The sequence below is a fragment of the Anas acuta genome, chromosome 1 (assembly GCF_963932015.1).
Source record: "Anas acuta chromosome 1, bAnaAcu1.1, whole genome shotgun sequence".
NCBI classification, from domain to species: domain Eukaryota; kingdom Metazoa; phylum Chordata; class Aves; order Anseriformes; family Anatidae; genus Anas; species Anas acuta.
Window position 1 is genome coordinate 81,930,651 of NC_088979.1, and position 124,183 is coordinate 82,054,833.

The 124,183-nt window shown below is 40.4% G+C and overlaps 4 protein-coding genes across 4 annotated transcripts; 3 read left to right on the forward strand and 1 right to left on the reverse strand.

The window, feature by feature from the left end:
- The first annotated feature begins 14,446 nt into the window (after nt 1-14,446).
- TRAPPC10 (trafficking protein particle complex subunit 10) lies at nt 14,447-54,828 on the forward strand. The gene is made up of 23 exons (XM_068685522.1): nt 14,447-14,751; nt 23,098-23,179; nt 23,846-23,981; nt 25,501-25,697; nt 27,211-27,406; nt 28,496-28,607; nt 29,599-29,846; nt 30,721-30,867; nt 32,873-32,987; nt 34,138-34,214; nt 36,788-36,879; nt 38,098-38,238; nt 38,938-39,050; nt 40,166-40,680; nt 43,975-44,116; nt 45,228-45,386; nt 46,486-46,715; nt 47,717-47,817; nt 48,287-48,413; nt 49,090-49,260; nt 50,552-50,729; nt 51,731-51,925; nt 52,761-54,828. Exons 1-23 carry the CDS (start codon nt 14,658-14,660, stop codon nt 52,997-52,999), a joined length of 3,807 nt encoding a protein of 1,268 aa, XP_068541623.1. The 5' UTR covers nt 14,447-14,657; the 3' UTR covers nt 53,000-54,828.
- Nucleotides 54,829-55,035: 207 nt separating this feature from the next.
- On the forward strand, nt 55,036-71,080 carry PWP2 (PWP2 small subunit processome component). Its single transcript, XM_068685534.1, has 21 exons — nt 55,036-55,178; nt 55,295-55,407; nt 55,754-55,848; nt 56,176-56,275; nt 57,280-57,423; nt 57,891-58,026; nt 58,537-58,754; nt 59,936-60,079; nt 60,708-60,778; nt 61,331-61,467; nt 62,447-62,595; nt 63,232-63,379; nt 64,420-64,570; nt 64,979-65,159; nt 65,417-65,564; nt 66,671-66,779; nt 67,225-67,290; nt 67,650-67,868; nt 68,808-68,958; nt 69,857-69,931; nt 70,110-71,080. Exons 1-21 carry the CDS (start codon nt 55,161-55,163, stop codon nt 70,264-70,266), a joined length of 2,730 nt encoding a protein of 909 aa, XP_068541635.1. The 5' UTR covers nt 55,036-55,160; the 3' UTR covers nt 70,267-71,080.
- A 1,379-nt stretch (nt 71,081-72,459) lies between these two features.
- On the forward strand, nt 72,460-79,215 carry GATD3 (glutamine amidotransferase class 1 domain containing 3). The gene is made up of 7 exons (XM_068685546.1): nt 72,460-72,488; nt 72,818-73,061; nt 74,364-74,416; nt 75,196-75,309; nt 76,078-76,197; nt 77,031-77,123; nt 77,455-79,215. The coding sequence occupies exons 1-7, from the start codon at nt 72,475-72,477 to the stop codon at nt 77,672-77,674; spliced, it is 858 nt and encodes a 285-aa protein (XP_068541647.1). The 5' UTR covers nt 72,460-72,474; the 3' UTR covers nt 77,675-79,215.
- Nucleotides 79,216-84,933: 5,718 nt separating this feature from the next.
- LOC137858096 (butyrophilin-like protein 8) lies at nt 84,934-119,705 on the reverse strand. The gene is made up of 7 exons (XM_068685559.1): nt 119,547-119,705; nt 117,113-117,264; nt 95,626-95,709; nt 95,161-95,210; nt 90,286-90,630; nt 89,079-89,114; nt 84,934-86,217 (listed from the first exon to the last, which is right to left on the reverse strand). Exons 3-7 carry the CDS (start codon nt 95,631-95,633, stop codon nt 86,117-86,119), a joined length of 540 nt encoding a protein of 179 aa, XP_068541660.1. The 5' UTR covers nt 95,634-95,709; nt 117,113-117,264; nt 119,547-119,705; the 3' UTR covers nt 84,934-86,116.
- Nucleotides 119,706-124,183: the final 4,478 nt, after the last annotated feature.

Below are 124,183 nucleotides of genomic sequence, written 5' to 3' on the forward strand. Positions count from 1 at the left end.
GTAAGCACAAAGCTGTATGATCTAAGAAGCTGCGAGTCCAGCAGGCTAAGCTGGCTGTTCGAGATAGATGCTGTAGATTAAATCATTTTTTTCCAATCTCACATCTTCAGTGTTTCTGTTTTTCACTCTGAAGCCCACCCATGTTCCTCAGCTGCGTGTCACAGCATACCCTTCCTCCTGGAGGCAAACGGAGACCCACTGGAAGACCATTTAGCACTTTTGTTCCTCTTTCCTTATTTCTGTTTTTGTTTGTTTGTTTTGTTTTTGTTTTGTTTTTGTTTTGTTTGTTTGTTTGTTACTTCAGTGGTTTGCACAAAACCAGCTTTTCATGTTTCCATACCTACACTGAATCTCCTCAGTTCCGTAATTCATTTTTAAAGGCTGATTACTTTAATGTGGCATCTTGAATGCTCTTTTCAAGTACTGTTTTTTTCATCTTTAAGGTGAGAAACATGGGTTGAGATTCTTATCAGTACAGCATAATAAAGAATTAATTTGATTAAAGTGGTATGATCCTTAATACACGCATGCAAAAGCCAAGCCATGAAAAACAAAGCCTCAGCTGATGGCAGAGATCTGTTCTTCTGTGTGTGCTGCCTCGCTACGGGCTACAGAAGAGGGCTTTTGCTAATTTTTGGCCTCGGAGGTTCACGTCTTCTCTCACTGCCTATTAAGTTCCCCTTCTGTGATTCCTCTTTACTGAGCTGCTTGCTTTCTGTTCAGCCAGGCACTGTCAGAGGCACAACTACACGGACTGGAGAAGCAGAAACAATGGTGTGTGGGAACAAGGGTGGGTAGGTCAACACCACAGTGCTTGATGGGCCATATTGTACAGGGCAGCTGTGGAAATGGAAGAAAACGTTTGCTGTGTGGATTGGCTGAAGATACAGTGTATGTTAGGTGGTTTCTTTCTGTATTGAGCAGTCTAGCTACATCAGTGACCTTTATGCGTGTCCTCTCTTAAACCCCTAAAGAGATACGAAGCTGGCTGTGGTGGTGGTTTGTTTTGGGTTTGGTTGTTCTGGGTTAACATGATTCTCACTTATTCTACCCTTTTTCTTCCAGAATGAAGTTAATATATTTGGTAAAACAGCCTGGAATTCCTTAAAACAAATGCAGTATCCTCAATACCAGATACAGTCAGTTGCTGCATTGGGAGTGAGTTCATGTTTCAGATGTGCCAGGATCATGACAGCAGTTAAATTGGGCAGAGTGCTTTTTGGGGGTAGGAGGGGCAAGGGGGGAAAGGTGAATACACTTTCTGTATAATTCTGAAACTGGAGTCTGTTTCTGAGAGGCTGACTGAGTGCATCCATCAGTCAAAACTTCATGCACGTAGAGCAGACGTATGTAGGTAGATACAAGCTCGGTAAATGTGGTGTGGGTTAACGAGATGCTCCTGGATTTTGACACCTTGTGGATTCACACCCATGAACTTGCAATATTTTATATATATATATGTATTTATATATGTAATCTCCTATAATGCTGTTATCTTTATGGTCCTGCTGAGACGAAGGTGTGTGCCGAAGGGGCAGGATTGCGGTGGGCTGTGTGGTGAACCTGCTGGGTCAGGAGCTACTGCTGATGTCCTGCTGCTGTTTTTGGGATAGGTTGGGAGTTTGCCAGCTGGTGATTAATCCTTCTCACCTGACAGGCAACAGGGAAGGAGGTTATGGATGCTGCCTGTCCAGACTCATGGCCTAGGTGTTCAAACTCTCTGTCACCCAACGCATGCCTAGGCCTTGACAGAGTGGCTGGTGGCAGCATGGCCTTGGCCAAGGTGTGACAGGAGCGTGTGCTTCCCCACGTCAGTGCAAGACCCGGCTCAGTGATTTGAGCCCCTGGCAGCTCTGCCAGAGGACAGTGATTGCCCAGACAGGCAGAACAGCAGGGAAGGGAGTTACCTACTGAACAGGCAGAGCGAGCCCTGTAAGAGCAGCAAGTGTTTTATTTACTTATTTATCCTGACAATCTTAACGTTGCTTTGCTGGAATCCTTTCAGCCAGCACTGTAATGCCACTCAGGTACACAAGGTTGTGGGATGCTGTGTTAAAATGAAAAGGTTCACCAGATTATTCCAAGCTGTAGATCGCATTTTAATGGTGCAGTCCCAATATGTAGTGATGTAAATCGCTGCACCTTCATGCAAGGCAGCAGTACAGCTGAGTACATACAATATGTCTGTATATTTACTTTCTCATCACTATTTGACAGAAAAGATGGTATTTCACTTGTTAGTCAGCAGCAAGGGCAGCTGACTTCCTCTTATATGGTAAACCAGGCTTAAATGTTCCTTAATCCCAACATCTCTAAACAGAGAGGAAATCAGCAGTGTCTGGAAGCAATTCACAGGCGGTGGCTGGTGAAGGTCCATGCACGTTGCACATACCAGAGCACATAGCTCTGGTTCCTAGTGCCTGAGGATCCACAAGGGTCTCCCATGCCTCCTCCTCCACCCCAAATAACCTAAATGGCCACTGCAGGAGGGTCAGGGATGCAGGAGCTGGCATGGAGGATGAACTGTGAGCTGGCCAGAGGGCTTATTATTTTGTAATCCCAGAAGGAGCAGCCCAGCATGAGTAAATCTGTGAGAAGCATCTCCACCTTGGCCCCACCTTGGCCTCCTCCAGAAGCCAGCTAAGCCATATTAACCCTTCTGGGAATTAACAGGGCCCACCTTGCTGAGTGCTTTGCGTGGAGAATGGTCTTACAACCCAGGCTGTCTGACTGGCACCTTGAAAGACAGATCAAGTGGCCACAAAGGAGACAAAATGTTGGACCATTGCCACTTTTTCTTCCAGTATCCTGCATTGGATCTGGTCTGAGTACAGTTTGCCCTTGCTCGCCTTTTACATGCAGATAGCTCCGTGTCTGGGCGTGAGGTGGCGAGGCTGCTGGAGCTTCAGGCACTCCGGCTCAGTTCTGGGAAGGCAAAGCACCTGTTTTCCCAAGGCATTTGCTAGAAAGCAGACCATCAAAAGCACACCTCTGCTTTTGATCCTCTCCGTCTCTGTTAAATGCCTCTGCACAGACACAGGCCCATAATGGATAGGATGTAATGAGCAGGCTTCCAGGGGACTGATGGCGAAGAAAGCAGTAGAGCACGGTTCGTTCTGAAGACTGGTTGCTTTGCTTTTCCTCACTGTGGCTTGTGATGTGAACTGCCTTTGGTTTTCATCTTGCTGAGGGAGGGCGACATTTGCAAAAGCTGAATTTGGTGGTGGCCTAGTTGTCTTGTGACATCCTTTGTATTTACCTGCCCAATGGAGTTACAAGCAGTTGGCTGCGATAAAGTACAAACTCTACAAATATTTTAAGGAAAATGCTGTTACTTGTGTGCTTCCCATCAGTTCAGAGCTCCTTATTAAAGGCAGGAAAGCATCCCCACATGGCTGACAGGGCTGCGGTTACCTCTCTTCATGGGCAAGAGAGGGCCACGGACTGAGGACTGCAGACCTACCAGCCACCCAGGCTGCAGCTTGCAGAAGTGGGGTCCACTGGGACCTGTGGGCTGCAGCCCTCCAGGAGCTTCCCAGGGGAAAATCCTTCCCATTGGGGAAGGATTTCTTCACACAACATCCTCAGCTTGTAATATGGGAGCAAGGAACACAAAGTCATTTTACGCACAAGTGGGTAAGGCTGCGAGGCGTTACTGTAAGTGATTCCACAAAAATGAGACATGAAGAAAATGCAGTCGATGCTGAACGGGTGGGCTGAGCTCTTTCTCTTTGTTAGATCCCTTTCCCTATTATTCTGCTTTGTTCTTTTCATGCTATACCCAACATCTAATCATGTAATTCCCATTGTTTACAAAGATTTATTCTGAATGTCCAGTATTGTACAGGTGTATATAATTCCTCCCTTCCCTATTTCTCTCTTTCAAGACACTGAAGGTTTCCAGTACTTTTATTGGGGTCATAATGGCATAATCTGTTTATTATGCAGTGCAGAAGGATGGGGAAGCATTGCTTGCCATCTCTGCTAGCAGGGAAGAGACACCTGGCCACAATAAACAGGTTTTCCTGGCAAACCCCATATCTGTTATCAGATGAACTTAGTGGCTCACTAAAGGACAGGAAAGACTTTCTCAGACCGCTAAGAGGTGCTTACATGAAAGGGCTTTTGAACATCCCGAAGCTGTGGGGTGTGGACAGGAAAACATTTACACACCGAGGAGTGTAACCCTGTGATTTTGATGAGAGAAACGTGCTCAGACCAGGGCAGGCCCTTGTCAGACTGGGGCAAACAAACCACCCCCAGCCCCAGACTGCAGCAAGATGCGAGACCTGCAGGCTTGCTGCTTCCTGAGGCCACACACTCTCCTCCTGGCAGCCGTACAAGAAGGCAGTTGGCCTATCTAAATTAAGCACGGCACATAATGGGACATAAATTATTCCTGTTAACTTCAGGGCGATAACATGGTTAGGGAGAACAAATTGCACTGAAGCAATATTTTTTTTCCTCTCTCTCTTTTTTTTTTCTTTTCTTTTTCCTCAGTCTCTGAGGGATCTCTCAGCAAAGCAACCTCTGGAGCTAATATTAGGCCTGGGAATTTCACGGGCACTAATAGGATTAGGCACGTGACTTCCTTTGCATTCTGATGGGAGTCAAGTGTTTAATTCCTTTGAGATTTCGGCTCAGATTTGGAAGTGGCACCCACATGGCTGTACGCCCGAATTTGCCTCTCTGGGGCAAGGCTCATTTTCGGTGCCTTTCCATCTGAAATGTGTTGTTCAGCACAGCTGAGAAATGCTCTGCAACACAGGATGGTAAAAATAGTGGGCGCTTTGCAGTGCTGCTGGAGGACTCCACATGCAGGCAGCATCAGACCTTGGAAGTATTTACAGCCTTATTACTGGGGGGTTGTGGAGTTCAAAGCAAGAAGCAGTGACGGACCTCGTTTCTCACCCATCGATGTTATCCTTTGCTTTACAGCTGTTTTAGTAGCTTTATTACTGAGAGCATCAATGATTAATGGGATCAGATCCCGAAACAGAAGCCTGTGGTAGAAAAAAGCCAGTGTTGCCTGTACATAGCTGTGATCTTAAACCTTATGGTACTGTTGTGTGCGTGGTTGCTTGGTCCACCTTCTTCTCTGCACAGTCACAAAGGCACCTGAAATTAAAGGTGGCAACTCTCAATGTAACCCTCCGAGGGGTGCTGTTATCATGGCATTTACAGCATCAGGCCTTGTCTTCAAAAGGGAAGGTTAGTGATAACAGAGCAATTGCCATTTGATGGCGTTGTAAGGAAAAACTCTCCTCCTGATGGGACTGGCTCTTGTGAGTGCTTCAGATGCTAAAACCCATACAGCCTCTGGGCTGTACTGCAAAACTAACTTCATTTCATTCTTCCTATCCAGCTAGAGGTTAAACCAAATATCACTTTTCGGGGACAGAGAATGAGCCAGTGTTCATGTCCTCTCTCCTTTGGGAAGTTACTGCCCCATCAACAGGGGTCAAGGCAGAAGCACAGGCCTGAGTGGCATTGCCACCGCCAGGAGGGAGAGGAGCAAAGCACCGCTGTTCCTACACAGCCCTCCTGTGGGACACGGGCAAGGTATGAGACTAGCACAGAATTCTGCATAATGTAGCTAGAACATGGCTGTCTTGTGCCTGTTCTCAGGGCACTGCAGGTCTCTACAAGCTGAGGGATATATGGGGTCGGGGAGGGGAGGACACGTTTGAAAGCACAGGATTTAAAAATGAAAAGGCAAGAGCACTTGTCATGAAATCAGAACAATGATCTCATTTGAACTATTTTCACAAAGTAAATCCAAGAACGTGACCATCTCTCTGTGCTCAGTTTCTGTTTTTTACTGCTCTGGGGCCAAATTTTACTTTTGCACCTGCTCCCCAAAATGAGCAAATTTGACAAAATCAGCTTCCTGTGCACACACACAAGCTGTCCTCCCTCTGCCACAACTTCACCCAAGGATGCTGTGTGTGGTTCTCTCTCATGTCACTGCAGAACACAGCGCTAATGGTGCAGAGCAGGAAAAAATTAGGACTCTGAAGTGGAGGGCTCCTGCCTCAAAATTTGCTTCTAGGCTTATCCTGATGGCTCTCTGGGCCTCTTCTTCAGACTTCATTACTGTGGTAATATTTCCATTTTGCCATCTAGGGAAGACCTGCCTAAGGTAAGCTTGCAATGGAATCTGATTTCTAATTAATATTGCATTTTAATTTAATAACTAATAGCTTTTGACATGCTAATTTTGAAATGAGCTTTCCCTTGATGAATTTAGAGAAGAGTATTTAAATGACGGTGTAACTCAATTTAAGAGTTCTTCCTTCCCTTTTCTCATCAATTTTTAATTATACCTTGGACCTGTTGCTCTTCCCCAGGCTGGTGTGATGGACAAACAGAAATATTTATCACCTGGAAAATCAAATTAAAAATTTTACAGTCTAGCTCATAACAACTTCACCTGTCCTCTTTAAAATCTCATCCTAAGCAGGAGGATAAGTGAAGAGGAGGAGTAACAACACACAATTACTCTGTTAGGATATGTGTGTAAAGATGTAATTAGTTGGTAAATGCTTGTTTTATGAATGCCTCAGTATGTTTTCTGAAGTGACTTCTAGATATGACCATACACCTACTTCCCTAACAGTTTGTTGGGTGAAAATAAGTGTTTGTTAGGCATATCTGTGAATATGCACTGGATAAAAGGGTTGTCTTCCATCCTGTCCGTACAGTAGCCAGCTGAAGTAGGATGGGTGCACGGACCACAGCATACAGCTGTTAACACAGCTTCAGCAGCAGTGGATTACCTTCAGAGCTACAAAATGGGAGTGCTCTGGCTGTGACACAGGTTGGATAAATCACAGTCTCGTTAAGCCTCCACTGCAGGTCACGACAGGTTGCCTGTGTCTGACGATGCAGTCATCTTGCGCACGATGATACCAAAGCCCCTGTACTCCAGTTGTGCATGGGAACATCCCCCAATGGTGTCTTTCCTTTCTCCAAAGTACAGCCAGTGTTCAAATTTTTATCTGTCTCAGCTTCTAATTCCTCTCAGGGTAGTTCAACTTTCCTACCAAAGTCCAAAAACTACTTTGGGGTGTGGCTGCCCTGGGACTCTGCCTTGGACTCTCTCCCATTCGTATTGTTGGCATAAATGAGAAGGGAATTCCTCATACAAGCCTCTTCTCTCATGGGCTAGGATAATTGCTTTCCATTTTCAGGTAGCAATATCTGGCTGATCTGCAGTAGGTGCTATGACTGCACGCTGGGCAGGGCTGGTTAGTATGAAAAAGGGGACTGCTGAGGTTCAGAGGCAGGTAATGCAGACAAGTGGCATCCACAAAATGCTGGAGAGTGTGGCAGGTGCTATTGCTTTGGATCTGGATGTTCAAGACCGGTTAAGTAGCTCTGGGGCCTCCCTGGTGGCAGCTGAAGTGCTTCTGTTTTGCAGCCTGGGCCCAAGACTGACGTCCTGAGAAATCGGTGGGGTTTGAAGGCCTTCTCCTTGTGCTGCCAGCTGACTTTGTTTCTGCCCGGGGAGAAAGAGTGCTGACTGAAAAGTTGTTTGGATTTTAGCAGAGCTGTAAAAGGCTGTAAGATCATTGCACTATTGCTGGTTAGTTTCTAAATAAGAGTGAGCAACTCAGGAAACATACAAATGATGTGCTGGGGTGAGGAAATGAAGGCACGTATAAGGATGGCCCAACTGCAAACATGACTGGGTTGAATTCCTCTGATCTTCAGAATGAGCTTGCAGTAAAAGACATCCTGTCTACTCTTTCCTCTTCTTTCACTTCATTCATGTGGTATAGAGGGAGAAATGCATTTGTTTGCAACATTAGACACCTATCATTATCCTCCCAAACATAATTTGAACTTCTTCTTTACCGAGGTGGATGAGTGTACTTGTAACATCCTCAGCATTTGATCTGTGAATTCAAATGCTGTTCTCCTCATGCCTGCAAGGTGAAGCTGCCTCTGATAACTCAAACTTGCTGCCTTTTTGTAGCATCTTCCCCTGATGAGCTATTTTTGAGAGCTATTCAAAGCAAGCTCCTTGGGAGAAGAGGAAGGCTTGTCACAAGGAGTACTAGAAAGAGAAACTTTGCCAGGAAAGGAGATTCAAGTTCCTTTGAGTCCCACTAAATGAAGACTGATATTGAAAAGATTATAATGATTATGGCAGAGAAATAGCATGCTACTCATCCTCCCTTTCAGGCTAGGCAGCATCTCCCTCTCCTTGCTCCAGCTGCTCTGCCCTGGCTTGCTGGCCATTGTTTTTTTTTGTAGAGCTCCTTTCTTAAATTACTTTTATTTCCTTTTCCCTTCACTTCTCCAGGCTATAACTTTTTCCACACCACCTCAGAGGTATGTCGTGTCACGTACCACTTCCACCTTGTCTCTCTGGTTTGTCTTGGAGGTCACTTAGGAGTTCCCCAGCAGGGACACCTGCAGCTCTTCACCAATTGCTATCACTTCCCCATACCTTCGTAACTCTCTGGTGACATGTAGGTAGTTCACACAACACTTTATTTTCTGCTGCTGAAACTCAGCCAGACATCTGAGGAGGGAATGAGAATGCTCTTGAATAGAGCTGGTATGGAAATGGATTCCCCATATTGCTTTGTTGCTATTAAATTTCAGTCAACAACTCTTCCTCAACAATGTGAAATACAAAGTCAAAGTTGTTTGTTATGTATAGCTAAAGACTTGTGGCTGACACTAATTTAAAAAGACAAGATGCTTTGTAAAGTTTTCATTTTGAAAAAGGCTTTTTAAAGTGTTAATTTTGAAAAAGAATTCACTTTACTGTATAATAAAAGAATTTTCCCAAATGTCAAAATCTTAAAATTTTTCTTCTATGCTTTTGCAGGTGAATTTGTAAAATCAGTTAAATGAAAACAGACTTACCTATTGAAAACTGACTCAGTTAAAAATAACTTGCTGACTGGATGCAGAAGTGTTTTAGTGGCCATGACCCAGTGATGACAAAAAGTTAAGAATGACTCCAGCATTAATTTTTAATTGCTTTTATATAAAAATCCATTAATCATAGAGTGAATCCACTGTGTTTTTTTCTCTTGTAGTACAATGGTGCAAAAAGCCCTTGCTAAGCTGATATCAAATGGGCCTATCAGTGGCTTCTGGTTTCAATGATATCTTAACCTTAAAACCTCAAAGTCTAGGCAAAGAAATACAAGCACTTTAAGTGCAGAAGAATGACTTCAGTTAGCTATTTAACGGGGCAGATACATCATGTCTCATTTTTACAGTCATTTTTTTAATGGGAATTGTCCTGGTTTCAGTTAAACCATGACAGAATGATCTGAAAAATGTCCCTAAAGATGATGCCCTTTGACAGGATTTGTGTTTGCAAGAATGTGGTTCATGGGTGGGCCACCAGACTACATGTTTTGGTGTCACCACTTTGACAAAGTTGGCAAGAAAGCATAAAAGTAGACATTTGCTTCTGACTCCTTGAGTAGCTCCTTCTTTACTTTGGGGTAGGACTTCTTTTAGCACTTGCATAAACCTTAGTTACAGTTAATAAGTAAACCTTTTAATCCCAAACACTGTACAGAATGAATTAGAAGAGCAACTGCAGTCCATCTCACTGGAAGTCCACAAACTTCACTGTTCATTTTTCCCAAAACTTTCATTACCTAAGCTGTCAGAGGAAAATGTAAGAAATCCCTACAAACAGGGATTTCTGTTCTAACTCAGTCATTTGAAAAAAATCCCTTAAACTTTTCCCATAGGTAGAAGCTGGTGCTCATCTTGAAGAAGGAGGCTTTCTATAAAAATATCCTCTGATTTTTGTTGACAGACCTTACTATTGTCCGGATAATGATAAATTTAGACATTGTAATATTCGTTCTGCCTGTGAAGCATCTCTTCTGAGTCAGAAGGGGTTTTACATTTTTGGTAACATACCAAATGTGTAAGCTATCTCCTAACATTTCATGGAAATCCCAGAACTGTTCATCCGCCTACAAGCTTCTGTTTTAAATGGTGGTGATAACAAGTCAAAGCCAAGGTATTGTTGTACGGATATCCCTGGCATAATCCTACACTAAGCTGTCTCAGGAGAACCAGCCCAACCTGTTAAATGACTGGATGTTGTAAAAACAAGAGAAGTTTGGCATGGTTTAACTGGTACTAATTTTTGTGCCTACATTTAAGAGTTCTGGGAAGACATCTTCAAGACCATTTGCACAATTAAATAAAAATCAAATCAAAAAGTTGGCAAAATGAATATCTAAACCATTTAATGGCACGATCAGCAGGCAAAACTCAGGCAGAAGAAGAAAAAGTGCTTTCAGCTTCCAGGGTGGCTGCTGCTCTGAGACTGATTCAGCATCAGTCTGCCTGTAGGAGGTGGTAAGTGATTTTCTTCTGTCCTTTTTTGTCTTTTCCCTTCACCTATTAAGCTGTCTTTATTTTGACCTGTGATTATTTTCAGGTTTATTCTTCTTAATTTCTCGCCCTGTCCTGCTGTGGTTGGGGTGGTGAGTGAGCCGCTGAGTGGCTGCTCTGCTGCTGGCCAGGGTCAACCCACCGCATGAAATGGAAAGAAATGTTACAGCAGGGCTAGATGTAGAGAATAAAGATGTGCTTTTTCTTGAAATATCATTATTTGGAGGTCACCAAATGGGATCAGCAGGATATGTGGATTAGAGGGAGCAAGGGATTTTATGCTCATGCTTTACTGTCACTGCTATCAAATCCTGGGATCCTAGGATCTACCATGATACTCCTGAGCCTTCGTTATCTTAAAGGCTGTCAGGCAATCAGTCAAAACTGGAGAAATAGAATCCAATTACACTGCTGTTTTGTCTCTACCCGAACCAAAACCTGGCACAAGCATTTTATTTTCCTCCTCTCACACCCTTGCCTGCTGTGGATAATTTTCTTTCCTCAACACCATTCTCTGTCTGTTTGTCTTCTTTCTCTCTGCCCCTGCCCAAAATTGGACAGTTGATATAATCTTCACATGCAGCAGGAAGATTATAAAACATGGGTTCCCCCATATAATGGACTTTCCATCAAAACATAAGGGAATTGGGGATATAATTTAGCTGCTTTCCTTCCTTTTTTTTCCTGCATATTTGAAAGACTTTCAACAAGAATTGTCCCAGTAGGGCCCCAAAGACTGACATCATGTTTTAGCATTTAGTGTTGTAACAATGGGCCAGGGTTTAATTAACCTCCTAGCCCTTTGGGAGACCTGAAACAGAAGATCCAGTTCCTCACAAAACCACTGCTGCTTCTCTTGCAGTTATTGAGCTCATTAATCTTCTCTGATATTGTACTTAGGCCTACAGCTATATTTTATTTTGGTCAACTTAAAGTGCTAAATATTTTAGAGAGATAATGAAATTCCTTGTCCTGCCTTGCAGAAACCATCATTTAAACAAACCAGTAAGAGAAAAAGAGCTGAAAGGAAAACGAGGAAATGGAAATTCAGGAACAGAAAGAGAGGTCAAATATGTTGACTTCCTGCATTTATTTGTCACCTGTGACATGTGGGTTTGCATTTCAAAACATACAGAACAGGACAGAAGGGAACAAAGAGAAACTTAACCCTTTAATTGTTCACATTAACCACCACACGATATACATATATAGCACATCTTAATCCAGCTCCTTGCTCTGACACAACCCCATCTTTCAGGTCAGACTTCATCCCTCCTCCAGGAGGAAGAGGTCCCAAAAGTCACAGACACTGCCCGTGAAACATCGAGCCTGACACAACCGTACAGCATGAGTCATGTTATACTGACGGGACTGCCTGATGGCAGTGACTCTCGGCTGTATAAATCTTTTACTCATCAGTAAGAGCAAATATTACAGCAGAACACTAACGATTGCAGCCATGAAAACTTTTGATGAAGACAATTTTAAATTCTGTATGGCACCCTATAAATACCGCTCAGAGAGAAGAGAAATCAGGGGAAAGTGACCTGGCTTCAAGATCAGCGTGGATATACAAAGTAAAAGTAGGTAAAAATCAACATCAGCTATTGCTTTTGAAACAGTTAATACTTTAACTGCAGTAAAGGAAAGTTAGCATGAAGAGTACAGTCTACATTTGCAAAATGACAGGTGAGTCCTTTGGCTACAAACTGCCCCAAGTTCAACTTCTCCTCTCTCACGGATTCATCATTTAAAGGGCTGATATAATTCAGCTCCACTGACGTGATTAGGGAAAGTTTCAGGCACCTGAGGCCCAACAAACTGAGACGATGAAGAGAATTTGCTGACTGCTTTGCTAAAGACCACACCAAAGAACGTTTTTGTGTGTGAATACAATTCTTTCTTGCCAAGCAAGGTTGAAAAATTGGAGAGGACTGTAGCGTCATGATGGCCTGGTATGATTTTTTCAGGGGCACAAAACCAATGTTCACTTGAAACATGCACGATTTCCAGTAGAGACAGCATTTTGGACACTGTTGATATAAAGGAAAGTGGAAAAGGAAAAAAAAAATTGTGATTCAAGTGACCTCTCTTTCCCTTTCTGAAAAGCAAAATCCCATCCATTCATTTCAAAATGTAAGGTAAAAGCACAATGTTGTTGAAATTTCAATTTCCAAATGCTTTTTCTCTGTACACTTTGCTGTAAAAGATGTATTTTTTCCCCATCAGAGATCAGTCAAATTCACTTTTCAAATGTATTTTTTTGGTGATTAAACATTTGAGATCAGAATCAACAGTTGTTTTCTGTAGTCTTCTAGATCTTTTCTATACTAGTGTCTCTGTCTTTTTATTTATTTATTTTTAATGGGGGTCAGGGGAAGGGAAGAGATGAAGTTGTGGGAATAAACCACAAGTGCAGATGTATTTCGCTTCACTTATCAAAAACATCTAGCAAGGCTCAGACATTTCCTTTGGTTTAATGGAAGCGTCTATACTGCAACTACAAAAACTAAAGAGGAGATTTATTATCTGTGAAATTTTGTGGTGATTAAACCCTTAATCCCACTGACCAACTGACTTCAGCTCTAATCTCTGAAAGGGGATGAGTACTCTACACTGATGGGTGGTTGTTGGAAGAGATTCCTACTTATTTAACCAAAATTTGCCTGTTTTCATACCTACGTTGTTTATGTCTGTGCGGGACGGCCAATTTGACAGATATGTGAAGTGAGTTAAAGTTGATTGGAATGAATTCATCATTTTCTAAATGTGCATATAATTGTTTCTATTCTGTTTCAGTGAATCACATATTTGCCATGTACTTATTAGTGATTCTGCAAAATGATACATAAATGCTGTCATTTTTTAAAGAAGATTGTTGGGTTATGGTGCCATGATACAGCTTGATTCTCAGTACATGTACACACAAGGTAATTACAAAATATTTATGTCCAGCTGCTCACTTAAACATGAAGATCAGATATAACATTTTATTATGCTGTATAAGATTTTTAAAATTTTGGACTTATAAATAATTTTGTATTTGACTGCATGAAGGAAACAAGTCTTGTTATAACTGAAGTGAAACAGAAGTTCTGGGCAAAAGCTGATAAAAATATTCAAAGAATTGGAAATGATCATTAACAAGACAGTGTACTAAGATAAAACTGACCGTATACACCTGCTGTATGGGACAAAACCCGTTACATGGATGCTGTAATTACTTTTAAACATTACTAGCCAAGCAAACGGAGTTAAGGTTGTGCTGAAAGAAAAACCTAAACAATGTGCCTTCTGTACATACTCAAAGCACCTTTGCACAATGTCACTGTGCAGTACACACTCATGAGTAATACACTGGTATTTATAGCACTACCTTAGATTGCGTTTAGCTTTTACATGTTTATGGAGTGTTTTTCATTTTTTTACCCTTTATGGCAGGCAACTTCGTAGCATGGTCTCCTGTATCGAAATTGCTTCTGTTAAAGATTGGAAGGTGTAAATTCTTTTAAGTTTAGGGTTCCTGATTCAGAACTTGCATGCTTCGGAGGTGAACAGTGGCTTTATTAGAAACAAATCAGAAGAGCTGGATTTCACTGTGCAGTACAGAAAGTCAACTTTATGAGTGCTGAAGTCGAACACAAAGAATGAGACCCAATGGAGGGGCACTAGGATATTAACCCTACCCATGCAAAAACCTACACTGTAAATACTTATGCTTTAAGGGCCGCATGCGAACGGTCCAACCACCCCCTAGGACCAATGTCACCCACTAAACCCTGTCCCTAAGCACCACATCCAGCCTCTCCTTGAGCACCCCCAGGGACGGTGACTCCACCACCTCCCTGGGCGACCCATTCCAACGCCTGACTGCTCTTTCCGAGCAGAAACACCCCCTCATTTCCAACCTAACCCCCTCATGAACCTCAAGAGCCCATTATCCAGACAAAACCAACCCCACCCGGGGTCGCACGGAGCAGCCACCCCCCCTCTCGCCGCCCACCGCCCCGCTCCCTGCCGGCCGGGCGGCGGCGGCGGCGCTCCCCGGAAGCGGTAATGCTCCTCGCTGCTCCAGGAAGCGGATGGGCCCTGCGCCTGCCCCTCCGGAGCGGCGGGGAACGAAGGGAAGGGAAAAGAAGGCGAAAGAAGGGGACGGAGAGCACCGGGGGGGAGCCCCGGCGGCAGCCTCCCCCCCCCCCCCCCCCAGCGGCGGCGTCTCCATGGCGGCGGGCGGGCGGGGGAGCCGCGGCTGAGGACGCCGCCCGCTCATGGACCCCGGCGCGGCGGCGGCCGCCGAGGAGGAGGAGGGCGGGGAGAAGCCGCCGGTGATCTACACCATGGAGAACAAGCCCATCGTCACCTGTGAGGGCACCCGCCGGTGGTGGTTGGGGGGTGGTTTGGGGCGGCGGCTGTCTGTGGCGCCTTCCTCCACTCCCCCCCCCCCCCTCCCGCCCCGTGAGGAAAATGGCAGCGGGGAGGGGGCTGTGGGCAACCGGGGGGGTGGTGGCTTTCAAGGGGGTTGGTGGCGTTCAAGGGGGTTGGTGGCTCTCAAAGGGGGCTGGTGGCACACGAGGGGGTCATTTGGAAATGGGGGTCGCCCCCCGGTGCGGCGGGGCGGTGGTCGGTCAGAGCAAGTGGTGAGGGGCGTTGGGCGCTGAGGGGCATGGCCGTGAGGCAGGGATGTGGAGGTAGGGCGGTCGGACCCCAGCCCTGGACTTCAGGCCGGTGTGGCAGTGCTTAGGGTGTCAGAGGGAACGAGGCTTCCTCTGCTGATGTTAAATTTAATCCGTAAGTACCACGCTTTCGTTTAAGCTCAGTTTATTCAGCACGCCGCAGCGGTGAATTAGCCCTTCCAGGTGTCGCAGGTAGGCAGCCGGGACGCCTGGACCTCGGTCCTGATGGAAAACGTGAGGCGTGCAGGGTGGCACACAAAGTTCACGTCAAAACAGCACGTGAACCACGGCTGCAAGGCTGCAAACGCCACGGGACGGCGAGCGGGATCGGCCGGAGAGCTCTGCGCTGGTCAGAAGTAATGCTGTTGGTGGCACAAGAAACCAGATATTTGCGTTTTATCAGCAAAGCCTGCACTGGTGCAACAGAAACTTGTTCCACAGTTGTGTGTTGGCTTAGCGCAGAGTAAACATTATTTTTTGTGACCGATGATTAAGGTCTTCAATATCGGTGTTTAGAAAAATATCCAACTGCAATTGTACAGCACAACTGCAGAACTCCGTGTCTGTATATACACTGCTTTCTTCAGACTCTGTTTCATAAACGTGCTCTTCTTAAACTTTCTCATTGATTTTGGATGCAGTTCCTAATCTGAAGTCAGTGATACCGCTGCTGAACGTGCAGTACTCATCTACTTCAAGACACCTTTGAAAGCCATTTCACTTCAGGTGAAAGATGGAAAAATGTGCATACTGGAAACGTAACGGATAGCTTTGCCATCCTTGTTGGTGTTATGGTACTGCTCAGGCTGTAGTGGAGAGTGTTTTAGGTTTGCTGGTTTTATATTGTATCCAGAATTGGAATTGGCATGTGTGTGTCTTTTGTTGGAGAGGAGATGAGATGCGTGTCAGTCCTTACTGATCCTGTATGATTGGAATATGTAAAAATGCCATTCGGCCTGTTGAGGTACATGTAGTTTTACCTCAGGGTTGCTTTTTTTTTGGTGTTAAATGCAGGAAAGAGCTCTGGTCTCTTTGCACAAGGAAATTTTGAAAATTCCAAACATTAGATTTCATCAGTTTCAGTCAAACCCAATGATCTGATTTTAAAAATAATTATGACTTACATATATGACTGTATTCTGAGGTTGCAAAATATTCTGCACTCATCATCAAACGGTATGATGGCAGCATATCTGCAAATCAGATGTAAGGTGAATGTTATATATCACATGTGCACCTTGCTGCTGGACTGCAGGCATCATTCCCGGGGCTGTGAACAACCGTGACAGTAGTGTCTTTACTGATGTGGATTGCAATGGATTGGTCCTAGTCAACTGAGTTCAGGAAATAAAGCTAATTGGGTAAAAGTGCTCAGAGATGACCTCTCTGGCAAATGTAGTAAGGGTGACTTGCTATCATTTTTAAACTAAAACATTTGCTTTTAATGGTGGGAGTGCATTTTGCTTTAGCCGCTTTAATTTCCTTTCTTCTCTGTCCAGCGAAGATGACTGCTTGGAGGCTATGGAATTTCGAGCAAATGCATTCAACATAAACGATTTACTTGAGGGAAAGCTTTTCTGACCATTACAGCACTGGTGATTTATGAGGAGATGAAGTGTGGCCTTTCAGGAAAGGGATTGTTGACTCAGATTTGGTTTGTTGGAAAATACATTCAAAGCTACAATATTAGAAGCTGCTCAGCCAATACAACTTGTTTTGTTGCCCTGGTTTCAGGCAGTTGAAGTTGTCCAGTGTAATTGCTCCCCCCTTAGTTAAAACCAGCCATAATTAAAAATGGTCAAAAGACCGTATAAAGGAGGAGCGAAGGTTAAGTGAGGTTGTGTCTTGGAACAGAAATACTTCCTTTTGCTACAAAACGTAGGTTAATCTCTGTCAGGTAAACATTTGTATCATGAAATGCTCCTATGAACTTTCAGGGTTTCTCAGTAATGGAGATATGAAGAGAAAGATTTGTGTTTTTTTTTTTTTTTTTTTTTGAATGAAAGTTGTTTTCAATGCTGTGCATACAGGGATGTTTTGTAAACAAATGTTTTTATCTTCTTGGAATAAATTTGAGAGTACTCTGAAAGGCATGCTTCTGCGAGGAACAAACAGGCCAAGAGTTGTGCTTTCCAGTATGAGAGTTTCTCTGTGTTGTAAAAGCAATAATTTGCTGCACTGGTACAGTCCTGAACACAGCAACCTATATATATATGGACTCTGACCTGTAGAAAAAAAAAAAGGTAGCTTCCCTCTGGCTTGTATAATTCATGACAATAGCAAATGCAGTTTTTGAAACTACTTTTTCCATAATAATTACATTTTTTTTTTCCTTTGGGATACGTATGTAGCTGCGTTGGTCGTGTATTTAAGGTATTTGTATTGCCAGAGAATTTAGATTAATAGAAGTCAGTTCTGCAAACCAACAGCTCCTGAAGGCGTTTTCTCTAAACAAGCAGACAACCTCATCTTCTAAGTGTGGAAAAAGTAGTATGTTCACAGAAAGACTCAGTTCCTCTGTTTTTTTTTTCCCCATTTTCTCCAAGTGGCAGCATCCCTTGTAGTGCCAGGTCATTCCTGTCAGTTAGATCTGAGTACCATGAAGGCTCCTTATTCTCACCGTGGCACATTGCCTTGCAAACTCTGACGAGTCAGCTTTTAGCTTTCTCACTGCTGTAGAAATACTGTTTTTACCATCGTTAATTGTTTTTTATCTGAAGAGGTTTGCCTCTGACATCTTGAACTGAGGTGCCTGCTTTGCAATATTGATTGGCGTAACCTTTAAGATGATGCAGAGTGCTTTCCTAGGAAACCTTCTCTTTGGTCATATTTTAAATTTAATTCGAAAAAGTCTTTGGAACATTTACATAGTGTTCATGCAAATATATACCAGCCAAGTGTTCTGATGGGAGAACTTGTTGTTACGTACCTGGCTTGCACTTAAGTTCTTGCACTTTGTCATTTTCCATATAAAGAGCAAGTTGAAGGCTGAAGACAATCCTGCTAAATGAAATAAGTTAATAGGATTTTCCCAGCTTTCTTACCAAGCTGTTCTTTTGCGATTATTGCCATATAGTTGTTGAGCATTCCTTATCAGCTTGTAGCATCTGTTTTTTCATATATATATTTATATATAGCATGTGTGTGTATTTGTTCTCAGCTGTCAATACTGCTGGGAGAAAGGACTTGATATATCTCTCCGGAGAGAATAGGGTGCATGGATTTCATCTGATCCACATGCAGACTGTGCACATTCAAGGCAGATGGGCACAAAAGCAAAACCATCAGCAAAACCATTGCAGGCCTGCCAGTGGGAAGTGTTTGTAAATATCTACAAGAACAGCATAAAAGGAAAGCCTAATACAAGGGAAGGGGATGCGGGGGGAATTTCACATCTCTTTGGAGTGTGAGCGCATGCTTACAGGTAAAGATATTGTTCTGGACTGGAAGAGCTTGGAAGACTGGAAGAGGCAGCGTAGTCTTGTTAGCCTAAACCCCTGTTTAATAAACTTAGTGGGGCAGCAGAAGGTAAAGACACAACGTTTTACTAAAAGGAATTTCTTCTGCAGGCTACTAGTGAATTAGGTAAACTTTTTAGATTTTTGTCTTCGTGTTTCAGCTTTTAGCCCTCTTCTGAAAATGAAGCCAGGCTGGGGAGCAGGATGACCTTTCAAAAACCAAACCCACCACCTTAGCACAAATAAAATCTTTCAAAACTTTGGATGGATACAGTTATAATAGGCTAATGAATTATGAAAAAAAGATTCATAGCAGAGCTTTTAACCAGTGGAAAAGCGGGATCAGAAAGATTAGCTTCGAACAATATTTGGGAATAAAAACTAAACAAACCCACTAAAGTGTAGTCTTGGCACTGAGCTCTCTTGTAGGTATTCAGAGCCTTTTGTCTTGGCTGACTGGGTTTTGCATCGATATCAAAGAAAAATATTTGTCTGCTTTAGTCATCTGACCTCAGGAGTTTTCTTTTTATGCTGCCTGTGTAGTTAGTGGGTTGGGGTAATTTCCTCCAGAGGAAAACATTGGCTGTGGGATGTTCAGACACTGCAGTCACAAAGTCTCTCAGCAGCTAAAAAAGTTTGGGATGTGTTAGAAAAGGAAAAAAAAAAAAAAAAAAAAATTCTTGGGGATTTGGGTGGGTTTGGGGCAGGCATCAACTAAAATATTGATGTTTTTGAGGTTTCAGTGTCGGAGAGCTGTCACGTGGAGCTTCTCCGGGGAGTCCTGGTGAGGCTGGCATCCTGCATCTCGTGCTGTGACCGCACAGACCTGCGGCACAGCAGTGCCCTTCGTGGGGGCAGAGGGAAGGGGGATGGCTGCACTGAATTCATGTGCCAGAATGCCAGGGAGAAAGACGAGGAGGAAGGAGTGGAGAAAACTTCAAACATGGGCCCAATAACATGACGTTTCCATGCATAACTTCGTGTGGTCTTGGAGTGGGGCACTCGGTCAGCTTTGCATTACGCTGCCACCCAAACAAAGGGCGTTCTGGTGTTAGTTGTCCCTCTCTGTTCTTGCTTGATGTCACCTTCAAAGGTTTTCCAAAGGCTTAGGTGTATGGCTATGATGTGCACTGCAGGGATACAGCCTGTCCCTGGATATATAAAACCAGTGTGTGTTCTCTACTTAGCTGTGTAACGAGGTTTTCCAGCCAGCTTCACGATCCAGACTTGTCTGAGTTAGTTTGGTTCCTCTCATGCCTGGCCTGGCCATCTGAACAAAACATCTTGGAGCTCTGTTTGGGGGACGTCAAGTGTTTGTGGGTCATAAAAATTCTTTTAAAATTATGCTCTCTGCCTCATTGTTTGATTTAGGCTTATGGTAAAACCCTTTTAAGCCTTTGCAGTGCTTTATTTGCATGTGGTTTCTGGACAGATAGCTGTCTGTCTAGATTTGTTTGTGAGCTATTGAGCTAGGAGGCAAAGGGCATGCCTTCTCGGTTTTGTGGGGTGAAAAGAGGGGACACATACATGCTGTCTCCCTTCTTCCCTTTCTCCAGGAGTGTTTCTGGCAAAGGCATATCATTTGAGCCTCGTTGCTTTCTGTTATTTCGTTAGTTAAAATAAACGTTGCTGCTTCACATACAGAACCATCCCATACTGGGAGTAGCATCAGGAGTTCCTGTGCTTTTTTCTGTATTTTGGGGGTGAGGAGAGACAGAGAGAAGAGGCTACACGTGTGCTTTGTTCTTTTTTAACGTCCAGATGGAGAGTGGATTAATTGAGATACACGTACTAGAAAAGCTGACATGGGGACTCCAGAGGGTATGGATTAGCAGGACTTCCTACTCTAATCAATAAAATAAAATAAAAATCCCGTATTCAAATAAAACAGTCAAAGACTTATTAGATTTACTTAAAAAATGGAGAAGTTACAGAGTATATTTTAAAATTGTGTATAAATGTGTAATTATCAATATAAATCTATTAAACCTAATTCGATTTCTTTCTAGAAGATATTTATGAGACAAACTTAAAGAACTTAATAAAACTAAAGATGCCCTCATATAATTATCTTAAGTGATAAAGGATTTTATTCCCAAGTCACCATCTCTATTGGGATATTTAGGTCTTGTTTAATTCTGGCAGTGCTCAGAGAAGAAAATCCTCCTCTAAAAAGCTGCTGCATTTTCCTCATGGTAGGATTCCAAAATTACTTTTGTTTCCTGTCCGTTCCCATCCTTCCTTCTCCTTTTCAGCTGTATCTAATCTCGCTCTGCGCTTTGGCTGGGAGTACTTTCCCCCCATTACTGACAGTCCTTGGGGTGAGAGCTTTGTGTCAAGACCCATCCTCTGGAGAGAGCTCGCTGTGCTGAAACGGTGCTGAGGCATCCAGCCACATGGCTCTGTATTCAGTGCGTGTGCTTTTTTGTTTGCTTGCTTAAAGAACAACAGCAACAACACCAATCTTGAAAGCAATTCTCCAGCTTTTTGTTCTCCAGACTTGTGGTGGTTGCTGTAATTTTGGATTCCAGGGAGCTCTTACGGTTTTGGTGTGTTTCATTCAAAATTCAGTGAGATGGAAGGGAAAATTCATGCGTGTGGGTTTTGTTTGGTTTTGGTGTGAGTGTTTTTTTTAACATTTAATGTTTTGCAGCAACTACTAATGCTTCAGAGATGTACCCAGAACAGAATGAGACCTCTGCAGTGCTTCACGTCCCTTCAGTCTTGGTCACTTGGCACAACGACCCTCCAAAATAGTCCTGATCTTGCAGGAATTTTGTTCTGTTACTCAGGAAGGTTGTGCTTGTATTGCCTGCTTATTGTGATCTTCCCTTTTCCCCAGAATCAGGCAGTTCACAAATCACTGTGCATCTTACCAGCCTCATGGTCCTTTCCAAACTGATCCTACCAACCAGTCCCGGTGTTCGCCCTGTGTCAGTACTGTGCTGGAGTTGCCCGCTGCTAACCTCATTTGTAGGGTTTGATGGAGGGCTCAGACGTGCTGAGGACAGCGGAGACAGGGTCTGGTTGAGCAGAACCTCAAGTGTTACAGCCCTTTGGGGGTTTGCAGTATTTGGTAGCAGTGTTTGGTCCATGTTCAAAAGATAAGCTGATATCGTTTACATTGAAGGGTCGTTCTCCTTTTTCTTCTAATCATTGAGGGTAATCTTGCACTGATGATAAAATGCATTCTTACATATATTCTTCATTCCCTCAAAGCCAATACAGGAGGAAAAGCTAACTGGCTTGGAATCCAATTTAACTTTTCATCAGCTGGTAATAAGATGTAGTGCTCCGTAATAGGAGGGTGCCTCAATATTATCCCTTAGCAGCTTCTGTGTGTTACAGAAAAATATTCTTACTCCAGATGTTGCATTCCCCAACATTTTGGGGCGCATGTTAGATGTTTAAGTGCATACAGAAAGAGCACAGGAGCTATGCTACGCTGCTTTCTCGTCGTCAGGCTGGAAGCTTCGTGGACTATCACTTTAATTTGGTCAGCGTCCTGCTGCTAAATCACGGAGCCATATTTCACTTCCTATGGGCAGTAATGAGTTGCAAATCAATAAACAGTTCTCCACGGCCTAGCTCATAGAGATGGTGTAACTGGGTATGAGGCAGCATTAGCAATATGACTAATAACTTGTTTCAGTATTCATTTTAGACCTTTGTTTATGGTATTATATTAAAGATTTAGTGTGGTACGCTTAATTCAGACAGAGCGAGATGGAAGGGAAGAGTAAAGTGCTTGTTTAGAAACTTTCTGGAGACCTAAGGCTGGAGCACTAATAATAGAGTGTTTATTTGTTTATTTAATTTTAAGCTATTCTAGGAAATTGTATCCCTGAATAACAGCTACTTTGGTCAGACGTTAGAAGACCTGGCTTGGCTTATTTTATCACTTAATCAGGCTCCTTTTTATTATATAACAGGACAGAATTTAAGAACTGGTATTTGTAGGCTGCTGACGGTGTATTATGGTGGGTCCTGTGTTTTGTTCCACCTTGTGTATAAGCAGCTGCTCCAGCGGTGTTGGTATTTAATACAGTTGTCCAAAGCCCAAGGGATTAAAGCCTGGCCACAGATCTGCGTGTCCGTGTAGGGTCAGCTCCAGGGGCTCTGCCTTGGGTTAACAGACCTGGTGTTTCTGAGGGCAGCAACAACAGTGGGCTGCTTCCTACTGGCAGCAGCCCCAGGGTAATGGGGGAGAGGAATCGAACCCAGTAAAGCACTGACTCTGGCTAAGGAGTTGTTTGTTTATTTTTTTTAAAGCTGGACCAGCTATACAGGTGATTCTGTCTTCCTAAGAGAGCAGTTTTCTCATTGGTATGTGGAAGACTGTGATAGGAAGGTATAACAGCATAGGTATTATCTGCCATGTGTATTAAAGTGTTGTATTAGGTTGGGAGAGCACCTGATTTAAAGAAAAAAGGGTGAAAAAGGTGTAGTGTTGGACTCCGGTTTCCTCATAGCAGAAAGAATTACATCTCCTTATTCAAACAAGCTATTGATAGCATAGTTTATTAATCTTTTGTGCAATTTGCACGTGATGATAAACTAATCTCTTTCATGTTTAGGTGCTGGAGATCAGAATTTATTTACTTCCCTGTATCCTACGCTTTCTCAGCAGCTTCCGAGAGAACCCATGGAATGGAGGAGGTAAATTTACATTTCAGTGTGTTATTTCAGTGTGTTACTAGACTTGGGAAGGTGTGCGTATGTGCTCTGAGAAGCTCTTACTGTAAATTGAATCAAATGTGGCACCTGCCTTGGAAAGACGAGGTAAATGTGCACCTTAGGATGATCATTTCAGCACTTCAGCTATGTTGAATTTCTCCTGAAGAAAAATAATAGGAGCACTCTGTTTCTTTTTGTTGTTATTGGTTTGTTTTGGTATGTGCCTTGATATGCTTTGGGTGTTTTGAAAGGGATGTGCTGCTCTTTTTCATGAGGATATAGGTAAAGTTTAAGTGGAACTTGATGAAACTTCATGCAAAACAGACTGGTATGGCACACTGTTCCGGTGGGAGAAAAATATTTTGGGAATTTTCCTATTTGGAATTTTCTACTTTTAGAAACTTTTAGATAGAAGAAATCTCTTAATGAAAGCTGAAAAGCTTCTAGCTCCTCTTCTTGCAAAAAGGAGCATCTGTAACATTTCAAGTGATACCACATTTCAGTTAACAAACTGCAGTAAGCAAGGTTTTGGGGTTTCCAATACCAGAATGTTTCAGTTCATTCCTCTTCCACAAAATAAATTTTTATTTTTGAAAATGTTCTGCAACTTAGGTCACATTCCCTAATTTCAGTTTCTAAACTTTGCAGGTCGTATGGCCGTGCTCCGAAGATGATTCATCTAGAATCTAACTTTGTGCAGTTTAAAGAGGAGCTACTACCCAAAGAGGGGAATAAGGCTCTTCTGACTTTTCCCTTTCTTCATATTTATTGGACAGAATGTTGTGTAAGTATTAGGAAAGCAAAATGAAAAATTGGATACTCAGACTTAAAGTGAAATTGTTTGGCTTTCTAACTGCCCTCTCTGGTATTTTTCAGTTAATCTTCATGATATTTAAACAACTAAGTTTGCATTGCTTAAGCATGCATACCTGATATATTGGAAGCCTTGTCAACTTGAGTACTTTTTGCCATAAGCTGTATTTGTAACGTTGCTTTGTGTGAAGAGGAAAGGCTTTTGAATGACCTGTGTTCAGTATTTTGGCATGAAAAAACCCAAGGTCTAACAGCATTATTGCAGCAGCACAGCACACTTCCCACATAATGCACAAATGTGGCCCGATTATTTCAGCTATCATCTGTTCATGAGATTAAGTCTTAAAAAATATAAATTTCTATTTTACTTCATTATTTGTGGAAGCAATTAATATGCATTAGCAGTCTTAACTGGTGTATTGGGCTTATGTAGCCAAGTTTTGGTATTGCGGGTGCCGCAGAGGTGGCCTCTGTGAGCAGATCGCTGCAGTTGCCCCATGTCAGAGAAGAGCCGGGTCCAGCTGGCTCCAAAAAGTACCCACTGCTTTCCCAAGCCGAGCCTGAGAGAGATGCTCCTTGGGCCTCTGGGAGGGCAGATTTAAGGAAGGGGAAAAAATCTGCTGTGAGACAGCAGCTGGGAAAGAGGAGTGAGAACATGTGAGACAAACAGCCCCCCAGGTGAGTGCAGCAGGAGGGCAGGAGGTGCTCCAGGCAGGCAGCAGCAGTTCCCCTGCGGGCTGTGCAGGGAGAGGCCCCTGGTGGAGCAGGCTGTCCCCCTGCAGCCCATGGGACCCACATGGAGCAGATCTCCACGCTGCAGCCCCCCCGTGGGTGGAGGAGCCCCCGTGGAGCAGGTGGATGTGGCCTGGAGGAGGCTGCGGCACATGGAGAGCCCCCGCAGGAGCAGGCCCCAGGCCGGAGCTGCTGCCCGTGGGCAGTTTGCTCCTGGGGGATGAAGCTTGAGGAGCTGCTGCCTGTGGGCAGCCCCCGCAGGCTCAGCTGGGGAAGGACGGCATCCCGTGGGAGGGACCCCACGGGGAGCAGGGGCAGGGAGGGACCCTGAGGGAGCGGCGGAGACAAAATGCTAGAGATTGACCACAGACCCCACTCCCCAATCCCCTGTGCTGTGTGAGGGGAAGAAGAAAGGTGTTTTTAATTTGCTCTTAGTTTCTCACTATTCTAGTCTGCTAGTGACAGGCAATAAATTATATTTACCTCCCTATGCTGAGCCTGTTTTGCCTGGAACTAATTGGTGAGCCCCTTTTCTTCATATTTTCTCCCCTTGTTCTGATGAGTAGGGGGGAGTGAGGGAGTGATTAGGTGGAGTTTAGCTGCCCATTAGTGTGAAATCACCTCAACTGGGCAGGATTTTGTAAGCCTTAATTCTGTTTCTCTGCAATTCTGATTCTATTAGCTATATCATTATGTTTTTTCTTTTGTTGGAACAAAATTTGCTGTTTGATCTGGTGATTCACCACTTCTCATCCCAGGACACGGAAGTGTACAAAACTACAGTCAAGGATGACATCACCAAGTGGCAGAATGTTCTTAAAGCTCACAACTCGGTGGACTGGCTAATTGTAGTAGTTGAGAGTGATGCCAAGAAAAAGAACAAAACAAATATCCTTCCCCGAACCTCTATAGTAGATAAAATAAGAAATGACTTCTGCAACAAGCAAAGTGACAGGTAAGGATTCTGTTACTGGCAGACTACTTAACCTTTAACTAGTGCCTTGATTGAATCGCTAGTGTGATTCCCTATGTAATTGTTTCCTTGCTCATTTAAGGATCTTCTCTGTTTCCATCATTTAAAGCAATAAAGTGAGGACTTTATTTTCAGTTCCTCATGGATTAGTGGTGGTTTGTAATTGGTTTCAAAAACCTTTTGAGAATACTGAGATCTCCTTAGCAGTGTGCTAACAACCGGATTTCAGAACTGCACCTTCAGAAATAATCAACTTAAAACATCTGAAGAAACTGGATTTATTCTAAGGAAAATAATGATCAATGTAATACAGAAAACTGTTTCTTGCCTTCATTAAAGTTAACAAAGATAAACAAATGTGAATGTGAAACTAACTTTGATACATAATTTCTTCCTTATTTTGAAACACTGCACTGAATATATTCTATATTTTCATTTTGCTTTAATCTCAAGTGTTAACTTTAAGTAGGAGATCTTCCCCCTAATAATGGGGAATGGCTTAAAAGGGTAGATGAAAGCACTCACTGTACCTTTGTGTGAGCTGGCAGCGATGGCATGTCAGCACGTTATAACATGCTGTACATTGGCAGTATTTTTGTTGTACCTAGACAGTATTTGGCATATTACAAGTTATTTGGGCAAATAGTTCAAAAACTCTGAATCAATTTATTGTTTTCTGTCTACTTGGTTGGCTTGGTTTAATCATTTTGCCATAGGATGTTACTTCTCTAACCAGAAATGGTGTTCTGTTTGGATGGGAGACTTTTCCTGCCTTTCAAGATGTCTTTTCCTTTTTTGATCATTATTATTAAAACTGATCAAAGAAATGCTCTAAATAAGGCTTATTTATTTGTGAGTTACTGTCATCTGTTAAGTGCTTATTTAAAAAAAAAAAAAAAAGGCAATGGAAGTTCTTACACATAGTATATGCGAAACAAATTGACAACCTGCAAGAATACACTATAGAGTTACATTTTAAAGGGTTTGAGGGCTTGGGAAAGGCTGACTATATATGGTCTAATGGACCTTGATTTCTGCCTTGCATAATCCTTGCCAGGAGTAAACATAATTATTATTCTGCCAATTGTATTTCTCAGTAGGCTTTTTTTTTTTCCTTTGCTAGCTACAGCATTATTTATGTTTAAGTAATTGGAATAATGTATCCATTATTTGATTTGAAAAAAGAAGAAAAAAAAAAAGAAAAGTAAAGCTTTACAATACTCATTGCATGGAAAATACTTAACTCTTTTCCATAAAATATAGCACAACCTTAAACATACATGGGAAAGTTTAAGAAATGAACAAAAAAGCAGACCACTCTGCCTCCCCACCCCTCCCAATTTATTTTTTTCCATTGATTAAGGCTGAATTAAAAGCTCAATTTTATTTACTGTGAATCTGTCAGATGTGAACAGTATTTAACTGCATTTATGCGTGCTTTTTTTTAAAATGTTTTATACCTCCCTCAAAATAATTTTCATCCATCTCTTTACAGATGTGTGGTACTTTCTGACCCTTTGAAAGACTCTTCCCGCTCTCAGGAATCTTGGAATGCCTTCCTGACCAAACTCAGGACATTGCTTCTCATGTCTTTTACCAAAAACCTAGGCAAGTTTGAAGATGATATGAGGACTTTGAGAGAGAAAAGGACTGAGCCAGGATGGAGTTTCTGCGAGTATTTCATGGTCCAGGTAAGAGTCCCTCTTTATGGGAAAAAAAGTGCTTGAGTCCTAGTTCTAATAATGGCTTGTTGTTGTCCTTCTGGTATTTTTAATGTTCTGCTCATCCTTTGAGTTAGGAGAGCGGGGAAGATGAAGACAGGTATTAAAGCAAGATTTTTCATATTGACATGCCTGAAAAGTTTGTGTGCTGTGTTATAGGTAACACAAACCTGCTGCAAACAAACTTTTATGAACCTCAACAGTAGCAGATACAAATTAAAACTCTTTCTAGTTGCTGTAGCTCCTCTTGAATTTTGGATAAGCGTCCTATTACTGTGATTGTGAAAAGACAATCTTGTAATTGGTTTTAAATGTGAATATTGCTGTGCTTTCTTTGCTTAGTTTATGATCGGTATGCACTGAGGTGATTTTTTTTTTTTTTTAGAGGAGTGTCTATTTTATCGTAATCTCAAATAGAGAAAGCCCTTGAAATTTTTTTTTTTTGATTTCTAAATATGTCTGCTTTAGCTGATGTAGAGAAAAGCAAGAAACTCTAATTCAATAGAACTGAAAGTCTCGATTGCTTTGAATTTTCTAGTCCCTGAACAGTTTCTTTTCCTACACTAATTCTACCATGTGTTCATGTCTCCACTGATTTCATGTGCTGCCACTTGCACGTGGTACATCTACTTCTCAGACTTCTTCTACCTACAGCTTTGGCTCCCTTTTCTGTGTACAGCTGAGCCTTTATTGATCCTGCAGTGGTGTTTTCTCAGTGCAAACAAAGGAGAAGTTATTATGGGAGATGAGCGTTCAGCAACTTTTTTTTTGAAACTTGAACTTTCTGTAGATATACAAACAGTATCTTGTAGTGAATCACAATCTGGATAGAACTGCATTAACTGGCATAGCTGGATGACTGTAGCTTTCTTTGTGAACCTCATTGTGTGAAGAGGAAATGGTGCATCCACTAGAGTGGCAGATTTTCTTTTGTTTGTGATTACTGGAAGGGGAAGAATGTTGGAAAAAGTGCTACTTGAAGATGCAGATGGATAGCTTGTAATGCTGTACACAACTAATTTCAGTAACAGGCTCATTGTCTTGTTTGTGTGTCAAAAGGAAGAACTGGCCTTTGTCTTTGAGATGCTGCAGCAATTTGAGGATGCGCTAGTGCAGTATGATGAACTGGATGCCTTGTTTTCTCAGTACGTTGTCAACTTTGGGGCTGGTGGTAAGTGTCTTAAAGCAGTAAATATGTGTTAACCGTATTTATTTCTTTGCTATGCCTCTGCTAAAACAGCACAATGCCTTGGTGCCATGTGTGTACAAGGGAGATGGAGATGGTATGTTGCAGTGAAGATTCACTGGGCAGTTTATGCCCCTGTTTTGTATTGTATGCAAACAGTTTTTTGCTTTCGGGCCTCAGAGATTAAAAACAGTTTTTAATGAAAACCTGCATATTGCTTTGATTCTATTATCGTTATAAACAGAGCTCTGAAGCTCTGTAATTACCTAAGTATCGATCTGGCTGGGATGCAGTTACCGTTCTCACAGTTCACTGCTGAGTTACTTAATAAAGAGCTTCTAGAACAAATGCATCCAGTTTTGCTTCAAATTACATGAGACATTTCTATTCAGTTTGGTAGTGGTTAACAATTATGTGCTTAATCTGCACTGCGGAAGACAACCGTCTCTTCACAAAAAATTACTGTGCAAGAAATATCAACTTGTTACTGTTTTAATTAGCCAAAGTGCGTGTTGTTATATAACATCTTTAATCAGGTGTGTGTTATGAATCTGGTGAAAGTGCGGTGCAGGAGTAATTGCAGTGAAATATATTTGTTCTGGCTAAACCTGAAAGCGAGGGCACATCCATCAATGACGGCTGAGTAAGAAATGCTTAGGTGGATAAAGCTTGTTTGTTTTGAACTTCAAGTAGGATTAATCGCTGAGAAATAGATTACAAATTTATTACCACTACACTAATAGCAAATATGTAATTGAAACAAAATGCACATGGGGTTTGAATGCTCTAAAATTCAGTTGTTGACTTAGCTATGGAATTTCTGTTGTTCTGATTTATTTTTTAACGTTAAGGCATCGAATTTATCATGGATAAGTAATTTAAGAAAGAATAAGCAAGCTTGTGACCTCAAAGTGGGAGGGTGGAAAAAGGCTTAACAGCAGTGATTGATTCTCGGATGTTAACTTTATTTACTTAGATGGTGCAAACTGGCTGACATTTTTTTGCCAGCCAGTGAGGAGCTGGAATGGTCTAATCCTCCGAAAACCTATAGACATGGAGAAGAGAGAGCTAATTCAGAATCAAGAAGCTACTCTACTGGACTTGCGTAGTTACTTATTTTCTCGCCAGTGCACGTTGTTAATCTTCCTGCAGAGGCCATGGGAGGTTTCCCAGAGAGCACTGGAGCTTCTTCACAACTGTGTGCAAGAGCTCAAGCTATTAGAAGTGAGTCTGTGTAATATATTCCTTTACGCAAATGATTTTATCCAATGACGATCTAACGAGATTGTTGAAGTTTAGGTATTGGTCACCGGAATACAGTAAGCACGGGCTGTGGGGTATCAAAATGATGCTGTAATACCAGATTGTATAACAGTGCTAGAATTTAATGTTTCATGACGCAGTTTTCTGTTGTATTAGAAGAGTGACTTTGCTTTTGCGGGCCTGATACTGTGGTAGCAAGTTCCATAAGTTATCGTGCTGCATTTAAAAACAGAAAATCTACTTCAGAAATGTTGCCCTTTAAAATGACAACTTCACATGTTGTAAAACTAACTTAAAATTCTCATATATAATATGCTTCGTGTGTTGTCGTGTTTTTTTTTGTTTTTGTTTACTTTTTTCTTAATAAATACAAATTATTGTATTATACAATTAATAAATAAAACCAGCCTTCTAAATTCCAGAAGGATTGAGTGAAATTTCGATGTTAGTGAGATTTGATGCCTCCTTGGAGAAGTAGTATTTTATCTACAGAACATTTTCCTAACTGTTTTCCTTAGACTTAAATTTCCAGAAAGTTGGAAACTTCAAAGTACTAGTACCTGTTAATCCTCTCTTGATTCTCTTTCATCCTGGTGACTACATCCAATCCAATTAACCTAATCACTGTTAGGTTGTTTAGTCATTTTGGCTTCATGAACTGATTTTTGTATGCGTGTTAATTGGGAGCTAGTGAAGAGTTGGCCTCTTTTTGCGTGTTTCTTAGAGTTAATTCTTCAAAGAGGCGCCTATGTTGTATCAAGAAAAGTATTTTGCTGACGTATATTCTTACCTAACTGATGTTTATTTCTCAGTCAATTTTTTTGTTCATCTTCAGGTCTCTGTTCCTCCTGGAGCTTTGGACTGTTGGGTATTTTTGAGTTGTTTGGAAGTCTTACAAAGAATAGAAGGCTGCTGTGATAGGGCTCAAATAGATTCAAATGTTTCCCATACAGTTGGTTTATGGAGCTATGCTACTGAGAAGGTGAGCAAATAACGTGTTGTTCTTATGGCATTTCAGTTTTGAAATAAGCCATTTGTTTCTATGGAACATAAATAAATATTTAGCTTGGAACTTTAACATGTGGTTCTGCATATTGGTGTATTGTCTTGGGAATGTTCTGGATGAGACATCCAGGTTTGTAACCCAGTTGCACCACAGGTGGATGAGGCCTGGGAACATGTTCATCTCTTTGGAGAAGGGATGGAAAGGAAGAATATTTCATGTCATTAAACTTGGTCTGGCACTTACCCATCTCTCCTCCCCACCAATTCTCCCCTCCCCTGCCAGAAGTTTGATAATGATTGGCTAATTGAACTCCAAAATGAGCTCAGTCCTTCTTGACTAAGAAGGAACGTGTATTTCAGTTACAACAGGAGATGCTGACCATATCAAGATACCATTACTGTTCTAAATTGAGATTACAGCAACCTGCTTACATAGTTCATTATTTCTTCAGAATGTTACTAAGGCACTAATAGCCCTTGAACTTTACTGAAGGTGTTATCTTTGGTGACTTGTGAAAGAGGCAAATAAATAATAACTTGCAGTCTTTCAGTTGAGCAGCCCTTGCCATAGACAGGGGAAAGTCCGAAAGTTGTAAAATGTCCTTTTCAGTGCAGTTAAGCCCCTTCCCTAATCACATGAATGCCTTTTCAAGTTCCACTTACTCCATTTCTCTAAAAGAGTTAACGTCTTTTGACAGGAAACTCCAGAAACTAATGAAATACTGTACTGTGATCTCGGTGGATGTTTTTGAGGATGAGTGTAAGCTTATCCTTGTTTCTATAGCCTGTAGGATGTTTTCAGTTTGGTGTGATCATAGTTTGTGTATGTTTTAGTAAACTTAAGAATCTGCTGCTGATCATAGGATGTCCTTGTCTGAAGTATTACTAAACCATAGAAAGAAAATCTCACCTTAAAATGCGGTGCTTAAAAAAGGAAATGGGGAGGAATCTCAGAATGAAGGAAATATACAGTTGTTTAAAGTGTTGTTGGGTGTATCAGATTCTTCACATGTTGCTGTGTTTCTAAAGAAGATTTATACCTGGGTTGGAAATGTTGGTGCCATTCATAGTTCTTCTAACCCAAAAGGTAAAGGGAGAAATTATAGAATAATGAGTAGTGGTAAAGTGAAAACAGACTGAATGAAGTTCAGCAACTAGTGAGGAAAATTATGGGGAATTTAATGTTTTTGGTTTTCCCTTTAATGACCATCCCCATTTAAAATGTTTTACAGCCATATAACAAGCTGAGAACTTTTTGCTTGGGGGGAAAGCAGTTATTGTGGTAGCTGGTTGAGTTATACTAAATGAGATACCAAATGGCCAACGGTAAACTTCTTTATCACAGGATCCTCTCCTGGCTTCTGGTTGTCACGCATGCCAGCTGCTGTCTGGAAGGAATTTTTATGGTAGTTTTGTCACACTGTTTTAAAACAGATTAGTTGTGCTAATCTCCATTTTCAAGAAGGTTTTCTTTTTGAATACAATACTTGGGGTGAATTTGCAAGCTCGTCTATCAGTGTATTGGAAACTGTCTGCATTTCTTGATTGTATAGTTTTCAAACTTCTGTACTGAAATACAGATGCAGTGAGAAATTTGGCAGTAACTGCCAAACATCTCAAGCTTTTTCCATGCTTGTAGGGAAAAAGAGAAGGATTGATTCTGATTTGGTTCTCTGCGAGCAGGGGTGTGCATGTCTATGCATGTGTTCCAGTGTTGAGTCTGCAACTTATGTTATATACAACTCAGTTCTTCAGTTCTTCATAAAATTAACTTCTACCTTAAGTGAGGATCATAGTTACCTTGTTAAAGGTCTCTATTTTCTTCTCATGAAGCTACTTTATTATAGATTTTATAAGCAGTGTAATAGGGCAGCAGTATTTTCCTTGGAAGTGTCTTGTCTTGTTGGAATGGTGTGATAGAATAAAAGTTTTTGTATTGGTTTTATAACCCATTGAAAACAAGCATCTGGATTCTCTTACAGTTAAAATCTCTGGGTTACCTGTGTGGGCTCGTGTCAGAGAAGGGACCCAATTCAGAAGATCTTAACAGAACTGTTGATCTGTTAGCAGGATTGGGAGCAGAACGCCCTGAAACAGGTATTACTAGGAATATACATGTGTTTTCTAATAACGGACATTGTCTTTAATGCATGGCATATAAATATATTGATAAGAATAACTTCTGGGTATCCCTGTGTTTATATAAACATTGATAGAACCCTATTATATCTTACGAGGATTTATTTTACTGTGTTTAGTACTTGAAATTAACAGTGCATCTTCTTGCTGTTGCAAATGTAAGTTTTTTCCATTAATGGTCCATTTATCAGCATTTAGGTAAATATTCTGGAACAGTACTAGTTTTGGATAAAGTTTTTAATACTTTCAGACAAGCATTAAAAATACTTGAAAAAGAAGTGCAAGATTCTTGATCTAATGCAAATAGATAACCTGCAACCTGAACTACAGGGTGGTATTATGGGAGTTGAAGTGGTATTATTTGAGTGGCTCAACAATGAAATTTATTTACTGGTTGTGGACTACTTGGCCCTCACAAAGCTATTTCTAAAGGGAAGAAGCTTTCAAAAGTCAAAAAATGCTAGAACAACTAGTATCTTTGAAGTATTAGCTGCCAGGCTGGCACTTTACTTGCATTTACAGTCACAATATACGTTTCTTAATTCAGCACTGTAGTACCTGTTGTGTTTATTTAAAATGGGGGCTTTATTCTTCTGGAAACGTTGGCACGTATTCGGTCTGGCAAGAACTTCTAAATTGAGCAAGCTACTTCAGAAAAAGAAAATTGTACTTCAAAGGAAAATGGTTACCAAGACCAATGTTTAAGGTATAAAAATGTCTTTAAATTACAGTATACTTCTGTCATACATTTTATAAATCCAGCATTGGAAAGTTGTGAGAATATTAGTCTTGGCAAAATACAGTGGGATTGAAATAGAACTGTGCATGTTGCAAGGTTGAATAAATGGCATGAAATACTGTGTGGAGAAGTTAGCATAGTTACTGTATTGCTGCTTGTCTTCACCAAGCTACACTGAACATCACTCGTGTTAGTGTGTGCAGCACTCATTTTTGTGAGACATCCTTTCTTGATCTTGTTTTAGAATCTAGAGACTCTAAAATAAGAGTCTCTGGGAAGAAACTTACGATCTGTCTTTAAGTGTTGTTGGTGGATATTAAAATAAGCATGTATTTGTAAGTGATGTTTCCTATTCTTTTTTTCCTAAAGCCAATGCATCACAGAGCCCTTATAAGAAACTTAAAGAGGCCTTATCATCTGTAGAAGCTTTTGAAAAACACTACTTAGTAAGTACAGTCTTTGCTTATTTATAGTAGTTTGGGATATTTACATTATAAACTGAATAGGGCCCAAATTTTCAAACCTGAGATGATGGTGTTAGGAACTTGGATCTGTATTTCTGTATTTTTGGCATCAAAAGTCATTGCTTACATACTGAACACACCAATGCTGATTTGTTTTACAACTGGAGCCCTGTATGGGACCCAGGTTTTAATTATGTAGATTAATATTTACAGTTATGAGGCTGGAGGTTATTTGTGGCTATATATACTTAGCTATCAAAAAAAGCCAATGTCATGGCTATCCTACTCTGCTATCTAGAATTATTTGAGTCTTCCAAAGAAGAATATTATTGCATGAATCCAACTTTCCTTCAAATGTTTTAGGCTTGCATCTTGGAATGAGTGCTACATGAGTTAAGTTGTTGTTGAATTTCTTATATAAAGTGTGGGACATCTGCAGATATTTCAGTTAGAGTTGACACAGTTTGAAACATTACAATTCTCATTGCACGTTAATTTGTACGTTTATTTTCTGACAGCTCCCTTATTGAGGAGCCATTGCAATGATATTTTGGATCTTTTTTTATAAAAGGTTATTAAATAAAACCCAAAACACCTGACTGTGACAAGAGTGTTTGTGGTTTTTTCCTTGTTTGTTTTCCTTAGAAATTTCAGAGGAAAATGATTTTATAGTTACAGTACTGCCTTTAAAGTTCTCTGGGGCAAAGCTGGATGAAAATTAATCATTTTTTTTAATGTGAAATGCTACTCCATTTTTTACAAAGTTGTTATTTAAAGCAAGTCCTAACCAATTTGTTCTGAAGATGCCAGATTTCACATACATGCGTTGTTTCTTTGCGACTTGTTGGATATGTGGACTAAGATTTCTCAGAATAGATGGCTGTGCTTATCTTTTCAGTTCCAGCTTGCACCCTAAGATCTCTGCTATATTAAGCAGTATCTTCCTAAATTTAAGAAACCAAGTGGGGTCTGCAGAGGTTGCAAGTGAAAGAACTGCTTATCCTGTTTGTATTTCTGAATGTGCTTTTACACATCAGAAATTCAGATTAGTAGAGATCAGATCTACATAGAAAATCTTTTGCAGTGTTTGTTGCATAAATACATACAATTTACATGTAACTTTGTTTTGTCCATGTATTCAGTGGAGAACGCGGAATTAATTAAAATTTCCATACACAACTAAGATGACTTATTTGCATTTAAAATTTTCATGAGCTTGGAAAGTAAAATTCAGCTCTTCAGAAATGTTGAAAGCAAGAAATGATGAGCTTTTATTACCAGAAAAGGATGGTTTTGTTTCATTCAATGTCTAGTCTAACGCGACAACTTTGGAATCTTTTGTAAGACTGTTAGATCTTCTACAAACATGTTGTCCTGTACCTTAATTTTGGGTGAATGTTACTTTTCATTTATTTAGTTTGGTGTCCAAAACCTCTCAGTTCACACTGGTTGGTTAAGGAGTGAACCGATCGAGTTTATTGTAATGTGCTGTTTTGTGTTCTTTAATGAGACTAAGAGAATGCATGGGTGATTTTTTTTTTCTCTCTTTGGGCTCTGGTTAAGAAACATCACAAACAGGTTAAGAAAAGTTTTGGGAAATCCATTTTAGGTTGTTTTTCTGCCCCATAGAATAGACACTTTCCTGCAGATACTCTATTAAAAAAAAACAGGTATTTGAAAGTTCTTAAGTTATCTCTTTTGATGACTAAAGTCGATCTTACTATGCTAACTGAAGGACAATGAGTTGCTGTAGAAGAGGCTGCTGGTTTGTAAATGTGGTAGGAAATGTCTTTATGTCCAGTGATGATTAGATATTGGAGAAATAATTTTGATGGTGCTATACAGCATGTTTTGGTACAGGGAAAGACCTTTCTCACAAAATTTGCAGTTATTACAAGCTTAGGGCAAGTTAAGGAAAGTGGCCTGCAGACATTGTGGCTGCATTAAAATTAAGCTTAAAGATGACTGAGAAACTTCAAGTCAGGATTGTGTAGCTTCAAGCAGAGTTCCTTTAAGGCATGCTTGGGAAAGTAATTATTCCAATTGTAGGTTAGCATTTTGCATTTAACTTGATGGCATTATCTGCAGCTTTAGTGAAAGAATCATGTATTGTACGTAGCTTTATTTATTTTTGAAATATTAGTTGTGAGTCTTTAGAATAAACTCTAATATTTTGCTAAATGTTACACCGTGATGTATCCTGGAATGATGCATATACTATGCTCTCATGTAATAAAAGCAACATGGGCTATAGTCCCCAAGAAACAGGTGCTTTCAAAAAACACAGGAGGATACATGTGCATTTTCTTGAGTATTTTCTCTGTTTTTGAATTGTCTCATCTTATTTTTAATACGCTTATTTTCTTCTGCAACTTATAACATGGGTATGTTGCAAACCTCTCAAAAGTGTGTCTTGGGGGCAATAAGAAATCTAAAAAGCGACTTGTTCTGGTAATTTTGTTGTAGTAACTTAGTTACTGGTTATGACTTCATGTGAAATATCAGGTAGCTGCTAAAAATGCACAGCTTATAATATCTTCTTGTCTTTTAAACAGGATCTGTCCCATGCCACCATTGAAATGTACACCAATATTGGACGAATTCGCTCAGCTAAGCTTGTTGGAAAGGACTTGGCAGAGTTTTATATGTAAATGAAAGCTTGAATATAATACTTGAGGAAAATAACCTGTATTTCAAAAGGAATTTTAAAAAGTATTTTTATTGCAAACATACCCTAAATTTTGCCCTGTTTTTTTTTTGTTTGTTTTTTTTGTTTTTTTGTTTTTTTTTTTTGGGGGGGGGGGAAGGAACAGGGGAAGGCAAGGGGAAGATGAGAACCCTGGCAATCTTTTTATTTTGGACCCTAATTCTCACCTCATTTTAGTACTCCTACCTTAACTTTTCTCTGTTCTTTATCTTGATGTTCTGCTAAGGAGGAAAGGGTTAGGAGGAAGATATAACCTTGCAAATACTGTAGCCTACTTTCTAACATGATTTCTGATTTGCTTCAAAATGTACGTTCTTCTTAAACATACACAGACACACTTATGTACATATATACTTAAAAGCCAGAAAATACGTTCTTTCAAGAGTTACCAGTTTTAATTTTAATTTTTTTTAATGAAGGTTTTCATTACAAAATGTTTAGTTTCCCCCTCTGTGAAACTTTATGATTTCATTCCTAGTTTCTAAATATATTTTCTGTGTTTATCTCTGGCTCTTCACTAGAAGACCCTTCTGTGTTGGTTTTCTGTCTTTAATCTTCAAGAATTTGGGAGTACTGATTGTTTTTGTTTGTTTCTTTGTTTCTTGGGTGCTCTTATCTTTGGGCATGCTTCTCATCCAGGTTCAGTAAACCAGTCTGAACTTCTTGCCTACAACAGATTCTCTTAAATTAAATTTCCTAAGTTAATTAATTTTCACCTGAGGGCATAGCATCAGATTTAAAGACTACCATGGAACTGTTATGCAGTGATAAAATGATACTTTCATTAAGGCATTTTCCTGCTCTAAACTTGTTGAGCAAGCATAATTTTAGTTACCTGTCAGAAGTCTGAAATGGCTTTATCATGAAAATACATTTATGGGCATTATGTTTGCCTCACTTGCTCTGATTTGTGATAGATTTGTGTATGAGGTCTCATTGACATGGTATGTTTAGACTCATTGCAGTTCTGCATGCTTAAATGACTTGCAGAAAGGTAGGGCAAGACGTTGAGCTGGTACTAGCAAAATGAAACGTTCTGCTGCATTTTGTTCTGCATTCATATAGTGTATTCCCCATGACCACTTTTTTAAAAAAATGTGTAGACACTGGCCACAAAGACACTTGTATCACTCTGTATTCATTTGTTTATTTTTAAAGGAGGAAGAAAGGTCCACAGAAGGCAGAGATCTACCTTCAAGGAGCACTGAAAACTTACCTGTCTGAGGGCTGGGCACTGCTTGTCACGCATACAAGAAAACAGTTAGCAGAATGTCAGAAACACCTCGGGCAAATGGAAAAGTATCCTCTAAAAGACGGAGCCAAAAAATCAAGACTGGATAAAATTGTATTTCTTGTTTTTCAGGTTTTGGACCCTTCTTTTTGAACTAGACTTAAACAACATAAATGTCTGTCCCTTTTTGAAAATTGTTAAATCACTTTTAAACGCTCTTATTTTTTTTCTGCTTCTCTGCATGTGGCATTCAGAAAACCTGAGCTAGGAATATTGCAGCCTTCTGCACTTACATGAGCCTTTGTGCGTCCTCAGCACTCAGAAGTGCAAGGAATGCCTTATAATGTAACGTAGTATGGTAAATGGGGCTGTAACAGCTAGCTGCTTCTTGACAGAGTAAACTGGAAAGTAAACAAAAATACTCTGGTTGTTTCATTCTAAATGTGCAAATTCTAAATGCAACAAGCTGGGTCTTAACTTGCATTAAAAATTGCAATAAAAGATCCTTTTAATGCTCATTGATCTTTTTAGGTAGGAGTTGGGGGGGAGGTTTGCACAAGTTTATAGATCTGTAAAAACTAGAGATTCTGCAATGATCTCAGGTGACAGTCCATCTTCCATTGTTTCTTTTCTAATGGAGGCATGTGGTGATGATGAAGGCAGGTCTTATACTAAACGAGTAGAAAGGCAGTACTTGAACTGTTATTTTCAGTCAAATTTGAGAATGTAATGAAATATACGACCTCCTCTTTCCTTAACTTTGTTAGTTATCTTCAAACAAGCAGTCTTTTAGCTAGTGATAACCACTTAACAGAAGACGAACGCAAAAGCTTTTGCCAAGAAATACTAGATTTTGCCAATCAGCAAGAAGAGAATCAAGGTAAGTCTGGTTCTTAAATACATAAAACTTAAGCTGCTCTAATCTGGTCTTTCCCTAAAAGTAGACTAAAAAACTTTTTCTGTTTCATTTCATTACCTTGTGTATGACTTCAGAAGCAACATGGCTCTTTTTCCTGTCATCTTCAGAGCATTTATAAAACTTTTGAAATAATTAAGGCTATTCAGTGATGAAAGGGTAATTAAAGTTTTCATTTCATTTTGAGGCCACTTTTGTTTCACCTTGCCCATCTGTCTGCTTTGCTTTTATTTCACCTTACCTGTTTGTCTGCTTTGGCAGCTCATAATTTCCCTTGTATTGTTTTTTTCAATTGCTACTTAACTTTGACTCTGCATTGCTGGCATACAGATGACAGCTCTGTGATGATACTTTGTTTTCTGATGTGAGATTTGTTGCCACCCACTTGCTGCTTATTATTTTGACCATACCACCTTCTATTTTTATACATTCCTTTGCTTCATTGATATCTCTGAAATTGGTCAAAATCCACACTTTCTGTAGATCTAAGACTTAATTTTTATGCAGAAGTTTTTCTCGATGAATGGATATATCATATGCTATTATAGACATGCTTCTTAATTAAGTTTTGGTACTGCCTTCAGTGCCTTTTTTTTTTTTTTTTAAATCTAAAAAAGTAAAAGACCCTTATCTGATAAAGCTGATGACTCAAGGCATTAATCTGATTTGTTAGTTTATTAGGCTTGTGTTTGCTCTTTATTTATGCGCTCTGGGAATTTTGCCACTTTGTTACTGTGCTCATCTATGACAATTTATGTAGTATTGAAATGTTAAACTTCCTCTTAGATATTATCTCTTCACTTAGTTGTCTCAATAGCTTAAGGAGTAGTAAAATTGTAGTAGATGAATTGTTAGAAAATAAATCCCAGCATCTTAAATCTTATTTCTATGCAAGATAAAATATGAATGTATTGGTTTGTGAAATACTGAATGAAATGAGAAGGATTTCATTGTGAAAAGTTGATCACTTTGATTCTTGGGACTTAAATTTTTGAGGGGGGGAGAATGTTGATCTCCAGCAACATACGAAGATAATACAATTCCTGATTTTTGGTTTTGTTTGTTTTGTGCCTTTTCAGGTCAGAAGATTATATTGCCTATGCACTCCTTTGCACAGTTAAAAACTCTGCATTTTGACCCTCCGAATGCTGTTGTCCATGTGGGTGGGAAGTTGTCTATTAAGTTGACTTTGCTGAGCCAAATGCCCATCCCTGTCCAAGTGGATCAGATTGCTATTCATGTTCACTTCAGCATTGAGAAGAATAATTACAGGAAAACAGCTGAGTGGCTCACTAAGCACAAAACCTCCAATGGTGTTATCAGCTTTCCAAATGAGGTGGTAGGATTTCCTTTGTCAAGAAACAACCTGCCAGCGCTCGAGCTCTATGAAATGTATGAACGAAGTCCCTCGGATAACTCTTTGAACACAGCGGGAATTATCTGCAAAAATGTGCACATGCTACTACGAAGGCAAGAGAGCAGCAGTTCTCTGGATATGCCCTCAGGGGTGACGTTGGAAGATGGAGCTCACATGTTAAAGTGTCACAACTTGATACTGGAACCAGGGGTCAACAAAATAACGTTCAGTACTCAGGTATGCTTTTACAGTTGAGTGAACATAACACTCATGGAAGAACTAAAAGCAGTGTTTGAGGAAGAGCAGAGTGCTGGCAAGTGGTACGTGTATTCCTGTTACAGTTTGCCATCCCCCTTGTGGCTGCCTTTTCATTGCTCTAGACCATAATTTCCCTTTAAAGAGGGCTGTTGTTTTTGTGCCAAAATGTACTGGTGACTCTCCTATTAGTAATCGTGAGTCAGCCTTCCAAAACTTAAACATCTTGATTATTGCTGCCAAAAATTAAACTGAGGAATTCATATGCAGGATAATGTGCTGTTCATCAAGTCTGCCTTTGCCGATAAGCTTATTCAGAATAATGTTAAAAATATTTTGACGGGACTGCATTTTCTAGCTTTCAATAAGTGACTGTGTGGTTAAATTTGTTTACTAGCCTGTCCTTCAGTATAGAAGGTGGTAGAATATTTTTTCATTTAGTGGATATAGTAAACATCCTACTTGCAAAAAGTATGACAAAGTTAAGCTCAGCTTCAAATATTGGAATTTAGAAGATGTCAGAATTAAAATGCCCCATTATTTATCTTAATCATGCAATGAATGAGAAAGGACACAACATAAAGAACATCAGGATTCTCTGTTTACTCCTGCAAATTTAGTTTCCTGTAGCACCTGCGAAAATAGGATCCCTATCTAAATGCCACCCTCAGAAACTGGCTCGCAGTCCTGTTTCTGCCATAGAGCATTGTGAAACTCCTCCAGTTCCTCACTTACACATCCTTCTAAGCCAGATTCATACTTGGAGCAATCCATTTTTCCCTCCTTGTTTTCCTCCATCAAGCTAAGTAGTCTGAGTAATTGCTGAAGTATTTAAGGATAGTAGTGCTCATCATCTCTTCATGTTTCATTACTACTCGTGCTAGATGGCATGGTACCCAAGGCCTGCTGATTTCTACCTAGTAATCCTGGTGGTTTTGGTGTTTTGTTTGTTTATTATTTATTTTCTTTTGATGGGGTGGGGATGGGTAATTTTTTGTGGTGTGTGTGTCTCTGTGGTGGGGTGCTGGTTTTCTGTATGTTCTGTTAATTTGTTTTTAAATACTTAATTCATTTTGTGACCTCTTACTTTTCTGCTCTGTGGTTCACTGATTTCTTTACTGTTGTTGCTTAATGAAACGAGGAAAGGCATTTCCCTCCCAGCTTAGCTCTAGCCAGCAAAATGCTAAGCCTTCTCAAAACCAAGGCTTCACCATCTCTTTGAAGTTCCCGAGGTAGGAGCCTCTGGCCTCATTCTGTTCCTTGGTTTATCTCTAAATACCATCTCCCTCACCTCTGTAATTCTTCACAGGGAAATATTTAGTGGAGTTCAATGCTACCATAATGAACACCAGTGTAGAGAAAGTTTGTGTCAGAAAACACAGAAATTCAGCGTAGCACCTGCATGATTAATGAGAGATAGGGAAACAGAATGAGGAATGGAACAGCTGCTCCATAGCTGCTTGGTTTTCTGAACAGTATCTGATCTGCATACTGGAAAGGGTATGGATGCTCTGAAGAAAGGAGTCTTGCAGTCATACGTGGTATGACCCCCCCCCCCCCAAAAAAAAAAAACAAAAAGTAATTTTGAAATGAGTATCTATGTGCTTTCTTTTGATGACCAAAATTTGATAGCTTAACAGAGCTGGCCAGGTAGTTTCTTTAGCAGTTTATGTAGAACTGATTTCAGGTGAAGGAGCCTTAAGGAAAGCCATTAGAGACTGATCTGAGCCGGCACGTTGGCACAGTAGGAACTGGAAGCAATCTGAAGCCACAGAAGAAGAGATATGGATGAGAAGCTAGATATAGATCTACTTTAATATTACCTTGTTCTGCATGCTATTGTAGAATGGACAGCCTTATGCTGATAATTTTTCCCAACTATTTTTCCAGCCTTTCTTTCTTGAAGGAACTTCTCATGGGAAAGCTGCTCAGTATGAATCCTACTTAACTTTATGAAGTTGTTCAAAGCATGACTTACCTGCCCTGAAAGGGAAAATGGGAATGTATTCTGACTTTGGACAGTATGTTACCACACACCACGATGAAAACTTCTCTAGATTTGAGCTGTAGTATTTAACACTTTTTTTTTTTTTAATCCCTGTGACATTTTTTGTTTGTAATTTTTGTTAGTACAGTAGTGCTTAATTGCACTACTTTTGCAGAACGAGGCATGACACTACTCCTAAGATGCAAAGGGAGAATTATTCTTTCTTTAAATTTCAAACTTATTAATGTTATGTCAATTGATGGTAATCTTCCACATGATTCCTTTCAGTGTATTTCCTCCAGCTTTAAGAGATCAGAAAGCATTATCAAAGTTCCTCAGACCAGTGTGTTCATCCCATGTTGAGGTTTTAAGTATGCATGTATTACAAAAGACTTCAATCGTGCTTCTCTGTTTGTAAAATAATGAAGGGATAAAATTTAGTGACTGTATTGTCTAAATGCATAGTACTGATTTTTCAGCCAGGATTTGCTTTGTAGATAACTGTGTAAATGAGGTTTGAATGTTAAGTCACTGCAGCTTATCTGCATAATTCTTGATCCTACTCTTTAGATTTAATTCTACCACCCGGCATCAATATGCATTGTATGAGTTACACTTCGTAAAATGGCACATGGAAACATCTCCTATTCCCTAGTGGTAGTAGCTGAGAGCAAACACAATCAGGAATAAATATACTTGCAGATAATAGTGCTACAGCTTTGCTTTTTATAACGTTCTGTAAAAACATGTAGAGTCACATTATACAGGGCAATGGAAGAGTTTGAAATTAAATACGTATTACTTTTCTGTAAGCATTCATGAGCTGGGTGTGGGTGTGTGAAGTCAATAGCTTACACTGAAGGCTTGTATAAATGGTGTAGGATTTTATGAATGTTAGCCAAATAAGTGCTTTACTACTTGGTAAATATAATTTCAGTACTTAAATGAATTTTAATGTATGTGGCATGGGGAGGGGAGTAAGGAGAGGAGCAAAATGCATTCCCAAATAACAATTTGATGATGTAGCTATCGTGTTAGGTATTCTGATTCCTGGTACATGTTATGTTTTCTCTTGACTCAGTCAGCATTCTGCAACTTATATCCTAATGAGGGGAAAGGTTCACCTTTTGTGAAAATCTTAGCACTTGGAGGGTGATTCTGTTGGTTTGTTCATAATTTACAAATGCTGATAGAAATGAGCTCAAAAAATACTTGTCCTTAGTAGAGGACAAGTTTGTTCTAGAAGTACTTCCTAAACTGAAAATGCCATTCGTATGTTTTCTTCAAAGGCCAAGGAACCCGGTACGTACACACTCAGGCAACTGTGCACTTCAGTGGGAAAAGTACAGTTTGTCCTTCTTCACATTTATCCAATTGTGCAGTATGATGTATATTCTCAGGAGCCCCAGCTAAAAGTGGAACCATTGACTGGTAGGTGCAAGTGTTACGCTGAAGTTGTTTCATTAAATTCTGTTATACTCTCATTGGAACTAGACTAAGTGTTTTGTCTTGATTTTTTTTTTTTTTCAGAATTATATTGCTTTACTCTTGGTTCTGAGCTAGCAGTCTGAAATTAAATCTCATTTTTCAAACTATTGATCAAGTATGATGTCAGTGATGGCTAGTTTCTCAACAGCTAATTTCAGAACTTGGCTCAAATTTGAACACGTAGTGTCACGTAGATGTTAGGTTTGATTTGAGTTCCCACATGGATTAGGAGAACTGAATAGTTAATTTTTTTAATTGACTGAACAGATCGGTTAGTTCTGTGACGCTGCAGCCTCTGGTATTTAAGAAGTACATCGTAAGAATTGGGTTTCTCTGCTGGAGACAATATAAAGTTATTAGAATTAATACTGAATTTCATCCATTGGTTTCATGGATGGCTGAGCATTACTTGTTGTAGACTTTATATTAGTTTATAAGCTGAAGTTAATAGTGATTTTATTTTCAGGCTACTAACTGAGGCAATCGAGTTAATATGCATTTGCACTATCATCTCAGTTACAGGGGTTGCAATATGTGGTGAGGGAAGGCCAGGCATATTGGGGAGAGGGGAATTACTCAAATTAGCTACTGATGAAATTTGATAGTTCTGATTCAGATATTTGAGTCTCTGTGGGTGTGCTGGCATTTTTATCTTGATTATTTAAATGTAGCTTGTGTGTATGACTGGCACCATAGATGCAAAAATATAAAGCTGTTTACAACCTGGAGAACTTTGCAAAAAGCTTAGTACGTTCTTTGGGATTGTATCTTTTACTGAATTCTGTGCTGCCATAGCTAAGTGCTGTATAAGTCAGCTGACCAAAACCTAGGTCAGACACACAGCATGGAGAAACAGGTAGTTTCAGTTTGAGTGACCAAACCCACTCTGTTTTGGATGGCTTAACACTGTATAACACAAAAACCCAAACTTTTAAATTACCCAAAAACGTGTGACAAATTGCTTGGATGTGTTACTAGCAAATGTTACGAGCGCATTGTAACCATCTCCTAATGAGTTCTGGAATCTATTAACAATTTCTGCTTTCTTCTTCAGATAGCCTTTTGGCTGGTATTCCACAGAAGGTGAAATTCACAGTGACTACTGGTCATTACAGCATGAAGAATGGGGATGCTCTGCAGCTCAGTAACGCTGATGCCATGCCTATTCTGTACCATCCCGAGAGCAAGGCAGTGATCTATTCCAACACCAGGGGTAAGTGATAAAATAAAAATCTTTGAATAGCGGAAAATTTAGAAACCCTGAAGTAAAGCTTTAAGAACAATTACACTGATTTTCAGTAGGTGTTATTAAGATCAATTTTAGTGACTTGCAACTCAGTATTTCAGTGCAGAAAAGTCTTAAACTTCCACCCTCAAAGTAGTACTATGAACTTTTCAGCAAGTATAGCTGGATAACTTTTTCTTTCATAGATGAAATTCAGTAGGTATAGAGAAATAGCTGCATCCTTTATGATTTCCAAACGTGTTGTGGTGAGCTTATACTGTGTAGGCTGTGCAGACATCACATTTTTATTGTGAAGTAATCTAAGTTTTTACTTAGTGCTCTGTGTAAACGAAACATTTCCTGTAGCCAGTGTACATTTAAACACACGACATCAAAGGTTTTGTTTTTCTCTCCTGAACTTGGATGCTGTTTTGTCTCCTTGGTTGCTCAAATACAAATAACTTTTACGTGAATGAGGAGAATGGTCTTAAGAGACATAACAAAATTAAGGTGAAAATAAGCTATACAGATGCACCCCGTGTGTAGTATTAAACATCCATGATGAATGCTGACTAAGAATACTGATGTGTGTGTTTTCAGTAAATTGTAAGTTTGTTTGAGATAAAAATGGATTATGAGACTAAGGAGGTGCAGTACTTTGTGAAAACTTAAGTGTGTGTCATACGATAGACTCAGGTAGCTCTTTAGCTAACTAGAAGCTTGTTACCAAGCCATCCTCTTAGTTCTTTCTTGAACATTGGAAGGGACTGACACACAGCAAGTGGTGGTTACCGTCCTGCAGTTTGAGAAGGATACAGCATTGCAATTGAGAAGTTGTGAACAGCAGTGGCATTTAAGATGTGTGGATTATAGTTAATATGAGAAGTGTACTAGGGAGTTACATACATGGTTTCTCCTTGTTTCTGAAAACATGAAGGTCTTGCTAGGAAATGGTTGTGGTACCATGTATTTTTAATAACAGAAAACAGCCTACAAAGCTAACTTTTCTTAATTACAACTTAAAATGAAAATCAGGAAGGGATGAATGTCTTAAAATCACTTTTCTCCCCATTCTACACAACTACAGAGAAGATCTCAGAATCTTCATTAAAGATTCAGTCTTCTGAAAAGATTACAAGCATCAGTTTGCCAGTGGCTCCTGCATATCATGTGATAGAATTTGAACTAGAAGTCATGTATTTACCATCAGCCACAGAATCTGCAGTGGAGAGAGAAAATGCTACGAATAAAGAAGTTCACAGAAAAAACAAAGAGAAGCAGAAACAGGACAACTGTATGGCTACTGTTGATCAAAAAGTAAGATGACATTTAACACTTTCATTATGAAATCTTCATCACAGGGGCATGAACTCCACAAAATATGAGTGGTGGTAGCGGCAGGAAAAACTGCCTGCATTTGACTAACTTTCCCTTGTAACATTTAGAATGATTTTTGTATTTACATTATAAATGTAAAGAATATATAAGCAGAAATAGACCCTGTTTACTGTGTGCCCAGCTGTTGCAATTGTTTGAGTTTTAATATTCTGATAGTCTCAGTTTTTATAGGAAGAATGATACTTGTGTCTTCAGGAAAGGTAGCATGGTGGTCTTTAAATCTTCCCTTCTGGCTCACGGAAAAGATATTTCTTCCACTTGCAAATCATATATCCTTGTATGTGAATAGCAGGGTAAAAAGGAATAGCTACAGACTAGCATTACTAAAACGTAATGTGACAAAAGATACTTTTTTGCCCTCTCCTTCCCTTCATATACAAATATGTTCCTAAAAGTACATGCTTTAGAGTTGGAAGAATGGCAGCCTAACTTCAAGACGAACTCATTAGTTAAGTATGCTGCTTAAAGTTGAAACATACTCATTTAATACATTCTAAAATATTTTAAGCTTATATTTTATTAAAGTACTATAAAGATATTTCACTAATAGTTCTTACAGCAATATATTTAATATTGACCTTTTACCAGATTATTGTATTAAGATGCTATTGATATTGTCACTGTTCTTTATCTTTTTTTTTTCTATGCTCTATTTATACTATATATCTACTGAATATATGAGTTTCTCCAGGAAAAGCTTCTTCAAGATTTCATACCCTGGTCAGGGGAAAGAAAAAAAAAAAAAGCAAAAGACAGTTTTTCTCAGATTAGCTCTTAACATGCTGATTTTTTTTTCCCCTTCTGAATGAATTAGATGTAGACACTTGCTGAGCAAAGATTTGTTTTGAAATGAGGAGAAACATCAAATCGTTATATCAAAGACCATTACAAATAAAAACTTTGTTCCCTTTTTCCTTTAGGTAACCATTGATTGTCCTTGGTCAATTTACTCCACTATTATTGCATTAACATTCTGCATACCTTTTAATGCCAAGCATTCCTTATTGTCAGCTGGCAAACGGTAATGTACTCATTAAATATTTATTGTTTCTTCTTAGAAAACAGAGTTGGAGTTTCATAAGTAATATTTATGGCTGGCCTTTTTTTTTTTTGAAATTGGGCTTCTGTTCTGCACAGCTTTGCACCGAATGTTTGCATATTTTCTCTAGTGCTCTGTCATAACAATTTAATCAGTTTTCAGTTATTTCAGTTGTATGGTTTCAGTTACTCTGGAAATAAGACCAAAAGAGAAACGAAGCTAGCTAAATTCTGTGTAGTTATTTGTTTTTATTTAATAAGACAGAGGGTGTTTTACAGCCTCATTTCTACAGGTTAATAAATACTGAGAAAAGACTGCAAGAAAGAAATACAACTGCATTTATGTTTTTGTATGAGCTGTGCACTTTGACAGCAATTTTATGGACAAGTACTCTTTTAAGTGTAAATGTTCAAATATGGTAGCAAATTAAACAAACTGACATGTTTTTCAGGAAGTATGTTCAAGTCTGCATACAGAATTTGTCAGAACTCAGTTTCCAGCTTTCAGACAACAGCCTAAAAAATTCTGCTGACTGTACAGATTTGCAGCTGGTACCTCTGAACCCTGATTCTCAACAGGTATGGATTCTCTTTGTTTGTGAGCTTGTGACAGGAGGGTTAGATGAAACTTCTTGCTAGTAATACTAGTGCTTCTAAACATAGTTTTTCTAGTAAGGCTGATAATTGATGTTTGGTCAGATCTTTGTGGTTGTATAAGTAATTCTGATTCTTAAAGTTGCTTTGGGAGGCATTTAGATCTGCCAGATTGAATCACACATCTTAGATCTGTCAGATTGAATTGTAAAGGATAAGAGATTTTTAGGTAAGTTTTCAGACTAGTCGATTTGCTTCTTACAAAAGCAAATATCTCTTTGAAAATTTTCAGCCCTGTATGAACATGGCTAAATTGCTCATTGTTGTTGACTAGGACAAGGATGTGCAGACGTGCTTAATATCTTTATTAAATATCACTTAAGTAAGTGTGAAAAATACTATATTAGTGTTCCCTCTTGAAACATTGATTCTGACAGTGAAACATTTCTCTGCTTTTAACAATGCACATATAATTAAAAGATTTCATTAGTAGTTATTTTGGTTGCATATTTTTTCTGTTTTACTGTATACTAACCAGGTAACTTTGTTTTTATAATCTGTATTAATGCCAGAACGTACAAATGTGTGTATGTGCATGTATATTTCCATTTTTTTCCCAGAGGAAGGAAAGAGCTAATACTATAAACAATTTCTCTTGCAGGTCATATATAGTAAGCAATCAATATTCTTTGTATGGGAATTGAAGTGGACAAAAGAGCTCCCTCTCTCCTTGCAGTGCCTGTTTTCAGTCAGCTTTTGTCCAGCTACCTCTGAAAAACAGTCTCTTACCCTGAAGCCGTTCACTTATGAGTTCCAAGTGGAAAATTTTTTTGTAAGTACTTGTAAGTATATCATATGTTAACTGAATATGGTTTCCTAATATACGCAAAGGTAAGTTAAGAAATGTGTAAAGAGAAGTTTTAAAACATAATGATTGATACTTACGTAGAGCCATTGGAAATCTAGATAGTTGAATTGCAAAACTGAAGAGAAGGTAAAACCTTATGGTTACCCCTGACATGGGGGAGGGGGAGAGCAACTGTTTTGTGAATTTCTCTGATCTTGTTCCTTGTTTTGGTTTTATTCTGTGTTTTTGTTTTCCCCTCCCTGGGCTTGCGCCTGGAGAATATCCCTAGATGACTGAGCTACTTTTTCCCTGGTGACTTCAAACAGCTATCTCTAAAACAAATAGCCATTTTCAAAGATCTTTGCTATTGTAAGCATCTGAATTGTTTTTGTTTCACTTGAGATGAGCTCCTCTAATGAAATATTTAGGGTTTGCTAGGCCATTATCTTAAATGTTTCTTCTTTTCCCTTGTGGACAAATTTCTTACTCCTTTGATCAGCTAGGAAGCTTAAGCCAGGTATGACTTCCCATTAAAGGAATTCTATCAACGTTATTTAATCTCATCTCTAAATTCACTCTTGTGTTATCCTGTTTGATGTTTGGGTAAAAAGTAGCAAAATGAGACATCTTTAATTGGGTTAAATCCTTTGGTCTGTTTTTAGTGCTAGTACGTTTTCTACCTGTTTATGACAAACTGGCACTGAGGAACAAAGTATTTGTTTACCTACCAACATATCACTAGCATTTTTGGCACTTTTATCAGCATCCTTCCCTGGATCTTTTTTAAGGGAAATAAATGTGTTAAGCAATGTTTTTTTTTCCTTATTTTTTTTGTTGGTAGAAATTTAATTTTGTAGTAATTTAATTAGTTCTTTGAATAAACACTTTTACTCCGGGGATTATGCTGGTAAAAATGATGGAACAGTTCTTCTCTGTTACTTGGAATTTTGTGTGACGTGTCTAGAAAGTGAGAAGTCAAGAAACCAATAAAAGCTTGCTTCAATTATAAGGTTGGTACACATTTAGGAACATTGAACGTGTGAATAGTTAAAACATGGACGTTTTTACTTGCTGCTGGTATCAAAAATAGTTTGAATCAATTTTACTGAGCAATATAATGGAGTGAATATTATTTATAGTTGAATCTTGCATTAAGGATATGTAATGGGACATGGATGTTAAATGCAAAGTTCATACTGCTTGTTGTCCAGTTTTGTTTACATACATGTAAAATGCCTTTTTTTGCTTGATAACAGTATTTTTTTTTTCCTTACAGACATTGTACCATGTGAAAACTGAGATTTTTCCACCACTGGGGACAGAGTATTGTAAAACGGGCTCACTCTGCTCTTTGGAGGTGTCCATCACCCGACTTGTTGACCTCTCAGAGGTTGACAGAGATGAAGCATTAACAGAATCAGATGGGTATTGCACAACAAAACTTATGTATGAAGGTAAGAATATTTTTCTGAGGTATATTGACAAAATTCTCCAGTAGTTTTGTTTCAATAATGTAATCTGCTAGAGTTTCTATGACATATATTCAGGTTTTGTGGGCATGGCTCCCCTGCGTGAAGCAGTTTTCATTTAATTAGGCTGATTGTTGTGGTTTAACCCTGCTAGGCAGCTGAGTAACACACAGCTGTTTGCTCGCTCCCCCCACAGCGGAATAAGGGAGAGAAACAGAAAGGTAAAAGTGAGAAAGCTCATATTCTGAGATAAAGACAGTTTAATAGGTAAAGCAAAAGCTTCACACAAGCAAAACAAAATAAGGAATCTGTTCACTACTTGCCATCTGCATAGAGACGTTCAGGAAAGCAGGCCTTCAGCATGTGTCATGCTTGTCCTCCTTGGGAGGACAAGCGACATAACTCTGAATATACCCCCCGTCTTCTTTCTTTCCCCCAGCTTTCATTGCTGAGCATGAGACCACATGGCATGCGATATCCCTTCAGTCAGTCTGGGTCAGCTGTCCTGGCTGTGCCCCTCCCAGCTTCTTTTGTGCTCCCAGCCTCCTCACTAGCAGGGCAGCATGAGAGGCTGAAGAGTCCTTGACTCTTTTAGAGCACTGCTCACCAATGCCTAAAACATTGGTGTGTTATCAACACTACTACAATCACAAATCCAAGAACATAGCACCATGTGAACTACTATGAAGAAAATAAACAGAGCCAACATCAGGACATTAAGAATATTTTGTTTTCCTCTTTATATTCCACTTGAAGACAAATTAAATGTTGTTCAGACTGGATGGATAGTTGTTTGAGGCCCAACTATGATCCTTTTGGCATAGGGCTGTTTTCTTACTTTGCACAGCTCTTCACACACACAAGCCTGTGAGTTTTTTAAGGTATTACAAAAATACTGACTTTAAAGTGCTCTAAACTATATTAAGGATTCTCTCTTTTTTTTTTCAAAGATGATCTTTGTAGTGTTTTCTCTTTTATTTTTGCAGTTGTTGACAACAGTAGTAACTGGGCGGTCTGTGGAAAAAGTTCTGGAGTGATATCTATGCCTGTAGCAGCTCGAGCAACTCACAAAGTCCACATGGAAGTGATGCCTCTGTTTGCTGGATATCTACCCTTTCCTGATGTCAGATTATTTAAATACCTCCCTCATCATTCTGCTCACTCCATGCAACTTGATGCTGGTAAAGTTATCCCAAATACATGGCTCCTTACAGAAATGGTTCTGCTTCTTCCAGTAAAGAGGAAAGCAAGGAAATGTATTGAGCAAGTAGCCTTAGGTGTTGTTCTTACCTTAATTCACAGTTCTGATTTGAATTTATAAGATGCTGCTCTAACAGGAATATTTAATTCAGGTTCCAACTGTAATTTTTAAGGAGACATAAAAAATGCATTCTTCTCTTACTTCCTTTAAATATTACTATGCAAATTAGTTATCAGTTTATAGTCAAGTGAAAATGCATTTGATAATGAAAGCTCAAGATTAGAGGGTTGTCTGTTTACTGCATATCTACTGCATCTTTAGATTTGAAAACTTAACCCAATTTTTGTAAGGACTAAGTAGGAAATAGAAGTGCTGAAAATGTGTGGCATGTAAACCAGATTAGATCAAGAATTTAAATTACAGCAGTGACCTTGAGTCTTTGTTTGTACTGCTGAGTAGCCCCAGAGCTGTAGTTAGAACTCATTCGTGCAAGCAATTTACCATATGTCAGCAGAGCTCCAGGAACTGCTCATGTGCACTCTGCTAGCCTGTGACAGATGTGAGGTAATGCTACTTAAATTTTCTGCGTAAACCAACATAATTCATGCTGTTGAGTCTGCTGCTAATCAAAAGTGTGTAGAGCAGAGAAGAGCTCAGCAGAGAAGTTCAGTAACTCGACATGTGGTAAGTTGACTGTGTGACTCAGCTCTGGAATAATTTTGAGTTATTTAATCGCTTAATAGAATGAAATTGTGGGGTTTTGTTTTTATTTAATCGCTTAATAGAATGAAATTGTGGGTTTTTGTTTTACACAGATAGCTGGATTGAAAATGATAACCTATCTGTGGACAAGAATGTGGATGATCAAGCTGACAGCAGCAGCATAAGAAGCAGAGGCAGCTTGCATTCTACAGCTAGCGGGGAACACAAAGGTTTGCCAATGCCCCGTCTGCAATCTTTTTCATCTGGTCAGGTCTTCAACTGCAGCACGGGTATGCAAATACTTGTCATTCCCAGCAAGGACGACCATGTTCTGGAAGTCAATATCACGTGACAACTTGGTATGAAAACAAGGAAAAATAAAAACCATTAGAAACTGGATATGAAAGCACTTTAAAGGATTATGACCTGATTAGTCTTTGTTGCAACATTTTAACGCTAAGGAGACCTATGGCACTCAACATTTACCGGCCATGGAAGCACCAGACAATTGTATCAATTTAAATGTACAGTGAAGCTTGTGTCAGCTAGTTTATATTGCCACTTCAGTATGTTTTGTGTAAGCTATTGGGTTTTCTCCCTTCAGTCACATCCTGCATCTCAACACAGGGCAACAAAAACAAAAAATCCAAATATTTGGACCACTTTTTTTTTTATTTTTGTCTAGCAGCTGATAGCTTTGTTTCATGCTTCCTACATATTTTAGAATATAGGGTTGGATGACACAATTATCCAAATCTTGGATTTTTATGTAATTTACAGGCTTTTCCACACGTGCCAGAAGTACAACAAAGCATACCACAACTTGTTCATTGACTTAACAGTTGATATTCTGTTTTGTTTTGTTTTTTTTTCTTTCTTTTTTCTCATTGTTAATTCCTGTCATTGCAATCTTATATTAAACTTCCATCGTTTGCATACTTAAATGCATGGAAGAGCTACTGCTATAAACAATCTTAACTGAACAAAATTCCTTAATTTTTTTGAGGCTTTCTCCTTCACAGAGTAGACACTGTGATGTCACATATTATATGATTTTATTTTTTTGGGGGGTGGGAGGTGGGACATCCTCTTGCATAGTTCTTACCAAAGAAAGATACTGATAGAATTTAATAATAAATTATTTGGCTTATTGAGTTCCCAGATTAATTTCTTTTATTAGCATTTCTAAGTGGCTTGGTTTTCTGCCCCAATTTTTAAATTGGGGCAAAAATTTCAGTATGATGTGATACTTGAACAGTCAAACTTTCATCACGAAGGCTTAGTGTAATTATTACTGATCAGAGGCCAGACTTCTGCATTCATGAGGGAAGAAAGAGGTTGGTTTGATATAGGAAAGCTTGCAGATGTAGAATAATTGTGAAGCAAAGTTAAAACATGTAACTTAAAGAATTTCATTATTTATATCTTGAAGTGTAAATACAAAAAGTGTTTAAAAAAGAAAGTGTAATTTTTGTGAATGTTGCAAATTCACCTGTGACTGGAAAAATTACAACTCCTTCTGATGTCCTGCTTCTGATATTGAAACTTGTGCATTTAACGTGAGAATGACCTTTTCTACTTGCAGTTCTATAATGGTGCATTGTGAACAGAATCCACAGAGGAAAACTGTCCCATATCAAATATTTGTCAGTAAAGCGAAACATAAATAGTAATAAAGAGGAACTGCTCATTAGGCGACTTTGTTTGTTCTAAACTCAGGTTCTGCAAAATTATAAAGAGGAAGAAAAAATCCCTCTTTCCAAAAGAAATTGCAATTAAGTTGAAGAATGTATAAGCACCCTGCATTGGCCTATTTTTTTTTTTTAAATGATGTCTAAATAGATGTATAAGGTAGACCTGCTAGCTGAAAACGTTATTGTTATGCATCTTCTTTCTGTGAAGGAATGCCCTTTCTCTGTGGAAATCATACCCTTTTATTCTGGATAAAACCCAAAGCATCATTTAGTGTGAATGACTGCTGGGATTCTTTGACTGGAAAAGGTAACAAGTTAGTGACTTTGACACTGCAGGTATTATAATTAATTCCATTTTCATGGTTTGCTATTAAAATCATTTTTCACATTGTTCTGTAATATACTGTTAGATTAAACACATTGTACTAAGATTGTTTAATGAAATTGTAAGCGTTACAGTTCTAAATATACATGTTTTAAAAAGAAATCCACCTTCTCTGCCGCTGTGCCTCCTTTTACTTCAGCCAAAGCTACGACAAAATAGTTAAATAAATATGGGGATTCGCGAGCTTTGCGTCAGGCACGGGCAGGGCTCCCCCTTGGGCTGCTGCTCTGTGGGGTTCAGGCAGCCTGGCGCTAGTTTACACGCGAGGAAACCAAACTCGCGTGGGCTCTCAACCCTTCAGGCTGTGCTCCCTGACGGGGGATATCGGGGAGGAGAAAAGGGAGGCGCGGGCTGCGGGCCCGCCTCCATCTTGTGGCCCGCCCGCCCCCTCGGCCGCATGCGCGGGCCGCCGGCCATTACACGCGGGGCCCGCCATGAAGTTCGCCTACCGGGTGAGTGCCCGCAGCGGCCGCCCCCCTCCCTCCTTCCCTCCCTCCCTCGGGCTGCTGCGTGCCTCGGCTCTAACCGCTGCCCTCTCCGGCTTCTTCTTTTTCCCTCCTCCTCGCAGTTCTCCGGCCTGCTGGGCACCGTCTACCGCCGCGGCAACCTCAGCTTCACCCGCGATGGCAGCAGCCTCGTCAGCCCCGTGGGGAACAGGATCTCCCTCTTCGACCTGAAGAAGTGAGCCAGCCGCGGTTTGCCTCTGCTTCAGGGGCTTAAGCTTTCCTCAGGGCTTCTGTCTTGTACCGTCTATAAACACGTAACACGGCCTAGAACATCACCAGCATTTTCCTATGGGGCAGAGTTGGGGCTGGTGATTGTTAAACTGGGAGTCTGGTCAGGAGCCTCTTGCATCCTTGGTGTCTTACCACGTAACTGCAGCAACTAATTAAAATCCGGAGGGGTTTGCATCAAAGTTGTTTCAGCAGCAATAATGCAGGCATCAAAGCATATTTCATTGATACCAGTGATGACTGACATTTCCCCATTCCTGCACTCAATTCGCTGTTTTGTCATTTTATTGCAGTAATAAATGTGAAACGCTCCCGTTAGCTACGCGGCACAACATTGTGTGTGTGGGGCTGTCTCCGGATGGAAGTCTTGCCATACTGGTTGATGAAGGTACTTGCACAAACAAGTTCTTTCTTTCATTAAAAAAAAAAAAAAGAAGTAAAAATACTCTCTGAAAAGTAGGCATTCAACCTTAAATCAGAAGTGCTCTGCTTTAAAAATTAAATCAGAATTTTGGGAGAAGGTAACTTCATTTACAGAACTTAGCGTTTTAAAAGTAGCTGTAAAGTTTTATTTTTCTTTATACATCATTGTACTCGCTGTCTTCAAAAGTTTCTGAAGTACTTTTTTGAATAGGAAGAAAACCCTAGGTGTCCTAGGGTTATGTTTTCTTTGGTGATTGAATAATTTCTATATTTCTTCTTTTTCTGCCCTCAGAGGGAGCTGCCTTGCTTGTCAGTTTGGTTGGTAAATCTGTGATTCATCAGTTCCATTTTCACAAGCCAGTGCACAGTGTCTCCTTTTCTCCTGATGGCAAGTAAGTAAAATGCATGTACTTCAGAATTAAATAGCAGAATTACTCCATACAGTACTTGTAATTATTAAAACGTTCTGACCAATCAGGAAATGATACTTGTTAGTTAACACAGAAGAGATTTTGAGCTGTACCAGGACCACTTTACTGATAAAGTTGAGCTGGAAAAAGAAAAGGAAAAGCAAAGCTTGGGAAGGTGCCCATAACAGATGTTGTCTATGGTGGAACTTTTAGAAACAGAAAATTCTCTGTGAATCTTGCTGTCCTTGCATATTTTAGGGAGGGTTAAAGAGCCCACATGGGGAACGGTCAGCGCTGCAGAGTCACACGAGGGCACTCATGGTGCAGTTCTGGTGCTGACTTGGGTTTGTTGTCTCCTTTGGTAACATAGTGCTTTTTTTCATATCTCATTTTAACGCTGCGGTTACTGAGCCAAATAGTGACATGAATGTGAGAGTTGTCAGAAGGGAGAGAGGGAAAAAAAGTACAGGCTTCCCTTTTGGTGTCGTTTCTCAGTTTGATTAACTTAATGTGATTGTGAATGAGTTTTTGCTTTGAAGTTGCAGTCACAGTTCTGGCTGTTACACTGGCTACAGGGCAACATTAAAAGAAATGTGTAACAGGGATACAGATGCATTGTGTTTGTGAAAGTGACCAACGTATGGAGGTGAAGAGGGGTTGAAATAGAACATCTTATTTTGGATGTTTGAACTTTACCTTCCTGTGTAAGAACTAATGAATAAAAGTTTCATTATTCAACTTGACTGTTTTTTTCCAAATGTTCTCTATCTCTTAACACACCTGTTCTCGAAGTTGAGGGATAATAGCTACCTGGAAATAATTTTTTTTTGGTTTTGATTCCGAAGTGCTCTGTATTTATCACTTGAGTAACACAGAAACCTTTTTAACATTATAGTGTTCTGTTCCATTGCAGTCTGTACTGAAAAAATCATTTACTTTAAAAGCTTTATGTGCAATTCTGCTTTTTTTTTCTCCCTATATGACAGAAAATTTGTGATTACAAAAGACAATGTTGCTCTTATGTACCATGCTCCTGGAAAGAAACGAGAATTTAATGCATTTGTTTTGGACAAAACGTATTATGGTCCGTATGATGAAACAACTTGTATTGACTGGACTGATGATTCCAAGTGAGTTGTTAAGCTAAAGCACTGTTCGCCTGCTTCCGTTGTTAACATTGTATGCATGTAACAGTCTACTTTATTTGCTCTAAAGTATTTACTAGCTTTAAAATTTTTTTTATACTTTAATTGAACACTATATACATATATAGCATAATATATATGCTATAAATACTGTAGCTAAGCAGACTAGAAAGTACGAAATAAACATGCATTAGGGAATAGCAATTCATTCTTGCTTGAAAATGCATAGTTATCCATAAAAGAAATGCGTCCTGCAAGTATGAACACTGTTGAGCTTTTGAATATATTTAATCTCATATACCTTTGCTAGAGTTACTAACTGAAGTTTGCAACCCTTATATCTAAAATTGCTGTTTAAGTGGAGACTGTTGTCTTGCCATGCAGAACTTTCTCCGCCCACTGACTAGTCTTGCAAACCAGCTAACTAGCTCAAATTGCCTTTTCTTTTGTAGATGTTTTGCAGTGGGAAGCAAGGACATGTCTACGTGGGTGTTTGGAGCAGAGCGATGGGCAAACCTGATCTATTACTCACTTGGAGGACATAAGGATGTAATAGTAGCCTGCTTTTTTGAAGAGAACAGTCTAGATGTATGTACATAATGACACTACGTTGTTGAATTTTAATATTAAAAAAGCTGAGGTAGAGTCTTAGCTGTAGATAAAGATGCTGACTTTTTTGATAGCTCAGAATTTTTAAAATATGTGGGTAGTGTCTCAGCTCATCAGCCACGAGTTTACAATTCATTGAATGTTTCAGGAAGTAAATGGTAAAAGGAGAGTAAGTTATTTAAAGTCACTCCCCCCAGAAGTTACAATTTTAAATATGAAGAGAATAATCAGCTGTAACTCCAACTGGTAGTAAAATTGCCTTTGGTCTTTTCCACAATATTCTGATGGCAGTGTAGAGTAAATCACCGCTTTCTCAGGACAATTGAATTTTCCAAACCTAATCATCTGGATTGCTAGAGGGCTAAGTAAAATAATTCCAGTGATGGAGTGCAGACTTGTTATCCCTTCTGCAATTCTGTAGTCAATTCTAACAGAGCAGCAGATTTCAAAACATCTGTTAAATAATAATCATACGTTTATTTATTCTAGCTGTACACAGTTAGCCAGGATGGAGCTCTCTGTGTGTGGCAGTGTGATACAGAGCTTGATGGTTTGAAGCCCATGCCTCCTAAAGAAGCTAGGAAAAAGAACAGAATAAAAGAAGATGAAGAGTTTCTTGAGGAATCTAAGGGTGAAGAAATTCATGGAAAAGCTCATCCAAATGAACAGGAGATTAGAGAGAAAGTTAAATATTCACGTGTTGCAAAGTAAGTGATTTTCAGTTTTCCAAAGGCAGAATTTTTCTGGGAGTCTACCACATTGGTCTTTTTTCACCATTTATTCATTCAGTAATGTAAAACTCTGCTTAGGATTTAGCAATTTAGTTTAAATCCCATAATAAATAGTTTCAGTAGAACGTTCGTTGCCTTACCTTGACTGCATGAAAGGTGATACCTTCACCTTTAGAATAACAGGTCAGTATTATTTTATTAGTGTAAGGAATACGGCATATGTTTTAATGTTTGAAATCCAAAAAAAAAATAAAAATGTAAGGAGATCATCAGTACAGTATCCTAGCGAAGTCTAGAGGCTGTGAGTTCTTTCAAGAGATTGTTTGACTTGAAGAGGTGAAAGAAATGTTTGGTAAAGATAGCTGGTAAAGATAGCTCATCAGCCTATCTGGTAAACTACCTGGAGATGTCTTTCTGAATTGTCTCCCTGTCTATCCACATCAATTGAGATGTGTTTTAAAAATAAAAATCCAGTCTGAAGATAGCTGTAGCATTTAGCTTTGCTGGAAGCAGCATAGTGTTCACAGGCAATCTCTAGTCGGTAACAGTGGAGTGAGGGAGAGATGGCATTCTGGAAGGGGCAATTTGGGAGCACCTGACATCAGGCTTCTCCTCTCAGTCTCTGACTGTAAAGGAAAGTACCCTACCCCAGCCTGCATTGGAATTAGCCTCTGAACATCATTTCCAAGCAGTGAAGGAATATGGAATATACAGCTGTTAAAGTTCAGATGCTCTTTTATTTGACCCTTGTGTGGAATTTACCTGTTTAATTCCAGTAAGAGCTACAGCTACAAAGAAACTTTGAAAAGCTTCTTCACTGTGCATTCTCGTGCAAAACCACCTTCACAGTGCATTTCCTTTATGTTAACATTCTTCTCTTTTATTGTACGTGGTACCATTGTGGTGTCACTTCTTACAAGATGACTGTAGCAGTTGTAAACATTCAGAAAAAGGAAGGGAAGAGAATGAGCTTTTTACAAGCTATATAAAGTACGTTTTTTGTAGTATATAAATATATACATATAAATTCTAGAAATAGTCCTCTTGAGTTTTATTGTAGGATATTTTCAAAATACTTGACCTATACTGCAGTGCAACTATAACGTCATACTTTTATTTTGTATTCAGTTTATTTCTCTTATTTCTTTGATGCCCAGGTATTTTTTCAATAAAGAGGGAGATTTTAATAACCTGACATCTGCAGCTTATCACAAGAAAACACACCTCTTGGTCACCGGTTTTGCTTCTGGAGTCTTTCACCTCCATGAGCTTCCAGATTTCAATCTAATCCATTCCTTGAGGTGAGGTGAATGGGGTTGTGGTTGGTTGATTTGGTTTGGGAATAAGGTCTGTGTTATTTTTTTTGTTTTGTTTGGTTTGGTTTTGGTTGGTTTGGTGTGGTTCTTTGTTTCTTTCTTTGGTTGAGAAAACCCCGTCTGTAGTAGTGAAGGAGGAGTATCAGAATAGAAGAATATGCGTAGCAAATACAGTTGATACCTGGAAAAGAAGAAAATTCTGCATATTGAAAATGATCTATAAATTGTCTCTAGTTTGAAAAATAACAAGATTTTTCCATTGCTGTATGATGCTAGCTAAAGAATGCATTATTTCCGTGTATAAAAGAAACAAAAAGTAAACACCAAAAAACAGGTTTACTTTCTTGAATTCAGAGTTTTACTCTGTTACTAGCAAGTATGTCTTTGTTTGGGATGTTGATATTCTGTCTTTATTACAAATAAGGCAATATTGCCCGTTTAATGTTATTGAGTATAATAAAAGAGACAGTGTATATGCTGCTTCTGATGTTACAGTGATACAGAAAATTCAGTAATCCAAGATCATGCCTGAAAAGAAAAAAAACTAGTTTCTCAGATTTTAAATTTTATTATATAAGGCTTGAAAATGCAAATAACGGGTAATTTTCTTTAGTATTTCAGATCAAAGGATAGCTTCGATTTCTATCAACTGTACTGGTGACTGGATTGCCTTTGGATGTTCAGGTTTGTAAATTTTTTTGGTCTGTGGTCATGGAAAATGAGGAGTATCGTGGGCATACGAGTCCAAAGTCTACCTGTCCTTGAATCCAAATGTTAAAACTTTGCTAATAATTCATAGCCTCATTTCCATAGTGTCTGGCACATATCCCTAATCGGGTTGTCCTCAGAGTTCCTGTGATTCTGGGATAACTACAGTATCAAAGATAAAAAAAAAAAAAAATGCAAAATTAACTGACTTGACGTAAACATGAAGACAGAGTTCCATCCTAGCATATTTCAGATTTTTGGCTGTTTATCAGCATGCATCTATCCGTTTATTACCAAAAGCAAGTTAATAGCATTGTGGTTGTAGTATGGAGGATGTTAAGCCAAGTAACCTCGAATTTTTAAAAGAAAAATGACTTCTATTATAACTTCTATGCATAATGGAACCTGTTTGCATCAACAATTTTTTTTTCTTCGGTTGTTAGGTGCAAGTATGTGATTTTTTTGTCTTGCATTTGCATGTTGTCATCATTGGATTTATAATCCTGGTTAATTCTTCTGTGTCTACAGGTTTGGGTCAGCTCCTGGTATGGGAATGGCAAAGTGAGTCCTATGTGCTGAAGCAGCAGGGCCACTTCAACAGCATGGTTTCGTTAGCATATTCTCCAGATGGACAATACATAGTAACTGGAGGGGAGGATGGAAAAGTAAGTGAGACAGTAGTATTGAAATACGATTTTAAGTTTTAAAAAGATAGAATGGAAATTCAGGCTCTTATGATGTAAAAGCTCTGTAACCATAATTAGTACATATTTCTTTCTTAAAGAAAAAAAAGGCAAGGAGAAAAAAAGTACAACCTCGTTTTATGTTTTGATTTTCCTCTGCACAGCTTATGTATTTTGATGTGTTATTATTGGTATCCTCTGTAGATTGCATCACTTATGCTTTTTAGCAGATCTTTTTTAATATAGTTGCAGTAAGAGAAAAAAAACTAATTTATCAAATGTTAATTTATATCCATTTGTGGTAGTTCTGTGATACATGGAATTGAATAAATTTTTGGTCACCCAACTTCATGCCCTTTTATTAATTGATTTTAATGGGAAATTTACTTCAACTTACTTTTAAAAGTGCAAATCCTAAACAGATTTTTCTGCAGTGTACTATTAGAGAAGCTTGCTATTTAAAAGAAAAATGATCTCATAGTACTGAAATGGAAGGCTAGGTGTACAAAATACAGGTACTTTTTTTTTTGGTTGGTTTTTGTTTTGTTGTTGAAGAAGAATGTTTTGTAGATTAATCCAAAAATGACATGGGATTTTGAAGATCAGTCCCCAAAACATTAAAGTGACAAAGTTAGTACCTTGTCACGATCAGGAGCTTTGATGGGGGGGAAAAAGAGACCTGCCAGTTCCTAGTTTTAATTTGAAATCAGCTTTGTTTCAAAAATGTTTTGATTGTCTCCACCTAGATTTCCTTGCTGTATATTTGCCTTTAGGGTTCTAATGATAAGCTGTGTGGCTCTATTTGCCTCACTTGCATAGAATTTCTTCCAACTGGATTGAAAGTCCCTTATGCTATTGCAGAGTAGCAGGGCTAACTTTTCTTTATTCTTCTGCTGCCTAATCCTTTCTTTCTGAATGAAGAATAGAGATTATAGGAAGGCTTCTCTTGTCTCTCTTGCAGGTGAAAGTGTGGAACACTTCAAGCAGTTTTTGTTTCGTCACTTTTACAGACCATACAAGCGGCGTAACTGCTGTGACTTTTACTTCCAGTGGCTACGTTATTTTGAGCGCTTCCCTGGATGGAACAGTGCGGGCTTTTGATCTGCACAGGTAACTTACCATAAAGCTTTTGTTTAGCATTTGGTCTTCAGCCCTCACATCCCAAAATGCAGCAAACTACTGATTGCTAGTTTCAAGATCAGGTTACACAAACGTGAGTGTTGCTTTGTTGATTCTTGGTTCAGCCTTTGATTCAGACTTGGATAGTAACTAGGAATCCTGCTATTCCATCCAGTTCCTATGAATAAAATTCTGGAAGAACTTTACTCAGAGAAGCTGGAAATCCAGTAAGATCATTCTTTGCCTTTAATGTTCAAACAGGAGGAAGGCACCTGTCTAACAATGTTTGCCATAGTTACAGTGGTTGAGCCATTACAGTACAGCTGTGTACATGACTGGATGTGTAAACAAGCCTGTGTTGTCTGAAGAATAGACATACACTATGTAACAGAAGACAGTTCTTCTGTTTTGAGTATTTTGGGCTGTAATTTCTGCAGAATTAGTAATAATTTTTTGAGTCTTGGAATCATGCTGAGGTGTTTTGGTCTCATTTTGTACAAACTTTTTTTTCTGTAGGTTGCTTAAAAGACTTAAAGAATTTAATTTTATGTTTAAAAAAACATGTAAAATGTATGTTTAAAACTACCTGAAATGTTTTTTTGTAATTTATTTTCATTTTTACAACAGATACCGTAATTTCCGTACCTTTACTTCTCCACGACCAAGTCAGTTCTCTTGTTTAGCTGTGGACTCCAGTGGTGAGATTGTGTCAGCTGGTTCCCAGGATTCCTTTGAAATATACATCTGGTCAATGCAGAGTGGAAGGTTGTTAGATGTAAGGACTCACAATGTGCTTGAAGTTAACACAGAATACATCATGGTGATACTAAGTAACTTTGCTATTAGTTGGAGGACTTTAATACACTTTAATGAAGTGTTTTCTGTTTGTATTTAAGAACAAAGGAAACAAAGGGAACAAAGCAACACGATTTCCTGAAACTTCTGAGTTATTTCATTGAGCTTATCCTGTATTTTTGTGGGAAATATTCCTCAGAATTTTTGAGTCATGAGCTCTTCCTAGCTGCTGAAGTAACACAAGTATTGCTGAGGTATTACAGTGCTATGGCATTGTAACTGTCATTACTAGTTGTTTAGAGATGTTTCATAGAAACGAAGAAATTGTAGGTGCTATCCTAAGATCAATGCAGATTCCATGGACAGTTTTGCTATTTTCTATTTCATTTGCTATTTTCAGTTCTTAAGCGTTATTGTATATCTGACAGCCAAGTAGATGAACTCAGCAATTTTTACATTTAATTTGGTGCAGGTGGCGAATGCAGAGCATTGATGCTATCTCTCCATATACTTGAGTGGATTTTCAGAGTTTTGGGTTTAGTTCCTTTGCATGATTTCTGTTGAGAGAAGTAGGAGCTCCATGATTGAAAAAACTGTGTTACTCTTATTCACAGTTTTTGTTAGTGTGTTTTCTTAAACGTTTTCGGTTGGAGGGTATCTTGAATTCTCAGTTGGATGACTTGATTTTTCACCGTTGCTCTCCTTCTGATAAGAAGGGAAAAGAGAAAATAAATGCTCCCTATGTCTTAGTCTCTCTAGAGTCCGTGCACTATTTGAGTAATAAGAGTGGTTATAGATGCCTATGCAACGGTAGCACTGCAGTGAATTCAGTTTTTTAACTTCTGAAAATAAAAAGTTGAGAGTCATTGGTATGGATCATTCCACACATCCAAAACTTACCACAAGCATGCGTGGACAACTTAGGTATAGTTCAGTTGCTACATTTAGAGTTTGTTGAATGCAGACTGTATGAACTTCAGTTTCTCTTACCTAATTCCATGTTATCTTTTCTTTTATTAGGTGTTAGCGGGTCATGAGGGCCCCATCAGCAGTTTGTCCTTTAACCCAGTGAAGTGTGTTCTAGCAAGTGGCTCTTGGGATAAAACGGTCAAGTTATGGGACATGTTGGACAGTTGGAGAACTAAGGAGACACTAATGTTGAACTCAGACGGTAATTTTAATTTCATCTTGTATCAAATATAAAAATATTATCAGAAATGATGCAACAACAATAAAAAGCAGAACATGTCAAATACAGAAGTCTTTTTCTTAATGAAAACAAAAAGTTGAGATAGTTCTCTATAGCATTTTAACATATAGCACTTTATCTCTATATCTCTATAGCACTTTAACAGTGCAAGAAATCCTTCTTCTGTATAACCAGCTCTAGTTTTGTAATTAGCTAAATATTTATATTTTGTTCAGAGAAGTACTGTCAAACTTGTTAATCTTTAGCTTTTCCTAGTAGTTGCTGAAATGCTAGAAAAATATAGGGTGTGTTTTTCCTGGAAAAACATAGTCTTTTTCTTTAGAAAAAGAATCCAACCATGTTTTTAACCATTAGTTTAATTCTTTGCAGTTCTTGTTGTTGCTTTCCGTCCCGATGGCAAAGAGCTTGCGGTTGCTTCTCTGAATGGACAGATAACATTTTGGGATCACGAAAATGCAGTGCAAGTTGGCTCAATTGAGGGAAGACATGATCTTCAGATGGGAAGGAAAGAGCTTGATAAAATAACTGCCAAGCAGTCAGCCAAGGGGAAGTAAGTACATGAGATAACAGTTGTTGAGTTGCAACTGCGTAAAAAGTTATGGAAGTATTTCAAAAAGTCATTGGAGTTTTAAATTGTTCATACATTGTAATGTACCAAAAGTAGTTGGTTGTAGTAAAATGGTTTTATATGTGAATGAAGATTCCACTTTTTCAATGGAATTATTTCTTTTTCTGTCTTGACGCTGTAGTCGTCTTTTGGCTCAGATGTGGCAATGAAATTAACTACTTTCTATTTTTCTTTACCAGATCTTTTACTACTCTGTGTTACTCAGCGGATGGTCAGTCTATTCTGGCAGGTGGATTGTCAAAATTTGTCTGTATATATAATGTCAAAGAACAGATTCTTATGAAAAAATTTGAGATCTCATGCAACTTATCTCTAGATGCAATGGAGGTATGTGATTATAGGAGTCAGTCCCCCCCACATCCCACTCCCAAAACTTGGATTTTGGTGTGACATCTAATTTAAATGCCATTTATGAACATTTTGTTTATCATGGGTTCATTTTGTTTTGTGCAGAGGTCTGTAAGGAGAAGCTATTTCTTAGAAAACAAAAATAATTATTTAAATTTAATTAAAACCTTGCCAGACAGCAGTGTGTCTGTATTAAATGAGCAGAATTTTTAAGCATAATTAAGTCAACTGGCAGTTAACTTAAAATTAATGAGATACGAAAATTCAAGTGACCGATACTTTGTGCTAAGCTTACTTTCCCTGTGGGTCAGTTGCTTGTGCTGGCAAAGAAAAGGAGTTGAGAACAGGAAAATACCACTGCAATTTACCAATGCTGTTCCTGAACAGTGCTCAACTCAAAATTAAGTTCCTTTAAAAGTAAAATGAATGATGAAAAACAATGGGAGAAAAGAAAAAATCCAGTAAGACTTGTTAACGTCTCCTCACCAGGAAGAGTGATGAATGCGCTAATGTTCATGTCAGGTTATATTTGACTGTGGTTCCAAACTTGTTTCTTTGACAACAATGCCTTGCGAAACAGCCTTCATTTCTGTGCTGCTCCTTATTGTGCCAGCATAGTTTAAAAGGATATCAGGAGTGAAACAGCTGGAAAAGAATCCTGGTGGAGAAGGTATTTAAAAATTGGGGGTGGGAGGCATTCAAAGCATAATTTTTGTAACTGGCTGATTACATGACCATTAATATTAGCACAGTAAGATTATGGAAGCTGAAGGAGAGGAAAAGCAGGACTGTATTTGAGGAAGTGGTGCCCCCTTACGTAAAATGGTATTTAATAATGTCAAGCCACAGTCTGAACCAAGTTTTGTTGTTGTGAGGCCATAAGAATGAAGCAGCCTGATTCTTATCTGTGGTTGGCCTGCTATTGTGAAATGATCACTCTTCCCTATGAGGTTGTAAGAACTTGCGGAATAAATTACAAAGAAATAATCACTAAATGATTCCTGAATGTTATGGAGCATTTTGGGGATTAACAGGTGTTTGAGAGGAGATGGAGTGCAGTGAATGGAATTTGTGTGTTTTTCCAGGAATACCTAGATCGGAGAAAAATGACGGAATTTGGCAGCATGGCTCTGATTGATGAAGGGGCTGGAGATGAGGATGGTGTTGCTATTCCTCTTCCTGGAGTAAAAAGAGGTATGGCTTTTGGCCTTGCTGTCTTGTTACTAGTCTTGTGTGGATCAATTTGACCCTAGAGTAGATACCAGCAGTGAAGGCTTTGAATTGTCCAGCTCATTGTTGTGGTTAACTTGAACGTTCTGTGGCTACAGAGACTTGTTAACATGAATTCCAGATTCTGCTGAACGTGGAACCCACGAGGCCCAATTTTATTTTTCAGTTGCTTGCTTTTCCTCTGATCTCTAATCACAGCAAAATTCAGTCCTACCACTTTGTTTAGCTTATTTTAACTTGTAAGATCTCTTGGACAGGGACTATCTGTTACTTACCATGTCTTCTAACGATGCCAAGTTTTGACATGTTCCACATTTTTTGATGTAATGATAACAGCACAGCTAGAGTTGATAGGTAGGCTATGAACATTTGGTGGATGTATTAAACCACTTATCAACTTTTCTTGTAGGTGACATGAGTTACCGACGCTTTAAGCCAGAAATAAGAGTGACTTGCCTGCGATTCTCTCCGACAGGTGAGCATTGATAGTGATTTTTTTTCTTCCATATAAAACAAGCAAAAGAGTAGAACAAAAGAAGAGTAACAATGAAGTGCAAATGCCTTTGGAGATGGTTTGTTCAGATATTCTGCAGTGTTGATGGGTTAGTAGTGTGGTCTCTTGTGCAGTGGGTAATTAGGAAACTTAAGCACATACTACTTTGAACTGGTGTTTTTCACAAGTACCATCGTTGCTGATAGGTTCATCAGTGATGCGCTACTTTCTGTCTTAGATCTTGTAAGCGATGAAGAGTCATTTGTTTGTCATTCATTACTCTTGTGCTTCCATCCTGGAAGACTCATCTTTGTTCTTAAAAACTGTTTCTTCTTTACCAGGACGAAGCTGGGCAGCCACCACCACAGAGGGTCTTCTTATCTATTCACTGGACTCCGGGCTGATTTTTGATCCTTTTGAGCTGGACATTGATGTCACACCCAGCAATATACGCAAAACACTGCATCAGAAGGAATACGCTATGGCCATCATCATGGCCCTCAAGCTGAATGAAAAGAAGTTAATTCAAGAGGTTATAGAGGCTGTACCTAGTGATGAAGGTAAGTGGGTCTTCCATAAAATTTGACTGAGCTAATCATAAGCAGAGATGGGTAAGCCAAATAAGGTGAAGTGTAAAGGGCAAAGTTCATCTCTGAGGAAGAAATAAAGAAGTTAAAATATTCCAGGATTTGAGTCTTTTTACTGTAGCTGAAGGCAGTGAGAGAGGAAAGGATGATCTTGGTAAAATTGTAACATAAGTTAACACCAAAAGGTCTGTTTTTTTTTTTAATTTTTTTTTTAACAAATCTGCTGCGTGGTCGCCTAGGGACTTTTGAACATGGAATTTGATCAGGTCCAAATTCATGTAATGTTTTTGGACGTCACTTCTCAGAATGTGCTTGATGTTAGAGGGGCTTAGCAAGTATGCCTCTGTGATGAAGACGGTCAAATGGACACTGGACTGTAGCATCAAGAAAAGAGTCAGCATCTTGAGGGAAGTGATTGGTCCTTCTGTGAGACCATGTTATGGTGTCCAGTTCTGAGCTCTCCAGTACAAGACAGATAGTGTAGTCTTCGGAAGAGAGGAGGCCAAGGGAGGATATTTTTACTGTCTTAAAGTGCCTAACAGGATGTAGGAAGGCAGAGCCAGATGTAGAGGTGCACAATTATATGAGAAAAGCATAAACTACTGAAAATATGCACGTTATCAAGGACTGTGTTCATGTAAACCAAACAGATTTTAAGTTAACTGATTTCTTTCTTTTAAATACAATAACAATTGGAAGGCCAAAAGAGGAGCAACGTGCTACCTGAGAGGCCGTGCCCTGAAATACAATATTAAATATCAAATAGTTGCCCAGACACTGCTCTCTTCTCCTTCTCCTTATTCTTTCTTCTAGTCTCTGTCATGTTATTCTAAATAAAACAGTAATTCAACACTAATGTGTATGTATATATTTGTTTTGTTTTGTTTGCTTTTTGTTTTCTTATTTGCACAGTTGAGGTTGTCTGCTCATCACTCCCAGATCTGTATGTGGAGAAGGTGTTGGAGTTCCTGGCCTCTGCCTTTGAGACATCTTGTCACTTAGAATTCTATCTTATTTGGGCTCATAAGTTGCTCATGCTGCATGGACAGAAGTTAAAAACAAGGTGAGATCTTGTGAAAGTCAAAAAGCTGACAAGCATTATAAAATACTCATCAGTTTAGGGCTTTCCATTGGCAATTACTAGCATTCTGGATAGATGCATACACGATATTTGAAACTACTTTACTAACCAGTGTATATGAGATTTGGAACGCATGATAGGGTTTGTACATGCATAAAGATTTGAAGAGTGTTAGTGGGATCTTCTGAACTGTGTTTTAAAACTCTTATAAATGTTAAATATAACTGAAAGATAATGAGCAGGTACTGACTGCATTTTATAGACTAGCTTGTAATTAAGGCATGCACTGTGGCTTATTTGTGCTTTGCCTTCCTACGTTATTCCTCACAACTATGTGTGCCTGCCCTGTGAATTATGTTCAGCCTACCTTTACTCCAGAGTTTATGGACATCTTGGAAAAAAAACTAGGCAAATGAGGAGTTTGGTAGCAAGTGAGAGGTAAGGAGTCATTTGAGACAGAGTCCTGCAGGTTTAAATAACAGTGCAATGTCTAACTCTTATCTTTGCCTCAGCATTGGTACTGGTTGACTGAAATGATGAGAACAAACTTCATGCTTTTGTGTCTGCAGAAATAGAGTGTTTAAAACAAACTCCTAATTGTTTGGAAAGTACTGTAGTACTTGGAAGAAACTGTGGTCATTACAGGAAGTACAACTAGTTCTTCATGTTGCAGCTGGACATTAGAAAAAAATTGGCAATAAATTTTGAGTATAATCATTGGCACAATCAAAAGCAAAAAGCTTTTGTTTGTTTCATGTTGACTTTTAAATACAAACATATTAGGGTAACGTGCATGCTTGTTAAAATTTTGAGAATATAGAACAGATTGCCACATGGAACTATAGATCGCACTGCAAGTTGTGTATTTTCTGCCTTTAAGGTCACAGAAGCTGCTGCCCGTGATACAGTTCCTTCAGAAAAGTATCCAGCGTCACTTTGAAGATGTTTCCAAGCTGTACGTATTGCTAAATTGAACAGTTTAAATCAAGTCCTGCAGTGTGGAGTAATCTGCAGGATGATAGTTCAGTATTTGAAGTTTCAAGACTGTCTTCCTTCAAACATGTCTTCTTTATTGGTATACTTTAGGAGAAAAAGGAATCTGGTTTCTAACATGTTCCTGTTTATTTTTACAGCTGTGAATGGAATATCTACAATATCAAATATGCGCTGGCCATTTCACAACAGCGAGGCATGAAACGTCTGGCAGAAACATCAGTAGATGAAGAAGAGTCGGAGTCTGATAGTGATTATCTTATGCAAGAAGGTCATAAAGACAGTTTAAGTTCCTAATGACTCTTCATGGGAGAGAGAAAACTGAAGACAAAGTGAATTTATGCAGTGGTATTCACTGAGACTGAGTGGCCCTCATAGTGGCATAATTTAACTCTTTTTAAACAGTGTGAAAGGAGTTACGTGTGAGTTACAGGAATGGGGAAAATTTAGGATGAAATGCCATCCATGGTATACTTTGTGTAGCCTTTGGCCATAACACCAATGATTTGCTTGACTGCATTGATTTAGTTTTTTTTTTTTTTGTTCCTGGTTTCAGATAAGACAAAAATGTGTTTTTATCAGTAAAGTTAGAAGTATGGCTTCAAGAAATGGATTCTTTATTAAAAACACATTGTATATAAATCAAGTATCATGCATTATTTGTAATGAAGTCTCCTCAGACTTTGAGGTGGACTCTTTTCTTGACCATGTTTTTATATCATTTTTAACTGGAAGGCTACATGGCACCCAACTTGTTTCATTTAAAAAAAAAAAAGGTTTTTAATACATGCATGTGGTGTTGTTTGATCAGTGTTAAGTGTACCCATTTTTCTTGTTTCTGTAACTTACAAACCTGATGCAGTTCCAAGAATAAGGATAAATGGTATATCCCCTAATAATGATTATAGCAACAAAGTTACTGTGCTGTTCAATTTCTGCAGGAGTTTAATTAATCTGTTATACTGTAGTAAAAATATGGTTAGAAATTGTCAACTTAGTGTAACTTAAATTATAAGAGAATGTTACAAATGTTTCTCATAAAAGCCCTTTCTTGTCTTTTTTTTTTTTAATATATAAAAGTTTGTATTAACATAAAAATATGAAACTTCAATTTTCTCTGTCTTTGTGAAATGGCACAGGAATTGCTCAATAATGACGCTGAAGTTCTGAATGCAAAGAACCATATCCATGTTTGTCTTGCTTTCAAGCCATATGCTGACAGGACTTTGTTGGTGAACACACTGCACGAGAAAGATGTGGACCTGTTAGAGCAAGCCCAGAGGTGGGCTACAAAGATGCTCAGAGGGCTGAGGCACCTCTCCTTTGAAGAAAGGCTGAGAGCTGGGGTTGTTCAGCCTGGAGCAGAGAAGACTCCAGGGAGACCTCATTCTGACCTTTACCTAAAGGGGCTTTACAAAGAAGGTGGAGAAGGCCTCTCTAGTGGGGTAGATGATAGTAGGACAAAGGGGAATGACCTTAAACTAAAAGAGGATAGACTTAAACTAGATGTTAGGTGGAAAGTCTTCATTATAAGGGTAGTGAGGCACTGGCACAGGTTGCCAAGAGAAGTGGATGTCCCATCTCTGGAGGTGCTCAAGGCCAGGCTGGATGGGGCCTCAGCCAACCTGCTCTGGTGGGTGGTGTCCATGCCTGTGGCGGGGGGGTGGAATTAGACGATCTTTAAAGTCCATAACAGTTCTTCCTAAGCATTACAAAACACAAGACTTGTGTTTGTCTCCAGACAAAGTCTATGATGCACATCACAGAATAAAATTTTACAATGTGTTCTTCCATATCAATAGGGAGAATAACAGAAACTTTAGGTCTGGTAGGTCCAAAGTTTGGCAGACTCTTGTGCCTGTCAGCACAACTTGCACGTAGGTCAGATTTTGTCCAATTTGCCCCTGTGGAGTGGGGCTGGACATTGGAGAAGTGCCTTTTTCTTACCTTCTGTTGCCAGTTGTGACCACGCTAGCAAACTTACATCTTGGTTTAATTACAACTGATTTTATATTGATGTGTATTGCAACAGGAATGTTGCTCTTGCATGTAGCGTGGTTTCCTTAATAAAAGAGAAAAACAACTATCACCCACCAAAAAAGAAATAAATAAAGGCTTTATAAAACACTGATTGTTGTTTACCAGGACAAGAAACTGGGGAAGAGTGGAGAGCAGTGGTGAAACTTGGCATGTTAAATGTTTCTTTTATGGTCAAAGAAGAATACCTAGAGCTGGTGATACAACTTTACTTTTCAGATGAAATAGGTTATAGCTTTTAGAAGCTCCAAGAAATAATTTAGGCTGGCTCTATATCACAGAATCATTAAGGTGGGAAAAGACCTTTGAGATCACCTGGTCCATCCATCACCCTGCCACCGATGTCACCCTCTAAACCCTGTCCATAAGCACCACGTCCAGCGTTTCCTTGAGCACCCCCAGGGACGGTGACTCCACCATTTCCGTGGGCACCTCATTCCAATGCCTGACTGCTCTTTCTGAGAAGAAATGGCTCCGTGTTGGTTCGTTAATGATATTTTTAATAAGGTTTGCAGTCTCGATAGCCTGTTACTGCCGTTGTACTGGCGTGCTTGGGCTGCGCGCACCTTGCGGCCAGTTTCACCTGAAGGATCAATGTGCTCAAAACAAGCCTCGAGCTTTTACTTTTATGCTTGTTTTACTTTCAGCGTGGTGGGGTGGTTGTGCTTCAGCTTTCACCCCTTTTTATTCCAGCGGCAAGGACCACCCGGGCTCCCAAGACGGGCATGGAGGAGAGAAACCGCGAGACGGCGACAGAGCCTCACGGCACCGAGGGTCAAACCTAAAGTGCCTTTTTCCTTCCGTCCCTTAGGACAGCCCTTCCTCTCCTCCAGAGGGAGCCACCACCGCCATCACCACCACCACTACCGAGGGCTCCGCGGCCCGCAGCCCGCAGCCCCTGCTCGCCTCACGCAGCCCGCCCGCAGCCCGCACCCGCGGCCATGTTGGCCGCCTGCGGGCCGCCATTCCGCGCCGCGCTGCGCCGGGCGGCGCCCCCCGGCATCGCCGCCTTCCACAGCTCCTCCCCGCGCCCCCGAGGTGCCCGAGTCGCCGTGGTGAGTACCGGGGGGGCGGCAGGCCTCGGGAGATGCCGGCCCCGGGGGTGAAAGGTGGGTTGTGCAGCGGGGAGGCGGCCCGGAGGGGTTGGGGGGGGGGTGTCAGGGCTGGTGGAGGTGGGATGGCGGCTGCGGAGAGGGGCTGGGGGTGGGAGGAGGTTGGGGTGGTCGGGCACGGGTCGGGGGGTGTAAAACTCCCCGGACGGTGTTAGATTTATTTATTTGCCCCTAAATGGAAAACAGAATCAAAAATCGGAAAGCGGAAGGGCCCTTGTCAGCGTTAGAGCGGTGGAATTGTAGTTTCACGGACACAAAAGCACTGACGGAGCGATCTGGTTAACGCCGGGATGTCAGGGCGCTGTGGCAGCAGGGGGCTGGGCGCGGTGAGCTGAAAGCCCCTGCAAGTCCCGTGTCTCTAAATAAGACAGTGTCGGTTGGGTTTCTGTTCGCGTATCTGTTATTAGAAACTCTCAAGTTTCTAAAAACCGAGATAAAACCAGGAGGGAAGAGAGGAAACGAATACTTTTCATTTCGATTTTTTTTTTTCCCTTAAAAAAAACAACCAAAACCCGCAAGTGTTCATATGTGTGTTTTCAGGAACTGGAGAACCATTTGGATTTTTTGTTCTTGTAATCATTTTTTTTTTTTTCATTTTCCCCCTTCTTTACTGTCTGAAAGACTCCCTCCACCTGTAGGATAATTGGTGATTGCTTTGTGCTTTTCATTCTTCAGTGTCTCTAAGCAAACTGAATTATTAGCATAGTAATAAGGTATGGTTAATAACATAGCATAAGTAGATTTAAAATGATGTAGCTATAATGTGGATTCTCAGACAAAATGCAGCAGGCAAAATAGCTTATCATAAGTACCACTTGAAGTGTTCTTCTCTAACACTTGTATTCGATGTGCATCGGGATGAGGATGTGTTTCACACCAATAAGGACACTTCATAAGTAGACATATAACACTGAAAACTGCCCATTGTATGCATGATAAACACACATCTAAGGGTATCATGCAAGTTTATAAACTCTGAGGAACAAACACACATAAATGTTAGTTATCTCTGAGCCCTGTCTGCGGTCGGTAGCTATAAATAGGGAATGCCAGCTCTGCTGTATGTCAAGTGGCAATGCCGGGACTAATAGTGTGATGTTGATTGGCTTAATAAAGAGCTTGTTGCTAAGTTGTTGGGTTTTTGTTTATGTTCGTTTTACACTTTTTAAATTCTACAAGGCCTGTGAAAGGTCCTATAGGAACTTTGGTATCACTTGAAATACCTACTTGATTTTCTTATTGCAGGTCCTGTCTGGTTGTGGTGTCTACGATGGCACAGAAATCCATGAGGCCTCAGCGTAAGTTGCTTTACAAAACTGTAGGCTCAAAAAAAAAAAGTCTGCTTTTCATTAGAGCACTGTTGAATTCAGTTCTGCTCTCTGGAGTCAGATTTGGACAGAAAGATGTATGATAGTTTTCCTTCAGAGTCCTGTCATGGGTGTGTGGAGCTGCGGTTTTGTCACAGCATAACTGGGAGCTCAGGCTGCATTCTTGCAGTACTCAGTGACTGTCCAGATGCAGAACAGTGCATATAATGACAGAGATGTGAATTTGAGAGACACTGTTTTTCCCTCAGAAACAGAAATTCAGAGTTCCAGAATCAATTTAAGTAGAGATAATTAAAGGCTTCATTTAATAATCAACATGAGTTTTCATTCCTGGGGCTAAATTTAATACTGTTAATTATTATTACTCAAGTTAACTTACTAACTCTTAGTATTCGTTACTAAAAGAAGCTTCACCTAGACTTGGATTAAGTTTATTCATAAATATGTTAATGGTGGGACTCTACTGTAACAGCTGGGGACTTGGAATGAGGAAAAAGTTCATACTGTACCTGGTTGCTTGCACAGGAGCACAGAACAAATATCTTGTCGCTAGCTTGCCTAACTGCCTCCACACTGACTTTCAGGTCTGAACTTTGGTACAGTTTTGTGGAGGGATTTTGCTGCTTCATGTTCTGTATGCGTTGGTGGGATGTGTGTCAAAATCAGATGGGATATTTGTAGCAAGACTTAAGAGCCAGATAAAGCCTCTCTGCTAAGGTTTTCAGCATGTTTTATCTCTGTTTTTGTAGCATACTGGTACACCTTAGTCGTGGGGGAGCTGAGGTTCAGATGTATGCTCCAGATGTTCCTCAAATGCATGTTGTTGACCACAGTAAAGGGCAACCAGCTGAAGCTGAGTCAAGGTAAAATTTGTTTAATGAGTTTTCTGTGTGTGCTGGGTCTTGGCCTGATACAAACGTAAGTGTTTTTCAGGTGTAGCAGCCTGTAACTGAACATGGAACACTACTTGCTGGCTTTAATAGCTTTATGCTAGCTGGTGTTTTGTTGGAGACATTTTTTTATTAAAAAAAAAAAAAAAAAGTTGGGGGGGGGAGGTTCTTATATAGTCTCTGGGCCTCTGGTGTGGAGATTATTATATAGTCTCTACATGGCTGTGTTTCCCCAGTGGTGCTATTTTACAAGCATCTATAGCTTCAGTATTGAGTGCCACTGTTCTTTCTTTCTTCTTTCCTCTTCTTCTGCCAAAACTTTCTTTATGTTCTTTTCATAGAATGATAGAACCCCATCGAATGGGTTGTGTTGGAAGGGACCTTAAAGACCACCTGGATCCACCCCCCTGCCATGGGCAGGGACACCTCCCACCAGCCCAGGCTGCCCAAAGCCCCATCCAGCCTGGCCTTGAGCACCTGCAGGGATGGGGCACCCACAGCTTCTCTGGGCAGCCTGGGCCAGCACCTCACTGCCTACACAGTGAAGAATTTCTTCCATACATCTAATCTAAACCTACCCTCTTTCAGTTTAAAGCCATTACCCCTTGTCCTATCGCTACACTCCCTGACAGAGTCCCTCCCCAGCTTATCTGTAGGCCCCCTTTAGGTACTGGAAGGCTATTGTAAGGTCTCTTGTGCACAAGTGCTTAATTTGTCTCATTTTATTTCCACTTCTTCAAGGAATGTTTTAGTGGAATCTGCAAGGATTGCTCGTGGTAAAATCACAAGCCTGGCTAAACTTACTACAGCAGACCATGATGCTGTGATATTCCCTGGTGGATTTGGAGCTGCTAAGAACTTGTGAGTGCCAGATAAATATTAGACTCCTCTTTGATGCACACAGTAAAATCAAGAAACAATAAATGGCCTTGTTTACTACATAGGTAACTGCTACTTAATAAGGAAAAGTTCTTTCAAAGAGTTGAAATTATGTGTTTAGTGCTATTTGTGGTGATTTCCACTCATAATTTTTATTGGCACTATTACATCCTAAATTTTCCCAACAATATTAATGGGAGTTCTAGAGTTGAGCTAATGCACAAGAAGTCCTTTTTCCTTCACCCTGGTGTGACCCTTTGAGGTTGACTGAGGCAAGTGAAGGTAAAACTTAATTAGTTTCAGGTGCTTGCTAGCATTATCCTTCTTTGTCTTTGTGACAGCCTACCCAAAAGTTCTCTCATGCATTAGCAACAATAGAACAATGACTAACTCAAAAAAAAAAAAGTCATTTGTTATCCATGTGGAGCTCAAACAGTCTTGTTATTGACCTGTCATTTTATTGGCTTTGAGAAATCTGTTGTTTGTTTTGTTTTGTTTTGTTTTGTTTTTTTACTTACGGGTTTTTGTTCCTTGGTAACTTTGCTGTTTTGCTTCTCAATAATCCTACAGAGCTGATACAGTAATTCTTATTTCCTGATATTTATTTAAAGTAAGGAGCTTTCTGACATGCCAAAGCTTTAGAAGTGAGTCATTTTGGCCAAAGCACTGCTGGCCAACTGCAGCATCGTTCAATCTTTTTAGAAAGTATTTAAGTTTTGTGCTAACCCTCGAGAGCCAGATCCAGGGCAGATAGGCATCCCTATTTGTAGGTTTGTAATGCAGTATATATATATATAAATTTCTTATTGTGGCAGATCTACCTTTGCTGTTGATGGGAAAGATTGCAAGGTGAATAGAGAAGTTGAACGTGTCTTGAAAGACTTCCACAAAGCAGGCAAACCTATTGGGTATGTATGTTAACTGGAGAGGGGCATTTGTATGATAGCGTGAGCATGGAGACTTACTTTGTCTTGTGGAAATGTGCAGCTGTTAACTGTTGTAACTAGAAAAAAACATCTTTGGTTTTCTATCAGTGGTAGCTTATTTTTAAAACGTGTTTCAAGGTGCATATGTGTGTGTAGGTGTTTGTTAAAGAAGAGGCTAACAAATGTTGAGTGGAAGTTGCCCTGTGATGCCTTTCAGATCTGTAAGACTCTGTCCATTTGAATCTTGTCAATTATGAGCATGTTTTGAAGGAGTGCCATCACAGAATCATTCTTGCAATTCCTTTTGTTGCAGTCTTTGCTGCATTTCACCGGTCTTGGCAGCAAAGGTTCTTTCTGGTGCTGAAGTAACTGTGGGCCACGAAGAAGAGGAAGGTGGCAAGTGGCCTTATGCTGGAACTGCGGGAGCCATTAAAGAGCTGGGAGGAAAGCACTGTGTGAAAGAAGTGACTATATCCTTTCCTGTCCATTTCCATGTTGAGAGACAGTTTTCTAATGTGTCCTTACAGAAATGAATACCTGCAGGATCTGGGCTTTTCTGCTAACACTGTAGCTTAGTGGGAATGCATGGTGTGTAGTGGGTAGCATTTAATACGGTGCCTGATTAGACAACAGTGTCTTCTGTACACAGCTGCATAGTTTGAAGTAGTTCTCAGTTGTTGCCATAGAACTCCCTTGGACACCTGGTAACGCAGTCAGGCCAGAAATTGCACATAAGACTGGCACGAGTTACAATTAGCCAGTTATCTGTGAGATCTTTCTTCTTTTCATGGAGGCTAAAGCTGTGTTCAGACTGTATTCAGAGGGATTTTACTGCAGTTGGTAAGTTTCATAGGTTTTCTTGCGTTTCTGAGTGCCATTGCTCTTGTAGTGTGTATTTCTGGCAAAATAATTCCTAATGTCTCACATTATAGGTTGCAGCTGTCTTTACAGCTGGGCAGTATAATGTATTTGGAGGTGTTTATTTATGGGGTAGTGGAGTTGTACGATTTTTTCAGCGATGGTTTATTTTGCAGACAGCATATCTAAGTGAGACGTAGGCTGTGTTTTCCTTAACTTCCTTTCACGAAGCTCATGTGGATACAAAAAACAAGGTGGTGACCACCCCAGCATTTATGTGTGAAACAGAATTACATCATATCTTTGACGGCATTGGGGCCATGGTAAAGAATGTGTTAAAATTAACTGGCAAGTAAAGTGTCTGTTTTTAACATGAAAACTTCAGGAATGTTTAAATATAGGGTGTAGTATTCAAAATAACGTGGACCAATGGAAGTATTTTCACTTGCTCGTCCTGTTCGTACTCTAATAGTTGGTTACATGAAGCTGATTGATTCCCAGCAGCACCATGGGGTTGCCCATGTGCTTCCTGAGAGAAGGGCTGCAGAAGGGCTTGCAGAGAACAGGCAGTCTGTCCCAAGGCACTGAGCATTGTCTTGAGCTTTTTCAGCTGGAGAGAGCTGTGCAGATGTGTTTGGACACCAGCCATCACTGCACCCTTGTCAAACCCTTCCCATGAGCACAAAACCCGACTGAAGGCACTTTCAGAAACTGAGGGCAAATGTGTTGTAGGGACATAGCAGATGTGGTGGCGGTATATCTAGTGGACAAAGAATGGGAGTCGAGAGGAATTAACTCTGAACTAAAAGCCAGGGGCAGTTGGCAAGGGAACTGACATCTTCCACATGCTAGTGTCAGCTTCATGTTAATTAAATGGAAGAATAAAACATCCATCTTTTTAAAGAAGCCTGTTATCACCAAGGAGCCATTCTGAATATCAGCATCTTAGCTGTCACGGTACTAGCCCTTTGAAAAATTCCTCCATTGGTCCACTGTAGCTAGAAAGGTCTTGAAGGAGAAAATATCTGCTGATGTGACGCACAATTTTTAAGGATAATACCTTTTAATAAAGTAGTTGCATGACTAGCAAACAGGTAGAGGAAGAAATCTCAAGTTATCCTCACTTCCCTTGCTTAAGGGTAATAAAGCTTTCTCCAAAGAAGTATTGCTGAATGTCTGAAATAATGATGTATAAATAAATTAATTTCTGCCTTTATGTCATCCTTGTTCCTCATTTTTGCTTGATAACTGCCTCTGATAACTTACACTGGTTCATACATTCTAGAAGTTTTTCAGTTTTTCAGTTCCCTTTACATCTATAAGACATTTACGTATAGAATCCAGCTGAGTCTCCTTCCTTCCCTTCCACACTACTTGTCACCTTTCTGTTCATCAGAAAGCAACATTTCTCAATGCAAATGAAAAGACACCCCTTACCTTGCACTACAGTTTCTGCTACATGACAGGCGTGCTGAAGGGAGCCCGTATCTTTCAGGGAGGATTGGGTGTTTCATGAATTAAATCTCTGTTTCATGAATTAAATGTCTGTGGCTGAAGACTCACTAGGGATGTGGAATGGCAGTTTGTGGGAGAAGAAAGGAATGAAACACCGAGTGGGCATTCTCGGTTAGTTCGGTGAGTGTTCATGGAAAACGTGTTTGCTTCTGGAGCCTTTTAGCATGTATTTTGTCAATAAAAATTGTGTTGGGATTTCGAAGAACTGAAGTTGCCCTTCAGAGGCACTGTGTTCTTGGAGGACTGCATGGAGATCCTTTGTGCAGACCACAAACTCCAGCGTGGTTACAAAGAAGTCGTGCACAGTCGTCATGATAGCAAAGGTGGTTCAGAAAATGGATTTTGGACATACACTGAAATGGTGTTTTTGCTTGTACATCAAATTCTGTAGGAAATCTTCAGTATCAGGTAGTTAAGAGTTAGGATATTTCTTCCACAAACTTTGTTGGTACACAAATGGATATCTATAATATCAACTTGGAGAGGCTTAGCGGAATACGCAAGAAGGTCTGAATGTCACAGAAAATCCTCAGGCTTTGTTTGAATCAAAGAGCCTTAAGAATTGTTCACATGAAATTTAATGATGTTTCAAAAAGCCATTACCTTTCCTGCATCTGCAGGAGTTTTAAATTTGGTAACATCAGAAAGTATCACAAAACAGAGGTGGTGTTGGAACCCCCAGAGTACGGGGAGAACAGCTGCTGCCTGCGTACTGTCATCTGCTGTTAAGAGTGATCTAAATCAAGCTCAACTTTTTCTGTTGGGGACTGAGTTAAATCTTCTTATAAGCAACACTTGCCATTATTGGGGTTGCACGTATGTATCTAGGGTTTCTCATGTCAGCAGTTCTTGGTAAATGCAGCTGTATTGGCATAAACTTTCCTTTATTCGATTCAGGTGTGCTGAGAAAAAGTGGGTGTTTTGAAGAAACTGCTACTAGCATATGTAGTTGCAAGTTGCACCAGACAGTGCTGCTTTTTGCCTCTTTCTAGAATCACAAAATATCCTCAGTCGGAAGGGACCCACAAGGATGGCTGAATCCAACTCCTAGCTCCACACAGGACCACCCAAAAATCAGCCTCTATGTCTGAGAGCCTTGTCCAAACGCTTCTTGAACTCCAGCAGGCTCGGTGCCATGACCACTGCCCTGGGGAGCCTGTCCCAGTGCCCGACCCCCCTCTGGGTCCAGAGCCTTTCTCTAACCCCCAGTCCCAGCTCCATGCTGTCCCCTTGGATCCTGTTGTTCTCCCCTGAGAGCAGAGATTGGCAAGATCTCTCCCTGCCTCTGAGGTTCTTGAACAGAGTTACTCAAGCAATGAAGATTGCTAATAATCCACTGTGTGGATTATTATCCACATTATCGAGTACTGTGTTCAGTTTTGGGCCCCTCGCTACAAGAAGGACATCGAGGTGCTTGAGCGGGTCCAGAGAAGGGCGACGAAGCTGGTGAGGGGCCTGGAGAACAAGTCCTACGAGGAGCGGCTGAGGGAGCTGGGCTTGTTCAGCCTGGAGAAGAGGAGGCTCAGGGGGCACTTTATTGCTCTCTACAGGTACCTCAAAGGAGGCTGTAGCGAGGTGGGGGTTGGCCTGTTCTCCCACGTGCCTGGTGACAGGACGAGGGGGAATGGGCTTAAGTTGCGCCAGGGGAGTTTTAGGTTAGATGTTAGGAAGAATTTATTTACTGAAAGGGTTGTTAGGCATTGGAACAGGCTGCCCAGGGAGGTGGTGGAGTCACCATCCCTGGAGGTCTTTAAAAGACGTTTAGATGTAGAGCTTAGGGATATGGTTTAGTGGGGACTGTTAGTGTTAGGTCAGAGGTTGGACTCGATGATCTTGAGGTCTCTTCCAACCTAGAGATTCTGTGATTCTGTGTGCTGTTTGAAGCAGATAAAGTGTTGGTCACGTTGACCACTGACTTGGTGACTTCCAGGTTGGATTATCACAGTCCTTTATGCTTAGAATCAGGTGTGTTAGCTGAAAAGCTCACCTAATTTGACATACCATCTCATCTGCTGAACAGAAGCAATACAAGGTCAAACTGTACTCCAAAATGGTGATTTCAATTCTGGTGACTGTTTGAGAGCCAGGGTTCTCAAACAGTCACCTCTGTGCCTGTACCATTTCACCAGGCAATTAGAAAAAGTGAGCTACCTGTATGGTGGTGTCGGTGCTGGAAGCTTGGGCATTTGCTGGGGACAGGACATAATGATGTGCATTGGGGAATTCAGAGACAAAAATATTATTTTCCAGAAATAATCACATTTCAGAATATCTTTCCATCCTTCTTCCAGAGAAAATATTTTGAAATGTGAAAGATTCAGGAACCATTCCCTCCTCTTTATTGGCGAGTTGCTGTAATTCCACAATGTTGTGCAGGGTATTAACCTTTGATACCCACTGTTTTTTTTTTTTTTTTTTTTTTTTTTTAAGGTTTTGTATTAATACAAGATTTTTAAACTTTGATGGAAGATGTAAGATTGTTGTCTTGGCTTTCGGCCAGTGTAAATTCGGAGGGAAATTCCTTGTGGGTTTAGAGACTAACAGAGACATTTGTCTGTCGAGTTGGGTTTTTCCTTTCCTTCTGTAGGGCTCTTTGGATCTACTCAGGGGCTTGCTAGTTGAACCCAGTGGGTGGAAGTTTGTGATCGATGTGTTTTTGTTAAGTGCTTTCAGAAATACGTCAAAAAATGTGCATTCTTTGGGCCCCCACAAGGAGGCATGCGCTATCTGGCTTACGGATCTTGCGATTTTTGATCTGCAGGAAGTGTTTAATAATTTTGTCTCACTGAAATACAGTGGGAGTTGCCCCTCCAGCTTGCGCTGCTTTTTGAGTGCCGTGATGGGGTTATTTTTTGGGGTGAGGAGATGTTACCCATCAGTTGTGTTTCTGCCTGCCCGATTTTACCGTGCTCATGCACAAGAACCATTTTAGGAAACGTTCCCCTGTGGATTGTTGCAATGCTCACAGATTTGATAACCATGCCTTTTTTTTTTTTTCTTTTTTTTTTTTTTTTTTTTTCTTCTAAAAGCAGAAATGAGAATAGGGATTGAGACGTTCTTTTCGTTTTTACGCCGTGGTTTGTGGCTGCAGGAGGCGGTTTGGTGAACGCACTCAATGCCAGCAGGGGGCACCTTGGGAACAGCAGCGCTTAGCCGGCAGGCACCATATTCCAGCTGCTGCTTCCTAATGGCATTTTTATGTTAACGTTTTGGACCCGTAAAGGGAATCAGACAATTACTGCTTCCTGCTTGTTTAACAAAAACAAATGGAAGTCCAGTTCCATCATAATGTGTTTGTCCAGCTGTCTTGCAAAGACTCGTTTCTTCGATACCGCGCCTTCTCATTTATCTCCGTGAAAGGATAATATCAAACACACCCCTATGAAGCCACAAAACTTTCCTGCGACGTAATTAGCATTGAAAAAATGAGAAAAAGTGGATAAAGTGATAAAAATACATAACGTGGTGGTGGTGTGTATTTGTTTTCTATAATAGTGCTTTTATAGGAAGGTGACCTAAACCCAAGGTTTGTTGGAGGTTTTGGAGGGACTTTTATCAGGGCAAGTAATGCTCCTGGAAGGAAACTTCTTGTTCTTTCAAGGGTCTGTATGTTTGCAAGCCAGCATTATCTTACATGTGTGTATGTGTGTATATATATATATATATATATATTTATATTTATATATATTTATATATATTTATATATATTTAAGAGTGGCAGCTTAGATAATCCTCCATCTGCACATAATTGAGAGTTTTCAGCATTCCAAGGCTGGAGTGATTGTTTTGACCTGTCTTTTTTCCTCCTTCACACGGCTTTCAGTGGCAGAGAGAAGGCTTTTCTGCTGCATGGGGCAGCCTAAGTCCTTGGAAGAAATAAGGAACTGATATTTGGTTATCTTTTCCAAGGTGATTTCAGTGGTGGCCAGGATCTCTGGGGGAAGAGAGAGTGAAAGAGGGGAAAAGAAGGGCCTGAACTTGGACAGTCCCAGAAGCTGAAACAGAAGTTGCAACAACAAGTACATGACCCAAAGCAACATAATTTCCAGCTACATGTTTAAAAAATAATTGCCTTCCATGCATATTTTCAATATTTTTTTCAGTTCATTCAACTGCAGAGCAGCATGCTATGTGAATGAGTGCCCTCAGACGTGGCAGAAATAGCAGTGAAAATTCTGCACCGAAAGTATGACATTCATGTCTTGCTGATGATCTTTATGGGCCATTTCTCTTGCATCATATGGAAATGGAAGGAAGTCAGTGAAAAGCATTAATCACGAACCTTACTGTACAGTTAGACTACAAGAGGAGCAAAGAAACTCCTTTTCGTTTCCGTTTTACCAGTGTCACTAACATGCACGGAAAAAAATATATAAACTTGCTTTAACAGCCTTTTGTTTTCAAGAATAATTCACAAGGGGTCTATGAAGTAAGTTTTATGGTAGCAGATTTTCAGTCTGTGCTCTTACCACATGAAATGGGTATGTGCAAGGTATTGCAAGTGAGAGAAGGCGAAATTCCACCTTAAATGTATGAGTTGTTTTTGTGCTCCTTTGTTTTCAAAGCTATCCCTCTAGTTCACAGTGAAACTGGAAAACAGAAGTAGTACATGCTGCTCGTGGTCTGCAAAAAAAAGACATTTGCTTGTCGTGTCATCACCCAGCCAGGGAAGGACAAATCAAGGTCTGCCAGTCATTTCAAGCCTTCCCTTGCAGTCTCACAGGAAAGCTGAATGGTGGTAGTATATTGCCACTGGGAATGGCGTTAACTACAGCTGTGGGAAAATATGATAAACAGGGGTGCTAAACATCCCAAGCACCGTTGCAAATCTGAGTCATAAAAAAATAGGGTTACAGGGACAGCTGGAGGTCATCCAGTCTTTGTCCCCCCACCCTTTGTTCCTCCTGCCATCATCTGCCTCTGTGCTTACTGTGATTCATGCTAGTTTGCGTGGGCAGGGAGAATCGCTTCTGGGGGTGAAAGAAGCCGAGGAGTTAGGGAACTTGGGGCTTCCTCATGAGCATCAGCCAGCACAGTGCCAGCTCCTGAACGTACAGCTGGGCTGTCCTTCTCCACAGCAGTGAGGCTGCTCTAGCCCTGCATGCCCACATCTATTTATTCAAGTAATTATTTCTTTGCTTGACCAGGAAACTTTTGCAACTCACACAGCATACATTTGTGATTGGAGGTGCACTTTCATTTTGCCTGAAGCACGTTTTGAAAAGTGGGTGGCTGCTGAAGTGGCTACTCAGTTTTAAAAGTCATTCAGCCCTGGAGATGAGGGTGAGCAGTTTAGACGTCTGGGACTGGTGGACCTGTACGGATCCCACCCTTTGAACTTTCTGATTGCTCAGGGAGCGTAGCAAACTGTAGGAGCAGCTGGAATACAAATGAAGAACTCTGACATGATACCACACCATTGCTTTCACCAATTGTTTTATTTTTATTTTGTTTGTTTGTTTTGTTTAAATATATGGAATCTGAGACGAACAGTGGGAGGGCAGGACACAGAGAGACGATCACAGTATGTACAATTCTCATATTAAAATCTTTTCATGAAATGGGACCCCAGCAGCTCTACTAAGCTGCTCTATACCCAGGGCAGACGAAGTTACCAGCTGAGAGCCCTGCAGCAGCAGCACAGGCTGCGTGTGGGATTTTCCCTCTTCCCCTCCCACGGGGAAGGGCCCTTAACTAAAGAAAGTCAAAGGTAACAGTCTCCTTTACCTCAATGGATACCATTTTAAGCACTGCTTTCTTCTGTTCCTTTCCTTGCAAAAACAATCCTATCTTTCCTTTGGAAAGAGGGTGGAACTGTTCCGAATCCAAATGACCCACTGGGTGTCCTTAGGAGCCGCTTTGCCCCAGCTGGGGGCTCAGCCACAAGGGCTGTGTTGCTCTCACCTGGCGGGTGCAACTCACAGCAAATAGAGAAAATGCTGAATTCAGCCTTCTGAGGACTTTGGCTTAGTTAGAAGTGGGTTTTGTAATAATCCATCACTTCCTTCCGCTGTGCTGATGTTTTCTGAACTTTCATCATCTTCCTCTGTCAGCTTCACCCTTCTGATGAAGAAGTAGTTCATTTTTTTAGGAAAAAAAATATTGCTTCCGCTTGTCCGTGACGCTCGATGCTAAAAATAGAAGCTAAAGTTCCACAGCCTCGAGTTTCATATGGTTTCCATCCTTATGTTTCACAAAGTGAGCCTCTTCCTACTTCCAGTTTTTATCTAACGGAGTAATTGCCCCCTCTCCTGAAGGAGACGAGTTCTTAGGCAAAAGATCTCACTAGGGCGACCGTGTGTCCTTGTAGCTCTGTCAGTCATTAAAACAGAACCATAAAATTCAGAATAAAATGTTAATACTGTAGCACCAATACTGGTCTCCAAGATCCAGATGAAAAAGCAGGCTTGCCTCCTGTGAGTTTTGCTGCCTCCGGTTTTCCGGAGCACCAGAACACGAGACACAGACACCTACTGCTGGCTCTGTTTTCAGATGTTGGTGTCTCTTTCAGGAGCACTTGTCACGATGACCTTGCAGAGCTCTTCTCTCCAGCAAGGTGCTCCTGTTGAGGACAGCTCCAAAGGGGAGGTAAGCTTCCCCGTTTACAAGCGCCAACCCGCCAGTGTGACCAGGAGATGAAAAGAGAGGAGTACGTCCAGATGTGGTACATTGCCAGGGCTTCTTGGGGAAATCTGGCTCTGTCCTGGAAAATGGAAAAAGAGAAAGTCTGCATCAAAACAGTGGCTTGACAAGAAATGTGTTTGAAATTTGTGTCAGAGATTTTTATATGAATGCCCTCCTGGAAGATTGCTTATAAAATCATAGATTTTGGCCCATTTTCAAAATCCTACTTTTTGTGCATATATGTGTTTGTGCCATACAGAAAAGCCAGCTTTGAGGTACTGTGATAAATTATTTTTTGTCTTTTGTAGAGGAGGCACAGACACTGAGCAACAATTAATACAACTTCCACTTCTGAATGGCTGAGAATATTTGTCCAAAAGCCTGATAGAACAACAACCAAAAAATATAAATAAATTATAATTCCATACAGTGAGCCTGAGGTAGGCGTTCGATGATCTATATAACAATATAAAAATATAAAATATGAATATTTTATATTTATATAAATATAAAAAAGCCTAGGCCATGGAGACTCAGATGGCAGTAGCACTGTGTAACACTCTTTGCAGTGTGGATTGGCATGAACCACAGAACAGCCTTGCCAAAGCTGGTACCTGCAACGCATGAAGAAGGTAGTACAAAAGCAAAAAGAAAAAGATTTTGAACCCCTGACTTAAGCAGTACAGAGGTTTTTTTCCCCATAGCTGTTCAGGTCAAAGGCCTTCTCTGGGAAGATGTTTTTTTCTATACCAGTTTTTAGGCTACTCCAATTAGTCTGGTATCTCTGGACCTGCAGGCAGTGGCTTTCGAAGTGTTGTACTCTTGTCACCAGTGTGAGTTTCTCCTCCCCCTCTCTCTGGAATGAGTATGATGTATTAATGTGTAAAGAACAAGTTAATGTTTGGAGTCCTCAGTAATGCTTTGAAGTAACTATCAGGAGATAGCAAATCTCTTGGTGTGTCATGACCTCTGCCAGGCCTATGCACTTCCCTTTGTCCCGGTAATAAACTTAAAGCCAGGTTTCTATTAGCCCAGAGGGAATCTCCCACAACACGGTGACAGTAAAGTGACAGTAAAATCAGTCTCTTTAAGATAAATAGGAAAAAAAAAATCAACCCATCAAATAAATGAATAGAAATGGAGCAAAGGTGAAACAGATCAAAATTATTCCAGTTTTATAAAAAAAAATTAAATATCTGCTGATCTGGTTATAATAACTGCACAGCATGAGAACTATTTCTGCACAGAGCAGCCTTTTTGCTCTCAGCAGGTCTTTTAACTTTTCTAACTCTCTTCCAAAATAGCAACTAATATAGAACAAATTATTTTCCTGCCTTTCTTAAGAACTTGCCAAAAATAAAAAAAAGCCTGTGTGCTATGCCTTTTTTTTTTTTTTTTAGCTTTAAAAATAATGTTGACAACAGAAAATATTTTTTTCTTTTTGCAAAAACGTATGTTTTGAAAGTTAGGCTTTTGTTCTTTCTGCCATCCACCCCTTTCCCGCCCCCCCAAAAAAAATCCAGCAGTAGAAAAGCCTTCAGATGTGTAAGGTTTGCGATTCAGTTTATCCTACTATAGCAAAGCTGAAACACTCTCCCTTCTCCTAATCTTTTTATTTATTCATTTATAGAAATAATTTTTCATGGTGAGCAATTATTTCCATTGAGGAAAAGTTGTCGGAGAGTCTTCAATGAAGCCAAATATATATAAAATGATCTCCTTTAAATATAGGCATATTTATGCTCACCCGACTTGCATTTAATTTTGAAAAGGTTTCATTAAAAATTTTGACCCTTGACAATCTGATATTTCTCATGGAAGGTAATAGCTAGAGGCATTCTAGCTCCTGTTCTATTTGCTCTTACGATGTCTTCATGTAGTGTTGTGCCACTGAAGGCATACGCCACCATCTTATATGTAACTTCATGTTCTATGAAGGCCTCTAAGCCAGTGAGAGGAGTTACATTAGGTCTAAAAAAGACATTTCCTCTAACTTTTAAGATTGCTTATGGCCCATGAGGTATAAAGCTGAAAGTTTCTGCATGATAATGATGAAACACTTCAACAGTTCTCTTCTTTAGTTTCCATTTGAGTTTATTGCCACCCAGTCTTGTTGCAACATCTTACTGTGGCTGAACATACTACATTAACTTTAATATAATGATTGCCATGTAATTGATTATATCTTTCAGCTACGCTAAGCAAAATACAAATTACAGCCATTAATTTTTATATGAGAAAGTGTTACAGGTTTGATGACACCAATTTAAGACTTTGTAGAGCTAGTGTGAATAATTTGACTTACAAGCAGGATTTTTTATGGGAGATTTTCTTGACCATGGCAAGTCAGGGCTGGACGGCACTTCTGTGTTGTATGTACTCAAGAAGTGTTTGTAATTGACCTTATTATTGTTACTTCTCTGTAATGATTAAACCTAGACTTTAGCATATGCTTTGTATTTTAGAATTGCTGTCAGATGACGTCTACTTAAATTTTCCTGAAGGACATTATGTAGTCATCATTCTTGTATTTTTAGCGTATTTATTACTCTGTTTACCGAAAAATTCCCCCAGATCTAGTAGTTCATTTATACCAAGGTAATTTACAAAGGTCTTATCTCCCAGCATGGAGTGGCTTCCATGTTACTTGTGTTTTATTGATTTTATGATGCTCTTAATGGTGGCTAGCTTTATGGACTGGGGACCACTGGCACTTCAGTATTCCTTTTTCTGTGGTCTAGGTCTGTGTTGGTGGCAAAGGTAATTTTTCCCTGTCTGAACAGCTGGATCTAAGTTTGTATTTTGCTAGAAGCATCTTGGACTTTCTCTATTCAACACAGTTTATCAATCTACCAAATTCAAATTCAAACTAATAAATTTAATTAATTTAATCAAAGATAATCACTCAGACACTTAGCACATTAAGGACTGTTGCCTTACCATGAGGGGAATGTGTCTCCACAGTGCTAGATCGATCTGGGGAAAACAAAACAAAACAAAACACAAAAATTAGTTATTTGTTTAACCTTAGGAAAAAGGTCATCAATAATTGATCTGAGGGTTAGCAGTTTTTCTGAGAAGAATATATTTAACAAATAAATTGAAAGTTTAAGTGTGATTACAGAATTAAATCAGAAGAAAAGATGTTTTACTGCTCCCAAAAAACGAGATAATGAAAACACTTTGGTTCTGCATTTTCAAAAAAGAAAAAAAAAATCAATTTTGAAAACTGCAAAACATTTCACTTTTAGATTTGCTGAACAAAAGTATATCACTTTACATTTCAAAAGCATTTGTCTCTTGAGAATTATGTGATTTAAAACAAAGATAAAAAGGGTGTAAATGTCTTGAAAAACAAATATTTTCTCTTTTAAGCTGAATGAAATGTGTGTCATTGACTATAATGAAAATTTCCAGTCAATTTGTACAAATAACCTTAACAAACTATGGTTTCTTTTGACTTTTATCCCCTATTTATTTATTTATTTATTTATTTATTTTTGGTCAGTCAACTGATCAAACCAAATACCCAAGAATTCCACTAGCCATGCTTGTAAGTGATTCAAACATGTTAGCTCAGCTGTTTGGCATTATTCAAGTGAGGGTTATGGTCTTGGTCATTTTCCTAGGGAAGAAAAATAATATTCTCGCTTCATGAGTTCAGCCTTGCCATGGCTACAAGGCAAAATGTTCGCAAATTCGCAACTGGCTTCCTGTCATCTGAAAGGGTATTGGCCTGGACTTTGAACTGCCAGTGGTGAAGCTAATCCTGCTTCACGGACCCAAGTACAAACAACGAAATGAACTCCCCCATCCCCCTGGGAACAAGGTGGATCCAGAACAGTACAGCACCCCAAGTAGCCAAATGCTTAAAAGTCTAGAGACCTCATTAATATCTCCTGGACATGGAGGGGAAAGAGCCAGGTGGCTTGCCCTCAGGAGTCCTGCTAATTCTGTGGATATGCTGTGCTGAAGCGAAGATGCATTTATTCTTCTTCTCCAGTCATATTCTTCCAGATAAAGCGAGGAACAGAGTGAAACTGCATGAAGATTTGCTTTAAAAATTTAACAATGGCCATTATGTGTGGCTTGTCTGCAAGAAATGCTTCCCTCAACAACTTCACTGTGAACTAAACAAAAATCTTACCCGATACATTGAGATGAATCTTAGATTTCTCTGTTGGTGTGGGATGATTCCCAGACTGCCTAGAGATGCAGGAATATACAGCTGCATCCTTTAGCTGGACATTGGAGAGCTTGAGGGAAAAGTTGCCGTGCTTCACCTGATCCAAAAACAGACTGGTTCTGCCGCTGTAATTTGCATTCTGGAACGTTGGCTGATCTTCCCCATTGTGAAAAAAATGCACTATGTTAGACTCTATCTGCCAGAAGAGCATCAAATGGGAAACATCCAGTTCACTGGGAGAGGCGGTGGTGCAAGGCAAAATGACACTTTCTCCAACAAACGCATGGCACGTTACGTCTGGTTGACCTGGAATAAAAACAGACAACTTCCTCAGCACACAGCAAAGCTAGGGACACCAACTTTCCTATACCTTGCCTTCCTCACATTGTTACTGCCTCTCTTCCCAGCCTTTTCCTCCCTTTTCTTCAGCCAGTGTCCTCCTGCTCCCAGCTGGGCAGGAGGCAGCACGTGCTGTGTAGGGACTGGGGGCTACGTGTGCTCAGTGCCCAGGAGGACAGATGATGCTGCATGCAAATTGCACCCACTTCATCACCTACTTGAACTTGTCTCCTCAGCTGGTGATTTTTCTCCTCAGTGTCTATGAATATTTTATAATATTTTATATTATAAAATTATATATTTTTATATACTATAATTTTCTATATTGAATAATCAGATAAATTAAGCAGTCAGTTCAAAAGGGCAGGAAGGGATGTGGGGATGTGAAGACAGATGTGATTAAACAACTTTTGGTTTTGGAGGAAGTCTGGCTGAAGAAAAAAGGAGAAGCATGAAAAAGGTGTTGCTGTTGTCAAGAGAAAAGTCCTGGAGGAGTTGGATCTCCCCCAGCTCCCCTTGCTGCCTATCCCGTCATGGCTCCAGACTCGTAAATAAGGTGGAGAGTCCCCCTGGAAGGAGCCTGACCTCGTGAAGATGGCCTGACAGAACAGGGCTCCTTTCTACAACTGTGTCTGGGTGCACTCAAGGCTCCTGCTAACGCTTGTGTCTGGGCTTCTCATACTCTTTGGGATATTCTCCCAGCAGCCCCAAAAGGCCTGCCATTCTCCCTCTAGCTCCTTTTCCAAGGCCTCAAGGAAATGGACTATTAGTCCCTGGGTATGCTCTGTACATGCGGCCTGAGTGTGTCTGGCAGAAACGTTACCGATCAATTCCAGCAAATGCAAGAACCGCTGTGAACGTATCCTGCTGGTGAGCAAACAGGCAGGCAGAGCGGGAGGCCAGGTTTCTATGCATTTCTACCGGGTTTATTTATTTGTTTCTTGTTTGTTTGTTTTTAAAGAATAAAGGCAAGAGTTAAAGCGTGGACAACCAGGTATTTTCAGCGCAGAATGAAATTAACGCTTTGACCAAACCTGTTTCACAAAACGATGTTATAAATTAAAACACAGATGAATTAATTTGGATGGGAAACTTTCATCCCCAGCAGGGAGCAAAAACAAAAGCAGCATGAGTTTGGGATTGCACCAGAGAGAAAAACTACATTTCACTGTGAAACAGCTCAATCTGTTTTCATGGCCAAAGTTCTGAGAAGCATAAGGGGCAATTAATCAGACTAAATATAGAAATAAAATGTTCTTGGTGGCACCGTAGCCATCCCAGTGTTGTAGGCCTGTAAGCCCGCCAGACCTGTGCATGTATTGGGCTAAAGACCAAAGAGAGCCCCAGTTCCCTCTTGAGGTCTCTGATACCGGCCAGGGTTCAGCTGGTTGCATGCTGAGGGCTACGTTTCCATATTTATCAGTGTCTGGTCTGAGGCTTGTTTGTTCTCACATTGTGTCCTTCCAGACAGACATAAAAGCAGAAGGAAAAGTATCATACGGATCACTAAATCACTGTGCTGAGTGTCTTCTATTAAAAATTTTTCAACATACATCTGCTTTCCTTAGGTTTGCAGATTTTTCTGCTGAAAATCCCAGTTTAAACCTGCCCCACAGTTTAAACCTTTAGCTAAAAAAAACAACATAGGGACCAGAATTTCAGTAACATCCAAATCATTGTCTTATTATTTTATTTATAATCAAGTCCAGCACCCACTGCATTGCATGCTTACTGCTAGAGGATGTATGACCCTGCATGCCCCAAGGAGGCCACCTCAGCTCTGCAATTAGCAATTAGTGCCCTGCAATTAGCAATTAGCGCTGTACCCTGGCACAGCTGGAGGGCCACCACCAGGTGAGGATGGGTGAGGAGGGGAGGGAGCAGCCTGAGCCCCATCCCTCAGCACTTGGGGCCCCAGGGGGCTGAGCAAGGCTGTGCTCGGTGGTCTCTCCAACGCAAAGCCATGTCTGAAAGAGGGTTATTGCTGGCTGTGTTTGGCTACAGAGGGAGGATGAGTACGTCTGGAGCTGCTGCAGGTGTTTTGTAAGCCCAGGAAAAAGCAAACCTCCTGAGGGGCTTTCTGGTGGGGTGAATCCCGTCCTCAGGATGCTATTAGGAGTGCTAGCAGTGTACTTAGCTGCACATAGGTGAAGAAAAGACAATCCCAAGGTTAGCGAAACTTGTTGCTTTGGGAAAACAGACAAGCTTTTTTTAACGAGGGAAAGAGGAGAAAAGAGTGCCTGTCCTATCTCTGGATTGTGCTCACTTCTAAACTCGATAGCGGCTTTGTAACTGCATCAGTTTTCTTTTTGTCTCTGAAGTCTTTTTCTGAAGACTGAGGACAGCAGTGTTCAGCACACCTAAGCCTAGCATAATTCTTCCTTTCCTGCATGAGGTGTTATACAGGTTTCTTAACACTAGGAATGAGCCTGTAAACACCCATGGGGTCCAACCCACCCTGCCCTAAGAGGAGGCTCTGGTGGAGTTGCCTGGAGCAAGAACAGGTGATTGAAATCTGGCTGTAATGAGTTAATTAACAGAGCCTCCAGGCTCATGAGGCCCTTCATAGATGGGAAGACTTCTGAACACCAGCTGAATATAAAAGCCAGCCTTGAGAAGGAGGCTGAAGTTATGCTTAAGGCTGATGAGGTGATGTTTTGTTAAGCTTCTGACATAGTCCTTGATACAGCAGAAGGTGTGGAAGTAAATTTTCCTGACCAGGAGACTGAAGCACTTGTTCAGTGAGCCCCAGGAATGGTGGCGGCTTGCTGCTGGGATGTGTGGAGCAGGGTGAGCAGCACTCATCTATCTACCTGGAAAACTCGGTGTGTGTGGCCTTGTGCAGATCTCTACACTGACAAAAATGTGTGTCAGCACACAGCTTGCGCTTGCAGATGTGGGACTTGAACATAAGGTGAGACTTGGTTTTATTTCATGTTTTTGTTGTTCTAAAAACAACTTGTAGTTTTAAACTTGTTGGCACAAGATTCAAGATTATCAAGGTGAAATTAAGAGTGGTAACGTGGCCAATTCTTAGGATTTCCATGATGAACAAATACTGCTGCCTTGGTATTCAAAGTGTGGTACAGGAAAGCTCCTGAAGATGTGGCTTTTTTGTTGCTCTCTCTTCCCCCCTCCTGAAGGTGATCTGTGGCAACCATCTTTTTTTTTTTTTTTTTCTCAATTGTGTATTGGTTGCACCAGAGGAATGTGAGATGCCAGGAGGAGATCCAGGATTTATGCCTTGTGGAAAAGGGCCTGGGAGTGGAATGGAAGGCTCTTGAATTTCTCTCTCTCTCTTCCCTACCCACCTCCAAGTTCACTCTGGTAATGCTAGTGTAGTTTTGATGCTAGACAAAGAAAGTTACAGAAGTAAAGTGATAAGCAGAAAAATGTTCTGGTGTTAGAAGTGTGGCAATGAGAAAATTCCCGTGTTTTGTTTAGTGAGTATTTATGGATTCAAACTGAAAGGTGTTAGCCTGACAAGGTAATCTTGTATGATTCCTTACAGGATAGTGTCTCACCTATATGCCAAAGTATTTAAAGAAGGGTAGGGGGCTGTTTGCAATCCTAATTGCTTGCTCAGAAACACAAAATTTGAACTTCCTTATTTAAAGGGGAAAAATGAGTCAAAGGTTAAGCACTTCAATGGCTCAGAGTGTTTACAGGTGCACTCACCTACTGAAAGACCATCCTGAGTTGCAATAGACTTTCACACAGCTCTACAGAAACATGTGAAAGTTTTTCCCTAAAAATGCTAGCTGTGCTTCTAGAAGAGTGGGAGAGACCACTTCCAGATGATGTGTAACCTTCTGGGCCACTACAGCACCTGGTAAAATTGGAACATTTCTGAACAAATGAAGGAGTCTTGACCCTGCACAGAGGTCTTAATGTTGCTCAACTTAAGCTTCAAATACAGAAATTACAGGGAGTTGCCCCTGTAGCTTGTGGAAGACTCCCTTACCAGCACATACTAGCATATCTCTTTAATAGAGAAGGCCATGATATATAATGTCAGAAGCCCAATTGTGCTAGAATTTGGCAACGTGTATGCGAAGATTCAAGGGGAGAAACGGTTGGTTGGCTCCAGTCCTTTTACTTAACTGGATATCCCTGTAGAAAGCCATTTATGAGCTTAAATGAGGAATAAAAATGATACAAGACATCTGGGATTGTGAAGAAGGAGATTCCAAGCCATCCTTAATATTACAGAAATGGTGGAGTGCTCTAAGGATGTGGTCAGGATGAACTTTATAGGTGGAGATTTGTGAACCTGAAACACCTAAACCTCATAAACATCTATTTCAGATAAACCGTATCTCAGAGTTATTGCCTGCACTAGTAAACCTTGCACTGTGATGAAATAAATCCAAAGTAAACCATAGCACATACTTGTTCTGCTCAAAGATTCCCAGTGGATGATTAGCATAATTGCAGTTTGAGTATTTATGTGTAAATATTTCCACAACTCTTAGAGATGTATTATAGTGTATTTACCTTTGGGTAGAGATGCGAACAGCAAGCAGGCAACCATCCAGAGAGTCTCCCTAATAAAATGAGAGAAATAGAAATGCTGAAAACTTTGTTGGAATGCTAGAGAAGAGATCAATGCCTTTTTTTTTTTTTCTTGGCATAATTTATGCTCTGTTTCACAAATTCCTCATCTGTGAAGAAAATTTGGATGCAGAACTGGATGGCTTAAAATCCCTGTCTTGCTTTGTTGTCTCATTTTGGTGTGTGTTGTAAATCCTGCCTGCAGATCTGAGCTTTCTCAGTGGTCATAATGGGATGGGGCTTCAGTCATAAGCACAAGAACCACAGCACCCTCTCATGTGGGCAAAGTTAACTGGATATACGTAGCCATAGTTTACTCCTTAAATTATTCTCTATTGGTAATTAGGCAAAATTATCTCTGCCTACAAACTTCAGCTGCTTTGCAATATGAGAAAAAACATAGCTTACCATTTCATTTTTGTGGCTTCCCACCTCTTAGGAGCCTTTCCACGTCACTAACTTCACCAAGCTCTCCAGCTGCTCCTGTTGTCTCTACAAAAGCAAAAGAGTGAAATGTGCTCTAATTTTTGTTGCCATAAGCATTTCTCTAGAAGGGAATAGGATATTTAGTAGTGCTTGGTTTTCTGTGGTTCATTCTTTCTTCTTTCACTCTGTGTAGACAATACTAGGAATTTATTTTCATATGTAGGGTGGATATGAGTCATAAACCATGCAGTGACCTGCCCTGAGCTTTCAGCCCACTGTGTAGGATTCTTGTTCTGTAGCCGGGGAGATCAAAGAAGATGGTGAAACCTAGTGGGTATCATAATGATCAAGAGCACTAAATGCTGTACCTCAGACTCTATCAAATACGGCCCAAGCAGCATATCTACCAACAAAACGCAGTTGTACCTGATAAGCCTGTAGGGGAAATACTGATTAAAAGAGCTTCTTCTTTGAGGAGGCTGTTAAATCAGGTACTTTCTCAAAGAGGGGGGAAAAAAAAAGGCAAGGAAGAAAAGGAGTGTCATTTTTGGCTTCCTCTCCCCATCTTCTCAGCACCTTGTAGTTTAAGGAATACGAATATCTGATTGATGTTTCCTCCCTAGTGTTTACTCCAGAGATAATATGGTGAAAGTAGTGGCTTGGCCAAGGTCCTTTTCTCTTTCCACTGAGTCAGCTCTGTGAGGGAATGGTGACAGAGCTGTTCTTGTGCCTGTTACTTCTGGTGAAATCTAGTGAATCTTCTAGTGGAAAGTGTCCATACCCAAGGCAGAAGGGTTGGAGTTAGATGATCTGCAAGGTCCCTTCCAACCCAAACCATTCTGTGACTATGAAGTGGTGCTTCTTGGGGTAAGCAAGATCCCAAATGCAACCCTGAGGGAACCCACTAGTCCCGCAAAGGCTGAAATGTGTGTGATCATGCTCTAAGATCTAATCTCAAGAGCTAGATTTACGTGCTTCTCTCTCACTCCTCACGACAAAGCTCTGGTTTCATTTACCAGCTGTTTCCTGATACACAGCACAACCCATCTGGCACCTTCTTGTAGAGAGCTGAATATGAGCATCATCCGGGATTCCTTCCCTGGCCCTAGATCCTGAACTGTGAAGGGCTGAGCTTGGGCTGTGACATCCTGATGGATGTCTTCTGTTCTGGAAAGCTCAAGGCATCTCCCAGGCAGGTCAGTACAGTCCTTGTTGTGGTGGAGGTTAGCTTAGAGTTAAGCTCAGTGTGCACGACTGATGTTTGAGAGCTGGCACAAGGCTGCTGACGCACTACTCTGTGGTGGTTTGAGAAGAGCAAGCAGGTGAATTGGCTGACACAACTGGTGCAGAGAAGGATTTTGTCCAGAAGTGTAAGCACCATGAAACACTTGGCTGTTTGACTCTTTCTTCAAGGATTAAAAACAATGTGCCTTGCATGCTTTTGATGGCCTTTTCCTGTGGTTGCCTCCATCTCCATTGTAGTGGTTATTATTTCAAGCAAGGATATGCATTTATGCAAAGTGAGCTTATTCCATATGTGTTTCCTTCCTTTAGAAAATTAAACTGATACACTGATGGTATCCTCCCTCTCAGCTTTGTAAGGATGTTCTGTTCTACATAAAGCTGCTCTTAAAAAAAAAAAAAAATATGATCAGCAAACTTATCCTGTGCTCTAGCCCCAGGACAAGAACAAGGTGATCATACAGGTACCAGGGCTCCTCTGCAGCAGCAAGGTCTCTTGCTGGGCTGAAGGAGGACAGCTGGGTGGCTGATGCTTTGCAGCTGTGCTCTGCGGTGGTCCTGCAGCTGTGCCCTTGCTCTCAGTTAGCAACAGGGTGTCCTTATGATATCTCTTATATAAAAAGAACGCAAAACTTAGGATATGTGGCCAGCTAGGAGGCCTGTGTAAAGGTATGGCAGCAGCAGACAGGAATGACCCTAAAGTCAGAGCCCCTAGAAGTGATGTCGTTTCACTAGAATTGATGTAGGTTTTATTAGCCCTTTTCTAACAGTTTTGATTCTGACTCAAGAGCCAAATGAAGGCTGTTGTTCCAGCCAAGCCAGCTTGTTTTGCTTCACTGGCTTTGGCTGCTTTACTCACACAGAGTCCCTGTGGGGTTTCTGCTTCTCACAAATGTCTGTACAAAAGCCTTGGTTGAAAGAGAAGTGGGATCAGACCTGAAATACCAAACTACATTGGGCTTGCATGTGAATGTCTGCCTTTCTTTTCACCCACGTGCTTTTGTTACTTCCCTATTGAAGTTTAGGCTTGTGCATAAAGAAGGAGCAAGGAAGGTCTTGTTCTGTGTATCTGGCTTCTCGTCTCTAACTATGGGAATGTTTCAGACTGTTCCTGCTGGAGCACCTGACCCTTAATTTATCTCAATATACTGCTGTGTATTTGAAATAATATTTATTTCTGGATTGAGCTGAAGCTGCTTGAAATGGAAATGTCTATGCTGAACCTTCACCAGGATTGTTGTTGGTATGCTAAAGAGGAGATCCAGTCAGTGCAGTTCAGCTGGTGTAAGGTGTTCCAGTTACTGTATGGAGCAGCATCTGAAGTGATTAGGTTGTTTGCTCTTTCATATCTATTTGTTTTATTTTTAAGCACGGGCTTATATCAAATGGAGGTATAAGAAACTAATATATCATATTTGTTTTATGACTTTTTTTTTCAAATTTAAGGCAATCCATTTACTTTTCATTTTTATCTGACAAAGGAATTATTTAGGCATGTTTCTTTTGAGAGGCTAAAACAGTTAACTGAGTAAGACTTCTCAATGAAAAATAATTTCCAGGAGAATGAATACCTCTTTTTAACATCCTAACTTGCCTGAAGTAACTAAGGCATGTGAAGTGATTAAAGCATATGATTAAATTGCAAAACTTGGAACTTCTTGGCAGCATCTTTGTTGTGACGTAAACGTTAGATGGGTGTGAGGCCATTAACTGAACATGTTCACTCAGCCTGCAATAAAATTAAACCAGCCAAGTAGGAAAATAAAATGTTCCACGTGCCCACAGACTAGCATGGCTTTGTCACAAAGAAAACTGATTCAAGCTGTTTCCCTCCACCAGGAGGACAAGGATACTCAGTGCTGCAGGGGGGAAAAAAGTAACATTTAAACTCCCTGTAAAATAAGGAAATTATATTTTTCAGGAGTGCTCTGTTAACCCTGGAAATAGCATTGCTGCAGTGTGTTAGGGATGCTCCTCTGTGAACAACTCTGCTAGTCAGGACAGCTGGGAGAGCAGGAGGGGAAAATGCCTTGGGTAGAAAATCTGTGCATGAGTCAAGGGCCTGTGCTGTGTGCAGATGGCTTTCCTTTTCTCTATTGCCTCAAGCCTTTCCGTGGATTCTGTGGGCAGCTGTTTCATCAGAGACCAGCAGTGATGAGTGACACAGCTGGAGTGTGACCCACCTGTGATTGTACCATGGGGCAGCAGCTCTGGTGGCTGAGCAGTCAGGCTATGCTACCAGGGAAGAAAAAAAAAAAGCAGCTGGCTTCAGCTGTGAAAGCTCCCGCTGCAGAGAGTGGCCAGTTTGGGATCTAGAGCAGAAAGGATGTTTGACCTGGGAGGGAGGGCTGGCTGAGGAAGATGCTGGAACCCTTTTGACACTGAGGAGGTACCTCTGTGCGGTTCTTGCTGGGTATGACACCAGTTTAAAAGCTTCTGTGGGCTACGTGGGTGCAACATTTGCATGTTATTTAAAGGGACCAATCTGTTTGGCATCTTTTCCACTTGGTTCGCCAACACCTAGCACTGGCTGAGTAGCACAGGTAATTCTGCTGGGCATGGAATAAATGGTGGTACAGGCTGGGGCGGGCGCCAGCTAGAGGAGACGCCAGCAGTTCTGGAATAGTTGGCCAAAAGCACTTAGCAGATGAATGGAAGCCACTCTGCCAAGAAGGAAATATCTCCTTATGCATCTGGCAAAGTTTTTGCAGCTTAGTCACCGATGGTTTCTTCTAGTTTTTATCCTATGTGCCTTTGGCTTTCAAAAATAATCTTATGCTAACTGGCTGCTGCTACTCATGGTTGGTGCGGGGGAACACCATTCTCCCTGTCTTTGAGAAATCCTGAGAGCACCCTGAGCTGAGAAATGTCACCTTGCTCTTCCTCATACACACCCAGGCAATCTTCTGTCGCTTCTTTAAACGTTCTATCTATGTAACCATGCGGTCCTTTTACCTTTGCTAGTAGAAAGCTGATGAGTGAGTTTATGAGCAGAAATCATGATCTGTCTTCTTGAATAAAGTTCTTGTGATGCAACAGCCTGTACTGAAACTGCGTGATTATTTCTGATCTTATCTGAAAGAAACCTATAAACAAAATGAGGCATCGTTTAGACAGCTGTCCTATAATTAGTCCAAGGGAAGAGTTCAGGGACATGATAGCGTGTATCAAAATATGACCACAGCTTTCTACTTTAAGGTGTTAGCTGTTGAAGTAAATTACCTTGATTTAGAAGTAATTTTCTAGGGATTTGTGAACAATGGCAAGTAGCATTTATGTGATTTACTGTTGGTGTAATTCACCCTCTCTGCTCGAGGCAGTGGGGGAAAAAGTGGCCTTTGCTACCTGGGGGGAACATCCTGACCTTCATGCTATAAAACGTGCTGTGGTGGCAGCCAAGTTCTGGAGGAAGATCTTGGTCTTCAGGTGCACCGTAGGAAACTTTGCGCGCTTATGAGACTGAAGGCTGGCCTGGTTTTAAAGTTAGTTTGCTTTTGTAAGGTTTATGGCTGTTAAAGCTATCCAAACTTGTCCTTATCTGCTTCTCACTAAAGCATAGTGTACTCTGTCCGTGCTTCCTTTCTTTTCCCTGCCTGTGCCCCAGTCACGCCACCTATTTGCAGAGGTGGCACGTGGTGGGTGGGGAGCTGGCTTTGGGCTTGCCTACGTTTTCCTGTGCTGCTGGAATTTCCCATTGCCTGTTTTAATGATTATCGTGAGCAACAGTCAGGCTCTGGAGACCGGAAGATTGTTGTCAATTTTATTATGTACTCTGAAATGTTATTCCTTCTCAGGGTTAAAGAATAAAAGAGTGACTGTGTGATTCGTTCCAAGTAGAGAGCTGTACCCCATACAGAACCTTACAGCAGGAGCTTCCATCCCTTCTTCCAACTTTGTATAAATAGTTATGGTGCACATATTTAAATGTGTGTATGTATATGTCCATGTATACAAAATAAAATGTGGGGGGAAACAGGAGATAAAGTCTGCATCTGATCTAAGTGTGCGGGATTGAAACTTTCAAACACATTACTAAAATTTTGAAGGGAAATAACAACTCTGGATGTGCCTGGCCAAAAAAAGATCACTTATACTCAGACAAAGTGTGCTAACTTATTACAATTTCTAGACTTTAGTTTTAATTTCAGAATAACGTTTCTAATAGCTCTCAGACTAAAGTTGTTTGCGGCTTTGCAAAATGGGAAGGGTTCAGGTGACCCAGTGGGACTGATGCTAAATGTGGCATGTTTCATTTCAAGTTTCGGAAGGAAGGAAGCGCGCTCCTGGTATGCAAGTCAGTAGATATCAACACTGATCAAATGATGCTACAGCCTTGCGGTTATTGGGTACTTTCAGGTTATGTTTGGCCTGACTGAATTCTCAGGGAATTAAGATCCATGTAATCCGTATTTCTGGCACTCGTTTCTGGGGAATTTTGTGTCTGCCATCTGCTTGCTTCCCTGGGGTGAAGGTCAATCCAGGGACCAGAAGGATGTCTGTACAGGGATCTATGAGGCATTTTATATCACTGGCTGTGTGGTCCTGTATGTAGTTTTGCAAGGTAATTGGTGGTGACGTTTAGTAGTAGGCTTGCATCCTGTTCTCTTAAAACCTGTTTTGTCCTTTATGTAACATTAACTTTTGTGCTAGATTTAGCAATGAGTTTTGCAAGAGAACACCTGTGCTCTGCTGAATGGCAAGGCACCACCTTTCATTTGTCTTTCCCGGGCAAAGGCTCTTGACTTAGGGGGAGCCATTCCTGTGCTCCAGCCCCTGAAGAAGTGTTCCCAGCCCTGCCTGTCCCCGTTTTGCACACTGTAAGCCCCGCTGGGATTCTGAATGCTGCAGGTTTGAATCTGAAAGGGCAGGAAGCACAGCCTAAGCAGCATGTGGTGTGTCCCACCCTTTGCCTGGCCTTGTGCTCGCTGGGTGAGACTTCATCCCTGTGACTGGTGATGTGTGGTGGTCTCATGCCCTTTTATGAAACTTCTGAAGAGAAACCAGAAAGTTATTGTTCCTTTTTGTAATGCTTTTCTGACAGCTCCCCCCAAAGTTCCTCTTTCTCTCAATTCCTTTTTGCTCTTCTGAGAGTTTCCACTGCTCTTTATTTACCAGTTCCAACAAAATGATTTTCTCCTTTGATGAATAAATTACTCTTAGGAAAAATAAAGAACTGTTCTTCCAAGAGATTGCAGTTACACAAGAGAGGCTGAGGTGTGTGGTTTTCTGTTTACTTTGTGTTTTTGAAAACCTTAGCTTTTAAGAGCTACATCAGAAGTGATGATGCATAGAGGTGAATGTTCCTTTAGCTGACTAAATGTTGTGTATTTTTTCTTGTTTTGAAAACAGTTCCTGTCCAAGTATCTTGTTCTAGTACTCTCTGGCTGATGTCTTATTTTACTTTTTTATTTTTTAAATTTACTTGGAAGATAGAGGTATTGTGGAATACAATGTTAACACAGAATAAGAATCTTAATTCTTTATTTTTGACTGTGTGACTCTTTTTTTTTTACCTGTCATCTGCTTAAACTGACCCTTATAACAATGGCATTGCCTGATTCGGGATCGCTGTTCAATGACCAAACAGCTGAGGTGATGCTTAGATTCACCTATATGACAAGTCATGAAGTTATGAGTAAGATAACTGATGTCAATAAAGCTATTAATTGGATTAATACAACAGGGATTGATACTGGTATTTCCAGACTGGGTGATATGAAGCTAGTTGTGAAAGTGAGACTTCTTTTTGAAGAAAGAGATAATCCAATTTGTATTAGTAGCACTGCTTAGGACCTGACAGCTCAAATTCTACGAAAGCAACTCTTACTGTTTTCAAGTTTTTGCTGGTCGTAAGCTGAGGAGAAACATTTATAGGCTGTGTCGGGGTAGGAGAGAGGGAGGTGAAATCAGCTTATCTCCCTACCGTTCATATCAAGTACTTGATTGCTTTTTTTTTTTTTTAGATAGTATGCCAAATGATATGAATCCCTCCATATAGCTCCTCATAAAACAGAGTCAAGAAGATCCAAGATGTGTTGTAATATGGGGTTATTGCACACTGAGGGGGAGGGCCTGACAGGTATTTCTCCTCACTCTTCAATGTCTGCCTCATGGTCTTCCCCTTCCACTGTAGTTTTTATTTATTGTTAAAAGACTTTGAGCAACCATGGATTAGAGGCTTTCCACATGATTTTTTTTTTCTCATCGAAGGAGTGGTCATCTAATGTTGCTGTTAGTCTGTTACTCGTAGAAACATCCCTACTCTTAAGTATCTACACCAGGTTAAAAATTTCTGCAGAGTTTGCAGCTCCATCGCTCAATGGGCTGAGCTCCATTTCTGCATCTATACTGAAAAACTCAGAATTGTTTGAACTCATCCTTTCTAAGTAAGTCCCTATAGATGGATGGGGATGCCTCACTACATGCACAGAGCTGGTGCAGGCTTCTTGGAAAAGCAGGTGGAGGAGAGTGCTGCTGCTGGACATCAGGGACAGGACAAATCAGGGCAAGCATCCTGTAAACAGACGGGAAGCAGGGCACTGCCTTTTGTTACTGAGGGATAGGCACTGCTGGAGCAGCAGCTGCTTCCCAGCCAGTCACCAGCCCCCTGGACCAGTGGGGTTCTTGGTGATTTAAGCAAGATCACACTTTGGACAGCTTGAGGCGCAGGCACTGATGCAGGCGTATAGTCTGACCTCAGCACTCTGCCTAGCCTACGACATGTCTCAGCAGTCCTTAATTTCTTCCGTTGCTTACCAGCTGATAAGTCTCTTACAGCTCATGAATGCAATTCATTTTATCTTTGTTTTCCATCTCCTCTGCATGGCATTGTGACAGAGTGCAACTGAAGAGCCATAAAACTTAGAGAGGATGTAACCTGACAAGAGCCAAGTTGCCAAAGAACAATATTGAACTTTTTATACTGTAAAGCACTATTGCAAAAAAGCTTTTTTTAAACAGTCAACATTTAGTGTATTAATTTCATAGGTATCTGTGGTGCTAGCCTTAGCTGTGTCTTGCTCAATACATTATATATTTACAAGGTTTTTTTCCCCTTCTTCAGTCAGCAATTATCTTTCACACCAAGACAGGATTATAAAACCCCCTCAGTAAATGTCATCAGTCCAAAGAAGGAAAGAGGAAAAATCCCTCACTTTTAACTTTCAAATTCATATAGTGGATAAAGCCTGGTCACAGGGCATAGGGAGAAAGGGAAATTCTGAGGGACTTTCCTAGGAAGCAGAAGGGAAACTATTTCAGGCTCGAGACACTGCTTTGTGCTAACGGTCTAGTCGATAGAATGTCTTTAATCTTTGTTCGGTGTCTTGTCTAGGAGGAAGTGTAACGCTTAGCTCCAGAGAATTTCCAATCTCCTAAACTACTTTCCAATTCGGTACAGTGAGAGGTGGGAAAATCCTGCCCTTTAAATGCTTGTATTTGTTGGCAACTGTTGCCAGCTACAGGCACAGGGTTTAAGAAGGCTACAAGTTGGTTTCCTGAAGTGAGTTGTCTCTCCTCTTGGCAGTTTTTAATTCATGTATTGGAGAAACCACCTTTCTTCAAGACCTGATGATATTAGTTTATATATACATGTATATGTGTGTGTGTGTATATATATATATATATAAATAAAATATATATATACACATATACAATTCCACACAGATACAGTAGGTAACTTTTTCTGTCAGACCTCTTACTAGACAGTGCATCACCTTCCTGAATTGTGAGCCTACCATACGCTAGATCCAGTTTCTAATCAGTGAGAGGAGGAAGAAAGTTGTAGAACAGAAGTTCAGAAGATAGCAAAACTTCAAAAATCTTTGCAGCAAAACTGTGAGCATCAGAGGTAAAAGAGACTAATTGGAAACTATTGCATCCCCACATTAGGCATGGAAGCATAGGAAATGGTGCTTCTGAAAAATTGAAAGCTCAGAACACCACGGGAGGAGAAAAAGAAACTGAGGTTAACCAAGGTCATTGTAACACTTCATGGCTCTTCTCAAGAACGTGGCGTTAACTTGCAAGTGAACTGGCAAAGCTCAGTGCTGGGCACCTCTTGGAGGGTTTGAGAACCCAGAGAGTGAACTCAATGATAGTGGTCTCAGAAGGGGTCTTCTGAGCAGCGGGAATGACCTGAATCGCATCCTGGATTACTTTCCTGAACTGCAAAGTACAACTTGAATAGTTGCTTCTAAGTTTGTTCAATATCAAAATTTTTTTATAGTCCCAGAACAAATTTCAGGATCAATCAAAGGTGTTAATTAACTCAGTGATACCAGAGTCACTGAACCCAGGGGAGCTCATATTGGCCTGAGCTGTTGGCTTCAGGAACATTGCTCTGTTAAAGCAACAGAGAAAGTGTGTGGGTTTTACTTGTTGACTTTATTTTATTTCTTAATTGTTGGCAATATAGACCTGCAGCTGCAATTTATTTGAAAACTGTTTTGGGGAGGTAGAAACTGTTTATAGTACAAATTTCCCTTAGAGTACTCTACACCAAGTACCCAGTACCACCTTCATCTTAAGAAAGTATCTCGGATATTCCTGCATGTTCTGGTGACAATTTTCTTACACAAAGTGTAACAGGTAAGAGCAGTGAAAGCAAATAACTTAAAAACATACAAAAACAAACAAACAAAAAATATTCTCTTTTCTAGGAGATTCTCCACCTTCTACATAGTTGCACAGTGAAATACACAAAGCACTTGTGGAGTGTAAACTTTATTCTAATGAAAACATTAAGTTCTAGTGATTCAAGGACTCTTGAACCAACAACAAAAACTAAGTTGACAGTCGCCAAATGTTGCAGGCTTTAAAAAACAAAGCAACAACAACAAAAAAACAACAGCATTACCTACCCTGCCCCTGTTGTGACAATATTTATGAATATTTTACTTTTAGTCAAAGCAGAAATCTACACAGCCTTTTGAACCAAGGTTTTTTTGGTATCAAAGCTGAATGTTTTTAGTTAAATGGTTCTGGTACAAATGTAAAGGATGTTGATGTCTGATCAACTTCTGTCCATCAGAGAGAAATAAAGTTTCAAACAAGAGACCTTAAAAATACCTGTGAACACTTTGTGCTTGTTTTGCTAAGCTGTAATTTTTCCAAGTGAAGAGCAATCCTATAATGAATTAATGGGCATCTCAACATTATTCTACATTGTATATTGTATGTTCTTCCCAAGTTATTTTGCCCAGATGTTGGAGAGGAATGTGGACTACTGGCTTGAGAACTGAGGTAGATGTATATTTTTTATATATATGTGTGTGTGTGTATATATAGATAGATATGTCTGAAAGAAATATCCTTAACAGTCAGTTTATGTGACTAGGGAAAAGGTGCAATGGGGTCATAAGCACTTCGTGCAAGCCGTATACTCTGGAATTTTTCTCAATCTTCTTAAAACTTTCAGACTTTGTCAATGTTTGGTTCAGATCTAGTTCAGCCAAATCCTTTTACAATCTAAAACCAGCATCTCTCAAGTATTGTAAACATCGTCAGATATTGTCTCGTTCCTGTCCTCAAAGTCCTTCTGTCAGTTATCAATGTAATAGTATTACAGTCCCCCCTCTCCCCACCCTAAATCCCTAATCATGACCACACAAGAAGGTACTGGGTTCTTTCCTAAGAAACAAAGTTGGGGTTTGGAAGGAAAGAGGAGCTCCTTCCTTTCAAAGCACATTGAAAGACCATTTATATTTCTTTCCTGTAGATATTTTTATTCAGATCCTTGATACAGGAAGGAAGTGGCATCCTCCTCCTTCTCTAATAACAGCACTCTTTTCTTCCAATGGCCATGTGTGGGTACAACCAACTTTCAGAAGTTGCCTGGTCTCTTCTATAAGAAGATATGAAAGTGAAACCACTTTCAGTAGGTTTCCCACAAGTGATGTGTATGTCCTGATGTATGCGTGTGCCTGTTTTCTTCTTTCTGTGGTGGCTCAGTGTTCTGACATTCCTACGAGAGACTGTGCAGGACTTCAGCAGAGTTCCTGAGTTCCTTGTGAGTGATTTCTAGGTGAGGGCTGTACCTTGCCTGGAGTGCTGCTTTTCTAGAATTGAGAGATAACTGTTCTCGAATATGTTGTTTGATTGTTTTTCAAATAAAACAATAATGCAAAACCACAGGGGGGAAAAAAAGACTGCTTTGCAGTGGAAGGGTCTCTTCCTCTGGGGAAAACAGATGAGCAGGTAGGATAGAAGTCATAGTTTCTTGTGTCATCATGTTTTCTACTGCAGCACCTTTCTGTGACTTCATTTCCCCATTGCAAATCAGCACTGGCAATACTGTAAGCCCTGATATTCACAGGGCACTTTAATTTTCTGCTCCATAGAACATCTTGCTGTTGGCTTATGCAGTAACTGATAACAGGTTAGATTCATGTACTCCTAAACAGTGACCTTAACAAACAGCCCTATGACAGTTAAGGCAGTGAGATATCAGGCTTAAAGCTTTTGGACCCAAACTCTGTCAGATCCAATTTCTGTTTAGAAGCAATAACTTTTGCTGTGCTTTGGAGAAGTAATGCCTCAGACAAGTTTGGAGCCGTTACAAGCCAACAGAAACCAGCATCCCAAGCTCTGAAGAAATCACTACTCAACTGCTGGATTTGCCTTCATGGTTTCTTTTCTTCCCCTGTAGCATGGAGTTGATTGAACTGCCAGAGATGGTGGTATAGTTTAGCTTTGGACTTGTCTATGGACTACAAAGGATGCTGGGGAGGAGGGTAAAGAATTAGAAGGGTACTTTGCTTGATTGCATAAGGAAAAAAAATACTAAGGTTGAGAAAATAGGTTATGAACTGTTCATTGCATCTTCAAACCATTAGCTGGTACTGATCTTTCTGGATTGTGAGAGCAGAAGAGACTAAAAATAAGTCAGTCTTTGAACTTACTAGTTAGAAGATGAGAATCCAATGTGCAAATTAATTACAGGACTTATATCCCCAATATAGGTTTGCAACTGAATGTTGCTCTTAAGGGTAGAGGTATTTTTAAAGCAGTCTTCAGTTTACTCTTCTATGATGATATAGCTCAATGATAATGGAGCTCTTTTAGCAAATTGTTTCATTTTCTCAAAAGGAGCTTACTTCAGTTGTGGTGATATAACCCTTTCACCAGTTACTGTGTTTAATACTACAGAGCATAACACTTGTCATCTGAAAGTAAGCCACAGCTGAAAGCAACCAGATGGTGTCAAATATATGAACGCTATCCAGATGTCTTGTCTGCTACCATCAGATGCTATTACAACACAACTGGGCTATCTTGAGTGTTGTGGTGGAGAGCAATTTAGATGTGGCCCTGGACCCAAACAAAGTGCCTTTGCAATGAGTAACAGGATTAACTTCATACAACTGTGCTATAAAGGCAGCTCGTTGGCCAGGTAGCCAGGCTTGACCTATGCTGTAGAGCAGTGCACAGGTAGCTGCTGTAGGGTCTCTCTTTCATCCACCAAGCTTAACTCTTCACGGTGTCAGAGATACTGAACAGAACTATAATCTGTTTTTGCAGTTTTAAATGTGAGGTTAAGTAGTAACTTGTAAAGAAAGAGGCAGTTGTTGCAAACCCGCAAGCTTTCATACTGTGAAAGACCAGCCTGGCCTCTCTGTGGTTCTGCACTTTCATTGTGGGAAACCCCCTGTGAAAGTTTAGGTAAAGTTAAACTTAAAGTATATTTCCAACCAGCCCCATACTGGAATCAGAGGGTATAAACAACACATCCCAAACAAGGCCTGCAATTTTATGCATTAGCACTGACCTACATTCTGATCTCTAGACCTCACCTTTCATCACTGAAGAGGTAAATTCTGTGATTACATTATCAACCTCAGCAGACAAGAATTACAGATACAGACAAATATCTTTGCAATCAATTAATTGATCTAAAGCATAGTAATCTCAAATCTTGTAGGAATATATATATATTTTTTGTAACAGGGCTCTTACTGAGCCCCCAGTTCTGCAAACAGCAGTATCTGAAGCTGCAGCATTTAGCTTCACTAACGTTGGTGAGAAGTCTTAACAGTGCTCTAGCTGAAGCATCCCTTGTGTGGCATCCCCCCCTCCCACTGCACACACATCTCCTTTGAATGCCTACTCTTTCCCTTCCACTGGCTACCACCCTGTGAAATACTTTCTGGTGGTGTTTCACAGCAGGTTTCCCCCTCACCCCTAGGATGATCCAGGCCCAGTAGATTCTTCTGCAAGGGCTGAACAGGCTGTAACTCCCCTGGGTGGTGACGTAGAAGCTCTGGGTAGCCAGAGGAGCAGGTTTGGTGCCTACAGAAGCATAACAAAGATACAAGCTCTTCTGTACAGTATCAGGTGCCAGTGGCATGTCTGTTTTGGCACCCTTCAAGCTCTAGCCTGGAGTTGTGCACAAGCAATGAGGCTTTGCATCACCCAGATAATAACTATGCTTTGGAAATCCAGGAACGTGTGGGTTGGAGCTTTACAGTGGTTACAAGGTCTGTGCCACGGATTCTGGAAACATTATTAAGTATATGTATTGCCCACTAGTAAACTGCTAGCTGGACACATGATGTGCCTTGGAATATAAAGGGCACAAAGATGTGCTGTGGAGTTCTAGCAATTTCAAAATTCAAGGGGCGTGTGTGAGTGGAGATTTCTGATAATATCTCTCAACTCTGTGTACTCAGGTATCTTATTCTGTAATGTCAGCCATTATAATTGTATTAGCTTATAATAAATATTACAATATAATTTGGGAGGTAACCCGAAACTGAGAAGGTAGCTATGATTTTGTAGTTTGAGGGCCAGCCTTCTCAAGTGTTTCTCTGCATGTGTATCCCAAAGCCATGACTTAAAAAACAAAACAACAGTGGGCACCCCTGGTATTTCTTAAAAGTTGCGCATGCTCAGGATTTTCTGACAGTCTCTGTCTCAGTGTTCTCATGAGGTGAATGCTGTGTCCAAATCAGATGACTGAAATCTAAATATTTTGTTTATATTTACAATATATGTGCTGAGGATGGCAACCATCAATGAACAGCCCTGCTTTCTGTAAGTGAGAGCAAAACAAGTAAAATACTGGTCAAAAGGATGACTCTTGTTCTTCTGAGAGATTGTCTTGGTTGTCTTCAGGTTTCTCTAAAAGCTTCTGCTACTCTTGTGAAAAGGACTAAATTCCTTTATTTGCTCCTTGCAAAAGAATTATTTGGCCTATGATTTTAAATAAATAAAAACAGAGTTTATCTACATGCTGAAACCAGAATCTAGAGGCAGGCCCATAGCTGGGTAGGGTCTCTGGCACCTTGTAGTAAGCTGTGAATACTTTGATAGGATTGATAGGATTGAAGGCTTGTCCAGTCTTGTACATCTCAAAGTACTTGTGAGTGTTTTGGGGTTACAGTCAAATACTCCTAAAACACAGTATTATTTAATGTACAGCTGCTACTGCTAGGGTAAACAACTGCTTTTCTGTTTTGTCATCAGATTTTAGGACAGTAGACCCTTCTAGGGAGATGTCTAACAAAGCTGTAGCCAAGAGAATTTTTGTTATTTTAAAATACTACTTGGCTTAATAGCGACAGATGTAGCAACTAAATGAGTCTTCCTACTTCTGCTGGGAAAAGAGGTGCTTCCTGAAACACTTACTTGCCACAGCTGGGCTTCCTGAGCAAATGACCTATCCTGCCATTGCTGCTTCACAAAAATCCATCGTATGGAGGTGGCCAAAACCAAAGTTCTGGGTATTCCTGGCAATGTAAGGCATGAAATAACTCCTACAAATAACCGAACTTGGAGTCAAAAGTTCACAGAAAATGATTTGAAAAGAAGTTCCATTTGTATTTGCTTCCTAGTAAAAAGCTGAAGCATTCAGCAAGAACTTGAGTTGATTAGTCTCTGATGAGGAGAATGTGGAAACTGCCTACTGCTTACCCAAGGTGTGGTCTTTAATTTAATCTGGGAAAGTGGGGAGAAGAGTGTTTAATAGGTTGCACAGTGAGTCCTACTACATGCCTAACTCTCACAGGAACAGGGATGTGAGGTCTTTGATATGAAAGTACAAAGTTGTGATTGATTAGATATGACATTGTACTCAGTTTACTGGCAACTGCTATCCATCTAAAGGACTGGTTATGTTGCTAGCAAATAAAATACTTTGTTCAGATCTTTAGAGCTCTTTAAAATAGCACTAGATATTATGGCTGCCCTTTTTGTATACACAAATGTTTGTGATATGTGACAATGTCTCGGGACACGCACTTCATCCCCCTTGTTAATGTGCTTGTTAAGAGCAAAGTAGCAGTTGTTAGGTCTGATCAGTACTGTGCCCTCTGCTTTAACTGGTAACTGTTAAACAAAGTGCAAGGTTATGAGATTAAACAGGAAAAATCATTCATAGAAAGCAGTCGAAGTATGTAAACTTCAGATGCCCTAGTTTTGAAGCACTTCCTCTGAGCACTCATGGGTGTCTTTGGATGTGGATGGGCTGATCTCATGCCTGCAGTTCAAAGCCCTTGCACCCCTGTCCCACCAGATGGGATCTGAAGAGGCTTATTATTTATGTATCTTACAATACCCCAGATTTTGAGGATCTCAGAGCTGACCTTGACATATCTGGGACTGTTTATTTAGAGGACTGAACTAAGTGCTATGTGTTGGTCCTTTGTAACCCTTCATTCAAGCTGTAAACAGTCATTTGGGAGATGAAGTTGAGGAGGCAGCTGGAGGAGGATTGTGGACTCTTTACAGAAGCTCTAAAGTAGAAGCCAGAGCTTATTGGAACTGAGGAAACACCGTTTCTAGCAGTAGTTCAGGGCAGGCAAAATGTGTGAGTACAGCCTTGCAGACTTATAGCTTTCCTGACTATCCACCTGGGATGAAATACTTGTCCTGGCCTAAATGGGGTAAGTCACAAGGTGCCTCTGAACTGCACCTTTCTGATAGTGAGCTAATGGTGGTTTCAGCCATGGCTTGCGTTACCTCAGCTGGGCCCTTAGAGTTGTTCTCCTCCTAAAATCTCCTGTACCACAAACTACATGGAGGGTTGGAGCTGAAGCAGCACTATAACATCCAATGGAGATGACCCTTGGCAGACAGAATTTCTGGTTTATGCCTCTTTCAATGCGAAAAAGAAATAAGGAGAAGGGAAACAAAAGGATAAAACTGAAATCGAGCCTATCCTAACTTAAATCCTTCTCTCCCCTCTGAAGTGTGGAAGGGACCTGTAGCTGGGGTGAGGTACACACTGCCAGCCAGTGTGAGCCAGCCAAGTTGCGTGTCACTTTTGCATCTGAATCCAGATGTTCAACTTCATCCGTGAAACCACTGTTCAGAAGATACCTGTAAATTCACATGGTGGTTTCATACCATGACTGTCATCAAACTTGTGGCTGTACTGAGGTCATCAAAGGGTGAATTGTGTAGAGGCTGAGTGGAGGATAGTCTTTGAGGACAAAAGTCTGTTTCCCATGAGGAAATCAGATCCCTCAGACTGATGGGCCATACAACCTTCTAGCATTTTAATTAGGTGTTTTTGCTCTTGAGAATATTAGGACTTCATCTAGGGTGTGGCACAACCAGATCCTAGTGCCATAAAATGACTGTGTACTCAGCAAGGCATTGCTGTGCTCCTTGGACTTAGCAGACCCTAACCGTGGGCCCAAGAGTTTCTATAGTTAGATCTCCCCAGAGTATACTTACTGGTTGGATGGTTCTAGTACAAATTAATTTACTCTTTGCTGCTTCTATTCTTAGTGAGGAGGGAAGAAACATGGGAGAAGGCAGTACAATTAGTCCTGCAGTAAGGGGACCTACATGAGTTTTAATCACTGATTAAATGTTGACCTCTCACTCTCTAGCTTGGCCCACCTATTTCACAGACTGTTTTGCAGGGGAACCTTTTTCAGGGAAATTTTCTAGCTTTAAAATTATTGGTTTTGCCTCTCCCAGTGGAGGAATTGGGAAAATAAGAGATGCACGACAACATGGGTACCCTCAGGGAGCTTTCATTCTTGTCCTCTTAATTGCATGTTGTTGCAGTCTGTCCTTTCAGGAAAGGGTCTTTCCTCATCTCAAGGGAAGGAAAAAACAAACGAACTATGTAAAAGAATATAAATTTTGCTATAGGAGCAAGTAGCAGCTCTAACAGCTTCTACTCTATAGATCCCAACACAAAGAGGCTTCTAATTCCTTCTGGGTCATGTCTTTGTGACGCTGTCTTTTAAAATCTCTTGGAAATACAACTCCAATGTACTTGCTGTGGGATGTGCAGATGTCTGAGCCAGTGTTTGTCATTGCTGTGTATTTTGCTAACAGATCAGTGTGTGGCAGCACACTGTTAGTGTGTGTGTTTGTGTGTGTGTTCAGCCTGTGCCAAACACTGAGCTGCCCCGGGCAGCTGGCTGCACACTGCTAACTAGCTGTAATCATGTCAGCTGCAAGGAAAACTTAGCTTCCAGCCCAGGTAGGATGGAAACATTAATATGTGTGACCGAGAGGAGTGCATGGGAGTGAAACAGCCAGAGGTTTGCCCTTGCTCTGGGTATGTGGTAGAGCTGGAAGAGCAGTGACACTCCCTGTCACCATCTCCTCTCACCTCTGGGATTTCACAAATGCTTCTGGGCATCTTTGCCCTGCCTGCCCTAAATGCATGTATCTGGCAGGGGATGTGGGGAGAGGAAACGTGAAGGTTAGGCAAATTCCTTCATCGTGGCTAGTTAAGAGAGATGCCCTTCCCTTGATAACGTAGTGCATTGATGTTATAGGAAAACATCACTGCTTGGGAAGGAAGAGTTCACAGCAACTGCAAGATATGTATGTTCTGGGTGCAGCTCAATGTTTGCATTGTCTGTCTGCTGTAACGGGGAAGGAAATGACAGTGCCAACTCTGGCAAAGTTGAGTAGTAAAAACATGCTGGTTCTGCTGATCAAGACAATAGTCAATTTGCACGCTCTGATTTCCTACAGACCCTGAATATCTAGTCTTTAAAGAACAAACTTAGTTCAACCTGGGCTGCCTCAGCAAGGGAGATCTGGGGAGTTCTGGATGCTCTTCTGTTTCCTGAGGTCAAAATAATATAATCCTCTCTTCTCAGATATGATGGCAAGAATCAGCTTGGCTCTAGTTCTAATAACATGAGCCATGTCTAAGCCATGGTTACAACTGACGCTATTCTGGCAAGGCTGCTGAGAAAGGAGCTGAAAGCAAGTTTGCTGCTACAGAAAACCGTTGGCTCATAACTTAAGCACATGGCAATACATAACACAGGAAACTCAGATGTTAGGAAATGACATCTGGGAAGCCAGAGGTGAAGAGACTATACTGCTCCTTCAAACACAGTTGAGTAATAGATTTGGACTTTGAAACTATCAAACTCTATTCATAAACTGGGGTGGGGCAATCAAGCAAATAGCTGTCTCCTGAATCTCACTATGCCTAGTTCTTTAACAGTTTTGCAGGGAAATGGGAAGCGAAACAAAACAATACAGAAAAGTGAAACGTTATATATGTACAAGGAGGCATGGGAGGAAAAAATCTTAATGCAAATTGAAGCTGTAGAAATAATTTAAAGTTTTAAAAAATATAGTATCCTCTAGTTGAAGTAACTTATTAGTGTTCTGCATCCTCCCCTCCCTTCATAAAAGCTGACACTTTCAGCTACACCAGGCAAAAGTGAATTACAGCAGTCCCTTCACTCTTAATTTATAAAACAGAAGGGGATCAGGAGTGGAACTATCTTAAACTGCAGTGACTGAAATGAAAATACTTGAAATACATCCTTGCAAATGACATGAAGTCAAGTTGTTGTTTAGATCTGCATTTACAAGTTTTGATGTTAGCTCTTAAGGCCTCTAGATCTGCATAGGTGACTTCCCCCTAATATCTGCTAGGAGATGGACATTGTGACAGTGGCTGAACTGAAGCAGCACCTGCTGCTAAAGCTCTCATTAAGATGTAGTTAGAGAAGCTGCAGTAGGTTGAGCTTTTCTGGTGTACATGTGGGAATGTTTTACTGTGGTTGCTTCAAAAGCAAAAACAAAGAGTGGTAACCCACAGATGGGAATAAAAAAACCCTATGGCTTTAAGAGGGTTAGTTCTGGGATGTTAGGAAATCCTAACTGAAATTAGAGTGCGGTCACATCCCTTGTAAGAAGTTGCATAACTTAACACGCGTGAAACCAATCAAGTCTTCCATGCCTGGAGCTTGTCTAGCTAGCCTGGAGTCCTTGAGCTAGCTATGTATGCATGTATTGTTCTTAAATTGCTTGTGCTGGAGAAAGGCAGGTTTGTTCTGAGCAATTTGTGCTCCTGGGGATTGATAGGCACATTGACACTTCTGCAGTTTAAGGCTTATAGGTGTTCGTATTAAATCTGCTTCAAGTTGTGATTTTTTTTTTTTTCTCTGCCTTCCTTTCTTTCTCACTCATTAGGCATCCTGAAACAGATAATGACTCAGGGATACATACTTCCTTCCTTCAATCTTACTAGGGCACTTACTTGAAGACCATGTCCTACTACCAGCAATTTTATTACATTTGATTAGTAACTAGCATAGGAACTGACTGGTAGAAAAGTCTGGTGGTTGGAATTAAGAGAGTTTAGAAAGAAGCAGAGGCAGAGAAAATCGAGTGAAAGGAATATGAGAAAACAACCAAATCTGGAGTTAGCTTCAGCCATAAAACAGGACTCACTTCAGTGATGCTGCAGTTATGGTTAAGATGCACCTGAAGATGCAGAGCTACTTCTCTATACATAGAGAGATAGGGGTAGGCATAAGTTAAAATCCTCAAAGTCTCTGAGGCTCGGATTGCTCTGAAAAAAATCTGACTGCATGTACCTCTGCAGCATACACTTATATCACAGAATCATTAAGGTTGGAAAAGACCTTCAAGATCATCTGGTCCAACCATCCCCCTACCACCAATGCCACCTGCTAAACCATGTCCCTAAGCACCACGTCCAACCTTTCCTTGAACACCCCGAGGGATGGTGATACCATCACATCCCTGGGCAACTGCACTGGGTCTGTCTGGGGTGGAGTCACCTTTCCCTGCACTCGTAGCTAGAACAGCACTGGTATCACTCCAGTGTTGTGTCTTTTGCTGCACAATACTGGCACTGCACCAGGGCTCCCTCTAAGCCCCCAAGAGCCAGCAGGCTGGGGGTGGGCAAGTGATGGGGAGGGGACATCACCAGAGCAGCTGACCTAAACCAACCAAAGGGATATTCCATACCATGTGGGGTCACACAGCAATACAAAGGGGGGCTGTCATGGGGAAGGGGTCTGTCCTCCCAAACAACCCTTACGCATTTTGAGGCCTTCCTTCCTAGGACGTGGCCAAACATCACTCGTTGATGGGAAGTAGAAAATAACTTTTTTTTCCTTTTTTTTTTCTGTGCTTCTGCATGGCCTTTTGTTTTTGTTTGTTCTTTCCTTTCCCTTTAATTAAATCATACTGATCTCAAACCTTGAGCTGTTTGTGTCATATTTGCTCCCCCTTCCTCTTTGAGAGAGTGGCTGTGGTGGAACTTGGCTGATCACCTGAGTAAAACCACCACAGCAACCCCTGCCACTGCCTGACCCCTCTTTCTGAGAATAAACGTCTCCTAATTTACAACCTGAATCTCCCCTGGTGCAACCTCAGGCCATTCCCTCTAGTCCTATCACTAGTTACCTGTGAGAAGAGGCTGACCCCAGTTCCCCACAACTTCATTTCAGGCAGTTGTAGAGAGCAATGAGGTTTCCCCTGAGCCACCTCTTCTCCAGACTAAACAACCGCAGCCACTTGTGCATCAGGCCCTTCACCAGCTCTGTAGCCCTTCTCTGGACATGTTCCAGGGCCTCGATGTCATTCTTGTACTGTGGGGCCCAAAACTGAACACAGTACTCAAGGTACAGCCTCACCAGAGCAAAGTACAGGGGCACAACCATCTCCCTGGTCCTGCTGGCTACACTATTCCTGATACAAGCCAGGATGATGTTGGCCTCCTTGGCCACCTGGGCACACTGCCAGCTCATGTTCAGGCAAGCATTGACCAATGCTCACCAGGTGATTTTCATCTGCACAGCTTTTGAGCCACTCTGCCCCAAGGCACATGCTTCAGAAAACTGTTGATCATCAATGAGATATTTAATGAATACCTCCTTAGTGAAATGAGTGAACATATTTAGTGGACTGAATAAGAAAAGTACCTCATTGTTCAGTGGATAGTTTCTACTTTTTCTCCTCCTCCCCTTGTTTCTCTCACCTGTTAAAGTGAAGATCTCTCTGCTGATATATGCCTGCAGCGTCCCAGCTGTCTGAATTGGACTGCCACCTTCTGTGTATGTGTAGGAGTGTTTGGCCCCTGCAGGGGAGGGCTGGCTCTATGGGCTCCTCTTGCTGAGCGGGAGGGGAAGGCTGTAAAACATTTCAGAAGAGGAATGAGATTGTGGGTGAGAGGCAGAAACAATTTTGACCTTTTCAAAGGATTCTTAAATACCAACTGGCATAGGAGTCTTCCTTAAAATTGCTAATACTTCCCCCCCAACTTCCCTGAAGCTTTGGATATTGGTGGTTCAGAAACAGTGGGTACTGTTGCAGTCTTGGTGAACTGGAGAAAGCAAAGATTTTCTGCTGCTTCCTTCTTGTCTCAAGCAAGAAAGGGTTTGGAAATCAAGAGTCGAGGAACAGAGAGGAGGCAGGAATCAAAAGAGGAAACTTCTGGCAAGGAAGGGAAATTAGTGGGAGAGAAAATAAAATCATGTTATTCTAACTGAGTTGAATTTTAGACAATAGAAAAGCTGTATGCTGTAGAAACCTTCTACAATGGGAAAAAGCCAACAAGCATCCTAAAAAGTTGGCTGTGCTGGTGTGTACGGTTGTTGGTGTTTGTAGTGGTTGCCTTTTTTTAAAAATTATTTATATTTTTATTATTTCCCCCCAGTTGTCTCTGGCAGCTTGTTTTTGTTTTTTTTCTTACTGCAGGAGTAAAATGTTCTTCTCCTCCCCTTCCCCCCATCCTCTCTGGAGTGGCTTCTCTGGCAGATGAAGCATCAAGAAGAAGGTAGCTTCCACCAGATCAGTATTATACATCCATGTGGTTTTAATTTAGGGCCTTCATAATTGGAAACAGCATGTTCGAGGCTTTCTCCTTCTCTGCATTATATAGCTGAATATTCTGGTGGTCTTGTTTGCATTACAACAACGGAGCTTTAAGATAAAACACTCCCACCACCTCTTCCCACCTTTTACAAATAGCTCATTAGTTTCTGCAGAGGAAAAATCTGTGCTAATCTTTGCCTTTACATAACTTATAGTTTTATTATCCAGTTAAACTCAAAACAATAGCAAGCTTTTTGATTTGGTGCAGATTAAAATCTGTCATTGTGTGGTTTCACTGTGCCCTCAGGATTCAGTTTCAGTCAACTGGTGAAATACTTCTGTCAATTTAGTCTTCACAAGAAGAAAATTATCTGTCATGAGCTGGCTCTTAAGGGGCCTGAATTCCATGTTCATACAGGAGAAATTTGGCTTCATGACATTACTTGCTTTGCATTTTCCCATTTGTTTGTCTTCTACCTTCTTCTCTCCCTGCATTACCTTGGGGAGTACAGTTTCTTCTGGAGAAGGAACAAGTTATCAGGAGTAGAAATAGGTTTTAATGGGGAAAAAGGTGTTTAAAATGCCCTCCCGTATGGCTGCGATGTGCATTTGTGGTTTTTTATTATTATTCATTTAATCTAATAAAGCTTTCATCAAAGCTCAACTGCAACAAGTTCTGAAACCTGCCCGTACTGTAGTATCTTATATTTTTCCAAAGCCTATAAATGCTTGTCACAAAAAATATAATCTCTTATGACCTGGTAAAATCCTTATCTAGTAGTGGCTTGCCCACTTTCTTGTCCTCTTGCTCTCATATGTGATTTCTTCACCAGCTGCAAACAGAGACCTTATGCTGCATATTTGTGTGGCATTGATTTTATGCTTGTGTGTGTGCACCTCGGTGTAATGGGACTCCTTTCACTCCTTACATGAAGCTATTTAGGTTTTATTACACGCTGTCAGCGTATAAACAATGACTATTCAGAACCTGAAAAGTTGCATGAGATTTCATTTTTGGTGTGACTAATATGCTGAAACTTTTGCCTGAGCCTTTTCTCTTTCTTGGCTCATGTTTTGAGGTGGTGTGCGTGTTCATTTTCTGAAGTTCACTAAACTGAAATTCAGCATTCAGTCTCTTCTGCTAGTATGCCACTTCAACGAGTAAAGAACACCAAAAGACAAAGAATGCCATTAAAAGCAAAACTGTACTCCACGCCTAAATTAGTTCAAGATCTTTTTAGAGTGTTAGGTGAAAGCTATGAAAGCTGCCTTTTGCTTTTCCAGTAGCATTATACTCACTTTTCATCACTGCAGTCTGTAAGTGCACCCTGACCGGCTAAAGGCAATGGAACTGCAGAGCAGGAAAGTTTAAACTAGGAGCCTTTCAATCTATATCCTTCCTTTCCTGCAAGCTGCCATTCACGGGGGGATGGGGGAGCAAAAAAAAGCCACCACCAAGAACAACAGGCAATTGTCTTTTCCTCTTTTCCCACACCCACATTATCTGAAGCAATTGTAAAAGTCATGAGCCAAAAAGACAGTCAAGATACTGAAGTTTTAGCACTTTCTAATACAAGACAGAAAACTTGATGTCTTACCTATGAAGAATTTCAACAAATTCAGGCAGGATATCGAGAAAGTACAGTCTATTGCTCCGAGGAGCCTCTGCTTTAAATGAGGAAGTGCTGAAGCGAGGCAGGATATGAAGCAATGACTCAGATATCTAGGGCTGTGTTTCTTGACTAGCTGAGGAGCAAAAGGAATTACTGAGGGCACTCACTACGGTATGCCCCAGCTGACGTAAAACTTGCTAGCTACCACTTTACCCATAGTAAAAGCTCAAGAGCATTGTTTTACATTTTGTCTTTTCCTCACTTACCTCAAGCCTTGTACTCCCCAGAAGAAGAAAACATTCCTGAAGATCATAAACTTAAAGATACTACACAGACATAGGGTCCGTAAAATATGACATGGATCTCAAATGTAGTGATTTGTCAACCTGCAGCCTTTTAGTGGTGTGGAGTTGTCCTGGGATTTATTTCTTTAAAATACAGGGAGTGCATGATAGGAAAACACTGGGTGATTTGTGTTTAATGACACGTTTTTTGATTATTTATTTTTTTGTTAATATTCCCAAACTTTAGGTGTTTATGCTGGTATATTCTAGTATTGCAGTCCTTTCTGAAACAGCTGTCTACCTCTTGTCCTATAAAATACACCTCTACCAAGAAGCCTTCCTTAGCAAGAATGTGTCAATAGAAGATGTTCAAGTAAGGCTATTGGTAATGCCTCAGAAACAGCTCTTGTAACTTAGCTCAAACAGGCACTTGAGACTTTGCTTGATTCTTTCCATTAGGAAAAGAAAATGTCCTGTATTGTTATTTGTTGTTTATTTTGTATGTCTTTTAAAAATAAAGCATACAAAAAAAAAAAAAAAAAAAACAGGTTTTCTTACAGTGGGTTTTAACTGACATCCATATATTTAGTGCCCTGTACACCTGAACATGGAGGCTATCACTCAGTTTCCGAACATGTCTTTTTCATTTCTATAGTACCAAAACGAACAAACAGACCACCCTCTGCTTCCTGCTCTGAAGTAGAGCATTTTTAAACTTGTTTTCTGCTTTTTTTTTTCTTTCTTTCTTTTTGGCTTCAGCCAAACCTGGTAGAATTCCATCTATTCTTTGAGAGAGCTCTTGCTCACATCTTGCTGGGGTGTCAACTTGGATGGGGGTACCTGGTGTGCTCTGCTATGTTATTTCACAATGGATTTTTTCTTTCTGTACATTTGCTAGCATAGTTATCACTTCACTGAGGTTTTGTTGCACATTGTTGCATAACTGCAGTTCAACACTTATCTGCTTTCATTTCTGAAGTGTATTAGGTTCTGTTCAGCTGTCTTCTCTGCCAGTTTCTGGGTAGTCCCTCTGGTATTGAATGTAGTCTTTCTGACATCTCCCTTTGTTTTAAAAAGTGTCTGCATGACAAGGTTGTGTGTGTGCATATACCTATAATGCACTGCTAGTCTTGAACTTCACACTGGAGAAATAAGCCATAAGAGGCATACCAGATGATTTAAAATGATTAGCATTCTAGACACTGCTCTCTTTCTTCTCAAATCCTCCATTGCTTGGACTACAAAAAGAGTTAACTATTTATTCATATTGTATGAATTTAAACATTGGTATATGACACTAACCTCCAAAGCAATTTTTTGTACAAGTTTGATTTTTTTTGTCCAGTTAAGCCAGAATTTAACTGAAGAAATTATGGGAAGTCATGCTTCATTATACTAGAAAACCAAACAACAAAATAAAAAACAAAGTCAACCAAACAAAAAAATGCCATAGTATGTATGAGTTCTGAGAAGTAACACTTGATAAATAAGTCAGCTTTGTGATAATATTTCAGCAATATAATGTTTCTCACTCTAATTATGTTGTAGTGGAATTGCTCATTCTCTCCTGCAATACTGATGATTCTGAGTATTGCTGAAGGCATTTCACTTTTTGAAAACTTTGCCTGATGCAACTCACAGTAGCAAAGAGCCAAGAGAGCACAGTGGAAAATCTTTCTGAGTCAATACAAGTTACTCTTGTGCACTGAAGCACAGTACTGGAAGACTTCTGAGAGTAAAATCCTGATGAAGCACAAAAGCATCTATGATTGCACTAACATCATGAGAAAGATGTACTTTTTTTTCATGTCCTTCTGAAGGCTTATTTCATCATAGGAAAACACTCCAAAAGCTGCTCTTATATCAAACAAAGCAGAAATCTTGTCTACGTTAACAAAGCTATTGAAATCATTTGCATGTGAAGTCCAATTCCAAGTAAAAGAAAATCACTTCAAAACTAAGTTCAAGATTTCAAAGGTGTATCCATAGTGTTTCATAAATTGTTTCCTGTCTTATGTGATTAGAACAGTTCTGAGGTATTAAGTAACCGAACCTAACTTTAAAACATCAGCTGAAGCAAATCTTCAGTGCATCTAGAGATCTGAATAGTCTTTTGCAGTACGTACCCAATCGAGTCCTATGTCAATAAATACTCCAAATTTTTCTTGGGTTTGGTCTTTGGAGAAATGCACTGATGTTGTGATTAAGCCTCTTCTAGGACAAAAGTCCTAAGAACCGAAAGGCTACTGTATTTCAGCACTGTTCCTCAGTATCCTCTGTCTCTTCTATTCCATCATTTTCTCACTCTATTACTCTGTTCATGTCTTGCATAAGCAGGCAGTGGATCTGGATTACTAATACTTTTTTTTTTTTCCCCCAAAACTGCTCAGTGCATAAAAATACAGGAGTCACACATGTATACCTTCCAGTGCTTTGAAACGAAGGTACCATGTTAGGAGGGCATGGACACATCTATTACTCAGTTTGTTTTTCAGTGATTAAGACAAATTATACTGATCTGTGATGAGTGCGCAGCAGGTTAAACCATGCCAAGATATACAATGTTCTTTCAAGAACACTAATCCCTATGACAAAATTAATGAATTGATGTACTGTAATTGTTTGGTGCTACACTGAGTGTAGTGTAGTATGAAACAAAAAGGGGAGTGGGCAATAGCATAAAACTGGTTTATAATTATTTATCTTGATAGGGAAAAGACTGAAATATAGGATGAGGATATTGATATAAATGTTTTTAACCTTCCCTTCCTCTTTCTTCAATGTACTCCTGTTAAACTTCAAATGGATTTGAGTCGCTGGAAGGAGATTCCTGTTGCTGTGATTATAAAATTTGTTAATGTTCTCTCAAAATCCAAGTGTAACTCTCTCTCCAAAAAAAAAAAAACACACGCCAGGATTGATGATATTGAAAGGAACCTCTGTAGTTCATCTGGTCTAACTTCCTTGCTCAGGGAGGACCACCTACAACCTGTTGTATCGTGTCTAGACAGCTTTTGAATATATCTAGCGGAAGGAAACTCCACAACCTATCCGGGTAACCTGTGCTAGTACTCAATCACCTGCATGGTAAAGAAGTGCTTCCTGATGTTCAGGTGGAGCCTCTCGTGTTTCGGTTTGTGCCCATTGCTTCTTGTGCTAGCACTGGGCACCGCTGAAAACAGCCTGGCTCTGTGTTCATTGCACTTTCCCTTCATGTGTTTGTGGACATTAATGAGACCTATGCTGAGCCTCATCTTTTCCACCCTGAACAGTCCCAGTGCTCTCAGCTTCTCTTAAGAGGAGACATGCTCCAGTCCCTTTGTCATTTTCATGGTGGCATCTCTCCAGAATGTCCATGTCTTTCTTGTTGTGGAGGGCCCAGAACTAGACACAATTTTACAGGTATGGCCTCATCAGGGCTGAGTAGAGGAGAAGGATCACTTCCCTTGACCTGCTGGCAGCCTCTGTATATACTGGTGCCTAGGGTTGTTCCTCCCCAGGTGCAGGACTTTGCAGTTCACTTTGAACTTCATGAGATTCCTGTCAGCCCATTTCTCCTGCTTGTTGAGGTCACACCATTCTTCCCAGTTTAGTTCCCTCAACCAACGTTCTGAGGGTGCATGCTGCCCCATTATCCAGATCATTAATGTAAATGTTGAAAAAGGCTGGTGACAGTACTGACTCCTGGGGTACTCTGCTTGTCACTGGCCTCCAACTGGACTTTATGCCACTGATCATGACCCCGGGGGCCTGGCTAATCAGCTAGTTTTCAGTTCACTTCATTTTTTTATTCATTTTGTCCATACGTGAACAGCCTGTCTATAAGGTTCTTATGGGAAATAGTGTTTAAATTCCTACTGTAGTCAAGGCAAATATTTTCCACTGTTCTCCCCTTCTCCACCAGACCAGTCGTTTTGTTGCAGAAGGTTATCAGGTTGGTCAGGCTCCACTGCCACATGGTGAATCCTTGTTCACTACTACAGATGACTCCTGTCCTTCATATGCCTGGGATTAGCTGCTCCATCACCTGCCAAAGGATGGAGGTGAGGCTGACTGGCCTGTAGTTCCCTTTTTGCCCTTCCTGAAGATAGAAATGACATTCACTTTTCTTCAGTCCTTAGGCCACTTTCCCAACCACTATGACTAATCAAGGATTATTAAGAATGGCCTTGTAATGACATCAGACAGCTCTGTCAGCATTCATGGGTCACAGGGCCCATGTTTTGCTTAGGTATGACATTATACTTTTCCACCAAGGATACATATTCCTTGCTCTAACTTTTTCCTGTGGAATCTGGAACCTGGGTTTCCTGAAGGCTGACCTTGCTAGTAAAGGTT

Excerpts from the sequence above, each read along its gene's own strand:
- PWP2 (XM_068685534.1), top strand. Across the intron at positions 56,276-57,279 it reads TCCTTTTCTCCTGATGGCAA|AAAATTTGTGATTACAAAAG; the intron begins GTAAGTAAAATG and ends CCTATATGACAG. Across the intron at positions 69,932-70,109 it reads TTTGAAGATGTTTCCAAGCT|CTGTGAATGGAATATCTACA; the intron begins GTACGTATTGCT and ends TTATTTTTACAG.
- GATD3 (XM_068685546.1), top strand. Across the intron at positions 73,062-74,363 it reads GAGGTGCCCGAGTCGCCGTG|GTCCTGTCTGGTTGTGGTGT; the intron begins GTGAGTACCGGG and ends TTCTTATTGCAG. Across the intron at positions 74,417-75,195 it reads GAAATCCATGAGGCCTCAGC|CATACTGGTACACCTTAGTC; the intron begins GTAAGTTGCTTT and ends CTGTTTTTGTAG.
- TRAPPC10 (XM_068685522.1), top strand. The coding sequence starts at position 14,658 with ATGGACCCCGGCGCGGCGGCGGCCGCCGAGGAGGAGGAGGGCGGGGAG. Across the intron at positions 46,716-47,716 it reads TGGCTACTGTTGATCAAAAA|GTAACCATTGATTGTCCTTG; the intron begins GTAAGATGACAT and ends TTTTTCCTTTAG. Across the intron at positions 49,261-50,551 it reads TCCAAGTGGAAAATTTTTTT|ACATTGTACCATGTGAAAAC; the intron begins GTAAGTACTTGT and ends TTTTCCTTACAG.
- LOC137858096 (XM_068685559.1), bottom strand. Across the intron at positions 90,631-95,160 it reads GTTCGCATCTCTACCCAAAG|GTCAACCAGACGTAACGTGC; the intron begins GTAAATACACTA and ends TTTTTATTCCAG. Across the intron at positions 89,115-90,285 it reads GATTCATCTCAATGTATCGG|ATCGATCTAGCACTGTGGAG; the intron begins GTAAGATTTTTG and ends TGTTTTCCCCAG.